Below are 144179 nucleotides of genomic sequence, written 5' to 3' on the forward strand. Positions count from 1 at the left end.
AGATAGCAAGGCAAGGTTGGCCTGCTACCTTGACTTCTTTGCCTGACTCCCCAAAGCCCAGGTGTCTACCTGCTTACAGCAAAGATTAACAAATTATTCATTTTGAGTGAAAGAGCCAAGGAAAAAGGTGGCAGTACACCTGAAACAAGCGAAGGGGGACTTCCTGGGGAACGCCCTGCCTCAGCAGAAGCCAAACCTCTCTGGAGTCCTCCGACAATGATCTTATTGGTGCAAACAAAACAAAATGATCTCTTTAAGAGAAGGGCAAGACAAGGACGGTTACTATATTATTTAGTCATTCTTTTATTTATAGAACGCCTATGTGCTAACGATCTCTTTAACCCAATTAAAGATCTCAATTATTTAGACGGTTCCTACAAAGAGTAGCAGTGGACAACACAGGCAGCTGCTTAGTTAAATGGGCAGCTTAATTCCTTCACATAGACGAGATTTATTTTTGAATGCACATTTTATAAAATTAGCGGGGGGGGGGGGGGGGGAGCTGGATTCTATGCCCAAACCCCAGATACTTGAGGGCAAATTCCTATCTTCAAAGGGAATATCCTCAGGTGCTCATAATGGTTGTGAAGACTGGGTAGCAGCGCAGCACCCAGAGGTATGTTGGCTGAATATTAAGCAAGTCCACACATTGCCTGGAGACTGGTGGCTCCAGCAGTAATTCTGCGGTTTAGGAATGAAGCTACATGGCTGTGCCCCCAGGTCAGACGGTGACTTGAAGATGTCTGATCTAGAGTCTACATGCACCCTTCTTCACTGGGGCTGCAGATCTGTCAGGAGGTCACAGTATCTAACTGGTTGGGGGTAGGGGGGCCTTGCCCTTATACTTCTTTTGCTTCTTTGATTTCTCCTCTAGAAAGTCCCTCCTTCTGACCTCAAATGTTAAACGAAACTGTTCTAGTTAATCTATTCCATTAGCCAGTAGCGTGGCCACTTTGTCAGAAGCCCACAGGACCCTTCTTGGGGAAGAGGGTGGGCAGAAGAATGGGAAGAGATGGTGGAGATTCAGTCCACTATACACATGGTTCACCCCACAGAGAGCTAGCAGCCCTCTTGCAATTCCCCAGAGAAGACTGGTGGGGTGATGGGACCCCCCCTCCTTTGCATAATTATTCCCAATTAATAAGTTGCACAGAGGTTTCAGGAAGCACCTAAATTCTTTCAGGACACCAGAGGATCATCCATGCGTCACTATTACAGTACTGCTCACACTACAGAGCAGTGAAATGCTGGTGGTTTCCATGCTGGTGGAAACAGTCATTCAGGGGTCCTGAGACTCCAGAGATAAGGTCTTGATGATCTTATGGATATGGGCAGTGATCACAGATTTCCCTAATCTGGTCCCACATCCTTGTGGTTTCAGGATGGCACGAAGGTCCAACAGGAATGCTTCACGAAGGGGAACAGATGTTCATTTCATTTACCTGAGAGGAGGAATGCAGCAGCATTCTGTATCTATTGGTGCCTGGTCATCTGAGACCATAGGAATCTACAAAAAAAGAGCAAAATAAATTTATGCATTGGTTCAATAAAAGTTGCGTGCCTGTCTGAACTGGCAATTCAGAAATAATAAGACACAATCAGTGCTCCAAGGAGTACAAAGGCTAGGGGGGAGGAAAATATGTAAGAAAATAAATGCCATCTATCACGGAGGGATGAAAAGGCAGTGTGATATCAAAGGAGATGCAGATTTGAGCAGAGTTGATATTTGAAGACAACGAAACACCCATAGTTATATCTAGCAGTTGGTTCAAGTAAAAGAAAAAAGGATTTTGGATTTCAGACGACGTCTAGATTGTAGAAGATGAAAGCCATTGACTTGGGTGCTGCTTACAAGCACGCAGTTGATGGAGTGCTCTGCTGCCCCAGCACAGACTCAGCTCTGACTCCACGCCGGGCACCCGCCACCCCCTCAGCCACATCCTGGGTCTCACTCTTTCAAGCCCTGCCCTGCTCCGTTATCCTTAATCTCTCTCTCTGCCTCTCAGTGGTGTAAGTCTACCCAGGTGCAGACAGTTGTTTAGGCCTTAGACCAAGACTTTTTCAGAGTAGAGTATTTTATCGAGGTCAGTGTTTAGAATTGCTTGTGCATCATAAAAATAAACACAAAACTGACTTTGGGCTTTATTACTGTTTTTATGTTCACTACAGATAATTCGCCCCTATGGAGTGGATCCTTCCAGCCCACCCTCAGGGGCCTCTGCTGCCCCTCTCTCTCCTTCTCTGGCCTGTGCTTTGCCTTCCCTCTCGCCCCACCACCCTCTGGGACTTCACCCTGCCCTGGCCTCTCCGAAGCCCCCAGCCTCGGTCCCTATCACCAGACCTCCTGCTGCTCTCTGCCCCGGAATGCTGCTGAGGAAAGTCACAGAAGCACAGACCTGGAGTGCTATAAATTCAAGCTGCTTAACTTCAAATTACTTCTCAGAAATACTTTTATCCAATTTCATTAATTCCTGAGAACAAGCAGTCTCAACTCAGGGTCCATAGGCCCTAAGATTATATGTGTAATTTTGAGTGTGTGAACTTATTTTTTTTATAGGAAAAGGGTCCACCATGTTATCTATCATATTGTGAAAGAGATCACAGACCCCAAAAGCCTGGGCATTTATCCTAATCCAAACTCTTTCCTCTTGCCTCAACTTCCCACCCCCTCCTGCACTTTTTCCTGGCCCATGAGTCCTCCACCACCCCTTTATTGATTGCAACGATCCAAGTCATCTGGTGTGAGCTTCCTTCTGTAGCCTCCTCTGCTCTTACAAGATCCATCTTTTCCTGCTCTCTTTCTGTCTTAAAGGAGGTTTTCTTCCTTCTTTCCCAAGGTTAACAGTTACTCAATACGATCTTAATATTACGTCTACACCCTGCAAGTTAATGGCCCTGGCTCCATCAATTATCTCATGTTTTTCTAGCACCTTACTCTCTTATCCTCTCCCCACCTCCTCTTCATGCACTCGCGAGATTTGTACAAAGGAACAAACACCTTTGCTTCAGTCTATGGTCCACCCCCACCCCCAATATATGATGGGCAGGGAATGAGAACCAAGTGACACGGACACTCTCCCTGCCTGTGTAGAACATCCACAATAGTTAGACACAGACAAGTTAAAGGCACACGAAGAGTACACTGCTCAGAACTGCGACCGAGGAAAAGCAGAGTGCCTGTAAGGACACAGCAGCACTAATCCAGGCTTGGGGTCCCGGAGGCCTGACCAGGGAGCACAGAGCAGTTTAGAGTGACGATGCTGGGCCACTGTCCTGGGGTCAAACCCCAGCTCCACTGCTGGACTAGTTGTGTGACATTGGGCAAGTCACTTAATTTCACTGGCCTCAGTTTCCTCATCTAGAAAACAGTGAAATGAATTGTTCTATTTTATACAGTTATTGTGTGGGTTAAGTGAATTGATACATGTAGAGGACTTAGAAGAGTGCCTGGCACATAGTAAATGCTACATAAGTATTAACTAGTCTTTTAATATTTATATGTAATACTAGGCTCTGGACTAGATCCTTAACATGCATTTTCATTTATTCTACAGAACAATGCTATGAATTAGGTATTATTGTCTTTGTTTTTTCTTTAATTTTTAAATTATTATGATTTATATGTCATAAAGTTCACCTTTTAAAAGTGTACAATTCAGTGGTTTTTAGTATATTTTTATTATTTTTTTTTTTTAGAGATGGGGTCTCACTATGTTGCTCAGGCTGGATTTGAACTCCTGGGCACAAGTGATCCTCCTGCCTCAGTCTCCCAAGTAGCTGAGACTACAGTGGTGCAGTAGTGGTTTTTAGTATATTAACAGAGCTGTGCAACCATTGTACTATATAATTCCAGAACATTTTCTTCACCCCAAAATGAAACCCTGTGCTCATTAGCAGTCACTCCCCACTCACCCTCATCTCCAAATTTACGACATAGGCAACCAGTGGTTTATTTTCTTTCTCTATAGATTTGCCTATTCTGGACATGTCCAATAAAGGGAATCGTACAACACACGTGGTCTTTTTTGACTAGCTTCTTTCACTTAGCATGTTTTCAAGGTCCATGTTGTAGCATGTTTCAGCACATCGTTCCTTTTTATAGAAGAATGACATTCCACTACATGGCTAGACCACATTGTATTCAACCATTCATCAGTTGATGGACATTTGGATTGTTTCCACTTTTTGAGATTATAAATAATGCTGCTATGAACATTTGTGTACACGTTTTTGTGTGGACATATGTTTTTTTTTTTTAATTTTTTTAATCAAAGTAATACATGTATATAGTTTTAGGAGTGAAATATTTACCTCAAGGCTTATCATGAAACACTGGTCTCCTGACACATTCCTTCTCTACCTCCGATTCCCTAGAAACAAGTATTTTCAACAGTTTTAGCTATTTCTTCTGCTATTTAGTTCCCTATTTCTAGAAGCCATGCTTATACTATATCTTGATTGTTAGGGTTCAGATATATTTGTTTTACTTCCTACTTGGAAGATAAATATATGACCCTTTCATTCCCCCTCACCAACATGTATACGTTAACCTTCCACCATCCTCTAAAATAGTTTACAACACCTTTTTAGTTAAATCAATGTTAAGTGTTTACAATGACTATTAAAATAGTCATAACAGGTATGTAATGCACTACGTTTTTGTGTATCTTTTCATTTGCTAACTTTCTACATATTTATGACTAATTCTATGCTAAACTCTCCAACAGAGCTAAAATATAATTAAAAACGTCCAAGGAATGAACCCATTCTTCTTTTTCCCCCTCAGGGAGGTCTCTCCTGACATCCTTTGTCTTCCTGTCTGGTCCTGCTGCCCAGCTGCCATCTAGAAGCTTCCGGTTCTCATTGTCCTGGGAAGCCCCTTTGGGGCTGGGTCTTCTGTTTCTGGGCGACATACCTTCCACTTTCTTGGTCTACTTCCTTGTTTTAATAAGCACACCCCCTCCCCCAGCAGATTCTTGAGAAAGAGCGTACGGGCCATAAATTTCTTGAGATGTTTTATAGCTGAAACATATATGGTCTACTTCCATTCTGGTAAGTCCACACTGGAAATCATTTTCTCTCAGAATTTTGAAGGAATTGTTCTAGTGTGTTCTAGGTTCCAGGATTGCTTTTGGGAAGTCTGATACCGTTCCGACTTATGGTTCATTGCATGTCATCTTTGTTTTCTGTCTGGAAATTTTTAGGAACTTTTTTTTTTTTTTTAATGCCGGGTGTTCTGAAACTTTTTGATGATTTGTCATAGTGTGGGGCTGCTGTCATCCACCTTGCTAGGTACTTCATGATCGCTTTTAACCTGGAAATTCAGATTTTTCAGTTCTGGGAAATTCATATTCATTCTCTCCCTCTCTCTCTCTCTCTCCTTTCCTCTGTTTTCTATGCTCTCTTTCCCTGGGGTTACATTTGTTTGCATGTTGTACCTCTTGAGTTGATCTTCTGATTTTCTTTTTTTGTCCTCCTTATTTTCTGCCTCTTTGCCTTCCTGTTCTTGCATTCTGGGTGGTTACCAAACATAATAACAATTATAATACCCTGTGATAAACTGTGGTAGAAAGATGCATAGGGTACCAAAAAGACATGGGGAGGAAGGCATCTTAGAAGTGTAACTGTAACTATAATGAGATATCACCTCACACCTGTTAGGATGACTACTATCAAAAAGACAAAAAAAAAGTGTTGACAAGGATATGGAGAAAAGGGAACCCCCTACACTGTTGGTGGGAACGCAAATTAGTGCAGTCATGAAGAACAGTGTGCAGGTTCCTCAAAAAATTAAAAATGGAACTACCATATGATCCAGCAATCCCACTTCTGGGTATAAACCCAAAGGAAATGAAATCAGAAGAGATATCTGCACTCCCACGTTCACCACAGCATTATTCACGATATGGCATCAACCTTCAGTACCCATCCAAAGACAAATGAAGAAAATGTGGCCTACATACACAATTGAATACTATTCAAGCTTAAAAGAGAAGAAAATTCTGTTATTTGTGACATCATAGATGAGTCTGGAGGACGTTATGTTAAATTCAATAAGCTTGGCACAGAGAGACAAATACTATATGACCTCATTTTTATGTGGAATCTCCAAAAGTCAAATTCATAGAAGCAGAGAGTAGTCAAGGACTGGGAGGGATTTAGGAAAAATGGGAAGATGTTGGTCATAGAATAGAAAATTTCAGTTAGACAAAAGGAATAAATTCTAGAGATCTATTGTACAACATGATGACTATAGCTAATACTAAAGTACTACGTACTTGAAAATTTCTAAGAGAGATTCCAAATGTTCTCACCAGAAACATATAAGTTTATGCAGTGATGGATATGTTAATTAGCTTGGTTTAATCATTTCACAATATATACATATACCAAAACATCACATTATATGCAATAAATATATATAATTTTTATTTATCAATTAAAAAAAAGAAGATTGATATTGAGACCAGCTTGGGCAACATAATGGGATCCCATCTCTAAAAACAAACAATTAGCCAGGTGTGGTGGTACGTGCCTGTAGTCCCAGCTACTCAGGAGGCTGAGGCAGGAGGATCTCTTAAGCCCAGGAGTTCAAGACTGCAGGGAGCTGTGATTGTGCTACTGTACTCTAGCCTGGGTGACAGAGAGAGACCCTATCTCTAAAAAAAAAAAAGAAAGAAAGAAAGAAGGAAAAAAGAAGATGATGATGTGTAGTTGGGCCTGGAGAAATGTACAGAAGCCAGCCAGGCAAAGGAGAGGAAAGAGAGTGAGGAAGGGCATTTCAGACAGAAGGACCAGCATATCTAAACAGTTTGGGGATGTTGTGTGTATCTCCCAACTGAAATGTCAGCTTCTGGAGTACTGGGATTGCACCCTCCTGCAGCACTTAACACGGTGCATTGCGCATAGAACACATTCAATATGCATTTGATTGGTTGAGAAGGCAAATTGATTCCATAAACAATATGGCATTTTAAAGTTAAACCAAAGAGCAAAAGTAATTAAATATGTTAAATATAAATCTAAAATTCACTCTCTGAGCAATTTATACATGTGTCTGCCATATAAAAGTTGACTTTACATCTGTTTCATGCTAATTTTACTCCTTCTTTCTGATAATAGTGCAATGAAAGCTAATTATAGTTATTATTGTCAGGTAGATTATAAAAGAAAGAGGACTGTTCATAGCTGCAAATTTTATTTTCACAAAATGTCAGGCACATAAAAATGTTATCTCTGTAGTATTCCTAAGTATTAAAAAGCAGAAACGATGCAGTCTCCGACCATTTCGAAAGTAGAAAATTCACATACCTGTAGTTTATAACAACTCCCTAGGTATTCACTGGCATTTTACAACCCATTTGCACTAACAGAGTCATTGAAACAGATGTATGCCACTTACCTTCAGCTTCCCACACTGGAAATACAATATTTCCTCAACTTTTGTAAACAGATCTGCTGCTGCTAAGACAATGTTTGAGATTCTCCCAACCACTGAGAATATAAGTAGAGGGACAATGGTTTTAAAATAAGCAAACAGGAAATTAAAGAAAAAGACTCTGAATCAAGCATTTCAATGGAAGAGTAAAATGTAAAGTCATGAGCCTTTGAATAATGCAAACCTGAAAAAATAAATAAGAATGAAAAAACTGATAAAAAATATTTGAGGAGCATGGTACATGGGAAAAGGAAAAGACCTGGAATTAGAAATCTTAGAGACAAATCCTGATTCCAGTGTATATTAATGAACCCAGGGTAAGACATTTATCATTTCTCAGCTAAACTTATTTGTATATTGAAAAAAATACCACCTGTATCACAGGGTGACTTCAAGGAATAGATGAGACATTATGTGTTAACATGTCTAACAGAGAGGCCCTAATTAGTGGCAAATTTTAGTTGAATCTGAATTTCATAAATTGTGATTTAAATAAATAGTATTCATGATGTCATCAAATCCATTCATTCAATCTCTTTGTATTAAGACTCAAGTAAGATTAATCCTGCATTGGTAGGATGCTCTATGTTAAGGCTGGGTGCCTTAACATATCATGTTTAATACTTCTAGCAAATCTAGGATATAGGTGGTATTTTCTCCATTGTACGGTAAGGAAACTGAGGCCCAGATGAAAAGTCTTTGTCTTTCCTGTTTATCTGCAGCTGCAATATGAAAATATCTCTGGTCATGTTCTTCATTCTTTAAATAGAATATGAATCATCTGCTAATTCTTTACATACTAGGCCAAAGGATAGTCAACAGAGCTTCAGTGAATTCATATGACTAGACTTCCTTATTTTGGTCACTCTTAGTACTTATGTACCAAGCAAGTATTTTCTGTGTATAATGAAGTATTGAAGAAGACACAAAACAAACATAGGTAAAAAGAATCACAGGAGATTTGATCAGCAGAGAGTGAAACTATGAAATTGACCATTTTGGAAGATCAGCCTGGAGGCAGGAAAATGGAATGGAGGGGAAGTGGCTGGAAACAGGAAGGCTTAGGAAACTGTGGCTGGGGACAAGGTATGAGGCAACAGCCAGGCCTGGGATGGTGGCGGTGGGCAAAGGGAGCAAGAGGCAAACATCAGAGATACTGCACAGGCTGACTGTCTATGGAGGATAAATGAGAAGGACGGGTCAAGGATGACTTTGAGGTTAATCATCTGCTGTAGTGTGGATGTTTGTCCCCCAAGCTCCATGTTGAAATGTGATCCCTAATGTTGGAGGTGCGGCTTGGTGCGAGGTGTTTGGGTCATTGGGGAAGATTCCTCATGAATGGTTTGGTGCCATTCTCACAGGACTGAGTGAGTTCTCACTCTTAGTTCCTGCAAGAAAAGAGCCTGGCACCTCCACCATCTCTCTTGCTTCTGCTCTCACCACCCAATGTCTGGACATATGGCTCCCCTTTGCCTTCCACCATGAGTGCAAGCAGCCTGAAGCTCTCACCAGAAAGATATGCTGGAGCCCTGCTTCTTGTACAGCCTGTAGAATTGTGAGCCAAATAAACCTCTTTCCTTTATAAATTACCCAGCCTCAGGTATTCCATTATAGCAAGACGAATGGACTAAGACATCATCTAAGGAAATCAGGGAGTGGTGATGCCCTGGACAGAGCTGTGGTATTTAGAGAAGATAAAGGTGAAATTCACTGGATCACCATGAGGTTGAGGCGACACTGAAGGTAGCTCAGGAATGCTGGCCCATGGGAAATAGAAGGTAGGTAATCAGAGATGTAGGCTGAGGTCAGGGCAGAAGATATTTGAGCCTCATCAGCACGGAGTTAAGTAAAACTATGGGATAGAGTTAACACTCTTGGGCTGCAGTCCCCAACCCCCAGGCCATGGCCAGATACTTGTCTGTGGCCTGTTGGGAACCCGGCTGTGCATCACTGCCTGAACTCCCCTGCCACCCACCGTCTGTGGAAAGATTGTCCAGCTGCACAGCCAGAGGGGAATGGTGGGCTAGTGAGTGAAGCTTGACCCATATTTACAGCCTCTCCCCATCACTGCATCACCACCTGAGTTCCATCTCCCCCTCCACCCCCTGCCACAGTCTGTGGAAAAATTGTCTTCCATGAAACTAGTCCCTGGTGCCAAAAAGGTTGGGGACTGTTGCTCTAGGAGGAAGCATCTAGAACCAAATGAGTAGAAGTTTAAGGACTGACATCTAAAATTAACAGCGGGGAAAAGGGCCAATTTAATCAATTTTGGTGTGCACTGAGATGGAATTTCAATAATAAAGGACTATATTTTATTCCTGTATTCAGGGGAAGGAAATCATGGCTAAAAATGAAGTCCCTTGAATGTTAATAACCCATTTCCAATTTACCAATGTGTGAGATCTACCCCCATCAATGAAATCCTGGGTGTGCCCAGCAAACCTGAAAACTTGCTTCTGCCCACAATGACTGCAACATCTAAGTTCACTCCCTCCTTTCCTCATTCATTCTACTTTCTGCAAACTACTCAGCCAGACATTGAGGATACAGTGGTGGGTCAGACAGACATACTCTCTGCTCTTGTGGATTTCATAGTCTAGCGCATGACAATCTGCATCTTACCTCTTTGCTTCCAATCCAAAGTAATCAGGATTGAACCTAAGTGACATTTAATTAGTTCTACTTGTCTTTCCTATTGTTTCATGGCTACATACTTTTACAGATGAAGGTTGGGTGTTTGTTAACTAGCAGAGGGAGGTCTTCTTTTAGATGAATTATGTAGTAGCCATAAAATGTGATAAATATGTGCTGAAGTAGTCACACATTTTAACTGGTTGTGTGATTGGTTGAGTGGTTCCTGTGACCCCTCCAGAGGGCTGTGTCAGTAGTCTACACAGCAGAGGGTTTCAGCCTTACGAACGTCTCCTAGTCCCTTCTAGTCAAAGGCGTGAGATCATGGGAGGGAAGAGGATCCTTTTCACCTCATCTCCCTTTTCATTGCTCTTTCCTGTCGAAACCAAGAAAAATGAAGAATGAAAGAGAAACAAAATATACTTTTTAATTGAAAAACAAACACTGGAATAATGAATGAATCACAGACTCTCCCAAACTTCTTTTGGTAGTAGATTTACTGAACCTATTGAACTTAACAAACTTTCATTTTATAAATGTTCACAGATAGAAAGCAATGCTTCAGAATAAATATAATAACTCTGCCTTCCCCAGTAGGTGCCTAGTGCACACACAGCTTGTTTTAGTCTCTAAGTCATTTCCCTGCCTGTGGTTTGAGTCAATCTCAAACACCTACAGAGCCCAGTGTAAGTGGTACAGACTGCAACATGCTGGAACATGTATGTCTTATCTAAAGGTAGCAGCAGAAAGAATGCAGGCTTGTTCAAGAGAAATCAGGAATCTGAAAGTTAAAAAATTACCTGTTTTTTAAAATATTGCTAAACATTTTTTTAAAACTTAAATGTCATGTTGTCTAATCTGACTCATCCAAAGGTCACTAATTTACAACCTCTGGCCTGTGGCAGGTTTGCTATGTTTGTGCAGAAATGTGGAAGTCATTGCAGGTTTACAAACATTATTAACCTTAGCATATAGGTTAAGGTGTAAAAGTCTTGAGAATGTTGAAGGAACCTAAAAGAAGAAGCATATAGTTGTAATGAAAAAGAAAAGAGAGATAATTTTAAAACCTAAAAATGGTGATAATGAATATTACTGGTGCATTCAAATGAATGGTTGAATAGTAGCAATGATACTGAGAAGCTGACAATAAATCATGTCAAATATTGAAATGGGCTTGACCTACGCAATCACCATCCTCCTCCTCCTCCTCCTCATCATCATCAGCTAGAAACCAGGGTGAAATCTTGGTCTGGTAAATATTAGAGGTCCAACATTAATTTAGAAGAAGGCTAGGAATTTTGAGTGATTAACATATCACAGTATGAATTGCTGCTGAAAGTTGTTGCAAGACATGGATGATTCCATGGGTTCAAAGCCCATTTCACCAAAGTTTTTTTTGAGGTTCCAATCCAGATTCATACATCCATTAATTTATTCTACAAATATTTACTATGTCTCATGTACTATCAGAAGTGTAATAATGCATGAATCAAACAGACAAAAGTTCCTAACCTTATGGAATTTACATTCCAGTTGGGAAAAACAGACAATATATAAGATAACTAAGTAAATAATATATTAGAGATAAGTTTTAGGAAGAAAAAAATTAAAGTAGAGAAGGGAAATAGAAATCTATGTGTATATGTGTATGTTGTGTGTGCTATGTGTATATAGTGTGTGTGCATTTGGGGTGGGAGGGGGAGGGTAATGTGGAATTAAAATCCCAAATTAGGTTACCAGGAAAGGCCTTTCTGAGAAAGCAACATTTGTGTACAAACATGAGGGAAGTGAGGGTTGACAGTGAGGGAGTGAAAGTAGAACAAGCCCTGCAGACATCTGGGGTAGAGAATTCCAGGCAGAAGGAATAAGTACAAAGGCCCTGAGGGAAGAGTGTGCATCTCATTTTCCGATGTGATGGGGCAAAGACAGAGGGGTAGGGTAGTAGCAGATAAGGTCAGAGAGGCCTGACCACACAGGGTGTTGACTTTTGTAACAGGTGATACGGGAATCCATTGCAGAGAGGGCGGTCTAATCAAAGGAGTAACAGGATCTAATATATGTTTTAGAAAAATCCTTCTGACTGCTGCATCATGATTGAACCAAAGGAGAGCAATGTCACATGCAGTGAGACAAACTGGGAGTTTGCTACAATAGTCTAAGTGAGAGATGATGGTCTCTTAGACCAAAGTCTTAGCAAAGGAGATGGCAAGAAGTCATCAGATTCTGTGTTTATTTTGACAATAGAGTTGACAGGATTTGCTGGTAAGGATTCTTTACGGCATATGAGAAAGTAAAGAATCAAGGATGAATCCAAGGCCTTTGGCCTGAATCACTAAAAGGATGGAGTTGCTGTTAACTGATATGGAGAAGACTGGATGAAGGGCAGGCATGGGGGTGGAGAACAGCAGGAACTCAGTTTAAGACCTGTTAAGCACATTAGGGATTCAATCAAATGCTGAGGACACAGTTGGATGTAGGTGTCCAGAGGTCCACACTGTAGGTATAAATTTGAAGTCATCAGCGTAGAAATGGTATTTAAAGCTATGAGATTGGATGGGATCACCTAGGGGGAAAATATAAAGAAGAGAAGAAGTCCAAGCTCTGGGCTCTGCAGCACTCCAACGTAAGAGGTCAGGAGAATGAAGAGGGGCCAGCAAAGGATACTAAGAAGCGGCACCCAGAGAGATGGGAGAAAAATCAGATGACTGTGATGAGTTAGAGGTCTGACACAGACAGATCCCAAGGTGAGGCGAGGAATTGGCCTTTGAAGAGCTGCTGGCAGGTCACATAAGGGAAGGACAGAGAACCAGCTGATCACTGGATGCACAAACAGGGAGGCCACTAGTAATTGTGTAAGGGTAGTTGGATGGAAGAGTGGAGCAAAGTTCCATTAGAATGAGAAGGGAGAAATTGCAGACTGTAATTGTAAACAAATTTCAGAAGATTTATTGTAAGGGGAAGAAGAAAAATGTTGCGGAAACTGGCTGAAGGGGGAAGTGAGCTCAAGAGTTATTGATTTGTTTTTTTCTTTTTCCTTTTTTAAGATGGGAGAAATAACAGCATGTTTCTATGATTCCAGGAATTATCCAGCACAAGGGAGGAAGGGGGAGGGAGAGAGAGGAAGCAGGGAGGGGAGAGAGAAACAGAGAAAGGGAGAGGTATGGAAGATTTGTGGGAGCAATTTTCTTGAATAGGTGTGAGAATAAGATCTACTAAACAAGTGGCCCTGGCTAGGTGCAGGGACAGCTCATCCAAATGGCAGGACAGAAAGCAGAGTGAAGAGTCACAGATGCTGGGGGAGGCACCTGGGGAAATTCTTCTAATTGCCTCCATTTTCACAATGGATGTGGCTGGGGAGGAAGCTATGGAAGGGTTGTAGTGAAAGAAGAGTGTTTGAAATAATTATCTAGGAGTTTGGAAGAATGAATGCTTTAGGGGAAATATAGTATGATGACTGAGCAATATTCAAGGATAGTGATTATCAATTCAAAAATATTTTTCCTTTAATTAACTTTTAATTTTGAAATAATTTCAGAATTACAAAAAAAATGCAAAAATAGTTAAAAGAATCCCCATATACCCTTCACCCAACCACCCCAAATTGTTAAAATCTACCATTTGATCCAGCAATCCTATTACTGAGCATCTGCCCAAAGGAAGAAAAGATATTCTATAACAAAGACATCTGCACTAGAATGTTTATAGCAGCACAATTCACAATTGCAAAGATGTGGAAACAACCCAAGTACCCATCAACACATGAGTGGATTAATAAAATGTGCTATATGTATACCATGGAGTACTACTCAGCCACAAAAAATAATGGTGATCTAGCACCTCTTGTTATCCTGGGTAGAGCTAGAGCCCATTCTACTAAGTGAAGTATCACAAGAATAGAAAAACAAGCACCACAGGTACTCACATCAAATTGGTATTAATTGATCAACACTTACGTGCACATATAGTAGCAACATTCACAGGGTGTTGGGCAGGTGGGTGCGGGGAGGAGGGGATGGGTATATTCACACCTAATGGGTGCAGTGCACACCATCTGGGATATGAACACTCTTGAAGCTCTGACTCAGGCGGGGCAAAGGCAATATATAAACTAAACATTTATACCCCTGTGATATGCTGAAATAAAAAAAATTTAAAGAAATAAATCTATATAAAAACATACTACAATTGTCAATATCAGGAAATTATCAATCTACCATTATTAACTAAACTACAGACCTTTTTCAACTTCAGTAGATTATCCTATTAATGTCCATTTTCTGGACTAGACTCCAATCCAGGGGCCCACATTCCATTTACTTGTGATGTGTTTTTAGTCTCCTTTAATCTGAGACACTTCTTCAATCTGTATTTCTCACCTTGACACTTTTGAGAAGATCAGTCATATAATGTCCCTCAGTTTGGCCTTGTTTCCTCACAATTTAATTGAGGTATGTATTTTTGGCAAGAATACCACATAAGTGATGGTGTATCTCTCTCAGCACATCATATCATGGGGCACATGATATTTGCAGGGGCCCTCCACTACAAAGTTACTATTTTTCCCTTGGTAATTAATAAGCAGGTGATCACGAATTTAAAATAGGAGCATTATATGTGAGTTTTCTCCTGCCCCGTTCAGCTCCACTGGTACAGGTACTAAGTAGATGGAGAGTTGATTTAATATTGTGGTTCATCGAGTGAGTCACGTAGATGAGATGTAACCTAAAACAACTGCAGGTATCATCAAAGAGGAGAGTTAATTGCTTCAATAGATTTTCAATGTAGACCAAAACAATTACAGAAAAGGTATCTGATAGATTGTGTATGATCTCAAAGGAGAAAAATAGACCTGATTTTAAAGTTTCACAGGACTTATGTATACCCATCTTTAGTGGAAATGCTTCTAGGGACTTTGAGAAATACCTCTTAAATCCATTTTAGTTGCTATGGACTTATATGAAAATGTACTTGAAATAGCCTTCTGAAATCTAACCTGTTCATAAGTAGAAAGAAGGTTCTAGATTTTTATTCATCCATCCAACAAATACTTATTGGACCAATATCTGCACCGAAATCTGAACACCTGGTGTGTGCTATACAGGTGATAGAGAAAAAAAATGTGTTAAATATCTAATTAAAACATCCCAGCGGCCGGGCGCGGTGGCTCACGCCTGTAATCCTAGCACTCTGGGAGGCCGAGGCGGGTGGATCACTTGAGCTCAGGAGTTTGAGACCAGCCTGAGCAAGAGCGAGACCCCATCTCTACTAAAAATAGAAAGAAATTATATGGACAACTAAAAATATACACAGAAAAAATTAGTCGGGCATGGTGGTGCATGCCTGTAGTCCCAGCTACTTGGGAGGCTGAGGCAGGAGGTTCGCTTGAACCCTGGAGTTTGAGGTTGCTGTGAGCTAGGCTGACGCCACGGCACTCTAGCCTGAGCAACAGAGTGAGACTCTGTCTAAAAAAAAAAAAAAAATCCCAGGGACTCTGAAAAGTCAGAAAGTTTTCCCAAATGAAAGTGGAAATATGATTAATTATTCTGAACTTCTGATACAGTAGATGTGCCTAATTAAACATTTTTCTTATAATAGGATCTAGAACTACGCTTTAGCTTTAGCTGTACACTTGTAAAGAAACATAGAGAATAGAGGCCTGAGATGAGATGGGAAATACACTAGACCACAAGGCAAGAGATCTTGAATCTAAATTTGGCTGGGTCAAAACCTGGGTGGCCAGGTCAAACAGGAATAGCTAAGTGGTTAAGAGCTCATGCTCTGGGGTTACAAAGCCCTGGGTTCCAAACCTGGTCCCCAGGTTTACGGTCTTTGTGACTTTGGACAAACTTCTTAATCCCTCTAAGCTTCAATTTCCTTATCAGCAAATAGGAAAAGTAAGTAGCACTTACATCATAGCATCGTTGCAAGGCATAAATGAGGAAATGCATGGAGGGTACTTAGTATAATGACTAATGCACAGCATATGTTCCAAAAGTGCTAGTATTAATATTTAATGATTTTTATTACTATAATTATTTGTCACCTTTCTGTGCTTTGTTTTCCATAAGAGTGAGGAGAATCAACTAGACTAGAACTCCTCTAACATGAATAAATATATGGAAAAAAATCATCTCAGACTTCCAGAGTTGTCTTTATCTATTTCTATTATATAAGCAAACAGAAAGCTTGGTATAAACTGCTAGGGCAGTTAGATCATAACTATAAATCCAAAATAAGCTTAAAAACTAAATTCAAAACACACAGAAATAATCAAAGTAAGTATTTGAATGAGGATAGTGGTGACTGTCTAGAATTAAATCACACTTTGCCCTGTGAACACGCATGGCCCAGGGTGTCCTGTGTTCACTGCCTATGCTACATACCATGCATTCTGCAGCAACTCCATCCTGCCTCTTTGCTTTCTTGGAACTACTGCTACCTCCAATTGATGTCATTTGGCTTTCACTTTGCACAAACTCATGATTTAGTAAGAGCTGGTTTTCTCATTAGCTCTTGAAAGTTAAGGGAGTAACCTGGCCTCAATTCCAGATTCATCTTTTAATGCAGATCCTGTAGCTTCCCTGCTCCAAATCTTTCAGTGGGTCTCAATATTCTAACAGTTAAGTTCCTCCCAGACTTACCTGCCCAACTTCTTCTCTAGTCAAACCAGAAAATCTGCTAAGCGTCCCTCTGGGATTTGTTGAGATTTTCTTTATGGCCAAGTACACAACAATCTTGGTAAATATTTCATATGTACTGAACAGAATGTGTGTTCTCTATTTGCTGGACACAGCTTTCTATATATGTCTATCAGATCGAGCTTAGTAATTGAGTTATTCAAATATCCCATATCCTTGTAATCTTTTATTTGTTCAAGCTTTCATTTTCTGAGAGATATGTGTTTTTTTAAAAATCTCCATTTTCAAGGTAGATTTATCAATAGCTCCTTGTAATTTTGTCAGTTTTATTTTGGATATTTAGAAGTTACGCTGTTAGGTACAGTCTCATGTTGGCATATCATCTTAAGGAATCATTTCTTCGTATCTTTAAAAAAGGAGCCCATTAAGTGTCTACTTTGTCCAGTACTAATATATTGTTTGCACAGCCTTAGGGTCAGCTTCCGTAACACTTTGCTGGCCAGGGTTCCTGAAAGGATGGCATTGCTAATAAACTATCTAACAGAAAAGAGGAAAAAAAAAAAAGAGACAAAGGTTACCCACGAAACTGCACCTTTGTTTGATTAACCACCTGTGGCTTAACTTGTTGTCTTTAAGAGTTTGTTTTTACAGCACTTGAAAATTACTGAGATAGAAGAGCATGACCCTCCCCCCACATCTACCAGAACCACATTCCAGAGGTCTGATAAAGCCGCCTAACAGAGACAAAAAACAAACACAGCCACTTCACAGCCACCCCCAATGATCAGATCACAGTAATAACTACATTTTTACCCTTTATCACCCCCAATAAAAAGGCTAAACCCCTCACCCTTGGGGCTGGCACTTCTTTTTTTCTTCCATGCTGTGCTCTTTCCTCTCTTGGAAAGTAAAACAAATTTTTTCTTAAAACCTATCCTGATCTTTGTGTCGAGAATTCTTTTTCATCCCATGCTATGAGTTCCCACCCTAATAGTTCCCTAGTCTCTGTTTTAAAGAAAAGGGTCTGAATTTTGAGGCTCTCAGCTTTTTGCAGGGTGTTTTATTTCAGTTCTCTGCCAGTTGCAGACTACAGTGCTCATCTCCACCTCCCATGTAGGTGGGACAATCCCAGTTCCCATCCCCTAAAAGGCCATGTCCAAATCAGATGCCTCTGTGGACCACCAAAACTGCACCTCCAGCTCACTTCACTGACATTAAGTTCTTTTTGTTTCCAACATCAGAGATTTCCTTTTCTGTTCATCTCAGATATGGTATTTTTTCTGGTATTTCTTCTATGTATTTGGGGTGGACAGGAGACCATCCATATCAATACCAGTGGTCACACAGCATTGATTTCCAACTAAACAAACTATATATGCTCAAATGTAAAATAACTTTGTTTACATGATACATATTTTTAAAAAGCATAATGCTATTTTAGTGTAATTTAGCAACAAAGTCAGTTATATGTAGTAACAATAATAATAGTATGGCACTTCCTTTATACTGTCAGCTTTTGAATTATCATTGAGAAAAAGTAATAGTAGACATTTATTGAGCATTTACAATGCTCCAGGAACTATGTTAAAACACTTTGAGGACATTCTCATTTAATTTTCACAACACAATAAAGGGTAGGTACCATTGTTGTCCCAATCAAGAAATTAAGGCTTAAAGGGTTGAGTAACTTGACCTAAGTCATAGAATTAGTAAACAGTAGTGTCAGTATTTAAATCACATCTGCCTGACTTTAGGGCTCACATATGTAACTACTCATCTTAAATAGCCTAGGTAGGCAAGCTTGGCATATTAGGTATCCATAATATGTTAATACAAAGATCACTTACAAATCACTAGGGGGAATAATAAACACTACAATGTAAAAATGGTCAAGGGTCTAGTCATTTACAACAGAATACATTCAGTAACAAATGGAGGAAAAGATGTTTAAACTTATTAATAATCAAATTCTAATTAAAATAAGGTGCTATTTCCCTTCTGCATGGCAAAGGAAACTATAGAGTGAAGAGACAACTTATGGATTGAGAGAAAAATCTGCAAGTCATACATTGGATAAGGGGCTAATATCCAAAATATACAAAGAACTCAAGCTACTCAACAACAACAACAACAACAACAACAAAAGCTGTTAAAAAATGGGAAAAGGACTTGAATAAACATTTCTCAAAAGAAGACATTCAAATGGCCAACAGACATATTTAAAAAATGCTCAATATTTCTAATCATTAGAGAAATGCAAATTAAAACCACAGTGAGATATCAGTTCATACCTGTTAGATTAGAAATTATCAAAAAGATGAAAGATAAGTGTTCGAGAGGATGTGGAGAAAATGAAGCCCTTAATATGCTACTAGTGATACTGTAAATTAATACAGCCATTTTGGAAAAGAGTTCCTCAAAAAACTAAAAATAGAATTGTCATATTATTCAGCAATCCCATCACTGGTATGTACCCAAAGGAACTGAAATCAGTATGTCATAAAGATGTCTGCATTCCCAGGTTCATTGCAGCATTATTCACAAAAGCCAAAATATAGAGACAACCTTAGTGTCCATTAACAAATGAATCAATTTTTAAAATGTGGTATACAAAGAAATGATAAATGTTTGAGGTGACAGATTTCCTAATCACCCTGATTTAATCATTACACATTGTACACATGTATCAAAACATCATACTGTACCCACAAATATGTATAATCATTATGTGTCAGTTAAATAAAATTGTTTAAAAAGCTCAAAAGACAGAGTCTTCAAGTTATAACATAATGCCACTTGCGTATGTCCTTTTTATTTTCTTTAACAAAATGTTTGCACATAGACTCTAAACAACAAACACAAATCTTTAGGAAGATATGGGTCACATTCTGGTAATTTCAGGTGGCAAATTACAAACAGAAAATAAATTGCCACCAGTGCCTTAATTTATCTTACAGAACTCAAAGCCCTCAAGTTAAAATATTCTTTTCCATAATTTTCTTTCTCTTTCTTTCCGTCTTCCTCCCCCTCTAGGCTAACACAAAACTGAGCCTTAAATATACCTTTTTGTGTACCAGCCCAATTTTTGACTCTCTTTAAGTTCTAAAACACAGGTTTTAAAATTTAAAGATATTATCTTTCAAAAATATTACCAAAATAATAGTTTCACTACCTTGATTCTTAAAAAAAAAAAAAGTGGTAAATATACACCAGAGAATACTATTTAGCCTTAAAAAAAAACAGGAAATCCTATCATTTGCGACAACATGGAGGACATTATGTTAAGTGAAATAAGCCAAACACAGAGAAACAAATACCACATGATCTCACTTATATGTGGAATCTAAAAAAGTTGAACTCAGATGTAGAGAGTAGGATGGTAGTTAGAAGAGGCAGGGGGCTTGGGAGTGAAGGGGTACAAAGTTACAGTTAGGAGGAATAGTACTGGCATTCTATCATAGCAAAGTCACTACAGTTGATAATAATGTGCTGTATGTTTCAAAATAGCTAAAAGAGAGGATTTTAAATGTTCTCACCACAAAGAAATGATAAATATTTAAGATAATGGGTATGTTAAGGAGCCTAATTTGATCATTCCACAATGTGTACACATATCGAAACATCACATTGTACCCCATAATATATACAATTATTATTTTCCAGTTAAAAATAAAACTATAAAAAGATGCTATTTTCTACCTATCAGAGTAAGGAAGATTTAAAAATTTGTTAATTCTCAGTATCAGAGTGAAAAGAAATGAACACTCTTATTAAGCTGGTGGGAGCTTAAATCAGGATTTCTGGAAGACAAATACGGAATATTTTATCAAAAACCTTTAATATATTTATGCCACTTGAAAAGTTCTCATACTTTTGAGAGGAATAATAGGCTATAAAGAAGCAATGTAACATAGAATAGTTTTTAATTGAAAATATATACATTTATGTGCACATGTGTATTTGTATATAAAATGCCTTTAAATACAGACATATCAAAATATTAACAATAGTTATTTGTATATAAAAGGATTACTCTCTTGTTTATCTGTATAATCTGATTTTTCTACAGTAAACATATAAATTTCCCTAGTTCAGTGTTTGACAATACATGTACAGACTGAAAATTAAGGTTTTGAGCCCATAAAATCAAAGGCTGATATTAGAATGAGTAAGGTGGATATATACCTACTGTTCCACAGGATGTCTGAGATAAAATGTCAAGAGACAAAAATTAAGTTGCTAAATAATATCTGATCTCTTTACATAAAAATATATATATATACACACACGTATACACACACATATATAAAAAATATACATTCTGGAATGTTATACAGCAAACATTTGGGATTGGGGAGAAGATGTAGAAAAGTTTTAATTTTTACACTTCTGTATTATGTTTTTCCTCCACCGAGCAGAAATTACTTTGTAATTAAAACACTCTATTAAAAATATAAAGGTTGGAGGAGGAGTTGATCAAAATCCAAAAAGTATACACATAGTTTTGTGCATTAAATCATAGAAATACCAAACTTAAATGCTTCCATCCACTGACTCTTGACAAATATTATTTAATAGCAAATAAATCATCCAGTCTAGTACTTGAAAACTGAATAGATTCATAAATGTTTGTACTCCAAGGTCAGGATTTGTGGACAATATCAACATATTCAATCACTAGTTAGTTACACTCATGGGTAACTGATCAATAGTTTATGAATGGGAAATTAGTAATAGAATCATAGAACATAACTACAGAAAGAGCCTTAAAGGTGAGGAAACTGAGGTTCAGAGTAACCAACTGAAGCTATGCAGTCTCAGAACTAGAGGTCAGGTCCTCTGACTCCCTCCCTCTTCAGTTCCGGGGAGCTTTTTAGAATCATAACACCCTTCCCCTCTGGGGTTCCTTAATCCATTAGCCAGAACATGTCAGCAACTCATTCAGAAAGGTCGGACCTCTTAAAATCCACACTTCCACTACTGTAGGGAGCTCTCAAGGTATTTGATGCTTTAATACTTCTACACCTACAGAAAACACTTCTCTTTGAAAATGACTCTGCCCCATGAAACTAATATAAATAACGGAAATGCATTTATTAAGAAATACACTGGGCCGGGCGCGGTGGCTCACGCCTGTAATCCTAGCACTCTGGGAGGCCGAGGTGGGCGGATCGTTTGAGCTCAGGAGTTCGAGACCAGCCTGAGCAAGAGCGAGACCCCACCTCTACTAAAAATAGAAAGAAATTATATGGACAGCTAAAAATATATATAGAAAAAAATTAGCCGGGCATGGTGGCGCATGCCTGTAGTCCCAGCTACTCGGGAGGCTGAGACAGGAGGATCGCTTGAGCTCAGGAGTTTGAGGTTGCTGTGAGCTAGGCTGACGCCACGGCACTCACTCTAGCCTGGGCAACAGGGTGAGACTCTGTCTCAAAAAAAAAAAAAAAAAAAAAAAAGAAATACACTGGCCCAAATCTAGTCCTTAGGTATGGGTCTAAAAATCACAGCTGTTCCACTTCATCACAGCTTGTCTTACAATGCACAGTACAAGATTAGCAAAACTGGCCCTTCCGGTTCTTAACTAGATGATTTCTACTAAGCAAATGGTGCCAAACCAGATTTGTTATACTCATGGTTCCCCTTTCAAGCACTGCAGCTTATCGCTTTGGCTCCTTTCAGAATGCCAGTATCATCAGTGACCCCGTTAGTGCTGTCTTCCTTTTATCTTCATTGGGGACACCAAGTGTCTCACAACTATGTACTGCCAATATCCATGGTGAGTGTGTAGGATGAGGTGCTTTTACTTCTCCTAAACAGAAACACCTGTGTAAAGTGACGCACCAAGTTACGAACCACTAGAAGCAATTCTTTTTAATGCCATAAGTCTGGGTAGGGAAGGGGTGGGGGAAGAAGGAAACGTTCTGGTTTCCTTTGACCCTGTTGAGAGCAGTGGTGACTTAGAGGTGTCTCCTTAAGGGTCTGATTCTGGGTGGTTTGGGAAGTGATGGTGTGTGCGGAGTTCCTGGGCACAAGGAAGTATCCCATCGCAATGACCATGTGAGGGTTCCACGAGAAACCTTTTCAGGGCAAGGTACCATCCAATGAGACGTAGGAGCACAGAGTAAGTCTCAAGGTTGAAAACACCTTAAAAACATCTAGCTTCGTGGTTTGCATGCAAACCTTTTCTTCAAAGCAAGTCTTAAGCAGAGCCTAATATGTCAAACTTATGATAGCATAGCTGCTCTGCTTGGAATTGCAGTGGAGGGAAGAATAAAGCCCCACAACCTGTCCTCCCCATGGCTCCTGACTAGAGCTGAACACCATACCCTCATCCTTTTTTGGGTATCACATCACCTGGAAAAACCAGCAGAAGAAATGAAGGAACTTTCTCCGTACCACCAAGGCAGGTGACTACTTGGGGCAAGGTGGAGAGAGAAGCAAGATCCTGAAACTTTTATTAAATTCAACCCTGATAAAATTTCTGACAACAAAACATATTGCAATTGTTGGAAATGCAGCAGAATAGTCGAAAGTCTACTAAACTATGTGATACTGAAACAGAAGTTACAGTTCTAGTTGTCCAATTGTGGTGTAAGAAATGCAAGTTCTTCATCAACACAGAGAATATAATGCACCATTACACGTCCAGGCAATCTCTGCTCGCCCCCAACCTAACTTCCCATACACAATTTTTAGCCTCACTACACTTACAAATAAAACATAAACTTAATCAGGACAGTGAGCATAAAGCAAAATGCTAGATTTGGGAACCAAATCATCATATCTACTGTTTAACGTTACAGGTTGCTATTGACATTAGGATGAAGAATAAGTTGTCACTAGCATTTGTGCTCACCTGTGGTTCTAAATGCTACAGGTGTTCTTTGAGCACTGCACAGAGGGCAGGCACCTTAAAGGCACAGCACACGTTCCTCATAAGTTTAGGACTAAATCCCAGCTGATTCCAAGAACTCAGTAGACTTCATTTCCCAAAGTTGGGTGTGCACATTACGAAAAACCTGAGAAAGATTATGACTCTTTGTAACACCTTTCCCTCTAGCTCTTCAAACGAGCTTCACATTGCAGCCGTTTTTTCACCTTTGTTAGGCTCACCAAGTGGCCTGGAGGCTGCTGAGAACAAAGTGCCTTTTATCCTCGATACTGGTTGAAATTCATCACGGACTCAGCCCAGCTCGGTCAATGCAGACAGCAGCTCAAAGACCCAACTCACGTGAGCAAAGAGTCAAAGCCTCCTTAGTTATGTCACCATACTTGGATTCCTTCATGTACAAGCTGTCCCACAGGTGCTCTGTGGCTCAAAGGAATATAAGGATCAGTGACAGAAGGTAGGATGTGCCTACAGCACAGCATTTGTGTCACAATCTGAGAGCTGCAAACTAGATTCTCCAACATTCAGAGACATTAGCAAACTAATCGTGAAATTTTATGGGTAAATGTCCAGCATTTACCCTATAGACCTCCAAATGTATTGGTTAACATCAACTATCATCACGTAAAGCAGGGACCATGGAGATAGCAAACTTGGGCCATTTGTTTTTATCATTTTAGTTTTCTAACAACTAACATCTACTGAGCGCTCGCTCTGTGGCCGGCAGAGGACTAAGCCCTTGACACAGATTATCTCTTTAAATCTTCACAAGACCCTTAGTCAGGTACCATTTTAACCCAATTTTACAGGTGAGGAAAACCCTAGGGCTTAGAGAAGTTAAATAACTGGTCCAAGGGCACAGAGCTACCACATGGCAGCCGGAGGATTTGAACCCAAACGAACAGAGCTATGCTGTGCTGCCTTTGATTGAAATTTGATGCAGATACTACAGTTCTTAATTAATGTGATAATTGTGAAATAAGATAAAACAAAATCAACATTTTGTGCCTTCCATTTAGTAACAAACACTGCTCATGCTTAAATGCTTAGTCAACCTAATGCTAAAGAAACAAATATTACTTAACTTTTTTTGGTGAAGGACACAATCATATAATATACACAAATATGCAATATTAGCTGGTTGCAGACAAACATGTCTAAAATGATCACTGTAGCTAAGAAAACACAAAATTTGTCTGAGTATTTGGGGAAGTGTGAATATATAACACAATTCTTCCCCAACATCATAATAAAAATTTGTTAAAATGATTTTAAAAATATCCTAAAGTAGTTATAATTATATATTAGTGAAGCCTTTGGAAATGATTTAAAATTTCATTTCAGTGTCTAAATTATAAAGCCTCAAATTAATCATTATAAATTGTTTTAATAAGGTTTAATGTTTATAGCACCTAGCAAAGTAACTTATGCATAGTAGGTTTCCAGTAAATCACTCTGGAATGAATGACTGAATTCATAAATACACTTTTAAAAACAGACATTGTCCTTTTGTTATGTTTGGGATTTTTAAAATTCCATAATTCAGGCTGCATGACATTTCTTTATTAGTATTTTTTTTCTTAAAGGAATCTTAGGATCTATAGTTCAAACAAGAGAAAGGAAATAACTATCATCTTAAAAGACAAAAAGTAATAACTGGCCAAAAATAATTAAGATGAACAGAAATGAAGTTTTTGTTTTTATTAACATTTGAGAAAATATAAAACTTTTCTATAGGCGAGAGCATGAAAACATATAAAATAAATGTATACATTTAAGCCATTGTGACTGGTGAAAACTAGACATTTCCCAGTACATATAATTAATGTAAACAGTCAGGTAAATTCAGACCAAGAACACACTTCTTAAAAGCATTTTAGTGCCTAGGATTACCCTGGGAACTCAAGAGTTGAACCAATATGCACTCACAAATCACCATTCATTTTTTAAAAGAATTTTTAAAAATATGAGCATAAAAACACAAATTAGTTATTTCCACAAGGTAAAACGTTAGGTTAAATCTACACTGTTTAGTAAACCTCTGTCCTGTTTAAAAGGAAAATAAATAAATAAGAGAGAGGTCTGTGGAAAATAATGAAGACGTCCAGCAAAACTTTTTACATCATACCAGTAGAACCAACAGCAAATTTGAGTTTCCGCAAGTATCCCCTACTCATTATGGAAATCAATAGCATTACCCAAGGAATGCCCTGGGTTGCCTTTGCATAAGGCTTTTATCTCATTTTAGCAACATAAAAAAAAAAAAAAAAAAAACCCGCAGGGCGTCTACAACCTTGGTGTTCAGCATTACCTTGGCATCCGTAGCACAATTAGCTAATAGAATGAAAGCATTGTGGTTCAGCTTGACAAGCTTCTTCACAAGGTTCTACCAAACTGCAAAGCTGATGGGACAAATAAATAGGTGGGGACTGTCCTGTACAACAGATAAAGTGGACCCTTAAAATCAAAGAGAGAGCTACATTATTTCAAACAAACATGATTATTTTTTTAAAAAAGAAAGAGAATTGAGGTAGTAATATTTTCAAAAATAGTAATAAATAAATCTAAAAAATAGTAAAATAATCCACATCAGATGTGATTTTTGCTTTCTATAATAAATCCATCCTACCTATCTGTATATCATTTTCATAAAGCATGTAAAAAAAGTTAGAATAACTGATATATACCTATAAAACATATCAAGCCATGGATTTAATTTTCATAATAACTATCATTTGCCTGAATGTTTGGTACTAAGTGGTAGAAATAGTAAGTAGCAGAAGACCAAATGTTCACACCTGAGGATGCTACATATTAAACAGCCCTAGGTTTTGGCCTTATACTTGCTAGAAGAATCTTGAAGGAATGAAGCCTAACGCCTGCTGATTCCACATGTGACAAAGCATTTTTTAAAAATTTTGTTATTGAAAAGTGCATTGCCTTGATTTTGATCACACAAAACTAAGAATAAATTTTAAAGGCCAAGAATCAGCCAGCATAACTGAATTCCACTATTTCTTATGGTAACTTTACTTGTTCACATTTACAGAATATGCACAGTATGTATTACTTGCGACTAAACCTAGCCATCGCATCTACTTTTTGTTGTCAGTTTTCTTGTCTTTCTGAGAAGCTAATCAATCTCCGGCACAGACACAGGGGAAAGTGGAATAAATTCATGGTCTGGGACGGCAGTCTAATTGGGACAAAGTAATCTTACAAGGAAAAGAAACCAGATGCTAATACTCTTAAGGAAAACAAGTTGCATAATATTTTCCAGTCTGATGAAATACTTTTTCACTTTTCCACTTTTTTCATTGATTGTTTTAAAATATGTTTGCTACTAAGGAGAAAAAGGTTAGGGTGTGAATCCCGAAAGATCCCTAAAGCTAGAAAAGTATTTATACAGAAGTCTCATTTCCCAACATCTGTTAAAAAGTTCTTGCACCTGTACTTGAAAGGAAAACAAAATACCTGGAAGGAAGCTTCATCTAGTTTACTTTCTGAGTTTCCACATCTACCTGAGTTGTCTAGCTCTTTCTCTTTTAAATCTCCAGAGAAACATGCACATACCTGCAAACACATACGATGTGTCCATCAATGTACATACAGGTTGATCAACATCATGGCAGAGGACACAAGTCACAATACGGTAATCGGAACAAATGACTATGACAATAAGAAATGAGTTTCTTTTACTGCCCGCTCAGATCCCTAACGCCCCTATTTCTACACAATTCCGCTTCAGCCAGGAACTTTAAAGGATCAGAAAGACAAAACAAGTTGCATTAAAAGAGAAAGAGAACAGAATGTTTGCTTTTCCCAGTCACTTCAACATTAGCAAAGGGACCTGGTGCGCAAAAGTGCAGCATTAAAGAATGCCAGCCCACTTTCTAGACAACCGAGTTAAGCACCGTGTAATCAAGAAAAGTAAATAAATCAGAGTGGTCATTGCCATTATCAATAAGAATAGTAATAACAATTGTCACCACGGCGTTCCATACAGCAGCTGCACGTGGAGCCGGCTTCTCCTCCGGCCCCCACCGCCCGCAGCCTCCCCAGCTGCCCGCACCGCGGCGGAGCAGAGCGAACGGGTGCCGCGCGCAGCGCCGTGGGGCGGGGCCGGCTCCGCGGGAGCGCGCAGGGCCCCCTCGCGCCCGCCCCGCCCTCCGGCGCCTGCGCGTCCCGCAGGCTCGGGCTCCGCCCCCCGGTTGCTAGGGTGTGTCTCCTTGGCCTCGGACAGCACCTTGCTGGGCGATGGGAGTATCGTTGGTGCTTCTTTGGGAACAACGTCCTGCGGGAAGACCCGCGACCTCACTGGACCTTTCCTTCTCTGTCTAGATTCCAAGGAAAAGGAGATGGAAGACGAAAAGCTGGTTGGTTTCAGAAGCAGCTGATTGTCCTAAAGGGTAGTGTAGGAGTCCAACGCTTCCAGGCATCTCTTCGGATACTACGGAAGGAAAATGACCAGCATCGAGTGGAACGTGCTACCAGGGAGCAACCCTTGAGTGCTTGTGTGCAAAGTTATCTTTTGGCGGTAAACGGCCCACTTGTGCAAGTGTTCCCTTCTTGGCAATCAACGGCCTAGTGATGTGCTAGGCACTTTTGATGTTGCCCTGCAAACTAAGACCACATTACCTGGGGTGCATTTTCTCGCACCATTTCTAAACAGTACTAGTTGAGATTCCCAGCAGTCCTGGGAAATATTATAGTGAAGCTCATCTTATTTTTGAATTAAATAGTTGTAGCCTAAGTATAGTGGTTTAAATTTAAAACAAGTCATTATTATCGAAAGAAAATTTGCGAATGGTTTGATAGTTGGTCTTACATAATAACATATATTTATATAATATAATATATATTATATAATAATATCTATTTGGGGGCCATTATAATGGAGGGACCCCACACACAATCTTTTTAGCCAAAAACTCTTTCTAAATTTATACTGATAAGATTTTGGAAACAGAAAAAAAAACGTTATTTCTACTATTCTGAAAAATCAATATTTACTGGTTGAAATAGCATTGGCAGACTGAACTTTGTAGTAACATGGGGAATTTTATAATGCTCCTGGCTAGTAATAGTATACATATTTTAAATGTTCTATTAATTAGAGTCCTAAATTTTATCTGGATTATTTCTAGAAGTTTTAAAAAGTTAATTTTTAGCCTCTCTTTTTCATAAACGAATTTTGCTTGGATTCGATATGGTATTAACACAGAATGATTTTCATTAAAATGTAATCTCGATTCTAATACATTATTTTTTCAGCAAAAATTTAAACATTGAATAACTTTTCAATTCTCACTTAAACCAAGAATTATGAAAAACAGCATTTATTCATTAAAATGCAAAAGCACCCGCAACTTCTTCGAAGACCCTTACCTCCAAAATTGCTTAAGCTGTCTTTATGTAAGAAGAAAATCCATACAGGTATGTGTATTTCTTCATAGAAATTACTTGACTTGCACAGCTCAGGATCACAATAGTTGAAGACACTCACTAATACCTTAAATGTTTGTTGTAAGATGAATACATCCAATTCAACTCTACAAGTACAGTGGTTGACCCTCATTTGTAGATTCAGTAGGTTCATATTTACTTCATTGACAAAATTTATTTGTAAAATCAGTACTCCTAGAGCTGACTGATAAGTTAGGTTTGGACATGATGAGTTTTAGGTGCTTAGAGCTTCCAGACTCAAATTTTAGAATTATTATTGTATATGGAAAATGAGTTAGAATGAGGAGAAGGATGAATATAGAACCGTTAGGAACATTAAGTGGTGAGTTGAGAAAGAGAGATTTACCTAGAAAGAAGAGATAAATTTCCAGAGTAGTAGGAATGGAAAAATGATAGAGTGTTATCATGGAAGCCAAGGGGAAAGTTAATTTCATGAAAAAGAGAGTGGATTAAAGTATCAAATGCTAAAAGCAATCAAATAAAGATTAACAATAACGTGTATCCATTGGGTTTAGCAACAAGATATCAATAATAACTCTGTGATAACAGTTTGGTAGCAGAGATGGCAAATTCCAGGTCATAATGGTTTGAAAAATAAATGTGAGGAGACTTCGGTTTCAGCACTAAAGTGTAAAGACATTGGAAGTCATTACTCCCATCCTCACAATAAGAACAAAAAAAACAAACTGATAATCAATGACTTTTCTTAGATTCATCAGAGAATTAAGGTCACAGGAAAAACTACTATCCCAATGTCTGGAGAGACAGGCAAATATAGGGAATCACAGCTGAGATCAGCTTATTGGGAGTAGAAGATTCTTGAGCCAGTAACTGGTAGGAACACTTAGGTGCTAATTTTGGCCAATTTTTGGAGAGTGAATGTGGGCTAGCAAGAGTGTTAAAAATCCCTGGTATCTCAGTGTTAAATTGTCGGGAAGGTCTACAATATTATGGGTTTTATCTTCAGGAGCCCCATCAGTTTCTTCTGGTGAAGATGAGAGAAAAGTTGGCTAGTTTTTTCTTCGGGAGGAGGGGAAAAGTAACCATTTAAAAATACTCCCAGAGTATTTTCCATAACAAATACATACCCTCTAAGAGAAATTATTAACAGATTACCAGAGCTTTGTTTGATCTGGGGGAAGGGAAAATTAGACACCTCGAACTCCCTTTAGCTTTCCAGTTTCATGTAAGGTGGGGAAAAGGCTAAGAAACACTTTTGAAAGCTACAGCGCAGGGATTCAGGCCCACTAAAAAATTGAAATTTAATCATAAAATTGTAGCACGCTACCCCCTACACCTTACAAGTCTCCAGCATAAGAACAGTAGATTACAACTAAGAGAACTCTAAGATTCAGACTGTCTTTAAGGAGTTCATAGAGAAGCTCAAAGACAACAGAGGAAAAACACACAACAACAAAAAAAGAAACTAGAGGAAAGCAAAGTGTCTGGCACCTACAGATACAACTACCTTACTTTCTATTATGTCTGGCTTTCAACAAAAAATTTCAAAGCATGCTTAAAGACTAGAAAAAAACACAGTTGAAGAGATAAAACAAGCATCAGCACTATATTCAGAAAGACGTTGACCTTGGAATTATTAGGCAGGGAATTGAAAATAACTATGATTAATATCTTAGTGGAAAAAGTAGACAACATTGTAAGCAGAGACAAGGAAACTCTAAGGGAAAATTGAAATGAAATGCTAGAAGTCAAAAACAATGTCAAAAAATGAAAAATGTCTTTGATGGGCTCATCAGTAGCTTGGAATGACTGGGAAAAGTATCTATGAGCTTGAAGTATGTCAGTAGAAAATTCTCAAACTGAAATGCAAAGAAATAAAAAGAATTAAACAAAGAAAAAGAACAGAATACCCAAGACCTGTGGGACAATTACGAAAGTTATATGTGTGATGGGAATACCAGAAGGAGATGAAATAATGAAAGGAGCAGCGGAAGTATTTGAAGTAATAATGAGGAGACCAAACCACAGATCCAGGAAGCTCAGGGAGCACTTACCAGGATAAACCAAAAACAAAATAAAACAAAACAGCCTTCGGCATATCATATTCAGACTGAAGAAAACCAAAGACAAAGAGAAAATCTTGAAAGAAGCCAGTGAGATTATCTTTCAAAAATGAAGGATAAATATGGACATGCTCAGACAAATAAAAACTGTGTGAATTTGTTTCCAGTACACCTGCCTTGAAATAAATATTAAAAAGAAGTTTTTCAGAGACAGGGAAAATGATATAGGTCAGAAATTCAGATCTACCTAAAGGAAGGGGAAGTGTAAGAGAAGGAATAAGCAAAGTTAAAATAAAAAGTTTTATTTTTCTTATTCTTACTTGATCTATTAATAATAGATAACTGTTCCAAGCAAAAATAACGACAATATATTGAATGATTGATTATAGCATACGGATGAAGGAAATGAATGATAGCAACATTAAAAGGAATGGGAGGGAGGAAATGAGAACACCCTGTTAAAAGACACCTGCAATACCCATGAAGCAGAAAGGAGACTTACATTAGGTGTAAATGTGTATTGTGAACTCTAGGACAAACACTAATTTTTTTTTTTTTTTTTTTTTTACAAAAAGAAGTATAATTGACATGCTAAGAGAAAAGAAGATGGGATAATAAAGTGCTAAATTAAAGCCAGAAAGGCAGAAAAAGAGAGGAAATTTTTTTATAAAGAAGCAAAACAACAGCAATGAATAGAAAATTTTACAAACATGGCAGACATTAAGCCAACAATGTGAATAATTAACTAGAATGTAAATGGTCTAAGCATACCAGTTCTAAGACAGAAAGTCAGTAAATAAAAAACAAAGTCCAATAATATGTTGGCTGTAAGAAACTCATTTTAAATATAAAAACACAGATAGATTAAAAGTAATTGGAGAAAGAAATATCAAGCTAATGCTAACCAAAAGAAAGCTGTAATAGCTATATTAACTTCTTGAAAGGAATAAAGTACCAAAACTCATAAAAGTAGAATATAGGCCAGGTATAGGCCTATCTTTATAGACCTGTATCTTTTAAAGAAATTGAATCAACTATTAAAATAGCCTTCCAAAACAGAAAGCACCAGGCCCAAATAGGTTCACTGGTGAATTATACCAAACATTTAAGGAAGAAAGTATACCAATTCTCTATAATCTCTTCCAGAAAACAAAGGGAATACTTCCTAAGTCAGTCTATGAGGGCAGCATATTCTAATACTAAAACTAGTTGAAGACATTATAAGAAAACTACAGACCAATATCTCTCATGAATATAAATGCAATAGTCCTCAACAAAATGTTAGCAAATTGAATCCAAAAATGTATAACAATAATTACACAAAATGACCAAATGAGATTTATTCTAGATATTCAAGCTGGTTCAACATTCAAAAATTAAATAATTTCATCCATCTCACTGATAGACTAAAGAAGAAAAATCACATGATCATATTGATAAATGTAGAAAAGCATTTGTCAAAATCCAACACATGATCATGAAGAAACTCAGCAAATTAGGAATAGAAGGAAACTTCCTTAATTTGATAAAGAATATCTGCCAAAAAAAAAAAAAACCCCTAAAAACCAAAAAACTACAGCTCACATCATCCTTAATGATGAGTAACTAAAAGCCTTCCCACTAAGATCAAGAACAAAGGAAGTCCCTTTTCACCACTACTATTGAACATTGCACTGGAAACTTCCAGGTAATGCAATAAGACTATAAAATGATATAAAAGCTATACACATTGAGAAAAAAGAAAGAACGCAGTCTTTGTTCACAGATTGTGTGATTGTATATGTAGAAAATCCCAGGCCGGGTGCAGTGGCTCACTCCTGTAATCCTAGCACTCTGGGAGGCCGAGGCAGGAGGATTGAGCTCAGGTGTTTGAGACCAGCCTGAGCAAAAGTGAGACCTTGTCTCTACTAAAAATAGAAAAATTAGCTGTGTATGGTGATGCATGCCTGTAATCCCATCTACTCAGGAGCCTGAGGCAGGAGGATCACTTGAGCCCAGGAGTTTGAAGTTTCACTGAGCTACAATGATAACACTGCACTCTACTCAGGGTGAGAGAGCAAGACTCTGTCTCAAAAAAAAAAAAAAAAGAAAGAAAGAAAGAAAGAAAAACAAAAAGAAAAGACAAGGAAAAAAGAAAATCCCAAAGAATTAACAAAATAACTCTTGGAAGTAATAAGCAATTATAGCAAGGTTACAGGGCACAAGATTAATATGTAAAAGTCAAACACTTTCCCATATACCAGTAATGAACAATGAGAATTTAAATTAAAACACTAAAATTGATATTAGTACCCCCCAAAAAAGAAACACTTAGGCATAAATCTAACAACATATGTACAGGATCTATTTGAGGAAAACTACAAAATTGTGAAGAAAGACATCAAAGAAGATCTAAGTAAATGGAGAGATATTCCATGTTCATGAATAGCAATATTCAATATTATTAACATTTCAATTTTTCTCTACTTGATCTATAGATTCAATGCAATACCAGTCAAAATCCAAGCAATTTACTGTGTGTATATTTACAAAATGATGCTACAGTTTATGTGGAAAGGCTAAGACCTAGAATAGCCAACATAATACTGAAGAATAAGAAGGAAGGAGGAGTATTACCTAACTTTAAGACATTGTTGTAGTGGCAAAAGAATAGAAAAATAAATTGATGGATGAGAATACAGTGCCCAGAAATAGACCCAAGAAATACAGTCAACTAATCTTTGACAATAAAGCAAAAGCAATTCAGTGAAGAGAGGATCGTCTTTTCAACAAATGCTGGAACAACTGGGCATCCACATGCAAAAAGATGAACCTAGACTAGAACTTTCACAAAATGAACAAAAGACAAATCATAGATCTATGTACAAATGCAAAACTATAAAAGTTCTAGAATATAACTAGGAGAAAATGTAGGTGACCTTGGGTTTGGTGATGACTTTTTAGTTATGACACCAGAAGAACAATCCATGAAAGAAAAAATTGAGAAGTTGGACTTCATTAAAATTAAAAACTTCTGCTATGTGAAAAGATGATTTAAAAAAATGAGAGGACAAGCCACAGACTGGGAGAAAATATTTGCAAAACCCATATCTGATAAAGGACTTGAATTCAAAGTAAAGAACTATTAAACTCAACAATAAGAAAACAACCCAAATAAAAAATGGGCGAAAGATCTGAATAGATACTTCACCAAAGAAGATATCCAGATGGCAAATAAGCATATGAAAAGATGCTCAACTTCATATGACATTAGAGAATTGCAAATTAAAACAGTGAGGCACTACTGCAGACCTATTAGAATTGCTAAAATTCAAAACACTGACAATACCAAGTGCTAGAGAGGAGCATCAGGAACCCTCATTTTTTGTTGGTGGGAATGCAGAACGGTACAAGCTACCTTTGAAGATGGGTTGGCAGTTTTGTAAAAAGCTAAAAACACTCTTACCATGCAATGCAGCAGTGTAGCAATCGTACACCCAGATATTTATCCAGTTGAGATGAAAATTTCTACACAAAATCCTATACATACATGTTTATGCTAGTTTCATTCATAATATCTCCAAACTGGAAACAATTCAGTAGGTGAATGACTAAATTAACCATGGTACATCCAGACAACAGAGTATTATTCAGCATTAAAAAGAAATGAGCTAACAAATCATGTAAAGGCCTGTAGGAACTTTAATTGCATATTGCTAAGTGAAAGAAGCCAGTCTGAAAAGGCTACATATTTTATGATTCACACTAGACAACATACTGGAAAAGGCAAAATTATAGAAGCATTGAGAATATCAGTGGTTGCCAGGATTTCAGGGAGAGGGGAAGGGATGAGTAAGTGAAGCACAGGGGATTTTTAGGGTGGTGAAATTATTTTGTGTGATACTATAATGGTGGATACATGACTTTATGCATTTGTCAAAACCCATAGAACTGAACAACACAGAGTTTACTGTAAAAATTAATAATGTTATCAACATTGGTTCATTAATTGTAAAAAATGTACCACACTAATATAAGATGCTAATAACAGGTGAAACTGGTGCAGGAAAGGGATATAAGATAATATCCTGCTTAATTTTTCTGTATATCTAGAACTATTTTAAAAATAGTCTATTAACTTAATTAAAAAGTTGCAGAATAGATAAAGTAAAACAACAAATAGAACAAAGATGAGAGGAGAGCAAATCAAACTAATGAGTATAAATTACTTCAGTTTGCCATTAAAGGGGAGGATAAATATGGTGAGATGGTGGTAGTTGGAAGGAGTTGTTCTGGAGTCTGTTGAATTGCTTGCTGTGTTAATGTGTTTTATTTTAATAGGAAAGAGTGAGAAAATGAAGATATTGGTGTAACTTTTGTTGAATGAGCTACCTTTGATTGGTTCCATATAAGTGGGGCAGCAAACATTCTTCTCCTACCACTGCCCTTCAAACTCGTGTGTCACCCCTCTCTCTCCCAGGGCTTTTCTAGTCATTTTTGTACATTAGTTCTGTCTCATTTTCAGATATTAAAGAGTTAATTCAATCTAAGTCAATACTTCCATCTAGCATAAAATCAAACCTTGTCCCTTCTCCCAGCTCAGTCTAGGCCTGCTAATTTTTATACAAGCCAAGGGAAAGAGGGGAATGATCAGTTCTTTCACCCTGTTCTTTTACTTTCCTTTTTCAACTTATAGTTTCTGTATCCTCCATAGGTGGGGCTAGGAGTGGGGAATAGTTAAGGTGAGAATCAGCATCAATTTTGTACCCCCTGAAATACCAGGAAATACAAGTCAAATAGTTTCAAGGATTCTCTTATCTTACTCTGGTTTGGAGACAGCACTGGGTAAACCAGTAAGTTTTTGCTGCTTTGCAAGTATCAGTGGGGGAGGTGGATAGGGGAGTAGAGAGATATTATTTTCTCCTTGTGGCATACACTCTTATTCTCTATAAATGGTTCTCTAAGAGTCCCTCTCAATTAGTTTGAGATGGGGGACATCATCCCCCTTCTACACACTATGGGGAGGGGAAAATCAGGAAAATGCATAGTCCTCCAACAGTTCTATTCAGAAGAAATCCTCTCTCTGAACCCAGATCAATCTCTAACCATCTCTTATATATAAACAACAGGTGGGTGAAGGGCGAAGGGTTGAAAGAGTTGTTTTGGCCATCTGCTTGCAAGTTTTGCCTTAATGAATCTATTATATCTACATTAGAATGTAAAAGTCCTTACCATTTATTGCACTCAGCTGAAACAACAGAAAAATGTCATTTAACATTCTGTTGCATAGGAAATAAAGGACATATTTGATGTAGTGAGGTGCCTAAGAATTCAGACTCAGTGCATTTTCTGGACCTAAGAGAGAAAAGAATACTTATTGTTGTAACCTAAATGAACTTATGGAACCTGATAGCACTATCAGAATGTTATGTTCAAAAGACACATTGGTCTGACATCCAGCATTTAAAAGAAATGTAAATCTTTGCTCAAAAAATTTTCAAATAAGAGAGTGCTAATGATGTATGACAAATAGCAAAACTTCATCAAAATAATGTTATCCATCCATATTGCCAGAATTTTAGTGGAAATCACTCAAAAATATTTTCTTATAGCCCACTCTTCTCTCCTACAATTCTGTTCTTCCAAGAGTAGCTCCTTACCCTTTCTAAATCTAATACAATTTAGCCTTTTCACTTCTCCAGTTGTTGACTCAAACTTTATCCCAGGCAGCTCAACAGAAGTGCTGGTAGTTGAGCAAGTACAAATAGAAATAATTTTAGAAGGTGAGAGAGGGGTGAGTGGATTAAGAAAAGTTATGAATGCTAAGACATTAAAAGTTTTGTATCTGACATCTTTGATAAATAAAATCTAATTTTTCTTTTTCTTTTTTTTTCCTTTTTTTGGTGTAGCCAAGACTGGTGAAACTAAGTCTCCACATGTAGTGTTCACTCAAGAAGAAACCATTTCAATTAAAAGAGATAAAACTAGTTTTCCTGATGTTGTTTCAAGAAATAAATCACCAATACCTGTCAAAATCCAAAATTTATATTTTGATTATCATGTACAAGAAAGAGTGACTACAATTTCAACACACCTAAAATCTACTAAAAATGTCCACTGGCACATTCCAGATACTTCTACTGGTTCCATATTTTTGCCAAGTTGTCATTCGACTCCCAGTCGAGTTTTTGGGAAAGAAACATGCCAAATAAAAAGATCAAGGAAGTCAAAAAAGATGGTAAAAGAGGTTTATACTAGCAAAAATCTAGGAGACATTTTAATTCTTTCTTCAGCATTCTCCAAGCCTCTAATTACTCCTAGCAAAATCATCCCTACCGAATACAAGAAAGCATACCCCAAGTATCAACCTTTGCCAAAGACCCCAAGCTATACTTATCAGCACATCTTGCCAGATTTCAGTGAAACAGTGTTAAGCCCTCTACCTAGTACTCCACCTGCTAAACCAGAAGGACGGTGGCTTGACGTTTTAACACAAAGTTCTGTGTGGAAACTAAGCGTTACTCAATTTCCAGATGGCATTTCCCTACCAACACCAGTTTTACCAAGAAAACCTCACAGACAGTCTATAATAGGTAAATACAATCTGAACATGTTATATAATAATGGAGTCAAGTAGAGCAAAGGGGAGAGGAGGCATACAAATAAATGATGCCCCCCAACCCCTACTGGGTTTGCAGGGTAGGAAGATGGAATTATCTTTTGTCTACACATTGAATTCTAGGGCCATGGGGCAATAACAGAAGGCCTGACGTTGCAGATCTGCCAAGTCCAAACTGGATACTCTATTCAGACTGTGGTGATAGGAACCAACAAGGGAACTCAAAGGATCAGAAAAGCTAATATAAAGAAGCAGTGAGAATGAACATTCATTCAGAAAGTGATCCAGATGAACTCCAGAAGTAGAACACCAATGCTGATGGATTTTCATGGATAATCCTAATTAATTAAATAATGAACAATTATACTGAAGTCACAAAACCCTCAAATGAATTTTTACAAGTATCCAAAAGTTGTCTCATTTTTTTTCTTTTTTTCTAGAAACTCTTGTAACAGAAAATGAAAATGTAGAGACTGTCCCAAAGCAAGTCACTCCAAACCCAATTGAAGGTAAATGCTAAATTTATACAATTCTTTTAGAAACTGTATATAAGAGTATCTCTCTATAAAAATATTTTTGATTTTGTGTGTTTATATGTATGTGATTCACACATACATACTATATGTCTCACCTCATTTTCAGTTCCTTTAAGCCATTTACTCAGAAGCTATGTGCACTTAAGTATTGTTCAGTTAATACCAATTTGATGTTTGTGTGTGTATATATATATACACACACACACAGAGACATACCAGGGAATACTACTCAGCCATAAAAAATAATGAAGTAATGTCTTTGGCGCAATTTGGATAGAAATTTATCCCAAGTGAAGTAACCCAAGATCAAAAACCAAACACTGCATGTTTTCACATGTAAGTGGGAACTTAGCAATGGGTATTATACATAGTCATACAGAGTGACAATGGTCATTGGAGTCTCAGAAGGTGTAGGTTGGAAGGGGAATGTGGAATGAAAAATTAACTGTTGGGTACAAGGCATATATACTTCAGGTGATGGGTACACTAAAAGCCTAAACTTCACCACTATACAATTTATTCATGCAACAAAAAATCATTTGTACTCCCTAAATCTATTAAAATTAAATATTAAAAAAATCAAAGAAAAAAATTTTTTTAAATAATTCAATTGCTGTATTTAATAGGAGATTATGTACTGTGGAACACTACAACTACAGGACATTCTGAGGTCACTATGTATTCCTCCAAGTAGTTCTGTATCCCTTTCTGTGGCATAAATTATCTTCTGGGTTTCCTCTATGTCATTCGCCTAAGCAAGTCATGCTGCCATTTATTTTCCATGTTTTGAAAGTCTTTATTTCCTTCAATTTTGTTCTAATTGTGTATTTTTGTAAAATACATTGTAAATATCAATTTATCTTTTATAGTTGTCTTTTTAATAATTTTTATTTCAGCATATTATAGGGGTACAAATGTTTAGGTTATGTATATTGCCTTTGCCACACCCGAGTCAGAGCTTCAAGTGTGCCCATCCCCCATACAGTGTGCACTGCACCCATTAGGTGTGAATATACCTATCCCCTCTCCCCCGCAACCTGATGAATGTTATTACTATATATGCACTTAAGTGTTGTTCAGTTAATACCATTTTGATGGTGAGTACATGTGATGTTTGTTTTCCCATTCTCGTGATACTTCACTTAGTAGAATAGGTTCCAGCTCTATCCAGGATAATCTAAGAGGTGCTATATCACCATTGTTTTTTGTGGCTGAGTAGAACTCCATGGTATACATATACCACATTTTATTAATCCACTCATGTATTGATGGGCAATTGGGTTGTTTCCACATCTTCTTCTGTTTTATTGCATTTCCTCCACTTTGGTGGTTTTTCTCCTTGGAAAGTTTCAGATGAGTTTAAGGGTCTTCAGATTCTTCAGAGATATATCAGGGAATTTCTAATCACCTCCCCACCTCCATATCCCTCTTTTCCACTCAAAAACCAACTACTCAGGCTTAGATCCCAAGGACAGGAGAGCAAGGAGCAGATAGACTTACATCTTAACTCAGTCTCCTTTCCTTCTTGCTTCATTCCCTCTCCCAAGGCAAGGAATCTCTGTATAACATTGTACATCTTTCTTTATTGTATGGCTAACTTTCATATCTGTTGATCTGAAACGGGCACATTTCAGTCTATTTTAGGGTCTATTTTAGAAATTAAAAAGTAAATAATACTTTCTTCTAGGATGCATTATTTTCTCTCATGGAAGCAATGGTATAGGAGTTACTGAGATTGTAAAATATGCAAGTAATGCAGACTGGTTGAGAATGTTAAATGTATAAAATTTCAAAATATTTTTCTGCCACACTTTGGTGTATACTTGCATAGGACATTTTTGATGGAAGGTGAAAATCACAAGGGTCATGAAAAAGTAAATTTAAATTTAGATGGTCTTTGTTTGGCTTATTCCTGAGTTGTTTGTTTTTCCTGTGGAGGATCTACAAACTGAGGTTAAGAGTTAATTACATAGGGCATTTGAATTATGCATCAAGGTGATGTTAGGAAAAAGTGAGGCTGATGTCTAGCTGAGTTATGCTTATCTGATGTCTTTTATTAATTTTGTGTCTCAAGAAGTTTTTTATGTAATTCATAATAATATTCTAAAATGTAGGCTGTGGTGCAATGGCTCATGCCTGTAATCCCAGCACTTTGTGAGGTTGAGGCAGAAGGATCACTAGAGCCCAGGAGTTTGAGACCAGCTTGGGCAACATAGTGATACCCTGTCTCTACAACAAAAAAATTTTAAATTAGCCAGGTGTGGTGGCACATGCCTGTAATCTCAGCTACTTGGGAGCCTGAGGCAGGAGGATTGCTTTATCCCAGGAGTTTGAGGTTGCAGTGAGATACCACTGCACTCTAACCCAGGCAACAGAGTGAGACCAAAAAAATTTTTTAAATTGCATATAGTAGAAAAAGATTGAGATTGGTGATCTAAATTATCCAGATAGAAATCTATGAGCGTATGGTTTTCCTTTTGAAAGACAGTTGTGCCATATAATATTAAATAACAAAACAAAACAACACTCAATTTGTCAAACAGACAGCTGAGATTGGGTAGATGAGGGTTATGGGGGAATCCCTTCCAGAGACTGTATACAGTTAACCCCTTAGGGTAACTCAATGTTAACATAAATACCTTTTAACTTGCACTCTAAGTGATTACACATTTAAGTTTCATGTTTTGTTTATTTAGTTACCACCAAAACTAGAATAATAGAATCAGATAGAAATCTTATACGTGGTGAAGGTTTCAAGACTATTACAGCAACTCGATATGAAACAGTAACAGCCATGACCAAACTGGCTATAGTAAACTGTCAAGTACATGGAAGAAATGCACTTAATCTTAAGGTATGCTAAATCTTTTTATTTACAATGTCCAGTTGTATTATCAATTATTTTTGTTTTAGGTTTCCCAACATAGGTAAATTTCTGTCATTGAAGGGTCTTTCTGGTTGCAATAGAGATTTCCCAGAAATACATTCTAATTGCATCTCTAAACCTATCTGTCCTAGTTTGCCTTCAGTATTAAAAGATGCTCAGATTTCAAATAATTATAGTGCTTTTTTCATTAGTTAGCATGGTAAGAGAAATGGGATTCAGATTTACCATATTTTTAAGTTATCAGCAATCTTTGGTCCTGTAACAAATCTAGTACTATGCTGGCTTTTCACTAAACATAAGCTCTATATAATGGACAGCAATAATACTAGTTTTGATTTATTAAGCTCCGATTATACACCAATTACACATTGCTTCTAAAACTTACAATTCTGCCAAGTAGATATTATAATTTTCATCTTAGAGGTAAAAGCACTGAGGCTCAATGAAAGTAACTTGTACAAGATCACACAATAAGCAAGTCAGAGAGCTTGAGTTTTAACCTAGAATTCTTTGGCCTCAAAATCTATGCTCTTTTATATTAAATTTTATTTTCAAATAGGCTCAAACTACAGAAAATTTCAAAATCAGGAAAAGTTGCAGAGAGAGTTTCTTTGAAAAATTAGGGTATTCAAAAATGTTTACATATACTGGAAAATTTGGAAAGCCACATGCATGCCCAGTGCTAGATGCATTCTAAGAAAAGACCTGAGAAGGCCCAAGCTTTCACATCTGGCCGGCCTCTTGGTGCAGTACAAGCAGGAAGTGAAGGCTAAGGCAGAGTTGTAAGTGGCCTGGCTAAGTGCTGAAGGAGTTCCTTAACACAGAGTCAATTTGAAAAGATAGGGAGAGGTTCTCTCTCTCTTTATCTCCCTATTCCTCTTGTGATGTGCAAGGAAATCTTTGTCAAAACAATAACTGAAAACAAACTAAAGGAGCAGATATTTTAAAGACAATGTGACAAAGAACACAGACTTAACAAAAATAATTTAGAAAAAATATTAATATTAAATAAATCAATAGCTACAGCTCACATCAAGCAGCAAAAACAAATGCCAAAGAGGGGGAAGAATGTAATTTCCAGAGTTACCATATTATAATATTCAAGGTGTCCAGTTTTCAACAAAAATTATGAAACATGCAAAAATATGGCCTATTCACAGAAGAAATTAATAGAAACTATCTCTGAGGAAGCACAGGCTTTGGACTTACTAGAAAAAAAAAATGACTTTTTCTGAGGAAGCACAGGCTTTGGACTTACTAGAAAAAGAAATGACTTTAAGTCAACTGTCATATATGCTCAAACTGCTAAAGAAAACCATGGACAAAGAGCTAAAGAAAGTCAGAATATGTGAGCAGAGATTATCAATAAAAAGATAGAAATGACACCAACGGCACCAAGCCATTCATGAGGGATCTACCCCCCATGACCCAAACACCTCCCACTAGGTCTCACCTTCAACATTGGAGATCAACTTTCACCCTAAGATTTGGAGGATATGAATAACAATTTACACAAAAACAAATGTAGTGATTAGTATACTGCAGACTCAGCACATAAGTGCTTAACAGTTGCTAGTGTACTTCAAGAGATTGAGAAAGCCTCCCCATTCTTTGTGTTATTTATTTCTTCACATTCCTTCCATGATAACCACAGAAAACAGAATTTATTATGGGATGAGAAAAGAGAGATCCAGGGGACCTCTGATTGGCAGGCCTCAGTTTGTATCCACAGTGAAGGTCCCTGGAATCCATGAAGCAACATGAAAATCATGGATATCCACTCATTCAGCCCATTATTTATTAAAAACCTTCTACCAGTGGTGAACTATCTCACTATGTATCAGTGAGAAAAACAGACAAAATGTCTATTTCATGGAGCTTAAACTTTAGTATAGTGAGATCATACATACATACATACATTTATGTGTAGTATGTCATGTGGTGATAAGAGCTATGAAGCAAAATAAAGCAGGTGGAGGGGATAGGGAGTCATAGATCAGGCACTGATTCGAGAGGTGGACATTTATGATAGATTGGTCAGGGAAGGCCTTTCGTTTTGGATAATTTATGGGCAAATGGCTGACAAGAAGCAGGCACTGAGTGAAGGGAGACTCCATTCATAAAATGGAGACAGGAAGAGCTTTCCAGGCAGGAGGAAATGTAAAGCCAGTAGGTTTACATTTACCCGAGGGAGGTCATCTGAGCTCACTAAGTAGGATAATTAGAGCCTGTGACAGACACATTTCTGCTACCTAACTTGGTGTACAACTAGTTCTGCAGAGAAGAGAAAAATGTTTAATGACAGGAACAAAAGGCATTTGCTTTTGTTTACTACCAACATAGAAACAGTGATATATATTAATACTTTTAATAATAAGTTAGTCTTGAACCCAGTGCCGTCAATTCTGAGGTTCTTTAGCCATGAACTTTTGTATTTTTATAGAGTACATGCCATCGGTTAATGCCTGGCAACGATGCCTCCTTTCCCTACAAGCCAAGGTTTTATCCTCCAGCATTAGAGTTCCTTGGTTCATTCAGTTGATCACTACCAATTTTACACCCTCTGAGAAACAAATATTCCAACTTTCCTGGAGCATTAAAGATACTTCTGGTGGGGCGGGGGAGGACACTAGATATGTCATAGTCAGTTGCAATAACAAAATACCATGGATCAGTGGCTTAAACAGCAAAAAGTTATTTATTGCAGTTCTGGAGGCTGAGAAGTCCAAAAATTAAGTTGCTAATAGACTTGGTTCCTGGTGAAGGCTGCCTTACAGATGGCTGCCTTCTTTTTGTATCCGCATGTGGCACACACAGAGAAAGCTCTGGTCCTCTCCTCTTCTTATGAGGGCATAAATCCCATCATGGGGATCCTTAAGACCTCATCTAAACCTCATTACCTCCCAAAGGTCCCACTTTCAAATGCCATAATATTGGGGATCAGAGCTTCAACATGTGAATTTGTGGGTAGGGGACACAAATATTCAGCTCATAGCAAGACATAATATTTCCTCAGTCAGAAATTACCATATTTAACAAGAAGTTTTAGGTGCATGTTAGATTAATAGATAAAAGAGAAATAGAAATAGAGACTAAAAAAGGGAATAAAGGAGTTAATTATAAAATAGACTCCATTACTTATATTTCAGCATGTAGCAGGCAATCCAAAAATGTTTGCTTGTTACTGATTGAAATAATGTTGCCATACATATAGCACTATACTTACCACATACATACATACTTAGTAGTGTTTTTATTTTGTGTTTCTATCTTGTGCATACTTAAGAAATTATTGTTATTATGATGGACTAAAAAATGAATTGAAGCTGAGTATAGGCTTGTTAGTGTATTGTGTCAAACATTGTCACTCAGATTATATGCTCATTTTGTTTTATTCTTGTGTAAAATATTTTGTGCATTGTTAATTAACATTTTATGTCCTGTCACTTTCCTTTAGGGGTTTTTTATCCTGAATTGTCCAGACTTAACGTCTTTGGCTTTCCAGTTGATATATCTTAATTTGTCATTTAATGATCTTAGTTCCTTTCCCACAGAAGTGAGTTCATTTTTATTATTATATATTGATATGATTTATTATTATAAATAGTAATTGTGATAAAAAGTAGACATCTTATGATATCCTGAAGTCACTATAAGTACTATAAATAAATTTGGGGTTGCATCCAAGAAAAAGACTTATTTTCATAAGTACAAAAAATACAGTAGACCTTTCTTAGGAAGGCCCATGATATAATCCTCAAAGCCTATGTTATAGTCAGGCTCTCAATATGTTTTCATAATTATACAATGTATATTAAATAATTTATTTATTCTTCTAACTCTGAATAAAACCTAAAATAAATGTTACCCATGTGCTAATCAGAAGCTTTAAAAACAAAGTTGGTGACCAGGTAATGTTGTAAAAAGTTTTAATTACCATAGGCTAATATATGATAGTCTGTATAATAAAATGTCTATTAAGTTATCAAAGATAATCAGATATGGGATGACCTAATTTAATGTCATGTTTAATGAATGAGTCATTATGAGTAATTAGGGAAAACTGTGTTTTCAATGTCTTTAGTCATTGCTTCATTGGTCACTGAGTGATTGGTTACTTTGTGAATTGATTTCCAGAGTATTGGCTGTTAGCTAACTGATTTTTAGCAAATTTACCTTCTTCCTATTTCAAACATATAGTATTGAAAACATATTTTTCATATTTTTTCTGTAATATTGTGTTTTTATTTTCACTAGGAATAGTCATTTTTTCTTTTCTACTACATAACACCAGTCTTATTACTTTGATGAGGACAAATTGACACAAATTCCCAAGGAATACAGGGATCTTATTTCATCACGCCAATTAAATCTTCTTTTAAGTAGACACACATAAAGCTTGTGTATTTGCTGAAGAAGACTTCACTCACTAAAAAATAATGTATAAATACAAGGGAGCTCTTCAGATGTAAGATATAAAGTACTCATTTTTAAAGTGACAGAAATCAATAAAACTTGTCATTAAAATGCAGATCTGTGTTATATAGCTATAGATAAAATATGTCAATGAAGATGATAATATTGAGACTTAGAAGGGCTACACTGGTGATAGGCTAATGATGCCCGATTATTAGCATTGTATAAAGGCAATGAGTACAAAGCTGGGGGCTGGAGTAAGTTGAGTGGAATTATTACAGGCTTCAGGGAAATTCAAGATGGTGGACTCAGGCAGAATGCAGAGTTCACCAAATAGTTTAAGATAGGTGAAGGTAGAAGCAGAAATGTTAAGTAAGAAGGTTAATATAACAAACTCTATAAACATATACTTGGTCTCCTTTCTTCTTTTAGGTTCTTTAAAAGACATAAAATCATATATAATAAAATTATAGTAATGTATTGTTAGGTCTGTAACATATATGGATGTAATATGTATAAAATTATAGCACAGAAAAGGGAATTGGGAATACAGTATTTAGGAGGAACATTTTCATGTCTCATTGGAATTAAGTTAGTATAAATATGAAGTAGATTATGATAAGTTAAGATATATATCTAACCCCTAAAGCAATCACTAAGAAAATAACTCAAGAGAATATACTGAAAAAATTATTAATGTAATTAAAATGTTATACAAGAAAAATATTCACTTGATACAAAAGAAAGCAGGAAAGGAAGAACATAAGACATATAGAAAACTAAAAGTAAAATGGCAGATGTAAATTCAATCACGCCACTAATAACATTAAATGTGAATACATCAAGCAATCCAATAAAAAAATACAGATTGTCAGACTAGATGAAAAAAAAAAAAACAAGGTTCAATGATATACTGTCTATAGGAAACACACTTAAGATTGAAAGATACAAAATGGTTGAAAGTAAAAGCATGAGAAAATATATATCATGCAAATAGCAACCATAAGAAAGCTGGAGTGATTATACTAATATAAGAAAAAATAGATTTTAAAACAAAAAATGTTACTAGACATCAGGAGGGACATTTTGTCAATCCATCAGGATGAAATAACATTATAAATATATGTGTATTTAACAACAGGGCCCCAAAGTATATGAAGCAAAACCTGAAAGAATTGAAGAAAGAAATAGAAAATTCAACAATAATAGTTGTACACTTTGATATCCCACTTTCAATAATGCATAGAACAAATAGGCAGAAGAACCACAGGGAAATAGAAGACCTGAACAACACTATCAACCAATTAGACCTAATAGACATCTATGAAATATTCAAGCTAATGACAGCAGAATACACAATTCTCAAATTTACATAGTACATTTTCCAAGCTAGATAACATGTTAGGCCACAAAAAAAGTCTCAATAAATTTTAAAGGATTGAAAATCATGGAAGTCTATTTTTGGCTACAATAGAATTAAATTAGAAATAAAAAATGGAAAGAAATTTTGAAATTGACAAATATGTGAAAAGTATACAATTCACTGTAAATAACTGGTGAGTCAAAGAAGAAATCAAAAGGGAAATTAGAAAATTATTTGAGTTGAATGAAAATACAACATACCAAAATTTGTGAGATGCATTTACAGCAGTGCTTGGAGGGAAATTGATAGCTGTAATTGCCTATTTTTAAAAAAAAAAACTCAATTAATAAGCTAATATTCCATCTTAAGCCACTAGAAAATAAAAATGAGCAAACTAAACCTAAAGAAAGAATAAGGATGGAGATAATAAAAATTAGTACAGAAATTAGTGAAATAGGGAATAGAGAAATTCAACAAAACCAAACATTATTACATTAAAAAGATCAACAAAATTGACAAACCCTATATAGACTGACCAAGAAAAAAAAAAGACTCAAGGTACTAAAATCAAAAATGAAAGAGGGAATATCACTACTGACCTTACAGACATAAAAAAGATTTTAAGAGAATACTATAAATAACTCTATACTGTATACCAACCAATTAAATAACTTAAATGAATGAACATATTCCTAGAAAGACACAAAAATGGACTCAAGAAAAAATAGAAAATATATTGTATTTATTATAACAAGTAAAGAGATTCAAACATAATTTAAAAATTTCCCACAAAGAAAAGTTTAGGACAAGATGGCTTCATGGGTAAATTCTATCAAATATCTAAAGAAGAATTAAACCAATCCTTCACAAACTCTTCCAAAAAAAAAAAAAATAGAAGAAGAAGGAACACTTCCCAGTTCAAACCATTAAACCAAGAATATGATAAGAAAAATAACTACAGAACAATCTTTCTTATGAATACAGATTCAAGGATCTTCAACCAAATGCTATTAAACCAAATTCAGCAACATATAAAAAAGATTTTACACCATGACTAAATTATATTTATCCAAGGAATGCAAGGTTGTTTCAACATACAAAAAGCAATCAATGTCATACACCATACTGATATAGTAAAGGGGAAAAAACTACACAATTATCTCCATAGACACAGAAAAACACATTTGGGAAAATCCAACACCCTTTCCTAGACAAAAAAACTCAACATCAACGAACAGAAGGGGACTTCCTCAACCTCATAAAGGGCATCTACAAAAATCCTACAGCTAATATCATAGTTAATGGTGAAAGATTGAAACTTTTCCTCTTAAGATCAGGAGCAAGACAAGGATGTCTACTTTTGCCACTTCTGTTCAGTGTTGCACTGGAATTTCTAACCAAAGCAATTAGTCAAGAAAAAGGCATCCAGGTTAAAAAAGAAGAAGTAAAACTATCTCTAGCTTCAGATGACATGGTCTTGTATATAGAAATATGAGTGAATCCCCTAAAAAACTATTAGAGCTAATGATTGAGTTCTGCAAGGTTGCAGTATACAAGCTCAATATACAAACATCAATTGTATTTCTATATACTAGCAATGAACAATCCTGATAATAAAATTAGGAAAGCAATTTATAATAGCATAAAAAATCAAATATATAGGAGTAATTTTAGCAAAAGTGCAAAAGTTGCACTGTGAAAACTACAGAATATTGTTGAGAGAAATTAAAGGAGACGTACATGGGTGGAAAGACATCCCATGTTCATGGATCTGAATATTTAATATTGTTAAGATGATAATACTCCCAAATTCATCTACAGATTCATTCAATCACTATGAAAATTTTTATACAACTGCCTTTTTTGTGCAAAATTTGACAAGCTGAGCCTAAAATTCACATAGAAACACAAAAGATTCCAAAGAGCCAAAACAATTTTGAAAAGAAAGATAAACTTAGAGGACTCACACTTTCTGCTTATAAGAATGAGCATGCTCTACTCCACCAATTTTGGATCTTTATGATGATAATAAGGTTTAATTTAATGTTAAAGAGAGCTAATATAAGACCTTATAAAGATTTATCAGAGAGCAGGAAATATGTTATTCAAGCAAAGATCATAGATTTATATGGTATATTATATTTTAAAATTTTCATATGTAAAATTAACATACATGAAATTACTATTATATCTGAAATAATTTGGCTATAATATCTGACACTTCACTGATCATTAAGGTTTATTCCACTTATCTCCCTTATCTCCCTGGTTCTGCAGATATCTCCTTACGTCCTCATCTTTCCATGATTGCATCATATGAAACCATGAAAAAGGATGACTTTCCCACTTAGAAAAGGTCCATTATTGAGTTAAGGGTATACGAAAATGTTACCAAAAGCTCAGCCACTTGTCCTCAAGGCTGTATCAGAAGAACGAGAACAAGTGGTTTGAGGGGAAGGAAAGAGAAGTTTTATTACTTTGCCTGCAAAGGAGGAAAAATAATAGACCTCATCTCAAAATCCAAATTTGCTGAACATTGGCAGAAATACAGAGCTCTTTAAGGATGGGTTCTTAGCTTCAGGCAATTACTGTTCAACTACAGTTGATGATTCTGATCATCCCATCTCCACTGAAGACAATCTGGTGACCTCTGCCCAGGACCTCCCTTTACCAGGTCTGGACTGGGCCATCTCCTGCTGCACAAATAACAAAAGATGTACCGTGCCCCTCCCAACCACTGGCCTGAGGCAGAGATGCAGGCTTTAGTTCTCAAAAAGGAGTGGAGGATGTTTTAAAGATACAAAAAATATTTTTGCCATTTTTTCAGGCCATTCCCTCTGTTACATATGCCCCACTCTTAGTACCTTCTTTTCCATATATGTGGGAGAAGGGGTGACTACTCTGTTACAAGTGCAGTAGTTGCACTATTTCACCAAATCATGCATATTAATGCTGGCCACTTACTTTGAAGGTTGACCAAAGGTGTTTATTGAGATATATGGCAGAGTCAATTAACATTGCTATACTGATTCTATCACATTAGTTCAAAGTGTTTAGAAAAGGTAACAAATAGGTATTTGCATACTTTATTATTCCATTCATGTTTGTTGCTCTTTTATGTTCCCCAGGTGTTTTGTCTTAAAAATTTACAAGTACTGAAACTGAGAAATAACCCTATCAAAGAAATTCCTTCTGAAATTCAACAATTGAAGTACCTTAGAGTTTTTGGCATAGCTTTTAATTGGATTACTGTCCTTCCACTTGGGTAAGGTGGATAGTCTGAGTTTATAAACATAGAATATAACGAGTTTACAATTTAGAAAAGGAACAATTTCCCTTTTGAAAGCAGCTAGCAGCTTTTGGGGTATTTAGTAATTCTTATTCTGTTCTAAGTAGCTGATTTGCTTCTTATTATGATGTTAAAAACAATCCTACCAGCTATATAGGTGGCAATTAATATGGGTCTAATGAATATACATCTAGATATCCATTATCTGAGTATGAATTAAATTAACAGAAATCATTTAAAGCAGTTCAGATGAGAATCTTGCCCTATATCTTTATAGCCTTTTTGGATATGGAAAGAGCACTGAACTTGGAACTAGGAAATCTAGACCTTTGACTTTAAAGTTGATGATAATTATCTATTTGATCTGGAGAAAGTAACTTAACTATTCTCAGCCTCAATTTCCTCATCTGTAAACTAAGGAGACTGGTTTATATGATATTTAAGATCCTTTCAATTCAATAGGAATGCTGATATTTGGGCTAAAAGTCCATATATGGACAGGTAATTATTTAGCTCCTAACTTCTAAACCAAAACCTTAACCAAAGTCAAAACAAGATATTTCTTCCAATTAGAGTTTAACAAATTGAATGTAGGTTAAGGACAAAGGGACAGGGACTCATATGTTTAGAGTTTTATAACCATGAAAAACTCTTTGCTTTGTCTTTTAATTCTCTTACAAAATGAAGATAACAAATCATTTCAAAAATCCAAATTTTTTTCCTTTTCTCAGAGCTTTTAGATAGAAAAGATAAAAAAACGAAAAGCAAGGGTTGGGGAGGAAAGAGACATGTTTTGGTGATGTCATTACCCTTTAAGTGAACAAATAAAAGCACATAATTCATAAACAAATACTGTTTGCTACAAAAACAATTTTTAGACTCAAACCGTGAGATTATGTAGAAGTAACTATCACAAAGGCAAAAAAAAGTCCTTAACTTTTTGAGTGGGTAGTGGGGAAAAAATGACATAGAAAATTGCTACTTTTAACTAACAGAATCAAATTTTTGCCTTACTTGCCTGATTCAGTTTGCTTTAATTGGCAGGCAGGTTCTTTTGGAAGGAGAAGCTATTTAGAACAAAGACCCTAACAACCTACTTGAAAGCCTTGTATAAAGAACTGATTCTGAAATTGCACACAGTTATTTTCCCATATTGTTATTGATTAAAGAAAGGAATTAAATTACTTTGTCTCTACACATCTGAAGAAAACAAATAGCTATGTTTAAATTCATACCAACTGGGATGAGTTACTTAGCCTCTTGCAGCATTCACTTTTTTAAATATGTAAAATGTAACAATCTTGCAGTGATATGGTAAAAGATCATTCTAAATTGTCATGGACATACAGTAGGCTATTAATAAATTATATTTATATTGCTGTGGTGGTCATAGTTAACACTTGCAATTATTAATGCTAATCTAATCCTGTGAGCTAATAGCAGGGCTCTAGTTTAAGCAGCTCATTGCCTAATAATGTGTTAATAAACAAAGCGATGAAATAAATGTAAAAACTTCCACACATCCTAAAAAAATACGTGATAGATTTGATGCTGGTGGGAGTATAGAGGATCAGACCAAACTGAGGCTGTCTGAACAGATTTGCTCTCTAACATCATATATAGATGAAGCAAATTTCAACTCTAGAACCTATGCAACTTCTTAATTAGCTTCCTCACTGCTGTCTACTAGCTCTATTAAACCTCACAATCAGCAGGAATATATCATCCAGGGTGAAAGCCTGGAACCAGACTAGGTTGCCAGTACGGAAGTGATAAGGGAAGACAAAATGATTCTAGAAACTGCCTGAGGCAAGACAATAACATGGTTTTGAATTGAAAGATACAGCAAATGGTACTAACATTTTCTTTACAGAGATAAGAAGTCAGAGATGAACACTGCATTGAAAAGGCATTTCTTTTGTTTTCCTATTCAATCTCATTAATTTCTCAGAGCAAATGATTTTAAATTAACTGGGGTCACCATTCCTTTCATTCAATTGTGTTTATGATTCTATATCATACCGACACTATGCAAGGCATTAGGAGGCAGACATTTATTACACAGTGTGATAGGTGCTATGATGGGGTAAGCAGAGTACAGAAGAGGTATCGCACCCAGTCTGATGGATTAGGGAAGAATTCCTTGGAAGAGGTGATAGCTAAGCCAAGACTTATAAAATGAAAAGACAATGCTCAAAGAGTCAAGTTTGGGGGAATTGCATATGGTATTTGGAGATATGTGAGAACTGGCTAATTCAGGGAATTTTAGCAAATAAATACCAGACCACAGGAGAATATGGAAGAGCATGGGAAGTGAGCTGGACAAGTGGTCTGGGGCCAGATCATGAGGACCCTCATGCACCATGCTAAGACGGTAAGAAGTTAGTGAAATACTGTGCTCATGATGCCTTAGCTAATAATCATGCAAATAACTTTTCATCTTTTATTCACATGGAAAACAGGAAGGTATCTGAGAACAGCACACACAGGGAAGGGGATGTTTACTAGGCATTGTGATGACTATCATACTTAGCCCTGCAGCTCCGGTCTTCACAAAGCAATTTCTGCTTCCATTCCCTAGGAGTCAGGGTTTATGGCAGCATAACATCTGTGTTACAGAGTCTTTGTATTCTTTGGTTCTTACTTTTAAGTACGTGCCTTGGTGGAAAGAAAGTTCAAAGGTATTTCACTAGGAAAGTCTTAATGCAACTGTACTGGCTTGAACAGTGCCCCTCAAAAATCCATATCCATACAGAACCTCAGAATGTGACCTTATTTGGAAATAGGGTCTTTGCAGATGTAATTGGTTAATAAAAGGTCGTACTAGATTAGGGTGGGCCCTACATCCAATGACTGGGGTCCTCATAAGAAGGCCATATGAAGACAAAGGCAGAGGTTGGAGTTGTGCTGTGCGGGAGCCAAGGAATGCCAAGGATGGCGGGTACCCACCAGAAGCCAGGAGAGAAGCAAGGGACCATTTCTCCCTCAGAGCCTCCAGAAGGAACCAATCCTGCTGATAGCTTGATTTCAGACTTCTGGCCTCCTGAACTGTGAAAGAATAAATTTCTGTTATTTAAGCCACCCAGATTGGGGTAATATGTCATGTCAGTCCTGGGAAACTAATGCAACCACCACGAAAAAAAATATCTAAATGATGCTAAAAATTTCTCAGGTGCCTTTCCTAAATTGGGCCTTTGTTCATTCTATGCATATGAAACCATCTTAATAGACAGATGAATAATTTTTAGGAACTTTTATGGTAATTACACTATCTATAATGAAAAGTAGTCTACATAAATGTCAAGATCATAGAAAACTATTGTTTTTCTATACTCCTCCAACCTTAATCAAGTATTTAATTATTTATTTATTCCCAGTAATGACAAATACATAATCATTTTTACAATTAATTTTCTCTTTCTATTTAAGGTTATTTCACTTGTTCTATCTTGAGGACCTTGATGTTTCCTACAATGAAATTAGTTTTATTCCAAATGAAATCCAGAAACTCAGGTATTTTGGCAGTAGTGAGTACATAAGAAAGTCATATGCCCCTTAATGATATATTTGATAATGATTGTGATGGGGAAAATTGGTTCCTTTCATTTATTTAATGGCCATAAAATGTAATATGTCAAGCACAAAGTTTACTAAAAATGTGATTTGAATGATTGGTGTGCAGTATTTTTAAGACATAACATTTTCAGTAATTATTTAAAGAACAGTATGAATGACTACATGATAGAATGACAAGCTATTTATGTCCATTTGTCTGTGTGTATACGTGTGGTTCTTCTTTGCTTCATTTATTTTTTTATAAGGAAATACAGGAGTTCAAGACCAGCCTAAGCAAGAGCAAGACCTTGTCTCTACAAAAAAATAGAAAAAAATCAGCCAGGCATGGTGGTGCAAGCCTGTAGTCCCAGCTACTTGGGAGGCTGAGGCAGGAGGATCGCTTGAACCCAGGAGTTTGAGTTTGCAGTGAGCTATGATGATGCCATTGCACTCTAGTGCGGGTGACAGAGCAAGACCTTGTCTCAAAAATAAATAAATAAATAAATAAAATAAACAAATAAATAAATAAAAGAAAGGAGATAAGTGACCATACAAAACACCATTGAGACAAGTGAAAACGAGAAAATCAGTAATACTGGCTCTCTTTGAATAAAGGAAAAACAGTTATTAGAGGCAATGGACACAGGAAAAACCAAAGAGATTTAGGTGATCAAAAGTCAAAGCACAACTTAAGCACATACACAGTTTGATAGCATAAATTCCACTGTTTTCTTTGGACCTGAATGAAAACATATATGTGATGTTCAATCTGTCTATGCAAACATTCTTTCTGTGTATCATTATACTATACTATATTTTATGCATTATAACATTCATTAGTCTTGCTGTGTTTGTGGATATTGTTTCTTTTTCCATAGAGGTAAGATGTTGCAAAAAGTTAAAATATATACTCTAGCTGTGCTATTCACAGAAATATACTTATTTGCCTAATAATATTGGTTCAATTGCTTTATAAATAAATTCTCTTGATTCCAAGGAAATACTTAAATACACACTTGTGTTTTATTGCTACTAAGTTTGATACCAATTTTCAAGAACATTGAGGCAGAATTTTACTTCAATATTATGAATTGTATTAATATTTTTAAAAATTTTATTTACAGGTCACTGGAAAAACTCAATGTCGATGGGAATGCACTGCCTTTTCTCCCATGTGGAATTCTGAGGCTTAACCTGATAAAAATTCACCTTGCGAATAATTTCACTCATCCTTGCTTTTGGAAAGATTATTCTTGGAATAATCCACAACGACTTACTCAAATTGTTTCTTTGTTCATTGTCAGAAATAACCTACAGAAATTTTATGATGACATTCCAGTAGAAATTCAAAAGTTACTAAAATGGTGAGCAGATGTTGAAGCCGTTTTAACCAAAACACACTTTTAAGCATTTAAAATGTCCTTCATTACAGGCCCAGATGACCGTTTTAGTAACACACACCCCCCACACACACACATAAGACCATACACACAGTCCTTCAAAATTGCTGCTTCCAGCTCTTCAGGTGTAATAATTCGATCCCATTTTTTAAATATTCTCAAGTTATTACTTAAATTCAATGCGAAATGTGAATTGCTAAGGTGTTTTTGGCAATATCTATATATGGCTGTCACATAAATATTTTCTATGAATTTCTAAGTACGTAGAAATGAGTTCTTCCAAAACAATTGTTTAGTTCCAGGCACAGAATCTAGGGAAATGTTTTACTCCACTCTAATGTCACAGAGACCAGGAATGGAGCAGACGTACACGGAGCAACTTCTTTCCCTCAGGTGTCAATGACCAGTGTTGGAATCATTGCCTCCTCTCAGGACTAGGGTTCTTAAACTCCACATACTCACAGTTCACGTAGGTTTGTCTCTTATTTCCTTCAGATGGTATAAGACCATTTTTACTGACGTGTTGACCATTAGTACTTAGGTTATTAATTTAATAAATATTTGCTATATGCCTAAGATGGTTTCCCAGGAATATATGTTTACCAATATTGACTCAATAAAAGGTGGAAAACCTGAACAAACTAGTATCTATTAGATAAACTGGAAAGAGTGGTTAAAAATCTGCCAGTAAAGAAGGAACCAGGCTCAGAAGTTTTTGATTTTAACGCACTGAGATGTCAACGCCCATGAAACTTGATTGCAAGTGAGAAAGTAATAAAAATTTTCAAGGGCAAAAAAACCCTTTTTTTTTAAAGAATTAAAACCTAAGTAGTCAGTGGTAAACAGATACGGGACCGTGAGATTTGGATTCAGCATAAGCTCAACCTGAGATTCATGAATTAAATGTGGACCCAAGAAGAGGCTAAGCGGCCCCAGAGCAGTGAACTCCCTCTCTCCCAGCAGAACAAATGTTTGTGAGAGACTTTTTTTTTTTTACAGTCAACTTAGACTGTAAAGATTCCAGAAAATTAAGTTCAAATAAATATTATCTGACAAATTTAAAGAAATTTCCAAATACATGAGAAAACAAGCCACCAAGAATAAAAGTCAGCAAAAACAATCAACAAATACTAATCTCCAAGGACCTAAGATATTAGTATTGTTTACAGAATATGAAATACCTTCTTTCAGTGTTTAAAGAAAAAAATATAATTTTAAAAATAGTTAACAGAGTAAGAGAATATCAAATAAGACCAGGAAAATATGAAAAAGAAATTTTAAACGAAATTAAATTCTAGAAACTAAAAATGTAATAGTTGAAGTTAACTTGGTACATGAGTTAAAAAGCAGATTATCCACACATGAAGAGAGAGCTGAAGAGATTATGGTGAATATGCAGACAGGAGCTAATGAGATGGAGAAAAAAGAAGACTCAGAGATCCAGAAAGTGAGAACAGGCCAGGCACGGTGGCACACACCTATAATCTTAGCACTTTGGGGGGCTGAGGCAGGAGGATCACTTGAGGCCAGGAGTTTGAGGACAGCCTGGGCAACATAGCAAGATCCTGTCTCTACAAAAAAATAAACAAATTAGCTGGATGTGGTGGTGCATGCCTGCATTTCTAGCTACTCCAGAGGCTGAGCCAGGAGAATCGCTTGAGCCCATGAGTTTGAATTTGCTGTGAGCTGTGATTGGGCCACTGCACTCCAGCCAAGGTGACAGAGCGAGATCCTGACTCAAAAAACAAAAATACAAGTGACAACAGAGAGAGAACGATAATTGTCATTGTTCAATGGGCTAATGGCTACAAATTCTCAGAAGTAATGAAAGATGTGAGAACACCACAAAAGCTAAGTAAAACAACTTGTGGTGAAACTGAAGAATACCAAAGACAAAGATAAGGACTTAAAATAATCCAGGAAAAGTCATCACTTACAGAAAACAACAAATCAATTGCCAGCAATAGTGGAATGATGACAGAAAAAATATTTTTCCCAGCAAAAGTAACTTTCAAGAACAAGAGAAAGAATGATATTTTCAGAGAAACCCAAACAAAGAATTGACTCTCAACAGATTTTCAGGGCTCCAAAGGATGTGCATCAGAAAGAAGGAAAATGGCTCCACAAGCAAGTTCTGAGATGGAAGAAAGAATAGTGAGAAAATAAATTGGAAAATATGTAGGTAAACAGACATCATCCCTATGAAGCTATAATAATAGCAATGTCTATGATATGGAGTTAAAAAGAAGACATAACTAAAACCAAACATCAAACAATTGCAAATGTAATTTTTAAAAGATATTTTTATGATAGGGAGAAAAAACATTATATACCTAGGAATATATCAAGTAAAATATGTGCAAAATTTTTAATTTAAAAAATTAAAGCTTTATAAAAATGTAAAGAAGGCTGAATTAACTGGAAGAGATATAAACATTCAGAGGTAATAAGGTTTAATATTAAATATATATTGGTTCACCCTAAATAGAGCTAAATTCAATGCAATTATGGTAAAAATCCCAATAGAATTTTTTGAGAAACTTAATAAGCTGATTCTAAATGTAGATGGAAAAGCAGAGGCTCCAAAATAGCCAAGGCAAGCCTGAAAAGCCTAACATAAGCAACTTGCCTACCAGACACCAAGACTTATTATAATAAATAATTAAATAAAAATTTAAAAAAATAAATAAATAATTTAAAGACACTTATAAAGTTAGAGAAAGTAATACAGGTTGGTATTAGGTGCAAAGAAAGGCAAATCAACCGATGGAACTGAAAACATAGCCCACTTATTATGTTCTCGTGCATATGGGAAAACTTGATATTTGAAAAAAATAGCACTGGGGCTCAGTAGGAAAAGGATAGACTTTTCCACAAATGATGCTGAGACATTTGGTCATCCACCAGGAAAAAATGTAAAATTAGTTTCCTGCTATGTGTTTGGCACCATCGTATACAAAAATCATTTCCATTTGGATTAAAGATTTAAAAATCAAAAGCAAAACTTTCAAGCTTGCACAAGCAAGTGTAGAAGACTATCTGTGTGACTTCATTCATGGTAGAGAAAGATATCTTAAACAAAACGCAAAAAATATAAACAGTAAACTAAGTGTCATAAATTTGACAAGAGTAATATTTCCATAAATATAAGATACCATCAATGAAATTAAAAGATAAGCCATTAACTGGAAGAAGATATTACAAAGCTTATAATAGTTAAAAAAATATATAAACAGTTGTCATGTATCCCTCAGATAAGGGGAATATGTGCCAAGACCCCTGATGGATGCCTGAAACCTCAAATAGTACTGAACCTATATATACTATGTTTTTTTCTATACATACATACCTATCATAAAGTTTAATTTATGAAGTAAGCACAGTAAGAGATTAACAAAAATGACTAATGATAAAATAGAACAATTATAACAATTTGCCAGCATCCCTACCCTTGCACTTTGGGGCCATTATTATGTAAAATGAGGGTTCCTTGAACCCAAGCACTGCAACAGCACAACAGTTGATCTTACAACTGAGAATGCTACTCAGTGACTGACAGGCAGACAGAGTCTACAGCACGGAGACACGGAACAAAGAGATGATTCATGTCCTAGGTGGGCAATTTAAAACTTGTGAATTGTTTGTTCCTGGGATTTTCCATTTAATAGTTTTGGACCCAGGTTGACCGTGGATAACTGAAACTGTGGAAAATGAAACCCTTGGATAAGGGAGGACTACTGTATCTCTTCCACAAATCAGTAAGAAAAGATACAACCCATAGACAAGTGGATAAGTGATAGAAATATACAGTTTATGGATGACATGGTGGTAAACATGAAGAATTTTAAATCTCACGTTGTTATTAGAGAAAATTTGGAAATTAAAAAAAATTGTAAAGAAATTTAAAATTCCCTATGATCACATTTTCCAAGGTTAATAACTGTTTTCAATTTTGGATCTATCCTTAGAGTCTTTTCATATCATGCATATATACTTGTTGTTTTAAAAGGCTAGGATTGTATTATACACATATCTACTTTATTTTTTAGCTCTTTTAGCATTTAATTTTTCATTTAATGGTAAGTACCCCATCTAGATGGTAAGCTCAGTAAAGATAAATGCCATATTTTACATCACTTTGAGTCTTGCATGGCATAAAGCACAGTATCTTTATTTTAGTAGAAGTTTATTAAATATTGACTTGCTGTTTCCTCCATTTTAGCACATCCAAGTGTGAATGGTGCCATGGTCCCAAGTTTGGCGAAGGTTTTCGTATCATCCGACCCTATTGTATTTTTGGAGCATTACAGATTCCTGTTATGTTTCATGTCTGTTCTTCTCATTGCTATAGAAAAATAAAAGAAAGCAGTTTTATTTCAAGTAGCATTCCTGATAAAAGAATAGGTCTAAATTTGGAATTGACAAAAGAATGATAGTACAATGATTTACCGTCCCCACTGTAAAAGCCAATAAAATTTATATATATAGTAATTCGTCTCTTTGCAAGTACAGGTTCTGTATGGAAGACATAAGTGTCTTCTCCTATGAATTATCTTTATAATCCTAGCTCCTTATGAAAATTTGTGATTGTTAAGAAACTTACAGAATAATTACTCAAGAACGATTAGTAAAGGCCTTTTAATTTAAATAAAGATCAAGAAAATTTCTTTCAGAGTCTATTTATTATAAAAAGAAAAATGTTACAAGCCTTTGCAGAAAAGATTGTGTCTTACAACTGGTCTTCTCATGCATCCATACTAAGTAGCATTTCAAGGTCATCAGGGGGATTTGTGCTGCATGTGGCTTCAAAGGCATGCATCCAAGTATTCCATGTTTGTGCATTTTTGTGGAAATCTGTCTAGTGCCTATTGTCTCAATTGTGGATTATTTGGCGGAATAAAACATTAATTCCAGTTCCAGTTTTAGTTGTTTGAATTCATTTCCCAGGTTCTTAGAGAACTGGGACAATCTCTACAGTAACCTTGACCATGACCTGCATCTCATAAAGCTGAAATACTGGGCATTAGCCTGATTCCATAGGCCAGCACCAGTAATTATCAAAGTCTTCAGTGATAGCCCAAAAAGAAAATAGAGTAGAACCTACAAAGCAGTATATGCATAGAGTAGTACTTAAGATTTAAGAATTAACATCTGGGAAGAGGAAGGCAAAAGAGCATTTTAATATAACAATTTTAGAATGGCGTAGACTTTTTTCACATATGGCCTTTTATGTGCAGTTAACTTAAATCTAAAATATCATTGCCAATTAAACTTAATGAATAAAATGATTTAAGTTTATACAGCTATCTTATCATGAGAGAATGTCAGAAAATATACATTGTATCAGGTTTGTGTGTACCGTTTAGTGATATCATTTAAATTAAAGATAAATCAGGCAAAATAATTTTTTCGACTATTGATTTCAATAAACTGGGATGCTTACATGCTTTTCCTTGAGACTCAGTTTCATTTTAAGCAGAAATGGGCAAACTTTGCTTGAGAAGTATACACTGTATTCTCCAGCACAAGAATAAAATTATTTATAATAGAAGTAGCTACCATATCACACATGTAATCTAGAAGGGGATATTTATAACATGATAACAAATTAGTTCATTAAAAATATAATATACTCACAATTATAAAACAAGATAAAATAAAAGGTAACATTAACTCCTGGTGACATATAGCCTATTAATACTCATCTTTGTTCTTGAAATATTTCTTGGTGGAAGAAATATGTTTTATTCATTCAAAACACATTGGGTTTTGGTTTGAGCAACTAGGTGGTATCACATCGAAATAGGAAAAAAACAAGAAAGAATAGGTTTTAAGGGAAATGACAAGTTAAAGACATTTCAAAAACAAGTATGCCTAGACATTTGAACAAATATGAAACATACTTAGAGCCCAGTCTCACCACAGTTAGTATAAACCTTAAATATCAGTGATATCTTACAAATTTTTTAAAAAGTAACTTATAGTGTATTTTTAATATGAAAGTCAGATTTATTTATTATAGAAATATTACTTTAGAAAAAGAGTGTTGAGGTAGTCAAAATGAGTTGGCACTCCTGATTTGTGGATGTATGGATTTCTGAGATTAATTACATTTGGGACATTTGCATTGCTCTCTAGCCAAAAGAATCCTATTTGAAGATTAGAAGTGCTTAACTAAGCACAACTTGGAGAAAATGGAAAGAAGAATCAATTTTTGTCATTAGTCTCTATCTCCTCCCCCTCCCCTAAATGTAATGAAAACAACAAATGAAAAAAATCAAAGATCCTCAATTGACATTCAGTCATTTGGAAAGGTCATTGTGTTTATAATTTAAAAATAGAAGAAATTGGAGAAATACATATTTAAAATCTATTTTAAAAAAAAAAACAACATAATGCTTTTGTGGTACTACCTGTGTGGTGCAGAAAACTGTCAGTTCTGACTCCAGGAAGGTTATTAAAAGGGAGGGGATTGATTTGAAAGAGGATCTTTCCTCCAGCCTAGAATGCAGACAGGATGACTGGGGTTCCAGCAGCCATTTTGGGCCATGAGGTGACCTTGAGAATAGAGAGTAGAAGCCTAGGTGCCGATGACACCATAGAGCCACAGTATCAGACCTGCTATTGCCTACCTTGTACGTAAGAGAGAAATTGATTTTTATCTTGTTTTAGCCACTGATATTTTGGTTTTTTCTGTTATATCCAGCCAAATCTAATCCTAACAGTTACAGCTTGCTGTAGACGTTAATCACCAGCAAAGAGTCAGACTCCCTCTACTGGAGAAATCTGTTATTAGCTCACTTACTTTTCCCTTCAAGCTGCTCTTAGCTACGTTGTAAACCTGATTTTGGTCAGGTGTATATGTAAGGCTAGGACAAAGTTAAGCAAACTGATTTGCTTATGGTCCCACTGTTAGAGTGAGGCAGGGAGCTGACACTGCCACCTCACCCGACACTAGTCTGTCTGACCTACTGGCAAGGAAGAAATCAACCACTTCTGGTCAAATTATTTTCCTTTTTGTATGCCTCCTAAAAGACAAAAAAATAAGTCTTACAGATTAGCAAACCAGGAAAGCCCAAGAACAGCATGCAAAATCTAAACTGATATGGAGGCTTTCAACATCTACTGGGATGGCAGACTTCTTACCTTCGCCAGCTCACTGCAGACATTACTAATCAACCCTACACTCTTGCCTGCTGGGCTCTGATCTGCCTCTGAAGCTCTGTCAATATAACCTGTCAGAATAATCTTCTCTTTGTGCACATGATAGCGCCTTACAAATGCATTTGATATCACCTCTTTTCAGGTTAGCAAGCTCTTGTTTGGTAATGGCTAGTAAATGTAAAAGGATACTAAAATAGGATGCTCACCGTCTCCATTTAAGGTGGGGTCCAAATGCTTAAACTAAAATAATACATTTCCAGAAGGAAATGTTATATGGAACTTGGAAAGGAGATGGCCAAAACTAGTTTTGTGACAGATAGTCATATATATCTGGCATATATTTAATAGGTATGTGGAAGGTTGATCAAGAGTTGAGGAAGCATACAAAAGAATTCCCTTAGAGAGGACTATCGCAGAAATAAAGCTCCAGAAATCATGGTGGGTGCTTCCCATTGCCGTAAGCCAAGTGGCAGAGGTATCAAGGCCCTACTTGATAAGTTTAAGTGTTCCCTGCAGCTCAGGGACACAGGGCACTGGTGTAGGACACACATAGTGAAATTGAGAGCTAAGAGATCATGGCTATTGGCCTAAAGTGGCCAAGCAAAGGGAGCCAGAGTAGCTTGTGCCCCAGACAGGGGGAAGGATGTGTGAGTTTTCCTTGCAGTCAGGTGGACCAGGGGGAGGATCAAGCCTGGGGTCATGTCAAAAGGCTTCTCTTTGGGAGCCTTCCCTTGGGGTGGGGCCGAATGACTGCAGAGGGATCTACTGATGGAGCTTCAGGTCTTAAGGAAGGGGACGGAAAGTGGCAGTTGAAGAAAGCACCTCCAGGATGCTGAAAGCTACAGTGGGTGGGGGACTCTCATTCCTGATGGGTGGGGGACTCCCCAGGAAACCCACAAAATTGCCCAGAGATTTAACCTGAGCATCCACCAAGCCCAAATAGCACAATGCTAGATCATGAAACATGACTGTGCCAGTTCACCCTACCCTCCTTGGCCCTGGGGCACCACTCTGAAAGGGTCAGAAACTGCAGCCAGTCAAGGGGAGAGAGCAAGGTGGGACTGAGGGTTGAGGGATGACACATGCAGCCAGTTGTGACCCCTGCCCCATTGTAGATTTCACACCTGACCCAATACCGTTCTCACTTGGTTAAGAGCTTAGAGTGTGAATACTTGGATTGGACACCTGGTTGCTGCAATGATACTGTTCTTGTGGCACAAAGGGCAGGCACGGCTTTGGGGTCTACCAGAAATTTCATGCAGAGGCAGGGAAAGAACCAGTCCTTGGAAGAGCTATAAAAGGCCACAAGAGAAAGACCAAGTTATTCCATGCTGTCCCCCAACCTCCTTTGGGTCCTACTTGCTCAGAAGAAAACAGCCACACCATATTCACCCTCAGGTCCCTGTGGCCCATAGACAAATTGTGAGCCCAGGCAGTGGAACCACCTGTTCCTTTTGAGAGAATTCCGCCCCTGCTGCACCTGAAAATTGGAAAGGCTATTTCCTGACACCTGGAGCACGAGAAGAATAAGAATTGGTCTACTCAAAATGTCACCTCAATTTTGGAATATCTGACCCTCCTTCATGACATTTTAACAGCAACGCACTGAATTTGTCTGACCCCTGGAAAAATATAAACAAGTTAAATTTTTGCTACGTTTCAAATAAAGCAAGCTGATGCCAGGAAATTCTGCAGTAGCCGGAGGTGTCTCCAGAATATGAATATGACTAGATCTCCCTTAAGCTGAAACTTTAGGGGACCCATTGGCATGTTCATCAGGAACTCATACAAGCCTCTTGCCATAATCATAAAAAGTTTGGTGAGAACAATAGGCTTACCTGAAAGCGTACAAATAATAGTTCGATTTTCTTCCTGTGCTTTTTTCTAGTTCAATTGTATATGGCTTATGGGTTGTTTTCATTTTCTGCCAAAAAGAGACGCACGCTAATTGTCCTTTTTGATCCCTGGGCCACTCTTGCTTCTGTCATACACTTTTAATTTAAGGAGTGAGGTACTAAGCCGTAAGCATTGCCCAAGTAATTTATAGTAATGCAAAATTTGGCTCAATAAGCTGATCAATAGTCTCCATAAGGCCCAGGCCAGCTACAGAGACAGTTACAGAAAGTCATTATCTAATTGGAAATATCTGCTGGGACACCAGTTTTCCAACTGACCTTAACTGAACATTCTCTTAGCCCAGAAAGCATAATAGATTGTCCTTGAAACAGCATTCAGACAAGGGCATTTCTCTGTAACATCATGCATCACAGAACAAATTGCCTAACTGGAACTTTCCAATTTCATTTTCCCTTTCTGTTTGGCAATGCACCAAGAAGGAGACTAAAAATGATCTACAGTATTCCTTTTGGCAAAGCTCAAAGAACCTGAAATGTCCCTGTATGTAAATTCCACCTGAATTCATCCCATTATGATGCTAGAGATGTCTGTCATCATAACCATTAAGTCTATCTCCTCATCCCCTGCTTTAGACAGAGCAAATGGAATTCGCTATTTGTAGTCCTCAGTGGACACAAGTGGATAGGATGTCCTGGTAAAAGACCAGTAAGTCTAAAAGAAGTAGGAAAATAATACATTATAAAGATAACGAGATGCCGTTAAGCACAGTCCAGCTTGAGGGTCTAGATATTGCTCAGTTTAACAGGACCCGGCCACAAGCACAGGACAGGAAGTTCCTCTGAGAACACTAAGCCCCCAGGGTCCCTTTGAGTTTAGAGGTATCCTGAGGAGTTTTCTGCATGGGGTAGCTGGACAGAAGTAAGCTTTGTGGCACTGCTTGGAGTCACTCCTGATAGTCAGCTGGTGAGAACAGGGATGGGTGGAGTCCAGGTTCATCCTGTATATAGCATGGAGGAGGAAGGGGGGAGGTTTCCACATGCATGAGGCTGGGCGGTTAGCAAGGAAGGTTAGCTGCCATTCAAGGCAGCTCCCAGGCACATGAGAGGAGCCCTGCACTAGGCCACCTATGAGTCTAACCCCTACCAACCACCCTTCTCCTGACTCCTGCGCTGCACTGACGGCCTCTCTCTGCATTCCGGTAATTCCCTCTTGCTCAGGTCCCATGTAACTGGGTCTCCATCCCATAACCACCACTGCATCTCCCTCCCCTCTGTGCTCTGTGGGTACCCGCTGCACACTCACTTCACAGCCTTCCCAGATAGCTGGATTCTCTCCTCATTATCAACAGACCTTGAGTCGAGCATCTAAACCACAGCCCGAAAGTGACCAGCCCCAAACAATCTGGATGCCCCTTCCTCAAGCACCGAGAAGTACTCGTCTTCAAAGCCCTTTGAAAGCCTTCAGACAGACCCAGATGCTAGTCCTACAATGCAGCCCACTGGAGGAGATGGATAAGCCCACACTAAACACACAACGCCAGGTAGCAGAGTGTTCCCGGAATGTTCCCTCAAGAGAACATTAAGTTTGCCCCAAAAGCAATCCATAAAAATAACACGTGTAGTTTTCTTATGTCGAAGATGTCCTTAACTTTTTTTATGACAATGTCTCTGAATTAAATTGTGACCTCCAATTTACATAACTTTCAGACATCATAAGAGACCTATTCAAGAACTGATTGGGAAGTGAGTGGGTGGAAGGCTCCCAAGCCAGCCAAACTCCCTTCCTAAAATGGTTTTGAGGTTCAGTCCAGCACATGGAGCTATCAATGCTCTAAATTTCTATGTCACAACATTTTAATAATTTTTGCCTGAAAAGGTCCTTATTTTTTCATTAATAATGATGTCTAGCAACTGTAGAGCACACACTGTGTGCCAGTTATCCATGATCTAATTCTCGCGCCACTCTAGGAAAGGGTTCCTATCAACATCTCTATTTTACAAGTAAAGAAATTGAAGCAAACGGAGTTAATAAAGGGTGGATTCTGAACCATATAATTTCAGGATTACCAATATAAACAGGATTAAGGCTTTCAATACAAAAAGCCAATTTGCTTTCTGAAAACATTGTGTTCCCACTAGTGTACATACCCAGCAGGCTTTCCACCACACACTCACCAAAACATGGAAGGTTGTCTTTTAAAATATCTAATAATTCAATATGGGAAAATGGCATGTTATTGCAGTTATTTTAATTATCTTTATTTTAAATTCCCTGTTTTCTAATGCTTTAATTTTGCAGTTCTTCTGAATTTTGTGGGGAGTAAGCATGGCATAAATCCTAAATTAATAGACTGAATGTTTCACTGTTTTACCTAGCACTGGCCTTAGCCGTTTTATTTTTAGAAGGAAAGAAAAATCTACAAAAGGGAAAAACTAAAAGTATCAGCTCTCCCACACTTCTGTGGCTTGTTACAGACAAAGAAACAACTTCTTTACTCTGTGGAACCAGGAAGAATTTTGCTGTTCCTCTTCTGTGCAGCCAGAGCCACAGTACCCACATTGGCACCACCAAGAGACCCATGTGATGGGAAGCATGTGGGTATGTATGTGTCAAAACTACACTTTGAGCCTCACTCTGTGCTTTTTCTCCTCCTCTAACAAACTCATCACTGGTGATAGTCATGTTACTGTGTTCGTGCATGCTGAGAATCTTATGCAACTTAGTGAATATGTGGCTATCAAACATTCAAATCCCAATACCTGTGCTCAGATATAAGGAAGCCGATCAAACAGAGGAGCCCATTCCTGCTGCAATGCATCAGAGAGTTGCGACAAACAGGATGATGAGTGTTGCAAAGTACGGAGACCACAAACCATCTGCCACCACTTCCGGGCACCAAAGAACCTCATTGTTGCCTCTTTCTTAATGCTTTCCTGGCAAATGGTGTCTGACACAGTGCAAGAGGGCAGTGCTCTTTGGAAAGACTGTAGCTCTTAGTATAGTCTAATCAAAGGTCAGGCAAGGGGGGAAAAATCAGATTACCAGCTTATTTTGGAATCCATTTAAATTCCCAAGTGCAATGACCCCCAAATGGAAACCATTGTTTTTGACCAGCTATGACCAAAAGAGCTAAAAAGAACTGAGAAGCAGCTTTCCTGTTTTGGCTAGCTTGTGTTAGAGCAGATTCTGCCAAAGATACCACTAGAAAATGTGTCCTCCAAAAGATGTATCTTCCAAAAGATGATGTAACTACTGCTCTAGGGAAGCTGTAACAATGTAACAAAGATATTTGTTTTGTATTGTTGCTGTAAGACACCATAAATCAGTGCCTTAAAACTGTGGTCCCCAACACCCAACTGATAGCAGTCTGTGGCCTGTCAAGAACCCGGCTGCACAGCAGGAGGTGAGCGGCAGGTGGGCCAGCACAGCTTCATCTGTATTTACAGCTGCTCTCCATCGCTGGCATCACCACATAAACTCCGCCTCCTGTCAGATCAGCAGCCGCATTAGATTCTCACAGGAGCCTGAACCCTACTGTCAACTGCGCATGTGAGGGATCTAGGTTGCATGCTCCTTATGAGAATCTAATGCCTGATGATCTGAGGTGGAGCTGAGACGGTGATGCTAGCACTAGGGAGCAGCTGCAAATACAGATTGTCATTAACAGATATCATTAGCATCATATAACAATAAATGTAATGTGCTTGAATCATACCGAAACCATCCCCCCACCCTGGTCCATGGAAAAATTGTCTTCCATGAAACCAGTCCATGGTGCCAAAAAGGTTGGGGACTGCTGCCTTAAAACACATTATCACACAATTCTGGAGGTCTGAAGTCTGAAATGGGTCTCACCGGCTTATAGCTAACATGTCAGCAGAGATGTGTTCCAGTTTGCAGAGACTCTAGAGGAGACTCTGTTTTCTTGTCTTTTCCAGGTTCTAGTGGCTTCCTGCATTCCGTGGGTCATGGCATCATTCCTCCATCTTCAGAGCCAGCAATGTCAGGCTGAGTCTTTTTCCCACTGCCACCTCTCTGATTATTTCTCTCCCACCTCCTTGTGATTACACTAGACCCACCCAGATAATCCCAGACAATCTTCCCATCTCAAGGTCAACTTCAATTCAGTCTGGAACCTCAGTTCCCCCATTGCCATGTAACATAACACATTCCCAGGTTCCAGAGATTAGGATTTAGACATCTTTGGGGGGCTGTTTTTCTGCCTACTGCAAGAAGGGACACTAATGTTTTCAGTTTAGAATCTCTCATCCCACAGCAACCTTCAAAGTAGGATGTTTACCAAGTAAGAAACTGAGGCTTTGAGATTTTAAGTAATTTTCCCAAAGACAGTCTTCAAGTAAGACATAGAGCTGGAATATGACCCAGATCTGTCTGTTAAGAAAGCCCATGTGCACCCTCCACACCTACTCCCATTCAGGAGACAACCTGGCTCCTTCTACTGAATCTCTACACCTGATACAGCCTCAATACTGCTCAGTGAGAACCTCAGAGGAAGTTCATCTTCCCTTAGGAATCTCAGGGCATGCTGGTGATGAGAAAGAGTCAGGACAATTGGCCTCTACTTCATATTGTATCTCAACCACTACCTGACTCTGGGAAATTTTCTAAAACTTTCAGCTTCTCAGGATCCTCAGCTGTGAAATCAAGGATTTGGACCAGATGGTGTTTAAGATTCTTTTCGGCTGTAAATATCTATAATTGAACGATCTTACAGGTGAAACCACAATGCTTCAGAACAGTCCCACTCAAAGCATGGTTTGTCGACCACCGTCAGTCCACAAACTATTTAGTACCTGTTCATGACAAGATAAGGAGCTTAAGCCAAAATGTTAACCAGTTACAGCAGTAAATGCACTGCTCAATTCTGCTGTCATTTTGTTTTTTTTGCGGTAAGATTTTCACAGTGAAGGAAGCAGTGTGTTGATTTACTTTCTGGCACAATCTTCTTATCTCATTGCACATTGTTAACAGGTAGTTCCTGGATTAGATTCTGAGTAGTGCTGATATAGAAAAACTCCAAGGTTCAGAGGGTTAATATCAGAAAAATTTTAGAGCATGACAGCTGGGGTTTTTTGCACGATAGGAAAGAAATTATATCCAACAAGTATTTGTAAAAACATAAATGAGAAAAATATCTTTTGGATATGTGTTAGATTATAGTATTTTTCCAAATTATTTACTTTCTTCTAATAAAAAAATACATACGGGCCATGTGACTTCCTGTACCTTTCTGTGGAATATATTTCTTCTCACTGTTGACATCAGGCTTGACCAAGGACTTGCCTTGGTTAATAGAATGTGAGCAGATGACTTACAGTATATCTCAAAGAAGTTTTAAAAGCTGTTGCATGATTCAGCCATAGCTTTTCCCCTTCTCTTAAAAAAAAAAAAAGGCATGTCCTAGGTAAGGATGAATCTTTCAGACTGCAAACCAGAATGAAGAAGATATGTAGAAGAGAGCTACAGCCAACTCTAGCTGACATGTATCATGAGCAAGAAATAATCCTTTGCTATTTTAAGCCCCTGAGATTTTGTATTCATTTGTTACTGCAACCTAACCTAACAAAAGCTGACTAATACAAGTTGTGTATCTTTGATAAGAGAGAAGAGACATTTCCAATCTTTTTACATCTGTGGTTCAGAAAGTAACAATCCAAAGCTTTTTACCCTCAGCTTGTTTGGTTAACTTGGGAAAGTTGGAGTTTTTTATTTCAGCTTTTATTTTTTCAAATAATTGAATCAATAGTAAACATTTATAAAGCATATTATGAGAAAGTGCTAATTTTTAGAAAGAAATATATTTTTAAATACAAGAGAAAATTCTGTTATGTGATAGGTATTTATGTACAAAATGACTTTATTTCACTTCTAAATGAAAATTTAAAATAAAATAAAAATTTAGCTGAGAGTAGAATTTTAGGCTGATAGCTATTTCATTTCAGCACATTTATCTCCTGGATCTATTGTTGTTAATAACAAGTCTGTTCTCTGTATGATTAATATTCCTTTGTTGGTAACCTGTGTATCTTCTTGTTGCATTTAATATTTCCTCTTTGTCTTTAATGTTCTGACATTTCACAATGATATGTTTAGTGTAGATTTGGCTTTATTTATTATGCTTGGGAAAATAGTATGCTTCTTCAAATTGAGGCTGCATACTGTTTCTTTTAGAAAGTTCTTAGCAATTGGCTTTTCGTTAGTGTTCCCCCCATTCCCTCTATGCTCTCCTTCTAGATTTTTTTGCTCTATATAATTGTTACCTCTTCTTTTGTCTTCAATGTCTTTTACCTGCTCATTTATATTTCTACTTCTTTTGATATATTGCATTCAAGATTATTTCCTCACATGCTGTTTAATTCATACACTAAGTTTTTGTTTCCAATGACGTTTTATTTCTAGAAATTCTATTTGATTTGTTCTCAACTGTGTCTTTTTCATAGTACCTATTCTTTTATTATAATTTCTAATCTTATTAAAATTAAATTATTATAAATATGCTTGTCTTGTAGTTTCTTTTAGGTTATCCTGTTATCTCAAATTCTTAATGTGCTAATCTCCTGTTTGCTACGCACAGCGGTTTGCCTTTATGGTGGATTATTTCCTCTTCTGGCTTGCAATTTCTTTTTTACTGTACTCATCTTTGGTAGGGATTATTTTTTCCATGGGAGTACTATGAGTCCCGAGTTATGAAAATCTTTCATTTGTTTTGTTCAGAACTCTAGGGGTTTCAGTGGCCCTGGCTTAGTGTGCATATTCATTTCTTGGCTTGAGTTTCCCAATCCATGCAAATAGGATATATTTACACATTCTGTGCACTGATTTCATTTTTCATGGATGACTTTTTTCTGATTTCTGATTGTTGAGAACATTCCCCCTGCCCCCCAGCACACACACTCATACACACACACACACACACACACACAGTGTAAGCATTAAGTTGAATGGTTCAAGTGTTTTATGTTTTCATAGCCACATTCCACTTCTCCACTTCCCATGGTAGCCATAGATGTGGTAAATTTTACCACCACTTCCTCAAGCAAGTAAACAAAAATTTTCAAATAAGTAATGAATTTTTCCCCTACTTATGTTCTCATAACAAAATCCAGCTTCACCTCTGATTGGGACTTGAAAAACTGTTATCCCATGAGCTTTCTCACCAGGGTTGGCATCCTCCAGTCACTCCCTTCACAGATCTAAGATTTTATTAAAACCAAACATTTTCCAAACCATAATTCACCATCTCAGTTTGGTGCTCTATAAATATTATGAAAAAAACTTAGAAAAAAACACAGTGATAGCATTCCTCTGGTGGTTTTATATGTCAACTTGGCTAAGTTGAATTACATTTTTCAAAATTCCCTTCCCAGGATTTCTATTTACAGTTGGCCACAAGATATTGTATACTGGCATGAGGAATTAGCCATGTTTCCTCCCTCAAGATGGATGTAGGTCAGACCCTGTTGCAGCACATGCATATTTTCATGAATCTGCTGACTCATCTTATTAGTATGGAGCAGCAGCTGGGCCCACATATCCTCCAGCTCCCATGGGATCTATTCCTTCAGCTTCTCCACATCCTGAACCAGGCATGAGTACAACTCCACAGCAGCAGTACCCACTTCCCTGCAAGCTATCCATAGCATCAAGGATGTATACTTGAGGTAGGGGGGCAAACAAAAATATCGTATGCTCACAAAGGTATGGACAGGGAGTAGTTGAACATGAAGTGGTGGTGGAACCTGGGCTACCAGCAGCAGAGCTCTTACCACTCCTTAGCCTGAAGGGAGAGGGGTAAGGGTTTCCAGAACCCAAAAGTAGAGAGAGCGATGTAGAATAGCTATCTTGACAGGCACTGAGACCTTTGGTCAAGGGGAACGGCCAACCCAAGGCAGCCTCTCAGGTAGAAACCAGGGTGAACAGATGCCCTGACCTTGCTCTCTTTCTTCTCTCAGGTCTCCTTTCAGGGTTTCTAATTGTCAAACTCACCTGGAAGCCATAAGGCTGGGAGCCATTGACACAGAGCTTGCAGGTTGGCCTCCTGGGGAAGACAGCAGGGTGGAGAGGGGCAGTGAGTGAATCTGGAGGAGCAAACAGAGAATATCAGGCATAGGCTCTAACTTCTACTAACACTCTTCATTGTATTAGTAAGTACGACAAAGTTATTAGCTCAATAACCTCATACTCCATTCAGGACAGCTACAACTCAGCAGAGCAAAGACTATACTATTATGAACTCAATAAAAGTAGCATTGTTTACTACTGAGCACAGAGATTTCTGATGGTTAAGGACATCCCTCCACCCCCGACTACACACACACACACACATACACACACACACACACAAACAAACATACAGTATAGGGATTCAGTTGAATGGTTCAAGTGTTTTATGTTTTCATGGCCACATTCCACTCCACCACTTCCCAAAACTTAATAAGTCCTGTCAGTTCTACCTCCACCTTCTACTTGTCTCTCTAATACCTCCACATATCTCTGGCTCCACTGCCACTATCCCACTTTAGCTCACCATTACCTCTCAACTGGACCATTGTGATAGCTTACTAAATGGTATGGCCACACACATCAACTCTTCTCCAACTCCAGCCAGTTTTCCATACAATTCTTCAAAAGTGAACTTTCTAAAATGTAAGGTTGATTACATCATTGCCCTGCTCAAAAATCATTCAGTGCTCACAAAGAAGAAAGATAAAGGAATTATACCTTACCACTGCTGAAAACCACCAAACTACAAAGGTAAACAATGAGAGGAAGTAAGGAACAAGGGATAAAGAAAACCACCAGAAAACAATCAGTAAAATGACAGGTGTAAGCCTTCACCTATCAATATTAACTTTGAACGTAAACGAATTCAAATCCCCCAATTGAAAGAGATAGACTGGCTGAATGGATGAAAACAAGACCCAACTATATGCTGCCTATAAGAAACTAACCTCACCTGTAAAGATAAACCTAGGCTGAAAGTGAAGGAATAGAAAAAGATATTACACGAAAATGGAAACCAAAAGGAAGCAGGACTAGCCATGCTTGTATCAGATAAAAGAGACTTTAAGTCAAAAGCTATAGAGACAAAGAAGGAGATTATATAACAGTAAAGGGATCAATTCAGCAAGAAGACATAACAACTGTAAATACATATGTACCCAACACTGGAGTATCTAAATACATAAAGCAAATATTATTAGATCTACAGGGAAAGATAGATCCTAATATAATAATAGTTGGGAACTTCAACACACCACTCTCACCATTGGATAGATGATATAGAAAATTAACAAAGAAAAATTGGATTTAGACTGCACCATAGACCAAATACATCTAACAGACATTTACATGAAATTTCACTCAATAGCTTTAGAATGAACATTCTTTTCAGCAGCATATGGAACATTCTCCAGGATTGACCATATGTTAGGACACAAAATAAATCTCAAAAAAATTTAAAAATCAAAATCATATCAAGTATTTTTCTGACTGCAAGGGAATAGAACTAGAAATCAACAAGAGGAACATTTGAAGCTACACAAATACATGAGAATTAAACAATTTAAGAAATTAAGAAGGAAATGTAAAAAATTCTTGAAATAAATGAAAATAGGAACATAACCTACCAAAACCTGTGAGATATCACAAAAGCAGTATTAAAAAGCAAGTGTATAGCAATAAATGTCTACATCAAAAAACAGAGATTTCAAATAAACAACCTAATGATATATCTCAAGGAAAAACAAGAAAAAAACCAAACCCAAAATTAGTAGAAGGAAAGAAATAATAAAGATCAGAGCAGAAATAAGTGAAATTGAGACCAAAAAAAAACACAAAAGAGTAATGAATCAAAAAGATGGGTTTTTTGAAAAGATAAACAAAATTGGCAGGCCATTAGCTAGACTAAGAAAAAAAGAGAAAAGACTCAAATAAATAAAATCAGAAATGAAAACGTTGACATCACAACTGTTACCACAAAAATATAAAGGATCATTAAAGGCTACTATTAACAACTACACTCCAATAAATTAAGAAACTTTCTGTAATGTTGAAATGATTTTAAAATAAAAAAGGATGTTTAAAATTACTGTTAGAGCTAAGGAGGAAGAGGAGAAGGAAGAGGAAGAGGAGAATGAGTGGGAGGAAGAAGAGGAAGGAGACAAGGGGGGAGGGGAAGGAAGAAGAGGAAGAGGAGGAGGAACATCTCTGGCTCTATTCCCTCTGAACACACACACACACACACACACACACACACGCACACACACATACACCCCTGCAGACTCTTACGATGAGATACCACTTCATAAACAATGTTGCCTTTGTTATGAGGTTTCCTGTCTGTTAATGCCTTCAAAACTTTCTCTTTAAGCACTTTAGGTGTAGGAAACTAGAGACCTAAACAAGTTGTTTCAAAAATGCAGGATGAGGGATGCACTAGCCCCCTGCTGCCTCCTCTAGCTCCTGGGCGGGGCCCTTCTCTCCTTGCAGGGAGCTCATTCCTCTACGGACTCCTACGTCCTGCTCCTCCCACTCTGGCCCGTCCTGTGTGCAGCCACCAGGTCCCCCAGCCCTTTCTGCTCGTGATATTTCAGTCTGAACTGCCACTGCTCACCATCCGGATCACTTAGACCTCAGAGAATAGGAAGCTGATTGGTCCAGCGCATCTCTCCTTGTTTTTTGTGTTTTGTTTTATTTTATTTTATTTTATTTTTTTATTTTTGTTTACCAGGCTAGCAAACAGCATAGCGCATCTCTCCCCACAGGGCATGAGCCCCTTTTCCAGGCCAGGTTGAGGACTGGACAGCCTGGGGTCAGGTGTGGTTGGGGCTGAGGAAGGAGGACCAGACAGGCCGGCTGAGCGGCAGTTTCCCTTACAAGGGAGCAGGTGTGCAAGGCATTCTCAGGCTCAGCCTGCCGAAGAGAATCAATACTTTCATCTCCTGATCTGGTTTAGAGGAAAGAACCACTATCTAGTATTTTCATAACAACAACAAGAAAAAAATCTACATGACCTCTATCTCTGTCTGTCTCTGTCTCTCTGTCTCTTTCTGTCTCTCTCTTTCTCACATACACACACCAGTGCCTTCCTTTCATTTCAGCCTCGCACTTCTGCTAACGCTTTTGATGTCTTCCCCCCCCCCCCCCCCCAGAAAGATGGTGTTTCTGTCTTACCTTCCAACTCCACATACTTGGAGTTGCTTTTTCTGCCACAGTGTTGGTTTTGTAAATCGTACTCACCTAGCCCACATTTGCCCTCCTGTGGCTTATAATTGCAACCTCTGATGGTGGATTAGATCATTTGTAGGATGCCTTCCGGCTCTAAAATCTGCGGTTCAACCGTTCCTAAGAAATCCGACTGACACAGGCAAAGCTGCAAGGCTGTGTCGCCAGTGCCCTCTTGTGGCCAGATCTGAAACCTAACGCAGCCGCAGCACCTGGAGGAAATAAACTCAAACACAGATGATAATGATTAACATCGAATTGAAGGCTTACTAAGTGGCAGGTGCTGAGCTACACACTTTCACTCCCATTAGCTCATTTAACCCTCACTACATCCCCACGTGATAGTCTGGGCCTCTTCTACCACTTTAGAGCTGAGGAAACCGAGGGACCTGAGACTGAAGTGACATTCCTGCCGTCATACATACATCTGACAGGTCATAGAGTGGGGCTGAACTCGAGCAGGGTGATTTTGAGGTATATTCAAACCCAGAACCCAACATTACACTGCCTCATCAGAGGAAAATACCTTTAAAATATTTTTTAAATGGAAAACGACTTTAGATATCATCCGGCCAGCATTTCCCCAAATGGGTCACTATCAGGAGCCATTGTGCATGATGGTGACAAGGTTGTGGGTATGTGTTGGCAGGGGCGAGGTGCATGATCAAAGAAGTCTGAGTAACACTGAGTCAAAGAAAATTTACTGTGATACTTTTCCACGTCTTCGTTATTCTTTTCTAAAATATTTAATGGATAAAGATCATATACGTTCACGATGTACATGATGATTAGATATACATTGTGTAGCAGTCACCACAATCAAATTAATTAACACAACCATCACTGCCCATGATGTTCATTAGATCCCTAGAACTTGTTCATCTTATAACTGAAAGTTTGTTCCTTTTGATCAACATCTGTCGTTTTCCCTACCCCTCAGCCCCTGGCAACCTCTGTTCTACTCTTTTTCTACGAGTTCAACTATTTTAGAGTCCACATGTGAGTGAGATCATACAGTATTTGCATTTCTGTGTCTGACTTATTTCACTTGGCATCACGTCCTCCTGGTCTACCTATGTTGTCACAAATGGCAGGATTTCCTTCTTTTTTATCGCTGAATAGTATTTGTGTGTGTGTGTGTGTGTGTGTGTGTGTGATCCTCTATCCAGTAGGTGCTAATAGCAGCCTCCCCGCTGCAAGTTGTGACAATAAGAATTGTCTCCAGACATCGCCATGTCGTGAGAGCCACCTGTCTTGGTTAGATGGCCCTGGATTAGGATGCTTATTGGAATATCCTGCCATTAGTTTACATGTGGTGCCCAAGCTGGAGTGCAGCAGCCCCATCATAGCTCACTGCAGCCTCGAACTCCTAGGCTCAAGTGATCCTCCTGCCTCAGCCTCCCGAGTAGCTGGGACTACATGTGTGTGCCACCACACATGACTAATTTTTCTTATTTTTGTAGAGACAGGGGTCTCACTATGTTGCCCAGACTGGTCTTGAACTCCCAGCCTCAAGTGATCCTCCTGCCTCAACCTCCCAGAGTGCTGGGATTGCAGGAATGGGCCACCATGCCCAGACTCACTTGGCATATTTGTTATCTTGGTGGCTGTGAACTAGGACCAGCCTCCTGAACAATTCTTTTCATCTGTCAGAGTTCACAGTTAAAAGAAATAGTAACCTGCTCCAGCTGCTTTAAGCAGAACAGAGAAAGGGTGTCAGGAACTTCCCAAATAGCAAGGAGGGACAAAGAACCAGGCTTGGAAAAAACCAGAAATGAGGAGCCCATAGTAGCCAGGACCCCAGGCACAGTAACAGAAAGGCCATCACCACTGGAACAGATGTTCCACAGCCCCGTCCTCCCCCTGTCACAAGTTCCTAATCTCGAATGGTGGGCTGTATCCAGTCCATGGTGCCTGGGTCGTATGCCAGATCCTGGCTGCAAAGGAGGCTGGGAAAGGAAGACTCTGGCAATTTTAGCATTTACGACAGGAAGTGGCCTTGGAGCCCACCAAGAATCACCAGATTGAAGTTTCCCAAAATTAGGAGGGGAACGTAGATGCTTGGCAGGAAAAAATATATATATATATATATCGTTCATTTCATCCCCCACCGATATTGTAAAGTAAAAATCTGCAGGTAAGTTTGGAATAGAGGTGGAGGGGAAACAACAACTGGGGAATATTTTTTAAATAGCCACAGTTTACGTAGGTACAAAACCATGTATCGTCACCGTGGCAGTCTTGCTTCCTTTCTTGTTATTACACTACAGTCCCGTCATGTGCACATTGGACTTACTACAGTTTAACCCAAAGCTTGCAGAAAGAAAGAGAAGGGAACACAAAGAAGGAAAGAAAGGAGGCTGTGCTGTGGGGAAAGGCAGATAAGAGCTTTTATTTAGAGATGGCTGGAGAAGGAAAAGGAGAACCAGAAAGGAGACCAAGGAGAGGCCTGCAGAGGGAGGAGAGAAATCACAAAAGTCAAGATATTTCAAGGGTTCCAAAAGCTTCAGGGAGGAAAAGTGGGGAGATATGTCCAGTCCATCTGGTGCATCTGACAGCTAGTCCTGGTCACTTTTGTTCACATGGTCTTTAGTAAAATAACCAAGAGAACCAGGAGCTTTGGGCACTAGGCAGCACCTCCATCACCAGACCCTGTGAAGATGGGATTGAAGGTGCTCCCCAAGAGCTGACCTGATTTCTCCACTGTGGGCATGGACAGGAGAAATGGAAGCACCCGCTCCTTTTTCTACAGTTGCAGTCCTGCTCTGAGTTTTAAAATGATGTCTATTTTATATAGTAAAACTTACAAAAGAAATTTTTCAAAATTATTCTAATCCCACTATACAGAAATATTCACCCTTAAAGCATGGTAAATTTAATTTTAGTCTAGCTATTTATAGCTCTATTTTTATTACAAAATTTGATCCTAGCATTTTTCCTTAAGAAGAATGCGGGCAAGTGTGGTAGATGAAGACAATGAAATGATTACTGAATTTGGATATTATTAGTGAGCTTGACAGTTTTGGTAGAATGTTTGGGATAGAAACTCTGTTGGAGTAGGCAAAGGGAAAAAATACGGAAATGAAGACAAAAATTAAAGACTGTTCTTTCAAAAATGTTGCTGTGAAAAAGGCCATAGAGGTGGAACTGAAGATGAATATGAGGTCAAAGAATCCTTTTCCGTCTACTTATTCATTTATTTTTTAATATAAGGAATACTAGACAAGAGGAGATAACTTAGAGGTAGTAGAATAGCTTTTGCTGCCTGCATAACTACAATGGACTGAATGTTTGTGTCTCCTCAAAATTCACGTGTTGAAATCCTAACCCCCAATATGATGGTATTAGGAGGTGGGGCTTTTAGGGGGTGATTAGGTCATAAGGGTGGAACCCTCATGAATGGGATTAGTGCCCTTATACAAGGGGCCCTAGCGAGACACCCCTGTCCACTCCACCACAAGAGGTTACAGTGAGAAGACACCATCTGTGAACTAGCAAGTGGGCTCTCACCAGACATGGCATCTGCCAGCACCTTGACATTGGACTTCCCAGCCTCCAGAACTGGGAGCAATAAATTTCACTTGTTTATAAGCCACCTGGCGTAAGATATTCAATTGCAGCAGCTCAACCTAAGACAGTGACAAACCTGTCCCCCACCTACTCATCCACTGGCATCAGAACCTCTTGTCTCACACCCTGGAATCCATAATGAGCAGAGTACAGGGGAAAGAGTTCAGATATGGGTAACTAGAGTCTACAGTCAAGCCTTTCCACAAAGGTATGGGGGGTGTGTGTGTGTGTGTGTGTGTGTGTGTGTTCCAATAAACTTTACCCACAGAGGCATCGTTATGTGTCTGGCAACAGTACTTGCTCCATAAATGGCCTATATGGCTTGATTAATTTCTGTTTAATGATGAAATTTGGTGAAGTGAACGGGACTGAGGATCAGAACAATGTAATAGGGGTAGAGGGTGGCAGAAAGGGACACTTCTCCAGTGAGCCATTAGAAGCTTCTCTGCCTCTGCCTGGGATAGAGGCAAGAAAGTTCTGTGGGTAGCAGATTGGTGTGCTGGCTCAGGACTCTGGAGCCAGGATTGGTGCTCTGATGCAACCCTGCAGTCTCCCCGCACCCCAGCTTCCTCTTCTTGCTCCAAGGAACATGGTAGACATGTCAGGGAGGGGCTTGGGGCTCCAGACCTGTCCCTCACCTCTGAGCCTGTCTGTAGGCTTAACATCAGCCAGACATCACATGCAGGAAGCCTCATCGCCAGCCTTCTCGGGGTCACCACTAGAGGGGGCTGACGTAGAGAAGAGCACTGGCTCATCTGTCAACATCCTTCATAAGCCGCTTCCTTAAAAGAAACATTTAGGGACCTCTGCCTTTAAATAAACAATTCCGCAACTGGTTTCAAAAGGGAAATCATAGTTCCCTTTTCTCACTTCATTAGAAACTAAAATAGTACTTTTATGGTGGTACCGCTGAGGTGAACCAGGCAGGTTGGGCCAGTGCCGGGTAGGATCCTGTCTTTATTTGAAATTTTGATATTTTGGTCTTCACGGATTTGGGGGGCATTGATTTTCTTTAAATACCGTATTAAAACATGTTGATCTTGATAACTGAGTTTTGGGGATCCCATCAATTTCAGGTCAGAGACTAGTGCCTCATTAGCCTCCCTCCCATCCATCTCTCCTGCAGCAAGCAGCCCTTCTCGCCCTCAGAACCCTCCAAAGCATCCCTGCTGCCTGCAGAGTCCACACCCCGGCCTCTTGCTCACTGTGCTTCGTGTTGTAGGCTCTGCTTTTCTTTCCAGCCCAAGTCCCAACCAAACCTTCAGCTGGTCTACTCGCCCTTCCCAGAGCAGCAATGGGGTTCCGCCACACGGCCCCTGGGCTGCTCCTCCTCGAGTGGAGCCTCCTCCCGCCCCACCTGTTCCATATGGAGTCTGCCTTAGCCCCCAAGAGTCAGCGTCCATGGTGCCTTCTTGGAGCACCCCAAGCAGAACCCATCACTCCTCCGGTGTTTTGCCCGGACCTCAGCTTTAGGATGTATGTTGCCCTCTGACTTCTCTTTCCTGACCTGCTGTCCTGCGCCTGCCCTGGGAGAGACCACATGTGCCTTGACTGCAGAGTCCACACCTGATCCTCCACCCAGGGCTGACAGCAGCACTGCCAGGTGCCTCCCCAGCCTGCAGCTCAAGTCTGTGCCTTGACAGGCATTCTGGTTTTCTCTGTCCTGGCCCCGATCTCCCTCCACAGCCTATCTGCCCTCTCTCCTTCTGTGGGATGTCCCAGTGATGCCTCAGAATTGGCTTGGAAATGGAGCCCTGCTCTGTACTGGCTCCCTGTTTCTTGGTACCATACACTCAAAACGCCTACAGCAAAGGCCTACAAAGTGCCCTGCTCACAGCATCGTTCACAGGCTGTTATCCCACGTGGCATCCCGACACTGCTGTGTAACAGCCTCTCCTGCTGTGAGGTCCTCCACGAGGCTAGGATTCAGAGGGGCCACTAGGACCTCTCCCCAGCTACACACAGAATGCCCCGAGTGAGTCCAGCAGTGAGGACAGCCTGGGGTAGAACAGGTGGCCTCCCTGCCCCAAGCCGATCAGTCCCCAGCCCCGTGTGCGCTATGAGGGAACGGACGGGTCTTCTTAACATCACCAATCAAGACCTCACTGGAGATTTATTTGAAGATTAGTTTCAGTTTCTATTACACCTGAGGATCAAGATGGACCCACCGGCTTTTTCATGAGAGGTAACCCCACCCTCTCTACCATGACCCAAACCACCACCTTTCAAGTTCATGGGTAGCCCAACACCTGGAAGGTAGGCAGCTTTCTCCAATGCTTAAGAGCTGAGAGAGTAAAAAGGGATAGTATCCAGCTATCCAGCTGCTGCTGCTGTTTTGGATCTCTCTCTGTATACAGCCACAAATCTATAGATGGGACAGGTTTTTATGTCATCGTCATCTTTTAGAGTCCATTTTCTATGTCTTGACACTTGAAGGTTAAAGGTCCAATACTTGATATGGCCTCTGTGTGCCAAGAACTGTGATGGTTTGTTCATATGTGCTACATAATCTTCATTTAACCCTCATAATCACCCCAAAGGGTAGATGTATCAGGTTCCCAGGGCTGTCATAAGAAATTACAACAAACAAGGTGGTTTAAAACAATAGGAATTTATTCCCTCATAATTCTGGATACCAGAAGTCTGAAATCAGGGCGTCAGCAGGATTGGTTCCTTCTGAAGTCTCTGAGGGAGAATCTGTTCCATGCCTCCCTCAGCTTCTGGTGGCAGCAGCAATTCTTATCATGCCTTGGCTTGTAGATGCATTGCCTCAATCTCTGCTCCCATTCTTCCCTGTGTCTTTTGTGTATGTATTTCTGTCTAAATTTCCCCCTTATACAGACACCAGTCATTGGATCAAAGTTTATCTTGATCAAGTATGTCCTCATCCTAACTTTACATCTGCAAAGACCCTAGTTCCAGATAGGTCACAGTCACAGATACATGGAGTTAGAATGTCAGTGTATCTTTTTGGGGGCCACAGTTCAACCCACAATAGGAAGTACTGTTCTCATCTTTGTATTACAAATTACAAACTGAGACTGAGTCACTTACCTAGAGATAGAGAAAAGAGGTGGTGTGACTCAGTTTTTAATCTGTCTAGACCTCATAATTACCACTTATTGGGCCCTTTCTTGTACCAGACACTCTGTTGGGTGCTTCATTTCCATTTTTAATCTTCATATCAATTGCATATGGTTATTATCCTTCACTTAAAAAGAGGCTCAGATAATTTAAATGGCTTGCCCAGACAGGCAGGAAGTGGCAGATCCAGGATTCAATCTGAAGTCCTGGCCAATATTCACCTAGGTCAACACACCAGAACATTTTTGGGATGGCTCATCCCTCCTTACTCCATGTCACCTGCCTCGGGATGGCATAACTTCCTACCTGCAGTTGATAATCAAGACTGTAAATGACATGTTACTGGAATTGTCTATATGAAGAGTGTAGAGGCAGAAAATGAATCATTGAGGATCACAACACTGCAATTCACAGCGGGTGATGGGTTGACCAACTATTATTCATCTTCCTTCCAGCAGCCAAGCAAGAGTTGAATGGAAAAACCATGTCATCAGTAAATCCCATTAAAGAGCAATGAATGCCACAACTAATTACTTCCCCATAGGGTGCTATACATGGGCTGACACACTGTTCTAACAGTATGGGAAGGAGCCTCTACTACCACAGTGGGGAGGAACCAAGTCTCAGACAAATCCCATAGAGCCGTTATTTAAATTATCTCATTGTTTCTCAGAATAAATATCAAGAGCCCTCACTTCTTAGCAACTGCTGTGCACTCTTCCTTAATATTAAAGATATGTAACACACATACACACACACACACACACACACACTCACCAGTGCCTTACAAACACAGCAACTCTGAGTACAGACCCTTGAAGCAATGCTTAAAATGTATAAGACCGACACAACTACAAAATGACATTTAAGTGGAAGTCTGTTCCTCGAAGGAATAACAGCCTGAGCAAACAGATTTTGGGTTGCATTTTTGTTCATTGACTCTACCATTCAGTTTTATCAAACAAGCTTCAGAAGAACAGAAATTGAGTAATTCATCTTGTCAGTTACAAGTCACAAAAAAAAAAAAAAAAAAACCTGGCTCTGGTATTAGCTAAATATAACTATTCAAATACAGCTTAAGTATCAAAAAAACTCTTAAAAAAAAAAACCCAGTAGCAGCAAAAGTATCAAACGTTTGTAAACAAAACCACTAGTAACAACCCTATGCTTAATAACAAAGAATCTGCATTCTTTTAAAACATTAAGTATATACAATAAAGAGAATATTGTCCATCTTTTTTCTTAATATGCAATACCTGATACCTAAAACAAGGTTACCAATAGTAGACACAAACTGTGTTATCACAAGGCATGTTGAACAGTCTTTTTCCCACTGCTCAGGGGCATCAAGTCGCTGCAGAGGGCAAACTTTCCAAAAGGCTTCTTCTAGCTGAGATCCTCATGCATCGGGGGCACTGGGAGGACTGGAAGCACCACTTGTGAAAGCAAGCCCTACACGCTGCAAGCAAAGAGGGTGGCCGTTAGCAAATGGGCTGTCTTGTTTTCTCACATACATGCAGACACTCATCCCATCCTAGGGAGGGAGGGGTCTGAATCCAGAACATAGAGTCTTCTAGAAAGAAATCAGCAAGATTGAAACTCCCAGGGATTATAGCTCTCCCAACAGGTCATGAACATGAGGCTCAGACTGCCTGATGTAGTGGACCCTGCAGTGCCCTCCAGATCTGCCCAAGCACTGAGGCACGAACTCCCCCAGCCCGAGAGAGGTGGTGCCTGATGGCTCTTGGGAAGCAGCATTGCTGCTCCAGAAATAGCCCTAAATGGAGAGAGCTGCCTCATCCAAGGTCATGCCCCTTTCCTGGCACCAGACTGTACCCAGTGACTGGTCACTGTGGACTTTAAAGGCCTGGCCGGCCCTCTATCCCCAATTTGGAACAAGGCTCCCCACTGCAGAGCTCCCCATGAAATGGGCTGAGGGCTCCACTGCAACCGCATCACAGTTCCACTCCTCCCTCTGCCCAGCACTGCTGCCTTCACACCCCCACAGGTATTGGGCCAGAGAACATGCAACTTTCTGCATACAAATCCCTGCCTCAGATCGCTTTGCTGGGGAACCCATCCTGAAACACTGCCTGAAGGGCCAGGGGGAGACAGCACTAGAGTGGCCTAAGAGTTGGACCTGCCCATATCAAGGGGAAGGCAGAGTTCATTACCAAGATCTCTCCCATGAAACAGGGTTTAGAAAGCACGGGATTCCCTTGGGCACTAATACTGTAGAACAACAGTCAGCAACCTTTTCTGTAAAAAGCCAGATAGTACATGTTTTAGACCTTGTGGGCCATATGGTCTCTATGACAACTACTCAACTCTGCCGCTCCAGTGCAAGAGCAGCCAGAGACAACACTTCAACACTGGACATGAATGTGCTCCGATTACAAAACAGGGGCAGGCATAGGCAGCAAAGGCACTGTCTGCTCTATCCAAACCCTGAAGGAGACATAATCCTTCATCCCTGCCCCACCCAAATACTCCTCCCTCTGTGCCCAAAACCTTTTTATCTCCAATCCAACATACAAGCACCCGCCAGCATGTGTTTACTTTAAATAAACAACTGAACTTAAGTTATTAAGCTATTATTCAGCTTAAGTTAATTTTTTGCCTAAGTTATTAAACTTAAATTAACTTTGGATTTAAGTTGTTAAGCTATTATATTAAGTTTATGTTATTAAGCTACCTGAACATCTTCTACATGTTGTCGTCTGAAATGGGAAGATGACAGTCGTATTCCGGCAAAATTCACAAATAAAGCCCTTTCCTTGACACAGCTGTAAAAGAAGGTATCAAAACGTGACAATCGGCCGGGCGCGGTGGCTCACGCCTATAATCCTAGCACTCTGGGAGGCCGAGGCGGGTGGATCGTTTGAGCTCAGGAGTTCAAGACCAGCCTGAGCAAGAGCAAGACCCTGTCTCTACTAAGAAAATAGAAAGAAATTAGCCAGACAACTAAAAAATATATAGAAAAAGTTAGCCGGGCATGGTGGCACATGCCTGTAGTCCCAGCTACTCGGGAGGCTGAGGCAGAAGGATCGCTTGAGCCCAGGACTTTGAGGTTGCTGTGAGCTAGGCTGACACTATGGCACTCTAGCCCAGGCAACAGACAGAGACTCTGTCTCAAAAAAAAAAGTGACAATCCTTATTGGTAATTCTCTTGATGGAGAAGCTGTTATCACTCTTACAGAACTTTATAAGCATCAATTTTTGAATGTCTATCATTCTAGCCTCTAGCAGGAAAAAGATATTGTGTTTTATAGCAATGAATGGATCAGAAGAAAAATAATGCACATTCATCCATTTCATATTAAGGCAGTTTTAAATTGCCAGAGAAAGATCATAATTTTAAACGGGTGTTCTTAAATGATCTCATTTCATTTCTGTTTGCTGCACTAGAATTCTTCAGTCCATGTAGACACAGAGCTTCCTGTTCTCTCAGCTCCTGAGCCCACATGGTTATATTTGGCACATCGGGGCAGAGTGGGCCCCAAGCAAGGCTGGGCATCCCAACTTAGAACTCACTTGGCCCAGACTCACATTTCAGCTAGGCTCTGCCCCATACTTCACAGTTCCCAACCTCAGTTTTCTCATCTGCAAACAGTGTCACCAGCACTTCCTTCTCTCAGGGTTTGAGAGAGTTAAATAAGGTCGAGTGCAGATCGGCTCAGAATAGGCCCTGGTGAATAAAGGACAGCTCAGGGATTGCTGCAGGCAAACCCTCACCTCACAGCCGGCCACATGCTCGAGGGAAGCTTTCAGAATGTTCTTGAGGGTGGGTGCCAGCAGCCCCTTCTTGATCCTGACCAGGTCCTCCAGGGAGAACAGGTGGAGCTCGTCAGTCAAGTGTCTCGGCACCTGCTCAAACTCCTTTAATGCACTGCCAGAGAGGGAAAAAGGAGGAATTCAGAAACCCACACACACACAGGCTGGGAAGAACGGAGCCAGTTGTTTCTGCTCAGCACTCACACTTAATTTTTTAAACCCAATTTTTAAAAACTATCCCCAAAAACAACAGTGAACCTCGTTCACCACCACTCTACATTTTGCAAGTTTGCTTGGAAGCTGGAAAGTTAAAATTCCATAAAAGCTGATGTCAAACAGCTGATGAGGAGAGAAATGTCTCTCTTGCAGCCTGCCCCATGCACACATTGAGCAAATGAAAACTGAATATTTGTTTTCCAAGTCTTAAAAATGTGCACCGAGTACTGTCTGATTCCCGAGTAATCAAAATTACTACAAAATTACTCATTCCAGCTAAATTTCAAGTCTGTCAGCATCACTGACTGCTGCCTCAGCTGGTAGGAGAATGACTGCTCACAGCTAGGCATGTGACTCCCAAATCCATGAGTCCAACACTGAGTTTAAGACTCAGGCATCCAATTACAGGTGCTCACGGTCACTTAGATGTCCTGAGGGCATTCAAAATGGAACTTAATCTTCTCCAAACCCACTTGGTCTCCTCTTGAAGTACCTAACTTGGCCAGTGGCAGCACCATTCACTGCATTCCCAAGCCAGCCATGCCCTACCCTGGACGTGGCATGCTACTAACACCAAACTGGATTTAAGTCTCCACCCACCCTGAGATGCTCGCCCATGCTGCATCCTCTTCCTGGAGGGTCCCCAATCCTCAAGCTCAGCTTTATCTCTGAGCCTTGGCTGCTCTCTACCACACCTCACCCCTAACTGAGCTAAATGCCACCTCCTCTCTAGCCTCATGGCACCCTTGCACAGGTGTCTAACACACACAGTCTGGCAATGATCTGTTTGTGTTGACTTTCCCCCTGGATTTAACACAGATATACTAATTTCTTATCTGAAGCACAGAACAGATATTCCAGAACTTTTTTCGTAGAAGGGAGGAAATGTAAGTATTGTTACATGTCACAGACAAAGAGAACTGAAGCCCTGAGACCAATGCCACTCCAATGTCATGAGGTGGAGGCTCAAGGCCAAATGACTAGAGAATGCATGTTCCTTCCTGAGAAATTTAATTAAAGAGCAATAAATATATCATCATTAAAGATCAGAAATGGAAAAATACTTTAAAATAAAATTTTTAAGAAAATTCCTATGATCTCATCTCTTATAACAAATAGCCTTGAGTAACCTACTTTTTTTTCCCCACTTAAAAATCTCTCTCAATGAATTCATGTCTAAACCTTTATTGGCTGTATGGTATTCTACATTATGGATATGGTAATAAGTATTGTCTATTACTGAACACCTAGTAGATTTGTAATATCTTTTCTTATTAAAAAAAAAACTATAGTTTAACTAAATTTCTGCCCCAATCCATAGGTACGTCCTTAGGATAAACCTCTAAAAGTAGAATTTCTAGAGATTACGGTCTCACTAGTTTAACATGCCTCTCTATAAGGGGTTTTAAAAGGCCACTGGTCCACCCATGTTCATAGCAGCATTATTTACAATACTTAAGGAGTGGAAGCAACCCAAGCATCCACTAATGAATGGATGGATACACAAAATGTGGTATATACATACAATGGTGTATTATTCAGCCTTAAAAAAGGAAATTCTAACATATGCGACGACATGGGTGAACCTTGAAGACGTTATGCTAAGTGAAATAAGCCAGTCACAAAGAGACAAATGCTATAAGATTCCACTTATGTGAGGTATGTGAGTAATCCAAATCATAGAGACAGAAAGTAGAATGGTGGCTGCCAGGAGCGGGGAGAGGGGGACATGGACAACTGCTTAATGGTACGGAGTCTCAGTTTTGCAAGTTTAAAAGAGCTTAGGAGCTGGATGGTGGTGATAGTAGAACAAAAATGTGAATGTACTTAATGCCACCAAACTGTACACTTAAAATGGTTAATTTTATGTTTTGTGTATTTATAATTTAGTAATAATAATTATAATAATAAAAAGGCCACTGGCTAGAGCTGTTTCCTCTGTACTGGCCCATTCTTCTAAATGAGTTAAATGCTTCACCAGTGATTTAAAGGGTTTCGTGATTTTAAAGAAATGGTCTGCCTTCCCGAGGACAGCGAAGAAGCCCTGCGCAACGGCAGGGCTGGGAGCAGGGGGCTCAGAGGATCAGCAGAGGTGTGGAGGGATGGCAGACTGTCCCAGCCAAGGACAGTACCTGTCAGCAAACCTGCAGGTCTTCAACAGCTTCTTGACATGGAAAAGCTGCTCCTGGATTTCCTAATAGGAGAAACCAAACAGGGGTAAGAGTTACATGTGATCAGTGAAACCGTCAATGCGCACATCAAATACGAGTGTTATTTCTAACCTTGAAATGCTACACCTGTATGAAACAGACCTTTTCTAGCAAACAGCCTCTACAGCAGGGGTTCATAACCAAGTCCACTGATCCACAGCGGGTCCCGGATGGACCCAGGTTTTGTGGGGTCTGAAGCTTATACAACTTTGGGGGCCTTCTTCAAGAAAAACACAAAGCTAAGTATGAATGTAAAATTCAGTATGGAGGCTTGGAAAGAGCCTGTGCAGGTGAGGGGCCCCAAAGCTTAAGCTCCCTTGGCTCATGATGCACCTGCCTCCTGGAGGGTCTACCTGTGGAAGCCCTGACACTAGAGTGACGTGCATTTCCTGCCACAGGACGCTTCCAGCCAGGGCACTCCCGGCCTGCGGAGACGCCGCTCACCTTCACTCTGTCCAGCTCCTTGGCTTTCCCGTAGAGGCTTTGGCTGACGCTCGGCAAATGGAAAATGGGCTGGTGCCATATGCTGTCGAGCAGCCGTTTGGAGAAATTGCTCACGTGGTACTTCCTGAAGTCCCACATCATCAGGATCCGGGCAGGGATGCAGGACTCCGCGTACGAGTGGCAGCAGTGGCAGAAATACTTCCCCAGGTATTCGCAGTACCGCAGCCTCTTCACAAACTCTGCCGAGCACACAGGAGCGTGAGGCCGGCGCTGGACACCCACCCTGGTCCGCCCCCCACGTCCGATTCCCACGCAAGATTCAAAGACTCAGATGACTTTCTTTTCATGATTAAAACCATACTCGACCTCATGGCAGCTGGGAAAACTGTGGCAGGGACTTGGGGACTTAGATCATGCCCATTCATGAGCTTTGCCTTCATGGAACAGATGTCTACAAAATAGAACTCTCCCAAAATACTCCTAGACTTTACAGATGGGCATCACAAGCTGCAATGCCGCTAAAAGAACATTTATTTAGGACTGGAGCTCAGACGCTGCTTCTCACTAGCAAGAAGGCTGAGGGCAGGTCAGAATCTTTTCAGGCGGACTCTCCTGAGACCACAAGACGCAGCTCAGAGCTGGACGAAGTGACATCACGCGTATGAAAAGTAAAATGTAAAGCAGTGTGCACACAATGTTAGGAAGTGGCATCCAGAAGAGCTTCTTGATAAAGCATAGAGAGGAAAAAAAAATACAAAAATGCACAAAGGATGGGAATAGGTCATACTCGGAAAGAAGAAATTCAGATAATCAATAGGGCTGTGAAGAACAATCTCAGGAACAGCATATTTTAAAAGTGAGATACTCTATTTGCCTCGGGCTGTCAGAAATTTAGAAGATTCAGAGCTGGTGAAGTATACAGAGGTGGTTTTCTAGTAATAACATTTTCATCAACTGATCGATACATAACCTTGTTTTAGATGTCTTTCTATTTAAGGACACCTTAATTAATATATTTTGTCGACTCATAATATTGAATTCAGGGCCAATAGCACTATAACTCACACCTGAATGGAGCTTATCAACACACACATTTTCTCCACAAGGCAGACTTTCCTGCTCTTAGAAATGATACATAGCACTTCAGCACCATGCGTGGGGGTGATTTTAAACAGTGAAATCACCAACAGAAAGCACAAAAATGCAAAGAACATGGCACTGAATAAACCATGCAAAAGTATACCCTGGCCCCTGCACTCCACGTGCCTGATCAAACTTCGCAAGATGGGAAGAGAAAGGAGGACAAAAGGGGCCAACAAATTTTCCTCACAAAATTCATCTTTCCCCAACAGCTAAAATCCTAACATCTCAATATCCATCCACTCATTTCTCAGACTTAAATGAATACATACTAAGCATTATACTCTCAATACGGAAATGGCTACGTCCATCTCTTTCAGTTTCCTAACCCGTTAATTAAAATAGAACAAAACAAAGCATTCTAAACCAGTGGTTCTCACCCAGGGGTTATTTTGTCCCCCGAGGTACATTTGGAAATGTCTGGAGACATTTTCAGTTGTCACCATTGCAGGGCTGCTACTGGCAGCTAGTGACGCTGCTGAACACCCTGCAAAGTGTGGGACACCCCTCCCAACAAAGTCAATGGCACTGAAGCTAAGAAATCCTGCTCTACAACACCACTGTTCTCATTTTATGAAAAGCCAAAGTCATGAGGAAAAAAAGGAGGGAAATGTTCTAGACCAGGGATGTCCAATATAACTTCCTGTGAGGATGATGAGAATGTTCTCTATCTGTGCTGTCTAACACAGTAGACACCAGTTACATGTGGCTATCGAGTACTTGAAATGCAGCTGGTATGACGGGGGAATTGAATTTTTAATTAATTTAAATTTAATTTTAAATAGCCACATGGGCTAGTGGCTACCATATTGAGTAGCACAGTTCTAGAATAAAGCTAACTAAAGAGAAACAATAACTAAATGCAATGTATGAAACTTGATTGGAAGTTGCATGGAAAAATTAGCCATAAATGGTGCCTTGAGGACAATAAATGAAAATGAGCTAGTAAACAATATTAGGGAATTGTTCTTTTTTTTTTTTTTTTTTTTTTGGTGTGATAACTTATCCTTATTTGGGGGACATGCTGAAGTTGTAAAGGGTAAAATGTCATGTTCAATGTGTGCAAGATTGAAGGAAACATGACCACTAAATTCAATGTGGAATTCTGGATTGGATTCTGGAACAGATAAAGGATATTAGTGGAAAAAAAAAAACTGGTGAAATATGAATAAAGCTTGCGGTTTAGTGAACAGGACTGTACCAGTGCTAATTTCTCAGATTTAATGATGACACTATTGGTGATGTAGGATGTTATCATTAGGGGAAGCTGAGTGAAGGATATACAGGAACTCTCTGTCCTATTTTTGCAATTCTTCTGTAAGTCTAAAATTATCTCAAAATAAGAAGTTAAAAAAAAAAATCTCATCCTAAGAGCTAGAGGAAGTGCATAGGAAAAGCCCAAAATTATTTATATGCTGTTTCCAATCTGTGTTCCATCTACCTCTGTTGTACATTTTTTCCTCTCATTCTTACTCCCTAGTCACATAAGGCTTCTTTTCAATTGCCACAGACCCTTTGCATATGATGAACACCCCTCTCTTTCTGGAGACAATCACATCCTTATGAAACTTCTTACTCCCAGCCCCTCATGCCCACGTTAAGTTTCCTTGCTATAAATCCCATAGCTCTCTTGACTTTCTCTTTTGTTAAATACGTCACCCTTGGTATTTACTTACTTGGCTGATAACTGTGTCTTCCCTACAAGACAATCAGCAAGATCCTTGAAGGCAGGACCACGTTTGCCAGATTCATGACTATATCAACAGTGCAGACACACGGCTCCATATTTGTTGGTTGGTTGGTTTGTTTTCAGAGATAGGGTCTTGCTCTGTTGCCCAGGCTAGATCACAGCTTACTGCAACCTCAAACTCCTGGGCTCAAGCGATCCTCCTGCCTCAGTCTCCCGAGTAGCTGGGACTACACTCACTATACTTAACTGATTTTTTTATTTTTCATAGAGACGGGGTCTTGCTATATTACCCAGGCTGGTCTCAAACTCCTGGCCTCAAGTGATCCTCCTGCCTTGGCCTCCCAAAGCACTGGGATTACAGTCATGAGCCACTGTGCCCAGCCACATCTCCATATGTGAATAAAATTAGAGAAGTACTTAAAAAGTTGGAATCTTAGTCACGTTTCTCACTCATGTGTTCAATATTTACCGAGGTACCAGGAAACAGTGGTTAACCAAACAGACATGGTCCCTGCTAGAATAGCTGGGAAAATGAGTCATTTAAAGAAAATTAGTTATAACTGTAATGCCTGTCAGCATTTTCATCCAATGTGTTGTAGAGGAAGCCCAGACACATTTCTGCTTTTTATTTTCATTTCTTGAAGTAGACAGAGCTCCTCAAAGTCTTTTTCCTTCAAAGACAATCAAAGGCCAAGGGATCTCTTTCCATCCAAGCTCATCTTCCCAGCCTTCTGCAGGTCAGACCCAGGGACACCCCCATAGCAGAATAAGTGACTTCCAGTCTCAAGTGGGGAAACTTGCATTTCTGACTTGGGGAAGCCTGATTTTCTGGGCCTCAGTTGGCCCAAGAATGATCCTCTCAGGCCACCTCCTCAAACTCTCTCAGAAAAGTCTGGCTAGCTCCTTGGTAAGCCACCATCCACTCAACAAGTATCTTTCAAGGACTCACTCTGTGTCAGGCACTCTTCTAGAAGCTGGGAATAAAATAATGAATAAAACACACAACATCATCCCTGACAGAACTTATAATCTAGTGATGAAGACAGACAATAATAAGATGAATCAGTAAAACATAAGAGAGTATTTTAGGAAGAATATGCTAAGAATAAAAAACAAGAAGGTGAGGCAACATAAAGCGTGCATGTGAGTGTCGCCAGGAGTGTGGTGAGGTGGGCATTTTCGATAGGGCAGCCAGGGAAGACCTCACGACTTCTGAGTGAGGATATGAAGGAAACAAAGGAGTCAGCCCTGGGGGCGTCTGCAGGGAGAGCATTCCAGGAAGAGAAAACCACAAATGCAAATTCCTGAGTCAGGAGGGACCTGGCACCTTCAAGGGCCAGCAGGGAGGCCACGTGGCTGGAGCTGAGTGTCCGGTGGGGAGAGAACTGGAAGGCTGGTTCTCCTCATTCCTGGCTGCTCACACAGCCTTGTAAGTCACCATGGCCTCACCACAAAAGAGACAGCAATTTCCATGAGGTTCTTATAACCGTCTCTCCTCAAAAGCGTCTCTCACAAAACAGCGCGCTGCCCAACTTTGTCATTCTTGACTCTGTCATCGCATAACAAGCAGCAACCCATTGCCCATACTTACTAGGCTCTATTGGAGTTCCACAGCCCGCGCAGAAAAAATTCTGGGCCACCACCACGAGGTCCCTCCTGAGACAGAAAATGGTAATAGTTACATTTCAGGGAAGGCCGAGGAAATGTTTTTCACTAATTGGGAAAAAATTGACATCGTGATACTTCTCTTGGCTTGAGGTTTCATTTTGTCACTTTTCATTTGGGAAAGAAATATTTCATTCAACACAGTTTTCTAGTTGAAATCTCTGGGTCTTTTAAAGCTAGACCTTTTAAAAGCTCCTGCAAGAACCAAAGCAGAAATCAGTATCACAAATAACTACTCCACCAAGGGGGTTTTAGGGACTTCTCATTGCCCGCCCAGAGCCCTGTCTCCAGAGAGAACTGCAGGCACATTTTGCAAAGACAATTCAGGGAGATCAGACACCAAAGGATAATGCACTTGGGAAGTTCACAAACAGATCCAGAGAAATTTAGACAAACAAGAGGCAATGTAAGACGAATCATCAAACGTGTCTGGTGAGATACTCCGCTGGAGCATTTTCTATTGAATTGTGCTGACACTGTTTTACATGTGACTTGGAATTATGGAGAAAGTTGTAAAATTTTATTACAGTTCAGGGTCAGCAAGAATGGCCAAGGTAAAAATATGCTAAATTTCTACCCATGTGCCTTACAGAAAATTGAGGGAAACCCTAGAGAAGAGATACCCCACACTAAGGACAGTGACCCTACACAACACCTAGAGAGGGAGCTCTTCTGCCCAAGCAGCCCCAGAGAACTTCTTGGCATTCTCTTGTAAAGGAAAATAAAAGTCTCAGGATCACTGACCCAAACCACCCCCCAACTCCTTATGCAAAAGGGAAGGTCAAGCCTGGAGACTGAGTCATGCTCACTGGCTTCCAAATGAATAGCTGTTACTAATGTTATTCATCAGCCAGATCCCCAAGAAAAGGTAAAAGGCCTCAGGCATCTACAAGGTCTGCTCCCAAGTGTATCTTCTCAGGTGCAGAACAGAGACAAGCTCAAACATTCTTCTGTCTACCTAGGAACATCTACATAATTGATTCTTTCTTTGTTGCCTTTTCTTCTTTAAACATTCACCTTATCTTAAGTAAAATATAGATTTCTTGGGCATCACAAGAATGTAACCATTTTCCCCACTATTCACCTCCCTCTTCCTTTTTCTTTCTGTATGCACTCTGCCCCGAAATACCAAAGATCCCAAATCTCCCTCCAGAAAAAACAGTCACAGATGCATCTGTGGCTTGTGTTTTTCCCGAGCACATCCTCAAACTTTGGCTTAATAAACGTCCATTGATTGAGATCTTTGGCTCAGTCATTTATTTTAGGTTGTCATTCTCAAAAGAAAGATATAGTCTGTAACTGTGGTCCCCAAAACGTGGGCCATGGACTGGTATCAGTCTGTGGCCTGTTAGGAACTGGTCTGCACAGCAGGAGGTGAGTGGCGGGTGAGTGAGCAAAGTTTCACCTGTATTTACAGCCACTCCCCATCACTCACATCACCGCCTGAGCTCAACCTCCTGTCAGATCGGCAGCAGCATTAGATTCTCACAGGAGCTATTATAACTGCACATGGGAGGGATCTAGGTTGTGCCCTCCTTATGAGAATCTAATGCCTGATGAGCTGAGGTGGAGCTGAGGCGGTGATGCTAGCACTGGGGAGCAGCTACAAATACAGATTATCATTAGCAGAGAGGTTTGACTGCATAATAAATGTAATGTGCTTGAATCATCCCCAAACCATCCCACCCCCATCCCCAGTCCCTGGAAAAATTGTCTTCCCATAAAACTGGTCCCTGGTGCCAAAAATGTTGAGGAACACTGGTCTATGAGGCATGTCTATGGGGCATATTCAACAACCCTCACCAGTCCCTTTATAACTGGAGTTTGCATACCAAATTTAATACAAACCAAGAGGAATAAAAAAATTGTAGGCCGGGCGCGGTGGCTCACGCCTGTAATCCTAGCACTCTGGGAGGCCGAGGTGGGCGGATCGTTTGAGCTCAGGAGTTCGAGACCAGTCTGAGCAAGAGCGAGACCCCATCTCTACTAAAAATAGAAAGAAATTATATGGACAGCTAAAAATATATATAGAAAAAATTAGCCGGGCATGGTGGTGCATGCCTGTAGTCCCAGCTACTCGGGAGGCTGAGACAGGAGGATCGCTTGAGCTCAGGAGTTTGAGGTTGCTGTGAGCTAGGCTGACACCATGGCACTCATTCTAGCCTGGGCAACAGAGTGAGACTCTGTCTCAAAAAAAAAAAAAATTGTATACTATTAAATTTTTTTTATCTATAATCTTTGTCTATAATCTATCATATACTCCCAGAATAAATTATAATTAAATTATTACTTAAAATGTACATGTAGGTTTATTTCCTTTTTGCATTATCTTAGTTGTTTTGTCTTTTAGGACTTTTGTTACTTCTTAGAGAACAAACATTTTTATTTACATTCTGTTACATTTTTTAACTATTGACGCTCTCTTCAAGATTAAACTTTTTCAAAATCTATTCATTAATTTTTAGTTCACTCTGACTGTCAACTGGAAAATAGAATGGTTCCGTGTTTTAAAATGACTGTATATGATGTTTAAGTCTCAAAATTAGCCACTTTATTTTTTTTTTTTTTTTTGAGACAGAGTCTCACTTTGTTGCCCAGGCTAGAGTGAGTGCCGTGGCGTCAGCTTAGCTCACAGCAACCTCAGACTCCTCGGCTTAAGCGATCCTACTGCCTCAGCCTCCCGAGTAGCTGGGACTACAGGCATGCGCCACCATGCCCGGCTAATTTTTTCTATATAGATTTTTAGTTGTCCATATAATGTCTTTCTATTTTTAGTAGAGACGGGGTCTCGCTCAGGCTGGTCTCGAACTCCTGACCTTGAGCGATCCACCCGCCTCGGCCTCCCAGAGTGCTAGGATTACAGGCGTGAGCCACCGCGCCCGGCCCAAAATTAGCCACTTTAAAAATCCCCTTTAAGCTTTTTGAATTTTCAGTTGCTATGTAATATTTATAATTCATTTGTATAGTTAAATTCTCAACTTGTCAAAACTTACAGAGTCCTCAAAAGCTAAGCCAGAAAATATGCCCAACTTTCCTTTTCCTAAAACAAACTTTCCTGTGTCCCTTAGCATACTATTTTTTTCATTCCCCTACTTCCATAAAAAATAAAATGGGGTCTGTCACAACTTGTTTTAGATGGAGGCCCCAGCAGCAGCCCATACTTACTTAAGTGGTGGATGAATATTAAATATGATTTGAAACCTTGGGGGGGCCCAGTCTTCAGTCCCTCTGATCCTGGACTTAAACTTAATCTCCTGTACTACGCTCATACTGGATTCAAAGTCTTCTCGGACACGCTCTTCGTTGACAACCTGCGTAATACATAAGAAGATTTAGGAACAATTGAAACAAGCCTATTTTTTCAAGAATTTCAATAAAAGAACATTCAAATGTGTTTCCAATATTAAAAATTTACTGTGAAAAATTAAAACTGCGTTCAATTGAACTAAAGGATGTGGCAAGAGCTCACCATGTCCCTAAAGCCACGTGCAGAAGAACTGCTTCTACCCCCACCCAGCTGAGATCGCTTTTCTTAGTCGTTTCAGTTCGTCTGTTTCTGGACTTTGAATTTACTGTAAGTAGGTCATTTTGACCTGGAATACATTTATAAATAGCAGAAGCCCATAGATGCTGCCAATAAGAAGCTCTGCTGTTGTTAATCGTCTCCAGAAAGAGCTCTAGTAAGACCATTCCCTTGCTTTTAACTATTCTGCGGCTGCCCTCTGCACCACTGCACTTTCCTACTGTCATTTAAAGTCCAAACTTCTCAAATCAGCATTCTATGCCCCCATAATTCAGCCACTGTCATTCAAGTCTCATTTCCATGAGGATCAACCTTCCACACACAGAGACACACAGAGGGTGTTATTTAACCACACCAAGCCCCTCTGCTCAACAGCACACACCGTGCGCCTCCACTTTTGCTGCAGCCTCCCTCTGCCAAGAACACTCTCCCCCACATTTCTACCTGCCGCAGTCCTGGCCAGAGTGAGTAATATTTGGCTCAGGTTCTGACATCTCCATTCAGCCTTCCCAACGAGAAAAGAACTTTTATCTGAGGCATGTGAGTCCTTCTAAATGATCAGATCCGGAGAGGCATTAAAATGAGACAGCAGGCACGTCCCATTTCCTCCCTTTGAACTATGTATTCATCTCTTGAAACTGCTTGCTATTGCCACAGGTAGCTATAAATTAACCTACTAATGCCACACTGCACTGGACACTGTAACCCACCCCTTATAGCTTAACAATGTACAGCCAATCATTAATCAATATTAATTCTATAAAGCAATGAGAATCCTTGACAAACAACTTTGTATCAGCCCACTCCCTGTTTCCCTTTTATGTCTTTAAAAACCTGCTTTGTGGCCAAGCACGGGGAGAGCATGGTGGCTCACCCCTGTAATCCTAGCACTTTGGGAGGCTGAGGCGGGAGGACTGCTTGAGGCCAGGAGTTCAAGACTAGCCTGAGCAAGAGCAAGACGTTTGTCTCCAGAAAAAAGAGAAAAAATTAGCCAGGTGTGGTGATCCCAGCTACTAGGGAGGCTGAGGCAGGAGGATCAACTGAGCCCAGAAGTTTGAGGTTGCAGTGAGCTATGATGATGCCACTGCGCTCTAGCCTGGGTGACAGTGAGACCATTTCAAAAAAAAAAAAGAAAAGAAAAGAAAAGAAAAAAACAAAAAAAACCTGCTTGCAACAAAGGCTAAATGGAGCTCATATCCTAGGCTACTTGGGTCTGAGTCTTGCGGGCAGCTGTCTTCACTTTGGTAAATTCCTTAAATTATCTTTTGTGCCTCAGGCTCTTTTTTTTTTTTAGGTCACCATTAAGTTCTACTGAAAAAAATTAAACACTCCCTGCCCTGCACTTTGAGTGCTTTTTTCCAATTCTTATTTTAGCCTTTGTCACAAAGTTCTCTACCCCCAGTGGGCTGCATGCTGTCAGAGGAAGTGTGTCCTACAAGGGAACCAGCATGCACTTTCCAATCAGGCAGCCTGGGCAGGGCTCCTGCGCTACCACTGACAGCCCTGCCAGGGGCTGCCCATCACATCACAAACAGCATCTACCTAACAGGGTGCTTATGAGGATTAAATTATGAATTGCTGAGCACAGTCCCTGGTACGTAATAAGCCCTCAACACAAGCCAGTTTCAGCATTCATTTTGAGTCTCTCCCAACACCCAGGAACCATATAAGGAAACAAATATTTAAGCGAACAGGGCAGGCAAACTGAGAATTTAGGAAGTTTTGATTCAAGTTCAATTTCTTTTGATACTTACTATTGAGCTGGCTGCATTCAGGGACCCCGCCAGCTGGTAATTAACTCCTGACAGCATCCAGCACTTGCGGAATACTCGGTACAACTCTCTGGCTAACAGCTCAGCAGAATTGAAGTCTGGCTCATAAGCGACACTGAAATGTAAGATGCAAAAACCGAAAAACTATATTCATAAAGAGCATGTTCAGAGTCTTCCTCTGGTTTTTAACTGTCCTTCCCACCCTCAAAACTCAGAGGAGGCTGTCGTATAAGACCATGCATCGATCACTACCAGGTATCTTATGCAACACAATTCCTCCATGCTCAATAAATCTTTTATTGATTGCGGGTACTAAGACTTGGAGGTGTGGTGAAAAGAGCATTGCGTTTAGAGCCAGAAGACTTTCATTCAAGCCCTACTTCTGCTATTTAACAGCACTGCGTCCCAAGGTACATGCTGTATGAGTCTCCTTTTCTGTATCTATAAAATGGAGTTTAAAAATACATGCATAAAACTTGCCCCATCTGTCCCTGAGGATTAAATGAGAATGTATACAAAAGTCTTTTATACACTACAAAATACTGTAGAAACTTTGGGGGTAATTGTTTCATTTCTCGGTGGTAATCCCCTAGATTCACTGGAACAAATCATTGGGACTGGATGAATTTGGCTCAAAATGTCAAGGCCTAGCGTTCACAGTGCTTCGGAGGTGACAGCCCAGCACACAGAAGACAGGTACCTCTTAGAGGAGCTGCAGGAACACCTACAGGTTTCCGTGATATCGTTAAACTCTCCAAGTTCTGTGGGAAAATAAAAGAGTAATGAGACCTTTCAGTCTGATTCACTTCACCAGAGCCAGTTTTATAAGAACATTTCAGAAATAGCCAATTATTCAGTATCTCCATGCTTTAGGTTCTTTTGAGTTTCTATTATAAACTACAGATAATCACCAAAGATAGAATTTCATCTGAAATTTGACCAAGTACAATTGAGAAAGCAAACAGATATTAGACCATAATGAATATCTGCTTCTTCATTAAGTTCTACAAGTGATATGAGAGATTAACTATCAAGACATTTGAAACAAGAACATCTTTTTTTTTTTTTTTTTTTATGTCAGGGATATAATCTGACCTTGGGAGAAGTTTCTTTGCATGCCACTATGGCGTGGTGTTGCATGCGATGCATGTTAGTATGTACGTGCAGAGGGGAGTGGGGAGGCAGCCAGTCGTATCCAACAAGCTTCCAAATCTTACCTAAAATAACAAATTCATCAAAGTCACATTTGCAGGTCTCTTTCACAGCATCATCGCAAGTAGGTGTTTCGGCCACTGGGCTGACCTGTAACACAGCACAACCTACAAAAAGGGAAGGAGGTTTTCACCAACAAGAAGAAAAAGAAAAACTGCACAACAACCTGCAACATTCAACTAAATAGAAATTGGGAAATGAAAAGGGCTAAAAGTTTACTTTCAAAGAGTTAAAAATTTCAGCTTCAAAATTAAAAAATACAGGGGACTATTTTTGTGTTCTTCTTACATTCACTATGATGAATAAAAGGACTGATTGGTATTTGGGAGTTTATAATAGTAATCTACCTACTTTTAAATATGTTTGAAAATTTCTATAATACAAACCTTAAGGAAATTAAAAGGGAGAAAATGATCTTAGCTTCATAGTGAGGCAAAGAGTATAAGAGACATAAATATGATACTGGGTTGAATAGTTCTCCCCCAAAATTCATGTCCACCCAGAACCTGTGAACATGACCTTCTTTGGAAATATGGTCTTTGCAGATGTATCAAGTTAAAGATGAGTTCATACTGGATTTGGGTGGGCCCTAAATCCAATACAACTGGGGTCATAACAAGGGGGAAATCTGGATACAAAGATAGAGACACACAAAAACAATGCCATGTGAAGACAGAGATCCGAGTGATGTGTCTACAAGCCAAGCGATGCTAGTGATTGCTTGAAACTACCAGAAGCTAGGAAAGAGGCATGAAACACATCCTCCCCCAGAGCTTCCAGAAGGAACCAAACCTTCCAACAACTTAATTTCTATCTTCTGCCAAGAGGTTAAGTGCAGCCTGGACAACATAGTGAGATCCTGTCTCTAACTAAAAAAAAAAAAAATTGTAATAAATGAATAATTTGAAAATGGTGGCAACATGAAAAAATTGATATGAAATACCATTAATATAATCATACAAATCTAATCATACTATTAATATAATTATATAAATATAATTATATAATTAGTATGAATGTAATTTCATACAACTATCATTTGAATAAACATAGGAAAGAGACATGAATACAGTTGTTCAGGGACATCGTCTAACCCATAGGTCACACAGAAGTTACGAATCAGCCTGACTTTAAAACAACACTGCTCCATTCTAGCTGGGCGACTACACCACTGATTACAAGCTCCAGCTTCAGTATGTTCCTGGGTGAGATGTGATGTCACCCATTTCTGTTTCTTCCTCTCTTTTGGCCATGATCCACAGTAACAGACATGTGACTTAGTACAAACACAATAATATATTTAACTGATAAAAAAACTTTCAGGAAACATTGCTCACCCTAAGTAAGATGCACTCTAATGCTTTCTCTCCTATTTCTGGTTTTGTTTGTTTGTTTGTTTTTTGTTTTAATGCTCTCAGGACCAACCTGTAGTTTAAAGAACACCAACCTACCTCATGGAGGAACATTAATCACCACAAATGTCACAAGAGAGATACTTAATAAAAGATAAATATTTTTATTTGGCAGGTAGAAATATTCTTAAATTTCATTGCACATATTCATGCTCTTTAAAGCTTTAGCTAAACATCAGTTTCTACCCAACCCCTTAACAAATATTTATAAAATACCTATTTCAGACAAGGCACTATGCTAAACACAAATACAAACAATTTCTCATGCATCCGAGAGTTTAAAACTTCACATGGGAGTTGAGATACTGACACACTTAACCGCAAAAAAGCACAGTTGCACGCCATGGGCTCTGCACGGCACGACCCCAGGAAGAGCCGCACATGTAGACAACAGTGGAGCATCTGGGGCACGACTTGTGTCTCATTCCACACGCACGGTGACCCTGCCCTGTGAAGTTTCCAGATTTGCCTCAGGAAGCCATGTCACGGTGCCAGTGGCAGGAGGCTGCTTTTAAAGGACGGGAAGGGTGAAGGACCTGCTGTTCAGTTCCCGGGGAAACACACATTCCAGGGGAGCCTCCCCAAAGCAAGGGGAAGGAGGCAGGTGATGCACACCTACCTGGTGACGCACCGCATGGGTGCTTGCCTCTGCCTACAAGTTACCCCGCAAGGCTTCCCTGGCCTCAGCTGCAGCACGTGTGCTCCTTGAGGGACGGGGCATATCCCATGCACTGGCAGCTCCCGGCACCTAGCACACCACAGGCTCATTGTTTGTTGAATGAATTAGAGAGGACCTACTTGGAAAAGGACAGAATCTAAGAGGACCTAGGAGAATGCTGTGTCATCAGAAAACAAAAAAAGAGGAAGACATTAGCCACCTTTTTTTTCTTTTCATCGAAAAAGAAAAACAGGATAAAGTCCAAGAAAATAACAAAACAGGATCTGACAACTAGATAGAGCAGAATAACCAGCCCCAAGGCAAGATGGCAGAAATGCTGAGGATCATGTAGGTTACGCAAGAAGTTTTAGATAAAGGATTGAAAGACATACAGTAGTCCCTCCTTATCTGAGGTTTCATTTTCCACAGTTTCAGTTACCTACAGTCAATGGTGATCCAAAACTATTATATGGAAAATTTCAGAAACAATTCATAAGTTTTGAATTGCACACTATCCAAGTAACGTGATGAAATCTCACGCTGTCCTGCCCTGAACTGCCCAGGACATAAATCATCCCTTTGTCCAGCATATCCATGCTGCAAACGCTGCCCACTCGTGAGTCACTCAGTAGCCATGTTCGTTATCAGACTGAAAAAACATAGTGTATACAGAGTTCAGTATTACCTGACATCTCAGGCATCCACTGGGGGTCTTGGAACATATCTCCCCTTAGATAAGGGGGCACTACTGTACTTCAGTATTTGACAGAAGAGAGGAGGTGTGTGGGGAACATGCAACACAAAGTGTCCTCATTTTTGCCCAACTTACCTTCGTAGCCACTGTCCGAAGAAGTGGCAGACCCAGATTCTTGCTTTATGTTGGTACCAAAGGTCACTTCGGAGTCAGCTTGATCAAGTCCAGGTGACCCACTGGCTTCTTCTTTACTCCAGTTCTCTGTCTGCTGTTCGCTCAGGATGTTACACTTTATTTTCTCCATTGTTGATATAATCATATCAGCAACATAAAAGTGGGCATTTTCCTGCAGGAAAAAAAAATCAATAAAAATACAAGCATAAGCAACTTTTTTCATGGAAAGTGTATCAGATTTGAAAAATCAAGAAGCTCTATTTAAGTGAAGTTAATGTATATACATATAAATGTTCATTTAACTGAGTGATCATAGGTCACCATATGACTTATAAGCCACAGAGACAGATTTAGCTTACTATGAAACCAACAGACAACTCAAGCTGAATTTCTTGTGATACAAAACCCTAGGCTGGTGGTAGCCCAATGGCAGACATCACTCATCAATCGTGGAAAGCATTCCACCTGAGTATAGATACTGCCTCGAACCCTTCTCAGCTTAGTGCTCCTGGCACTACCAGTTAAATGCTGAAATGAAACCTATTTGCTATGCCTCATTAAGGTGAAGTTTCCAGGTTAAAATCAGAACAGCACTATCTAAAGGATTAAGAATCTCTGCAGTTAAATAAAAAGGAAGAAGAAGATAGCATTCACCTTTTCTACATCGACAGGCAGCTCTAATGCCTCTGGTGAGAAGCAATTCAAAGAAATGGTTTTTCCACTGACTTGAACAGCACCTGCCAAAATAGCAAGTTATTAAAAATGGAGAAAAGCTTAAAGATTATCTAAGAAAACACAACAGTTCGAGGGAGGACTTTTAAATACTGTTTAAAAAAACTAGCACAATCGTAGAATAAATTAAGATGAGAGAAGAAGAAAGATCTGTCTGATGTTAAGTCTTGCAGAGACTGTCTTAATGACAACCATTTCTAGGAGAGGCTGCAGCAGTAACTTAGCAGTATTCTGCGAGGTGGGGGCAGGGGACACCACAGAGGCCAAGAGGGTAGAAAGAGAGGTGAGTTCATGGGAAATACCTTCAGGAGATGGGGAAGGGTGACAAGGAACAGTCTAGAAGCAGGGCCACAGAATTATGAGAACACTTCTCCAACTCATTGCTCCAAGTCATTGCAACTGACCCCATTGCAATTGACTTCCTGCCTACAGAAACAAAATCCAGCTGACACGGGTCAGCATGGCTTCTCTAAAACAGTCTTCCTCCAGTCAAAGCCAAGAAGAAACTGCAGAAGGGACATGCCGCAGACTGATCCATTCCTGCACCCTTAGCCACTCCATTACTGGCAATGACCACCATCAAAACAAACATCATCTCTATCATGTGATTTCTTATTGCAGCATTTAAAGGGAAACAAAAAGTCCATGAATGCCATAAGGGCTGAGTTGTCCAAACCTGCTAAATTCGAACAAAATGTTGCAAATATCCTGCTGGTTACACATCTCTCAGGGTGACACAGTTGCAAGCAGTGTCACTCAAATCCCTTGCTTCATGTTCAAGAGAGTGGTGGTTACATGGAAAACTTCAAACTTCTTAGCTTCAGATGCCATTTGGGTTGGCAAATTTTTTTCTGTAAAGGACTAGGTAGTAAATATTGGAGAATTTGAGGACCGTACAGTTATCTGTTGCAACTACCCTATTCTGCCACTGTTGTGACCTATAGACAAAATAGAATTTTATTTATAAAAACAGGAAGCTGGCAGGAGCTGGCCTCCAGATCATAGTTTGCAGACCCTGAGCACAGAGGAAAAAGCACAGAGAAGAATCCAACAGAGTGGATTCCAGGTCTAGCTCTCCATCCACCAGCTGGGCCCTTGTCAAAATTTTCTCAGCCTTTAAATTGGGATAATTACCTCTTAGGACTTTAAGGAGATAAGGAACCTGAAAGTGCTTTGTAAATGTGTAGATACTGCAGAAAACAAAAGGAACTGTGGAATTTTTTCCTATAGCCTCAGGAAATGCTTATAGACTCAAGTGGTCTTTCCCTTGCCCTATTTTCTAGAAAAGGAAAATTCTACTGCCATTTGAGATGCAGCAGTCATAGGAAAATCCATGTCTTAGTGGCCAGTGCCTATTTGCCCCATCGCTGCCCCCACAGCACAGAACGAACAAACCAGATCTCTCGGGACTTTCCTTCTTAATCCTATGGAATGAATCCCCCTACCAAGTTTAAGAGATATTCTCAAAACACTGAGTGGGTTTTAAAGGTGCTGAGAAGAACTGCTGGGAGTCCTTGTTGTTGGACAAAAGGGGCTGGGGTGCCTGTTTTCTTTCTGGGGAAAAAGACAAAGCTATGGGATAATATCACTGTACTTGATACAAAAACAGATTTCAGGCAGGTAAACTAGGCCCCAAAGATCATCTTCAGTTATAACTTGTCACGGTGGTGGTCTGCCACGGAAACAGCTTTCCTCTAGGAAAGGATCTAGTAGGAGACTAATCTCTTCCTTAGCCACCACTAAATTTGCAAGTCACTCTCCATCATGAAAGCTAAAACGTAGGAAAAAATGCCTGCGATCAGTCCCGTCAGTTTGGTCAAATTTGGTTCTTATTTCGAAATTAGCCATTAAAAGATTGTCCAAAATCTGCTATTCTTTAGCTATGAATAATGTATAAAAGGTTGTCATCATCTTTGATTTCTCAAACATTTCCAATAGAAATGGAAGGTAGAAATTTCCAATAGAAATTTCAGGTAACTGGGAAGATGAGTTCCTGGTAGACATACAGACAAACAGGTAGGCAGCTTTTTAAATCGTTTTGAAAAAAACTCCATTGATTATTTGGACCAGGGTTCTAACAGAAATATAAATCAAAAATGACAAGTATTAATATAACATGATGAATATTTTAAAATAAACATGCCACAAATTATAACATCAACAATGGCAGTATATTGACCCTTGAGTGGCAGTCTTGCATGGGTTATCTCATTTTAGGAACTTTAGTATTTTAGGAGTATGTACATTACCTCATACCAATGAGAGCCCTTGTTTTAATAAAAAGAGGTTTTTTATAGTCTCTGAGGGGAACTGTAGTTATTATTTTTAAATCTTACTATTTTCCCATCACACTCTGTACAGGTAAATATAGCAGGTGAAGCAAGTTCATGGCCTACGTAAGCACAGGCATGAAACGGAGCCCTGTCTGACTGTCTGGAAACACTTTCCACCACCCACACTGAGTTGAGAATGCTTGTGATGCTCTCCCTTGCAGACAGGTTAATGAGCTGTAATTTCCTGAAGGCAGACACCAACTCAAAGATGGCACATGGCATTGATTATTAACTATGCTGAGTTAAAAAAAAAAAAAAATGACATTTCCCTCCAGTCTAAGGAGAAAGCAAATACTTGATTTGACCTGTTGTGACCACCCAGGTGACTAGGCTGATGACGGTATTAAATGAGCTAATGCACTGGCTTCTGGTTAAGGTGGAAACCCATGAACTTTCCTGTCATGGGGCAGTCAATGAGGCAGGCTTTAGGTCAAGGCAAAGCAAGCTCATGAACAGACAGGAACAAGGGAAGTCACTGGCTAAAGTTACCTTCATCAGCAGAAGCTGTCGGGTGGGAAGGGTTAAAAAAAGCACCGTCATCCTCAGGATATGGGGACGTGGCCAACATCTTGGAGCTTTTGAGCAGAGATGCCAGATGAGAGAGCCCTGGGAGCACTACCCATTCTTCACTTGAGGTCAAAGACAAGTCACCACTCTTTTCACTTAAGCCCTGGGCAGAGGCACTGCCAACGGAGTCTGCAGTATCCTCAGACAGTGATGTCTCTGCCAGGGAGTCCCCAAGGGATGGGGGTGAAGGGCTCAAGGGAGAGGCGGTATCTGCCACAAAGTGCTTCCTGATGTTCCCCACGGCTGGCACCTGGGGGGCCAAATCCCGCAGTTCTTGCTGCACACACTGAGGGTTAATCCAGGCAGCTTTGTGCCTTGTGCGCCTGACGTCCAGTTGGCAAGGGGGCTGGTCAGGCCCCAGCAGGCTGGGCGAACTGTGAATGTTGCTAGAGTCATCGCTGATCCCTTCCCAGGGGTCCACAGGAGAATCCTGCCGGCTGGTAGATTGTGACACCATCTCTCCAGGCTTGGGGCTGCTTCAAATTTGTTCAAAACAGATAGAAGGAGCTCTCCAATGGCTGCTGTACTACCTGATTGGAGCCTTGGCCTCACCACATGGCCAGCTGGGGGTGTGGAGAGCTTCTCTGCAATGAATGAGCAAGAATCATTCAAAATAAATAAGCGTTCAATCAGAGTTTGATTCCAAATTATCTAACAGAGGCAAAAAACAAAAAAATTAAAAAGTTTGTACTTAGCTCTATCCAACACAGTAAACTACACTTGGATTTATAAGTTAAAAAAAAAAAAAATCAGCCATAAAACTAGCAGCTTGACATTGAGATAGGAAACATTTTCCAAACATTACAAAAATAATTGAAGAAGCCACAAAAGATCAACTCATAAATCACATAAAAATGTAAAACATACATGCATTGAAATTATTCCAGTAAAATTAAATGTCAAATCCAAAATGAGAATACTATCTGGAAGACACATTTTCAAATTTTCTTATCTTTATTTAGTTTGTTCTTGTATTTCAACAAAGTAGGCAAAATGGTATATATTATAAAACAGGGTGAAGATCCATAGCACTACAAACTTCGCTTCATGTAACTTATATTAGGTTAATACTAATTTATATTATAATAGCAATATAAATTTATTAGCTTATAATATTAATATTTAAGGAACACACTGTGAATCTAGAATCCATCTTTAAAATGGTCCGCTCACTTTAAGCTCAGAATTTAGCTTAGTAAATAATGATTCAAATGTTGAGAGCTACCCAATGACAAGCACTCTTGTCACTATAATTACAGGCCCAGGAAATGTTTCTCTTTACTGTTCTCCCATTGCCCTTTGCGTGGTGAAGCTAAAAGCAAATTCAACAGCAAAAGCAAGTCCAGCCAGGGGAAAGCCTAGAGACAGAATCAGCATGTCTAGGCAAGTTTTGCCGAAATGAAAGGTGGCGTAGCACATGCATAATGGTGAACATGACACATTGGGACCAATTCCAGGGCTGTAAATACCATCCCTATGTACGCAGGTGACACCCACACATATATCTCTATTCCTGACGTCCCCCTGAACTCCAGGCTCACACAGTTTACTGCCTATTTGACATTTGCCCAGTGGGCATTGCAACCTGATATGCCAAAAACAGACACTGATTTGCCCCCAAACCTGCTCCTCCCCTGCTTGTCCCCATTTCAGGAAACACATCTCCCAGTTAGTTGCTTAACCCTAAAACGTAGGAGTCACTTCTGATCCTTGCTTTCCCCAGCTCTCCACCTTCAATCCATCAGCAAGTCTACAGCTATGGCTGCCACCCTGGTCCAGTCACCATCTTCTCCCACCTGGATGTCCAGCCATAGCTTCCCAATGGGTTTCCCTGCTTTACTCTCACCTGCTTTTAATCAACAGGTATTCAGGGAGACTTCTTATAAACCTAAGTCAGACCATGTCATTCCCCCAATCAAAATTCCCTGAAGGCTTCCCATCACATCTGGATTAAAATCCAAACTCCTTACCTTGTCCTTAAGGTCTGACAAGATCTTGTCCCTATAGACCTCTCTCACTTGTCTTCACCCAGCCACACAGCAAGCGTTTGAACCCTGCAAGCTCTGTCCCACCTTAGGGCTACTATTCTGGGTTTCCTCTTCCTGAGATGATCTTCCCCCAAATGCTCACACATGCATGCCTTGATCCGCAAGTTACTTCCCCAAAGAAGTCTTTCCTAACGACCTTTCTTAAGGTAGTTCCCCGTCACTCCGCAGCACGTCACTCTGGTTAGTTTTCATCACCGTAGTGCTCACTTCCGGATATTTTTTTTAGCTCCTTACTATCTTTCTTCCCTACACCCACCCCCACCTCCACCTGACTGTAAGCTCCATGAGAGCAGGGCTTGTCTGTTCACTGCCAGGTCACAGCCCCCAAACCTAAAGTCACATATGGGGCTCAGTAGATGTCTATGGACTAAATGAATGAATTCAACAAAGTGGAATAAAGTCAAGAGCTAGCGAAAAACCTTCTGTTCTATTACTGGGGTAGAATTATAATATTCATACAGGGATAGAAGTGAATCCATGTTTCCTGAGAATATGGAATTTTTCTCACCCAGTCCTTACAGTGACAAGATATAAGTTTAAAGAGACCAAAAGAAGAAACGCGCGAAAATTGTTCTTAAAAGTCCTTGAGTTTTTTTGATTTGGGGGGCCCTATATTCCAGGTCATATCTTTTGGAGTAATAAACATTATATATAATCAATACACACACAGAGTTTACCGTTGCACAACATGGGTTTGAATTGCCCAGATCGACTTATACGCAGGTTTTCTCCCACCCCAGAGACAGCAAGACCAACCCCTCCTCCCCCTCCTCCTCCTCCTCCTCCTCCTCCTCCGCCTACTCAATGTGAAGAGGACAAGGATTAAGACCTTTATTGTGATATACTTCCACTTAATGAATATGTTAAATATACAATATACATTAAATATATTTTCTCTTATGATCTTCTTAATGTTTTCTTTTCTCTAGCTTACTTTAATGTAAGAATACATTACATAAGTAGCCCACAAAATATGAGTTAATTGACTGTGTGTGTTATCAGTAAGGCTTGCAGGTAACAGTAGACTATTAGTAGTGTTAAGTTTTGCAGAAGTCAAAAGTTATATGCAGATTTTTTGCTGCACAGGGGGCCAGCACCCCAGCCCCCACATTGTTCAAGGGTCAACTATGTTTGTGTATGTCTTTGTATATAATATATATTGTTTTCAGGATGTATTTACATATATATATCTTTTGTATACAACATATGTAAAAATGCATATATAAATGTATATAATATATAAATGCAGCCTGAAAACATCACAAAAAGCCCCAAATCACCATTCAAAAATATCATAAGATATAGCTTGCTATGTTAGCTGCCACTCACTACCCCAAAGTGTTTCATCTTCCTTCTTCTGACCTCAAATCCCACCTGTGCACCAATTTCTCTTTGTCACACGTCTTTTCCCCTCCAATAATTTTGGATTTCATAGGTACAAAAGGAAACCATGACTGTTCTTATAAAATGCCAAAAACACAGAAGCCTAGAGTAAAAAGTGAGGAGCTCTCATGGCCCTAAGCCCCACCAATCCTACTTCATTCTCAGAAATAACACTGTTAACCATTTTCCTCCTTCCAGACCTTCATCTATGGATTAACATATGTCAGATCAGAAGATATGTGTTGTTTTATTTTTTATATACATACAGAATCATATTGGCCATATTCCATAACTTACATTTTTCTCTCCACAGTGTATGTATTAAGGGTGTATCTCAGTCTTCTAAATTGTCTTATCACTTTCTATAAATGTATCATACTTCACTTAGACACACTGATAGAAATTTTTAGTTTTTTGTTATAAAGTATACATAAATGAACCTCTTTGCTCAAGTAAGTTTTTATTGACTTTCTTTTACTAGTCCCTTTCTCTTACTAGTTCCAATCTTCGTGTGAGTCCACAGTTCATGATAACCTCAATATTTCCAAGACAATAAAGCTATAGAAGTATGTCATGGTTTACTCTCAATTTTCTATAAATCGTATATCTCTTATGTGGGAGGAAGATGATTATAGATGTGACACCACATTAAAAATATACAATCTCAAATGGTAAGCAATAGTGATCCCAGTGTTCTTTATAAACAGATTAAAGTCAACGGTTCAAAGAGAATGATGTTATCCGTGAGACTCCCATATAGAGAAGTGACCTCAATGCATTGAGCAAAAACAAACTTCCTTATAAAAGTTTGTTTATAAAAATTCCTTATAAAAAGCAATTTTCAGAGGCAGGTGCTTGCTCCACTTCCTTCCAGAAAGGTGTTGTTGCTTCATGCGAATCACGAGCAGGTGCTGGCTTTGCCAGATTGTAAAATCAACACATTTAGAGCTGGAATAGGCCCATATAGATTCAAAACCACATCTAAGGTCACAGCTGGGCAGTGTCAGAGAGAGGACAAAAAGCCAGGCTGGACACTCACCGAGGATCATGAATTTCTCTGAGAGGGAGACTGACACAGAGGAAAGGGCAATGTTGGACACCATCAAAGTCCAGGTCAACATCTCCATTTTTTTTATCTTTAAGGCGGCAGGTGATTCATGAGGTACCATCATACAATTGCTGGATGTGTTGCTTGTTGCCATATTACTAGTAGTCTGTTAGCTACTCAATTAAGAAATATATATTGAGCATCTACCTCACATCTGGCATTGTTTTTGTTTTGGTGGCACTGGGTAACATAAAATTGGTGACTAAAATAAGCTTCTTGTGCTCTGGTGGAAGGAAGATTAGTAAATAGATGCACATTTAATACAGGGGCTGATAGGTAGAAGGAAATATGGGTCTAAGCAATGCTTAGCATCTTCTCAACACACTTCCCTCTGTCATAAAGGAGGTCCTTTGAATCAGAGCTGCTTGGGTACACAAGATAAAATCAATTTCCCAAAGCATTTTCAAGAAAGAGATACCGAGTCTCAAAGCTTACCATCATGCCTACTGAGATTTGCCAACTGGGATCAAAGGGTGAGCACAAGCACAAGCGTATATATTTTACTAGTTAACATATATGCAGCAGCAAAGGCCCTGGACAAAGGAGAGACTCCAGGGCTCCCCCAGCCAAGTCATTCTGCATCAGAGTCAGTGGCCCCATCAAGAATGACTGCAACACTAAGGCCACCACAGGGACACAGCATTGACTGCAAAGATGCAACTTTTGCAAGAGGGACAGATGCCTCAGTTGTGCATGAGTCACCACGACCTCTACAATCACCTCACAGAAGTCTTTCAGACCATAAGCAGCCAGCACTTTGAGGGCAGAGGAGCTTTAGCTCTTAATACCCACAAGAGTCTTAAAGTTACTCCATGAATAGGTACAAGGACATCAGATTTAGGATTTAGATTTTCTCTGCCCCAACACTAACTACTCATAAAATACATAACTGAGGGCATCAGAGCAAGGATCCATCTTAAATGTTACCTTCTGAGGCCTTCCTGGTAACTCTATGAAAGACAGCAACTGCCTCTCCCCAACAGTTTCTGTCCCCCTTCCCAGCAATATTCCTCTCCTTAGCACAAAGCTCCATTTTATTTAATCTCTATGACTAGCACCTACTAAAATGTAAAATTTTTAAAGAATTTATTTTGGATATTGCTTTGTCCCCAGAACTCAGAACAGGAGCAATAATAGATGCTCACTAAATATATTCTTTGAGCCTATGAATATAAGAATGAATGAACTCACAAATAATACCAAGTATGACTATGTTGGTTATTTCTTTTGCCCAAGAAAGGAAGTCAAGAAACGATGTCACCCTTTAGAAGAAATTAGAGATCACAACCTAAGATGTCCACCAACCATTTTCTTAGAATAAAGGATATTAGAGATTAGAAATCACAGACAGAGTCTAGGATGAAAGGTAAAGTTCATTTTTGTCAATTTTATGGTATCTCACTAAGTAATAAAGTGAGTAGAGAACAAATAAACCTTTAACCACACCATGTGCGCTGTTGGGTTAACATGGTTTCCCAGAATCTCTTCCCTTCTCAGGATCTACCTCCTTTCATGCTTCGACGTGAAGCAAAGATTCACATCCCCAAGGAGGCTGGCAGACTCTAACACTATCACATATCAAACAGAAACCATTAAGATGCCCAATAATTTCACTCCATAGCTTCTACAACAGTGTCCAGGAATTTCTATGAACAGCAATTTTCCCAAGGTCGCACCTTCATGGAAACATGTGCTAAACACTGTGTCACAACAAAAGCAGCAGGAAGGAAACAGCACCCTACTGCACTGTTGGCCTCACACAGACTCCACTCTGACTGATTTGGCCTTCAGCAACGACCATTAATTTCCAAGATTGCTGTCAGAAGAACATGGAGGAAGGACAGAAAACAACCAAGAGAAATAAGTGGGATAAGATCAGGGAAAACCAGATACTTCGCCTAAGAGAACTGCAGGGTTGCCCAGAACACCCAAATGACTAACTCCCTATGACTACTGAATATGTCACACTTCCCACTCTCATTCTGTACAGTGATAACGTGCAACACTGCAGATGTTATGCCAATTTGAGAACTGAAATGGAGACCGTTAGGGGCTTGCCCAAAGTCTCACCATTAGTAATTAGCAGAAGTCAGACAAAAACAAAAGTGTGACACCTGATCCAAAGTTTTTTCCACTGGTATTCACATGTTCCACGTGGGCTGAAGTTGGTAGGATATTTTCAATATCATTAGCAAAGTAATTTTAAGAATTTTCCCATCAGACCTTGCATCAAATGTAGGATTAAGAACCACACCACTATATTTGATTTCATGTCTCTGGAATTATTCTCAAAATTTTATGATTATTCTTTCCCATTAGTGTAAAAAAAGTCTTTGTAACGTACAACTCCAGTATAAGAATATTTATCTATATTCTTTACATATGGACAGCTATCCTAATACATTATGTAACTATAAAGCATACATTAAAATAGCATTTTGTTCTTGCTTTCTAATGAATCATCTTGTTCCCTAACGGTACGTACCCTCCACTTTGGAGACCACTGCTCAATTGATGTTTTACTTAAAAACCTTACAGATAAAAAACAATAACAAAAACAGAATTATACTGAACATGATTAGATAACTAAGCAAGAGTTTGAAAAAATCTTAATACAGAAATTTACCCAAAATAAGGGTAGGTATCTGCACATGAAAGATGGCTAGACTTCCAAGTCTGGGCAAAATGAAATGGGGAGCCAGGTTGGAAAATGGTCTGGCAGTTCCTTAAATGGTTAAACATTCAATTACCATTTGGCCTAATAATTCTACTTTTGGATATATACCCAAGAGAAATGAGAACATATGTTCACACAAAAACTTGCACACAAATGTCTATGGCATTATTCATAATGGCCAAAAAGTGGAAACAACCCAAATGTCTATCAACCGATGAATAAACTAAATGTGCTGTATCCATACAGTGGAGTGTGACTCACCATAATTGGAAATGAAGTTCTGATTCACACTGCAACGTGGATGAGCACTGAACACATTACGCTCAGTGAAAGAAGCCAGACACAAAGGCATTTCACATATACGTTCATATGAATGTCCAGAATAGGCAAATTCACAGAGACAAAAAGTAAATTAGCCGTTGCTCAGGGTAGAGGATGGGAATAACTAACGGGTACCACGTTGCTTTTTGAGGTGATGAAAATGTCCTAACAACAACCGTGGTCATGGTGGCACCTCTCTATGAATACACTAAAAATCATTGACTTGTATGCTTTAAATGGTTGAAGTGTTTGGCATGTAAATTCTATCTTGATCTCAATAACACTGTTTTTAAAAAATGAAATGGGGAGAAGGGTCTGTCTCCTTCAAAAGATCTAAGGAGACTAGAGGAAGCTGGCATTTCCCTGGCTAGGAAATGAAAGGAACACGAGCCACGGGTCAGGCTGTGAGCAAAGATACTGAAAGGATAGGAGAAAGCTAAAAGGAGAAATAGAGAGTAGATAAAGGAAATACTGAATAAGTGGGTCTAAAATAGGTATGAAAAAGAGAGAGGAAGTAAAAGTGAATTTGTCACAATAGAACTATCCAGAAAAAGAAAATCAAGAGCTGGTAAAAACAACATTAGCACTATGACCATCAGCAATTGGGCGCCTACTGTCAGATTTTACACTGAGGACGACCTGGACTTACAGACAGAAAACAAGGTCAGAAAGGTTAAATATCGTGGTTATATTTTAAGTGCCTATTTTTTAGAAATATATACAGAAGTACTTAGAAACAATTGATAGAATTTCTTGAATTTGCCTTAAAATAATGCCAGGGCAGGATATGGATGAAACACAGTTGGCCATGGTGATAATTGCTGAAGCTGGGAGAAGGGAGAAGGTTGTTCATTTTACCATTCTTTCTTTTAAGTTTGAAATTTTCCATTAAAAAATCCCCCCAAAAAGTAAAAGTTTTCTTTAAAAACCTTCAACATTTGCTACGTCTGTCCCATGTGTCCCTAAGTTACCTCTCTGATCTCCTTCTCTACTTCCTGGACACCTATATACCCCTCTACAGGTCTTTATTCAAATATTACCTTTGGACTGAGCCTTTTTCCATCATCTTTTCAAAAACCACATCCCTACGGGTAAATGCTATCTCCCCATGTACTATTACCCTAGTTTTTTTCTGTAGCATTCATCTTCTGACATCTTCCTCCTCATCAGTTCATAACTAACACTCACATAGCATTTACCTCGTGCCTGGCACTGTTCTCAATTTTCTACACGTGCACACACACTCATTTCCTTACCCCTTGATAAGGTTAAAATCCCTCAAGGTGTTTCAGATTAATTATTACCACCCTAGCCCAACCTCCAACAAAAATGAACTCTTTCAGTTTCTAAAGAACAACATCCAAAGGACAGTTAGAGGAAAAGAGGCAGGGTGAAAATTGTTAAGGGTATCTTGATTAAGAAACAGTAGAGGCTGGGCATGGTGGCTCATGCCTGTAATCCTAGCACTCTGGGAGGCCGAGGTGGGTGGATCCTTTGAGCTCAGGAGTTCAAGACCAGCCTGAGCAAGAGTGAGACCCCCGTCTCTACTAAAAATAGAAAGAAATTATATGGACAACTAAAAATATATATAGAAAAAATTAGCCGGGCATGGTGGCGCATGCCTGTAGTCCCAGCTAGTCGGGAGGCTGAGGCAGTAGGATCGCTTGAGCCCAGGAGTTTGAGGTTGCTGTGAGCTAGGCTGACGCCACAGCACTCTAGCCTGGGCAACAGAGCGAGACTCTGTCTCAAAAAAAAAAAAAAAGAAAAGAAAAGAAAAGAAACAGTTGATACGTGAACAAAACCCACAAGTCCCCGTGGTATTGTTTGGACAAACAGAAAGCAAGAAAACTACCATCTTTATTTCACAGTATAACAGAAGATACTTGAAGTTAATAACAAATTATTTCTCCTGTACTAAGGCAAACGCCAGCCTTCTTGAAGCACTGTTTTCAAATGATCAAAACCCAGGAAGCCCAGGCTAAACTAATCTAGCCCTAATTCTGCAAGCACAGGGAAGATCCAAACATCTCTCCAGGATATTAATGTTCACCAAGCATAGAGCAGATGGCCATGAACTTGGCAATGCCAACAACATGGACATGTTTACCTTTCAGAGCCCAAATGTGCCTAAAACCAAGAGCCTAAACAAAGAGTGAACAACCAAAAATAAAAAGTAAAACCAAAAAATCCCCCAAAACCAGATTTTTATATAGGTCACAGAACAAATCAAATGATTTGGCAATTGAGCTGTATATTTTAAAAAACACCCTTAAAATATGCACATATGGAAGTGCAAGTCTCCTCACTTACCAGATTTAAGGAGACCATCCCAAAAAGTGTATTCTAAGAACAATGTGCAAATAAACAGAGAGAAAATGAGGAAGTACCCTTCATATACTCTGGGGACTCAGCTGTTTTCTAATCCGCTACAGCTTGTTGGAATAAAACAATGTAGAAGAGGGTAAGGAGAAAAAATATCTCCACCTCCAATTTTCATCACTTAAAATCAACTAGCCAAAAGCACATGTTGACTATGGGTACTTTTCAAGGTTACCTGCCAAAGAAAACTTTGAGGTCTAATTTACATTAATTTCTCTTGATAAATAAAAAGCTAAGGATCATTGGAACTAAAGCACTTATTTATAAAAACGATTTTTAAACATGATTGTTGAGCAAAGCACATTAAGTGTATAGTTTATTTCACCTTCTATTCATTTGCCATTTTCCAGCCTACTGATGATGAAAACACTTGAATCTGAAACATTTTTTACTCCCTGAGAAGGATTTTACTTTCACTGTTCATATGTTCCAGTAGAAACAAAGCATTCATTGCATATGGAATTATTATCACTATTTCACGAATCAGAAAACTGAGATCCAGAAAAAGGAAGTAAAGGTGATGACCGCAAAGTCACTCAGAGTTCAAACCTTGGAACCTTGCTCCAGAGCCTCCAATCTCACTGTCCATGTGGCCTCAATGCGTGGGATAAAACACCGTGCCAGAGTTAAAATACATACATGCATGCAAACACACACACAAGATCCAGTCAAATATAATTTGTATGCCAATCTGAGAAAAATTATTTCTTAGCTGCGTGACCTTGGGCAAGTCACTTAAGCTCTCCATGCTTCAGTATCTTTACAGGATTGCTGTGAGAACAAAAAGAATTGTAGCATGTGTATCTCAGTCTGGCACACAACGTTCTATGAAAGTTAGCTTTCTTAGCTCCACCATCATTATTGCATAAAAACTTACAGTTCAGTATAAGAGCACAATTAAAGAGACCTAGTTTAATTTCCCAACCCCTTAACTGAGTCATCCTTCAACTTCTTTTCATTAAAATGGAAAAACCAACCAGAGATCTTACTGGATAACACGAAAAGATGCAATAGGACTAACAGGCACTAGGTATTACTAAAGTTGTAATTTCTGGAAGGCTGGACACGCTTATCCAAGAAGAACTGCTTGAATTTTTACAGCAACACAATCAACCATGCTAATCTCTCCTTTCTGTACTGAAAATACGAATCTACATTTAGCAACAAGGGAAACTATTCAAATTTGTCAGTGCTATTATTTGTGTGCCTTCAGATGGGTGGGGAAACTGTAGCAGCAAGCAATGCATTTTCTTTAGCTCTTCACTTATCTTCCTCTAAAGACCATTCAAATGATAACGCTCACTCTTGGATGTTTGTTTATCCTTGGCTCTGACAGCATTCTCCCTGTGTCAGAAAACAAGAACTCAGAATGACAACAATGTTTTTGGACTTAAATGGTTGCATAAAGACTATGTCTAATCAAATCTAACCCCCCAGAGAGAGTATGGCCCTCAATTTTCATCAATGTTCCTAGCCACTCCCCTATTTGGTACAGGCCCTAAAGTAGTTGACGAAAAAGGCACAGTTCCTGTCCTCTGCTGTCACACTGTGATCAGCAGTTTCACCAGGCAGTGCAATGAAGAGGAACCGCAACAAGAATTTGTGAAACAGACGCATCCTAACCCTTTGGACAGGTGATTATGAAAACCCCAGCACTACCATAAAGCAGCTGCCTTAAGTCTGCTCCAAACTAGGTTTTCCTGGCGGCCAGGAGGGTGTGTTGGCAGCACTGCAACGTCACCTTCATTTGGGAAGATCATACTTTATACAATGTCCAAAAGCACCTCCCTCCGGACTCCAGTTCACGTATCTTCCAAACCACCAGTGAGGTAGGGCAGGAGTATCCTCCCCGTTCTCGAGCAAGTGAACTTCATTCAATGAGGTTTTTTGACTTGCCAAGATCTCACCCCTTATTTGGCTTTAGGACCGGGTCTAAGAAACCCGAGTTTACCAACTGTCAGTCCTTTGCACTCCCCCACCACATCTTCAATTCAAAGATCCTTCCAAAATCCATTGTAGTAACATACGAGCAGCCCTTTCCTTTGAGTCTTAGTTCTCATTTACGGTGAAATAACTCTTCCTCTGAAGGTTCTCCACATTTTCCAAGCTGACCGGGCAAATGACTTTCGCAGGGGATCGTAGCAAACCCTCACGGCGTGGTGTGGCCACGCTCAGGTGGGCGGGGGGGAGGGGAGTGCAGCAATTCCCGGCTCCCCGCTGCAATCTCAGCAGGTGGGCTCCAGCTGGGGCGCTCCGACCACTGCACGCCGCTTTCACACTCTAACCTAGCTCAGTGACGTGGCAGAATGTTTGTCTTTCTGCCACCAGATATCCGTGGGTTTGCGCGTGCTGGGGAGGCGGTCAACCGCGGCCCTTCGCAGTCGGTTTGCGCGCATTTGGGGAACCGAGAAAAGCCACCGAGCTCCGAACACAGCGCCTGGGGCCACGCAGGGCACAGGCTTTGTACTCACTGAGAATCGCCCCGCGTAAAAAGTGCCCTGAGTTCCCGCCCCTGCGCCCTTCCCGGCCCAAGCCGAGCACAAGGTCGCTCTCACTTTGCAAAGTCAACGCCATAAACATCCGCCACCCTGCCGAGGAGCCCCTTTCTATGGTCTCCAAGGGGCTCCCGACACTGCCCTGACCTACCCCGAGATCCCCGGGTCTCTGCTCGGCACAAGCCTCTCTGGGGCCCCTTCCACCATCCCGCCTCTCCCGCCACGCTCCCTTCCCCTTCTCCCAACACGCTCCCGGCCCCGCCCCGCCTCACCCCCGCAATGGAAATCGCCGCGGGTGGACGCAGCGCGTCCGGTCTCCGTTCGCGCGGCTCTGGGCAGCTTTCAGTGGTCACTGCGCTCCCCAGGCAGCCGCTAGACGGAGGGGGAAGCGACGCCTGGACGCCGCCACGCCCCCTGCCATCCCCACCTCCCACACCCGCCGCCGATGCACTGTGAAGAAGCTCCCGGGTCGGCCGCTCGCACCGAGATGGAAGGAACTTGGGCTCCCCGGGCTCCCGCTCCCCTGCAGCCGTGCCTCTTGCTCCGGGCGACCTGAGCCGGGACCCCCCGTGCGCCCCTCTTAGCGACCTCTTGGAAATCACACCCTGCCCTCCCCGTGGGCCCAGACAGAGCAGCGCTTTCAGGGGTCGAAAGGGGATAAACGCAGACTTGGCAGAAATCAGAAATGAGTTCCCAACCCCAAACCCCAAGCAGCAGTATTTAGCATTGAGTACAATTGCCTGAAATGAAGAGTGAGTAATCCGGGTGAATCTGCCCCGAAATCGACCTGCAATTTACCCGCAGCGTGAACTGCCTCCTTCAGACCTGGCGCCCCAGCTGGCTGCTCTACGCGGAGTCCGACTCATTCAGCCGACTTCACTGTCAGCATTTCTTCAACCTACTCGTCACCTTGTCCTCTGGCAGCAGGGTTTGAAATCCCATCACAGGTGTGCCGCAGATAGTCCTGAGATCTGAGGTCGGGTGGTGCTGGGAGAACCTGCTAACCAATACAGAAAGTTTTCACAATGGAAACCTACGCCCTGTTAGCAGGGCTGAGCGCACGACGCCCCTCCGCCCCTAGGGGGCTGCAGCTCCCTAATTGCTCTGGGGAAAGTGTCTCCAAGCTATCCGCACCTAACCACATTCAGCTGAGCCGGCCCTAGTTTTCTTAGAAAAGTCCCTTCTCGGAAAAACCAAGTCCCATCGCACTCTCCTTGGTTCCCTGACTTTGTCCTTTGTCATTTCCAGGTTGTGGAACAAAGGCACTGGTAATTTGGGCTTTATTTGCCCGGTATCTGTGGAACATTCTGGTCCCTGGCACATCCTGGCATGGAGTGGTTAAGGGCTAACTCCCCATTCTAATCGCTGCCATCTTCAGATGAAATTATGAATCCGTGTGACAAAGTCCGGTGAATACTTGCTGCCAATCTCCTCGCTTCCCTTGGGGGCAACCTGTTGGAACCTACACAGCTTGGACCTGAAGGAACTCTGGATATTTGGAATTCCAAATACAATATCCCAGGAATTCAGATCAGCTGAAGGCCCACTGGGAAAGGCTTACCTTTAAGCAGTTAGAAAGAAAAGGGTGCTGCAATGTGCCAGGTACATTTCGTAATTATTTTGAGCAATCCTGTTGACATCCCTGAGAATAACAAATCACTGTTCCCATTTCACAGAGGAAAAATCTGTGTCTTAGAGAGGTTAAATAACTTGTCCAATTTCACACCGTCAGGCTTTGAAGGCGAGTGTGTCTAACACCAGACTCAATGTCAAATTTCCACCACGCCAGCAGCAGAACAGAAGAAGAATAAAGGGACCAAGCAAGGGCCCGTTTCAGGAATATTTAAAGGGAAAGAAGAGTCCAGAGGGAGCTGAAAGAATCTTAAAACAAGAGCAAATGTCATGCAAGTAAATCAGTGAGTCAAAAAAGAAAATTTAAAAAAACTGTGCTAGATGGCAGACTGGACATACTCCAAGGCAAGAAAATAATTCTTTAGGGAGACTAGGAAATTTTGGACCAAGATGATGTGATTTGGTCAGTTTCCTCCAAAGGCACTTTGAAATCATTTTTATCCAAACTGTCATAAAGCTGGCCTGTGCACTGTCGCATGGGCATCCTGCTAAATCTGAATATACACATTCAACATCTAGTCACAAAAAAGTTCCACATTCTGAAAGATTATCTCTAGGACTAAGAAGGAAAGTTGAAGGACAGATTTTCCAAGTTAGAAATACTCACTGGAATTCTGCTCTGTCCCCTCTGGGATCTGGAAGGAGAATTTCCCAAGTACTAGATGCTGAGGGGTAGGCTTTCCAAGACTGCACAAGTGATTGGTTAGTTCTGACAAAGTCACTGATAATTACAAACTGAGCACCATGCAGGAAAAGCAGAGGCTGGTTTTGTTTGTTTTTTTTTCCATGGGAAGGTAAACGTCCCTTCCACAGTACCCTCCAAGACCTGGGGCTTTAAGACCATGAGAGTGTCAGGAACAGCTCAACATGTTAGCTAGCCTAGCCGGGCTCACCCCAGCACCGGTTGGTCACACACAAAGCTCTATTGTGGCCAGGACAGCCTCTAGAAGACTAAAAGCCTGGCAGCTGCCGGCCAAAACGCAGCCAGACTTCACAAGGAGTGATTTGTGCTGTGAGCAGAGCTTTGACCCTGGTTTTGAACTGAGCTGGCAGAGTCAGCAAAGGGGAAATCAGTCTCTGTACAAAACAGGAAGGAAATGAGATGAAATGAACTGTATAATGAGCTACCAAAAGGAGCCTGATGGCATCGTCACAACACAGAAGTTCAGGGAAGAGGGACTGCTGATCCTGCACGGGAGGGAAGCCAAGACACGCACCAGGGAGGGGGACAGCCAAGGGAAGCTGCGTTTGGCTTGGCTGTTTCTTCTCCTCCTGCCTGTCTGTCTTAAACACCCATTATCCACAAAAGGACAAATCTGTATGGTCCCACTTACAAGAGGAACCTAGAGAAGGCAAATTCAGAGAGACAGAAAGTAGAAGAGAGGTTACCAGGGGGTTGGGGAATGGGGAGTTTACTCCTTGATGAGTGCAGAGTTTCTGTTTGGATGATGAAAAAGTTCTGGAGATGGATGGTAATGATGGTGGCACGATATTGTAGGTGTACTTAGCACCACCGAATCATAAGCTGGAAAACAGTTAAAATAGTAAATTTTATGCTATGTATATTTTACCACAATAAAAATATTTTTAAAGATACTTGGAGCTTGTCAAGAGCCCAGGTGCTTATGCAACATCCAGGGAAAGATTTCTGGTCCTTGTTCCATCATGGGCACTGCAGAAATTCCCATTTTTAAAGTCTGTGTTAACTTGGGTATAGGGATCCTTCACCAGCCCTTAGGGGTTCAGTGGCTCACACAGCATCCAAATGCTACCCAGCCCGTCCCTCACTCACAGGCCATCTTCACCTTCCCACCAAAACAAACAAACAAAATCCCTTTCTCTTAGCTCCTACTTGAAGAAGCTACCTCCCACTTAGGCAATTCCTGCCGCTCTGCTTACCATACACTACAGCCACAATTAAATTAAAGACAAAAATCTAACTTCTCCAGGGGACTCACAGCTCTATTGGCCCTTTTTAGGGAGGTGAGAGAAAAGTGGTCTCATTGATTCAGATTTTTCTACAAAGCAATAAGAACAAAACAAATGAATTTCTCAATAAATTATTGGCCACAACAAAATAAAAATGGACCCCTCAATATATTATCCTACCAAAGTGTAAACTAAAATAAAATCTTGAACCCCCCAGCTGACTAAATGGACCCCCTCTTGGCCAAGGGGACCCCCCAAAAAACCCTTAAAGTTGAGTTGCTGGTCATGAAGAAAAGAGACGTCACACATACCTAGTTATGCCCCATCACTTCTGGAGTTATACTTTGTAACAATAAGATATAATACAAAATCATTAACAAGCCTAAGGCCATGTAGACTAAGGTTAAACTACACCTGTAGACCATCAATTTACTCAACAGATCTCTTGAGTGTTAGCATATGTCGGGTGGCTCGTCTCTAGTTAACAGACTTCCTTATCTTAAAACATTCCAAACCTTTAGACAAAGCTTCATTTCTTTAACTAATTACAAATCAAAGAATCTTTAAACCCACCTATAACCTGTAAGCCTCCACTTCAAGATGTCCTGCCTTTTCAGGCCAAACCAATGTACACCTTCCATGTAATGATTTATGATTTTATGTGTAATTTGATCTCCCTAAAATGTATAAAACCAAACTGTAACCCAGCAACAGCGAGACCACTTGCTCAAGGCTTCCTGGGTGTGGCTCTCCAGACCATGGTCACGCATACTCAGCTCAGAATAAACCCCTTTAAGTTACTTTACAGATTTGGGTTCTTTCCATTGACAAGAGTATAATATAAATGAGATGGTAAATGTAAAATACTTAGCCCAGTGTCTAGCACACAGGAAACATCTGAAGGAAATCAAAATATTTTACCCCAAAATATATTTTTGACATATTTTGAGATGGCTGCTCAGGGAGCCAGCAAACCGAGTGGCCCTGCAAGACTGTGATTTGTGGGGGAAATTTGCATCTGTAGAGAATCTGCATCGATGCAGCCAGATTCTAGGAAATTTCCGTTGTCCAGATCTAGGAAAGATTCACTGAGAGTCCAACACCTTGAAAGCTCTGAAAGAAACATTTGCCATCTCTCTGAGGGCAGCTATCTATAAGGTTTCACCTATAAACCAGACACTTTTGCTATCCGGGCCCCTTCTTCTCTCCCTCTCTTCCCCACATAACCTGTCTTGCTACCATAACCTGATTGACCACCATAACTAGTTTGGGGCCATGCCCTCAGCCCCCGTTCTGTCTGTAACCTCATGATGGTATATAAGCTTCTGCACCCCATTGGGGGGTTAAGTAATCACTCTGTGATTCTCCCCATGTGTGTACACATTAATGAATCTGTCTGCCTTTTCTCCAATTTATCTGCCTTTTGTGAGTTGATTTTTCAGTGAACTTTCAGAAGGCAAAGGGGACATTTTCCCTTTGCCCTTGCACATCTAATATATGGTAGCTATTATTATAAAAACACATGCTTTATAGAGATGTGAGAGTTAAGTCAAATAACACATGTAAAATACTTGAGATAGTGGCTGGCACCTGAACACACCGTAGCGTTCATGATGATAATGGTGGTGGTGATGATGACAATGATGAGAAGCAGAGGATGACAGGAGGAGAAGCAAGAGAAGGAGAAGAAGGAGGGAGAAAGGAGGAGAAGGAGAAAAAATAGGAGGTAGGGGAAGAAGTGGTGGTTGGTGGAGAGTTGGGGGAAGAGGGATGTAGACCTCGACTTAAACAAGGATAACAATACTGGTGTGTTGACAAAGTTTAATAACTGGCATTCAGCACACTGCTGGATAAAGAGCAGGATATGATTAGTTCTGAGAGTCTCCAAGGCTGATTTTGGTGGTGAGAGCATGAATGTGACGTGTGAGGAGGTACGGCAGGAGCACACAAAGCTTTGGGATCCTTCCTTCACTCTTACCATCGCGATGGCAGTTATTCTACCATGAATACCGAGTATCCTCAGCGGGGCGTGGTGGTGTGCAACTGTAGTCCCAGCTGCTGGGGAGGCTGAGGCAGGAGGATTGCTTGAGCCCAGGAGTTCAAGATCTCAACTCTTTAAAAAAAAAACAAAAACAAAACAAAAACTGAGTATCGTGAGCATCCTTATGATTAAAATAAGTTTCATGTTCTATATATTTTACCATAATAAAATATTTTCAGTTACAAAAATAATATTAATAAGAAAACTGGTGAGATCAAAATTAATTCTGTGGTTTAACAGTTAAACAAACAAAAAGGACTGAGCACATCTTATTATAACCTTGCTTAAGACAGAAACAAGAAGTCGAACCTCCGTAACTGGAAGTGTTCCTCTTCAAGATCCTCTTCTCCTTCAGTTTCTAACTGGTTTCCTCTTCTTTCCCTGTCCATCATCTGGACAGCCGCCTTAAGTGTGCAGGTCCTGAGAGTGGTGCCTCACCAAGGCTCTCTGGGGACCCCACTTACTGGAAATATCTCTCTTCCTGTGCCCGTTACGAGCTTGCTCAGCAGTCGGACTTCTTTGCTTTATGTTACAGTTACTCATGTGAAGGTGCTTTTCTCATTTCTAGTGACTGGGGCAGAAGCATGAGATTTGAATTGTGAAAATCTTAGATCAAATCTTGGCTCCATTTTGGACAATGTATTAAATTCAGATGAGCTTCAGGCCGGGTGCGGTGGCTCACGCCTTTAATCCTAGCACTCTGGGAGGCTGAGGCAGGAGAATCGCTCAAGGTCAGGAGTTCGAGACCAGCCTGAGCAAGAATGAGACCCCATCTCTACTGAAAATAGAAAGAAGTGAGCTGGACAACTAAAAATATATATAGAAAAAATTAGCTGGACGTGGTGGCACATGCCTGTAGTCCCAGCTACTCGGGAGGGTGAGGCAGGAGGATTGCTTGAGCCCAGGAGTTTGAGGTTGCTGTGAGCTGGGCTGACGCCACGGCACTCTAGCCCAGGCAACAAAGTAAGTATCTCTCTCAAAAAAAAAAAAGTTAAATGAGCTTCTATCCCCTCTTCTGTCAATAGAATTACCTTTCTGTAATAAGACTTTGGGGGGATTAAGGAGGTAATTTACTTAAACATATTTCACCAACCAACAATAATTTCTTTGCATTTCTTAAGGGTCATTAAAGGTGATTGCACTCATAACTTTCCACCCACTTCATTGCATTTCTTTTCCTCCCCTTGGATTCATTTACACCCAGAATCTACTCGCAAGCATCTCTCACTCTCCAAATGTCACTTCTTACAGCGACTTACTCAACTCACGTAGCTTGTGTTGTGTGTGTATATTCCATAGCTCCCAACATAAGCCTACCACATAGTGAGCGCTCAGCAAACATTTGTGAAATTGTCAGGTTGTAGTCTGAAATGTCTGTTCTTAGGGCACTCATGCCCAAAGAATGACCAGACACACCAAAGTAAGGCAAGCACGAAAATGAGGTTTATTGAAGAGAGAAAGACAGGATTACAGGGAGAGAGCAACGTATGGGTTTATAGAGTGTGATACATACGTCACAGATGATGACTGGACCCATTGTAGCAGCAAAGGGAGAGAAAAAGGAAGGGCCAAAAAAAGGGCCTGGTTATGGCCTGCGTCTTGTTTTATAATGCCCAGATTGGGACCTCCTTCGTGGTTCAGAGGTCACCATCGAACCACTTTGGACAATTGGGAGTTGCATGATCTGAATCTTACTACACTTGCAGGGTGTTCTAGGTCACTTCTGGGCTCTGTGGTACCTATGCTGCTTGGCCCGTGGGCTAGAGAGTCCTCTGCATTCTTTTGCAGTGCGGATTCCTAGGGTATTCCCTCCTCCCCCAGGCATGGCAATTGCTCAGGAGAGGACTGGGGTGGAGCACAACCAAGATGGGGGTCTGGGGCCCACCTTTGTCCTTCTTCCCAGGTGCAGAAATTGCGCCAAGGCAACAGCACCCACTTTCATCCCTAGGAGACCTGGAATCCCTCGCTATCTACCTAACAAAATTAAATGGAGTTTTATCAGAATACAGGGTTCTTACTGTGAAAGTACTGGAGTAAATGACTTTTTCTTCTAAAAGAAGTTCAACCCCAGTCACCTCTCTCATTGCAAACCTCATCCTCCCCACAAACACACATCAAGGCAGAAAGAGCACCTGGAACAGAATGTGATGTACCCTTGATAAAAGGACAAGGCATAATACTCTCTTCTCTTCAGCATCCCTCCCCTCCCCTATTAGCTTAATTCAGTAGGACAGTTACCAGCGAGGGACCACAGTCAAAGTGAGGTGATGTGTGTTTCTCGCCAGCTCTGGCGTGCCTCTAACTCTCCTTAGGATGTCATGAGATGTTCTTCCCCAAAAGTCCATGGCCTGATTCTTCAGGGATATTCAGTTCACTACCAAGAGGAGTTGCATCACATTGTACAAATTAAACTCTTTTCTTCACCGCTATCAATGCAGACACATATTTACATCCACTATTGCTATTCTGATGAGAGAAGGCTCCTGTCAATTCTCCTTTGGTTCAAATTACAACAGCAGAGTCCTCGCAGGCATGTCCTGAATCTGCAGTCTCCAAGGCAGCTATAGTAGGTCACTGGATAACTCTTTTTTTTTTTTTTTTTTTTGAGACAGAGTCTCACTTTGTTGCCCAGGCTAGAGTGAGTGCCGTGGCGTCAGCCTAGCTCACAGCAACCTCAAACTCCTGAGCTCAAGGGATCCTCCTGTCTCAGCCTCCCGAATAGTTGGGACTACAGGCATGCACCATCATGCCCAGCTAATTTTTTCTATATATATTTTTAGCTGTCCATATAATTTCTTTCTATTTTTTTTAGTAGAGATGGGGTCTCGCTCTTGCTCAGGCTGGTCTCAAACTCCTGAGCTCGAACGATCCGCCCACCTCGTCCTCCCAGCGTGCTAGGATTACAGGCGTGAGCCACTGCGCCCGGCCCACTGGATAACTCTTTGATTAAAAGAAAGAAAGAAAGGAAGGAAACATAAGAAGAAGAAAAAAGCTTATTCTAGAATCCAAGAGAGGCTCACATTCCCTTTATATTAATATATAGTGGTAATGTTTTCAGAATGAAAAATCGGGATGTAGTATGATAAATGACATTTCTGATTTTTAATACAATTGGTAAGATATAAAATTGTGCTAAATTTACTTTAAAACATTTATTAATTAACCTTTATTGGAAAGAAAACAATTTAATGAAATCACATTTACCTGGAAAATCCAAGATTACCTTCCCTATGTGGATTGGTTGTAGTGCCAATCGGCATGACTCTAAAAGCAGCACAGGCCGGGCGCGGTGGCTCACGCCTGTAATCCTAGCACTCTGGGAGGCCGAGGTGGGCGGATCGTTTGAGCTCAGGAGTTCGAGACCAGCCTGAGCAAGAGTGAGACCCCATCTCTACTAAAAATAGAAAGAAATTATATGGACAGCTAAAAAATATATAGAGAAAAAAATTAGCCGGGCATGGTGGTGCATGCCTGTAGTCCCAGCCACTCGGGAGGCTGAGACAGGAGGATCGCTTGAGCTCAGGAGTTTGAGGTTGCTGTGAGCTAGGCTGACGCCACGGCACTCACTCTAGCCTGGGCAACAGAGTGAGACTCTGTCTCAAAAAAAAAAAATAAATAAAAAAAAAAAATAAAAGCAGCACAATTTCCCCTAATCAGTTTACATTTCTGTGACTCTATTTTATGTTTTCTTATAAAATCAAAATGCCTTCAAATTTACTTAAACACATTTCAAGAACTAACAATAGTTATAATGCAACCAAAACTCTTACTTTGCATTTCTCAAGGATTATTAAAGATTATCAAATCTTTCATAACTCTCCACCCAACTTCATGGCATTTCTTTGCCTCTCCCTTCAATTTCTTTACACCCAGAATCTACTTCCAAGCATTGTCCCATCTCAAATTCCGCCTAAACTCTTTCTCAAACATAGCCCAAACAACTTTGGTTTCTCTCTTTTAATTATGTAGATTGACTTTTCAGATCCTCTTCCAACAAGCAAGACCCCTTATATTTTAGGAGTGACGAAGCCAGAGAAACTAAACAGCCAACTACAAGATTTACTTCACTGAGTGAACATAGTGGGAAAGGCTGGAATCCTTACATACTGATAATTTTTTTGTACATCATTCTTTTATGCAATACAGCTTTTCACCTGCCTGTAACCTTTCTTAAAATGTTATGCACGGTTTTGTAATTTAGTTACCACTGTATCCAACTTAGGTCATCTCTTCCATCTGTTAACTTAAAAATCACACAATTTATAAATGTGGAAAGGAGAGCTTTATTTCTTATAAAGGGTTACAGGCTGCAAAGTGGCCATTCTGACAGGCTGGGAAGCAAAGCCTCTAGCAGAGCCCAGAAACAGGCACTTCAAGGTGGGGAGGGGTAAGACAGGAATTTATGCTGAATGGGTTAGCCAAGTTTACATATTCAACAGGTTACTAGAGGAGCTATGAACATTCATGAAGGTGGTCCTAACATATGCACAAATGAATGTACATATTTTATATGCCCGTGTTTACTTAGGGATGGAAACTTAACGTTTAAATGTATTACAATTAGGCCCTATATGTCAAAGGTGAAGTAGAGACATGAAGGCACTCAAGTGCACAGCCCCTGTAAACTACCTAGAAACAGTCCGAGGTTGGTGGTCTTCTTATCGGGAGAAAGTTACTGAAATCAGTCTCCTGCCGAATCACAGCTGTACTTAAGGCTTGTGGAACAGAGGAGTTAGTCAGTGTCTGGTGGTGGATGAGCTATAATTGTTTCAATATTTCTTGTCTTGAGGCCAGTGCTTGTTCAGCTGCTAGAGAAAAAGAAAAACCTCGTGGCAGTCAGAACATAGTTTATTGTGTAAGTGTAGGGTGTGTGACTTAACCCTGGCATGGCCTTAGGTTTTGTTTATAGTTTGGTATCCTAGTGCCATAAAGGTCCATTCTGTCTGTCTTACCATCTCTAGTTTAACATTAATGCTGTGAGTCGTTGTGTATAAACACAAAAGGGAGGGGGTATAATGAGGCATGTCCAACCTCTCAACTCATTGGGGGCAGTAACTCAGTTTTTAAGGTCTCTCTGGGGTCCCCATGGCCAAGAGGGGATTCTTTCAGTTGGTTGAGGGGGCTTAGAGTTTTATTTTTAGTTAGTTTATGCTTCCAACCTCAAAAAGGCAGCATAACTCACTAATTAATGTTAAAAGTTTTCACAGACAAATAGTCCAATGGAGCAAAAGAGAAAATCCAAAAACAAGACGCACAGATATGTGGCCATTGATTTGCAACAAAGGTGCCACAGCAATTCAGTGGGAGAAAGTATGGCTTTTCAAACAAATGGTACCTGAGCATCTTAATATCCATGTGGAAAAAACCTAAACATTGACCTTTACCTCACACCATACACACAAATTAATTTGAGGTAGATCACAGACCTAAATGCGAAAGGTAAAACAATAAAACTTTCTAAAAGAGTACAGAGGAGAATAACTTCATGATTTGGAGATGAACAAAGGTAACTTAAACAGGACACAAGAAGCACTAGCCATAAAAGAAAAGCTTGGTATTTGAAATAGGTATATTCAACAATACCTACCATTTAGCTGAATTTTGTATATTAGCTATGGCTTATAATTATTGGAGATTCACAATGTATCATGATTGACTACACAGATGTATCCTAATTTCCCCTGTATACCCATACATATGAACAAAACTCTTAATTTCACATTGATTTTGTGGATCGTTTTGGTTGCAAAACTTCAGATCCTTTCTGAACTAAAGATTTATGAGAAAGAACAAAATAGAGAAGTCAGCTGTGCTTTTAGAATTCCCCTAAAAAGACAAGAAAATATAAATAAAGCTGATCTTTAATGCACAGAACTCCTAAGTTGTCAGCATTATTTTGGGTCATGTGGCCCCCCCCAAGCTACAGGAGAGATGATCTTGTCTTTCTCAAACCATTTTCAGCAGGCAATTCGCCATTAGTCTTAGGGATGAACTTAATGACATCAAAGGTTTGTGGTTCCAGGATTGTCTTTAAATAAGATGCAACACCATCTTTTGTGCAATTATACATTGGATTATTCTATCAGAAAAGAGGATAGTAAGGTAGCTAATTTATGGAAGCCCTGTGACACCATGATTCTTATTTGATTTATTTCATGCTATTAATTGCTGTTTTCTAGCTAAAGTTCATGTAACACATTTGATTCATTTCGTCGACTTCTCTTCTTCATACTTCCTTATCCATTTTTATTTCTTCTGTAAATCCTTATCATCCTCTTATTGTTGTTGGTTTCCTCTTTAAATCTTTTAGAAGTTAACAATGAGGACAAACTGAAACAGGATTGGGTCTCTTCCCCAGCCAGCAGCCTTCCCTTGGTTAGTTTTCCAAGATGCTAATTGGTTAGTGCAGTAGAGCTAAGCGATTAGTTCCACCAGTGATTAGAAATTCTCTCTTAGCCACTTACTTACCAGCTACATGCCTTGGGCAAGATACTTCTCTCTGAGCCTTGGTTCTCTTCTTAATAAAGTGGACATAATGCTGATAACATCTAGCACATAGGATGGTCGTGAGGATTAAATGAAATACTAGATGTCTAGATCTTAGTACAGGGCTGGTGTGGAGAGTAGGCTGACTGTGGGTGTGATGAGCGTAGCTCCCTGTGCAGCAGAGCCATAGCCTACCATTGGCCTGTGCTCACATGGCTTAAGGATCAACCCTCAAGGGCTTCACGTTCAATCACACTCTTGTTCACTTCCAGCATCTAAGCTCCCAGCACTCCAAACACTGGTGTACATCATCACATCATTATGAAAACTAAGGAAAAATAGTTTGAACCTAAGGAGGTGCACATTTGAAGATATAAGATCATCTTTATTTCAGTCTCTCGCTGATTATCATAAATGAAAAAGTAACTTATCAAAAGTTCTCTGATATTGGCATGTATCTCTCAGAGATATGCTAAGCACTAATGGGGACTAATTTTTGCACTGTGTTGAGGACACAAAGCAATAGATAGTATAAAGCATGTATGTTTATTTGACGTTGGGCAAGATATTTAAGGTCTCTAAGCTTCAGTTTGCATATTTGTAAACTGCATGGTAAGAATATCTACTTTAATAGGGTGATTATGAAGATTAAAATAGATAATATGGATATGTAGTAGAGCCAATTATACATAAACATTCAAGATATACTATCCATTAATAATGCTGATAATTTCACTATAGCTTAATTTCTCTGATTTTAAGAGAATAATACCTACTGTATGGGTTTTTATGAGGATTAAGTTAGATAATATTTAAACTATATGTGGTACAGTTTCAGATATATTGTAAAAGCTTAATAAATTAGATTTTTAAAAAAAGATTTCTGGTACTTGTTTGCTTCACTAGCCACACACACACACACACACACACACACACGTGCACCTGTGCAATTCCCCCGTCAGCATTGATACCAGTGAATAAGGAAGAAAATCTATACATTGTTGCATGAACCTTTGTAGTGTTTGAGGTTTTATAAAAGATGAAGGTCCATTTATATAGACTAGCACCATCAAACTTGTGCAGATTAAAATGAGTATTCTCTTTAATGTATCCTTTCTTCAAATGAAAATTCTGCTTGGGGGGGAAAAAGAGGCAGTTGCTATTTATGCTGTGTCCATTGATTACTTTTGCTACTCCCAATGGAAATTATAAACTACATATCTGTTTGAATCACAAAAATTCTTACTTACAGTGTTAGAGTTGTTCTCTTCTCCCCCAGTGATTGCCATGAAAAGCCTGTTGCTTGCCATCTGAATTCTCATAAAGCCCAGCTGGTCTGTTCTAACCCATCAGGTCTTAGCTCATTTCCCTTCAAGTGAATCAGATAACATCATCCTATTTCACTTTCATTCTTAAATTTATGAGTAGTTTGGCACTGTGGTAATTTCTCCCAATAAATGTCTTTTCTTTTTCTTTCTTTCTTTTTTTTTTTTTTTTTAGACAAAGAGGCATTTGTAAAAGCAGCTAAATATAGTAATTGCTCAATACTTTTTTCCCACTTCCACATACTTAGCCGAGGAATTATACACTGTCAAGGACATGACGCAATAGAAAGTATAATGATGTGTTTATTTGACCTTGGGCAAGATGTTTAATGTCTCTAAATCTCAGTTTTCTCATCTGTAAAATGCACATAAGAGTATCTACTTCGATAGGATGATTATGAAAATTAAAATAGATAATATGAATATTTAGTATAGTGCTATTTTTGCTTTAAACAACTAATTACCTTTTAAAGATATCTAAATATTAATAATAAGAAAGTCTTCCTTGGCTGGGCATGGTGGCTCACACCTGTAATCCTGGCACTCTGGGAGGCCGAGGTGGGAGGATCACTTGAGGCCAGGAGTTTGAGACCAGCCTGAGCAAGAGCCAGACCCTGTCTTTACAAAAAAAAAATTGAAATATTAGCCAGGCATCATGGCACACTCCTGTAGTCCCAGCTACTAGGGAGGCTGAGGCAGGAAGATAGCCTGAGCCCAGGAGTTTGAGGTTGCTGTGAGCTATGATGATGCAATTGCACTATAGCTGGGGTGACAGAGCGAGACTGTTTCCAAAAAAAAGAAAAAAGAAACAGAGTCTTCTTATTCGCCCATATAGTACCATGTATTTACCCACAGAATCACCATTTCCAGGACTGATTTTGTAGGGGAGGCCAATGTGATTGACCCACCAAAGGAAAGGGGCTTGGAGCTGCTTCTCCAGCACTTGTCAGTGGCTTTTATTTTAGAGACAGCTCTGCAGATTTGGAGTACCATGTAGCCAAAGAACCAAAGTAAATAGTTTGCAAAGTGATTGAATTTATCTTCCTGACCTTATCAACATCTACTTTAGTCACTTTTGCTAATGTTTCAGAAAATAGATTATAAATTTTGGGAGTGATAACAATTCCTAAAAATGCTCAAGATGTTCTTTTTTCTAATTTTAAATAAAATATATTCATTGAAGGATAGTTGGAATGGAAAAATATTCTAAGTTTCTAAATCATACATAATCCTAAAGCTTACAATCACTATTAATATTTTGATATATTTTCTTTCCACTTTTTTGCATATATGTATGCATACTGTTTATGTTACATACATACACATTTTAGAAAACAGGAAGTCCTCTTATATATCCAATATCCAGCTTTTACTTTATTTATTGATTTATTTTTAGAGGACACTGGGGGGTTGGAGGATCCTGGGCTCACATGATCCTCCCACCTCAGCCTCCTGAGTAGCTGGGATTACAGGCGTGATCCACTGCGCCTGGCTCCAATATCCAGCTTTTAAAAATAACATTATAGCATCAGCATTTTTATAATCATTAAATATTTTTCACAAAACCTGATTTTTAATGACTGTGTGATAGTCCATCATGTGACCCATCCACAACTTATTTAACCAACACTCACTGCTTTAGATGATAACATTTTCATTCCACCACATGTATTATTTTTCAAGGGTACAATTCACTCTTTTTCTACAAAAGGTTGGGTCAAGCTCTATTCATATAGTTAGAAACCAAGGAATACCTTAATGGTTTAGATACCAGAATTGGCAGATATATGAGAAATAACAGTAAATAACTTTTGAGTCTCCATTTCTATCACAACCTCCAACCTTTGGCTTGAAGGGCATGACATGCTGTCTGATGTGCTTGCCTGTGGTGATAAACACTTTCTAAGTTTTTACCTTGATTCCTACATTTAGTTTTCCACTCACATGTTCCCAGACCACCCCACAGAGACAACAGAGTTACTTGTTCATTGAGTAAACGAAGCTCCATGTATTGCTATTCCCCTTGGTCACTCTGAGTTATAGACAAATGAATTCTAATTTGAGATGAGATCTGTAGTTAACAGTTTAATAAAAGGGATATTGAAATCAATTTCAATGTAAACTCTTCATATAAATTCAAACATACCTAGCTCTTTCTTTTATCTTCAAAAGTGAGGTAATAATTGATTTTCCTCCATCAAAGATGTCTTTCTGGCATTGCGTACATTTTCCTGAGCCATCCACACTCACCAGCCTATCCTGTCCCTCACCCATCCCCAGCCTTGAGCTCTGCCTTGCTCTCTGGGGATGGGTTTACGAAGGACCTTCAATTCACTGCTAGTCTCAGGATCCATGCTATTAATGGAGCAGTTGTGCTATGGTTTGAATGTGTGTATCCCTCCAAAATTCATGTTGAAACTTAATACCTGATGCAATAGTATTAACAGGTGGGGCCTTTAGGAGATGATTAGGTCATGAGGGCTCTGTCCTCATGAATGGGATTAGCGCTCTTACAAAAGGGCTCAAGGGAACCTGTGTGGCCCTTCCACTCCTCCCTCTATGTGTGGACAGAGCAGCAAGGCACCATCTTTGAAGGAGAGAGTGAGCCCTCCCCAGATACTAAATCTGCTGGCACCTTGATCTTGGACTTCCCAGCCCCCACAACTGTGAGCCACAACTTTTTATTGTTTATGAATTACTAAGTCTAAGGTATTTTTGTTATAGCAGCAGGAACAGATTAAGACAGGTTAAGAATGAAAATAATTAACTGTGAGGCACTAGTAACTGCAAACATCTCAGCATCCTTATGCAAAGCACCTAGCCCCACTACATTCTAGTGGGGTAGGGAAGTAGATGGACTAGATTTCAATAAGAGCTAATGGAAATGGAGTGGGACTATTTGAGAAGGTTGAGGAGGGGGCAGGAGGGGACAAGGAAGGACATCTAATCACATAACTTCATGCTAGGATTTTCTTTTTTTAACAAGATGACAGTGAAGCGGAGGACAGAAAAGAACACACTTCACAGCCTCACTCAGGGTGTATTCCTGAGTTCTACAGATAAAATTAGCTCCAAAATGGAACTCTTCTGCACTCATTCTTTGAAGGGTATTTTTACACTGGATTCTGTTGTGTGTGGCTTTCCAAAAGCCATGGGACCCTGCCTCTAGGTGGCTTCCCCAGACAACCTCCAGCTGCTTTTTGTAGCCGCCCAACTCCCTAAGCATGGAGCCTCTCCAAGGACTCTCTCTCCAGGAAGGAGAGGTCCTGACACAGAGTTGGCCTTATCCATCAGTTGCAAAAGAAGATGTAACTCCATTGTACTTGTTTTATATAACTTATTACAACATTGTAAATAGTATTAACAAGTTGCTTGTCTGTTTGTTTTATCCTCCTTTCTAGGTTAAACCCACTTTCTGGTAGAGTTAACTTGAGAAACATCTACCAGTGTGTTTGTGCAGCCCCATGCACCAGCAGCGTATTGGCAATGGAGTTACCAAGATCAATAAGGCTAGATTCCTTCTCCCAAGGAGTTATGATCTAGTAGAGTGGCTCTCGAACCTGGCTGCAAATTAGAATCACCTGGAGAGATTCTGATTTGATTGGCCTGGGATTGGTCAGGGATAGAAGGGATTTTAATTCCCTGGATCGTATGATTGTACAGTCAACGTTGGCAAAGGTTGTTCTGGTAAGAAGAAAAAACCATATTGTTTCATTACAATACAATGGCTTGTAAGTAAGTAGCCAGATGGTGCTATGAAGACCCAAATGAGAAGCACACTCCCAGGGAATCTCAAACCTGCACATTGGAATCACTTGTGGAACTTTTCAAAATAACTGACGCAGACTCTCAGCTCTGTAGGGCATTAGGCATTTTTGAAAAACTACCCAGGTGCTCAGAGATGGTGGAAAACCTTGAGACCCACCTAAGGAGTTAAAATGAGGGAAAGCTTTCTAAAAGGGGTAACTAAGAACTAAGTAGAGGCCTGGGCAGTACACATGAGTAATCCAGGCAAAGAAGGAGGCCAGACCTTGTCATTCTATTTTGCTTCTCTCCTAAGCCCACACAGATCCTGGAACGTCATAGTCACACATTGAACTTTTGTTAAATAAATATTTAGGACGTAAATAATCTGTGAGGTTGCATATGTGGAAGTATCTGTATTATTAATAGTTTCCTAGGGCTGCCATAACAAAGTATCACAATCTGGGTGGCTTAAAACAACAGAAATTTATTCTTTCACAGTTCTGGAGACTAGAAGTCTGAAATCCAGGTTTTGAGCAGGGTTGGTTTCTTGTTGGAGGCTCTGAGGGAGAATCTGCTTCATGCTTCTCTCATAGCTTCTAGTGGCTGCCCCGATCCTTGGAGTTCCTCGGCGTTAGACACATCACTCCAGTTTCTGCCTTCGTCATCACAATCATCACGTGACTTTCCTTTTTTCTGTTTCTGTTCAAAGTTCCCTTTTTGTATAAGGACACCAATCATTGGATTGGGATCCACCCTAATCCAGCATGACCCCATCATCACTTGATTACACCAGTAAAGATCCTATTTCCAAATAAGGTCATGATCACACATAGCTGGGATTAGGACAACATCCAAAAGGGGTAGGAGAAGCCAGTGGCCACTGGATGGAGAGAGGTGGGTAGAGGAGGGGTCCAGAGCTCATCCTGCTGTCACTGAATCTATTCAGTTGAGTGAGCGGCTCTGAAACATTTCTGTCTTATGAATGCCTAGATTTTTGTAACTCCTCCATATATACCACACTGTTGATTTGTGAAGTTACACTTCTCATTTCTAAGGAGAAATAAGAAATATTTTATAAACCAATTACAGATTGTGTGACATCTTTTTTCCTCCATCCAAGTCCTCAGGCTTTATTGATTTAATTCTTGCTTCAACTTTGACAAAAATAGAGCTCATGCTCCCTCATACTCACAGACACGAGACTTTCAGTGCTAAAAACTGGGGCAGTCCCATGCAAACTGGGACAAGTGGTCACCCCGCCCCCTGCTTCTCATTCTGTCTGTCCTTTCCAGCCTCCTTGTTTGCCTTCTGTCTGGGTGTGCCCTGTTGGAAGAGGATAGACACATGTGTCCTATTTCAAGTTTTGTTAAAGGACTGTGAGAAGTTCCAGCTGATTTTTATCCAACCTTAACACTTAGATAATACTCAGAAAGCAACGTGGGCTTGTGATTTGGTAAAATTCAAAATAAGTTTTTGTTTTGTCAAGCCCCACCTAACTGCCCACACTGAGAACTGGGAAAATAATAAACTTCAGAATAATCTAATTCTGATATAGAGTGGCCCTGTTTTGAACATATGTCCTTGACCTTTACATGAATTTGGAGCATTCTCTTATAGCCCAAGGTCTCTGAGAACAGACATTGTCTCCACTGCTTAACTCCTGCCCCTCTGCCCACTGCAGTCTGGCTTCTGTCTCCACTCCTGCAAAGGAGATATTTTCTGAAGATTATCAAGACATTCTGATTGTCCAAATGCATGGAGAACACCTCATAGAATGGCTAAAATTAGAAAGACTGACCAAACACCAAGTGCTGATGAAGATGTGGAAGAACCGGAACTCTCCAACAGCTGGTGGGAATGTCAAATGACACAACCACTTTGAAAAACATCTGATGATTTCTTTAAAAGTTGAACATACACGTAACCTATGATCCAGCCATTTTGCTTTTAGGTATTTACCCAAGAGAAAAGATAACGTATTGCCTCAGTTAGTTTGGGCTGCCATAACCAAGCAGCATAGACTGGATGGCTTAAACAACAAACATTTATTTCTCACAGTTCTGGAGGCTTGGAAGTCTAAGATCAAGGCTCCAGAAAATCCATTGCCTGGTGAGAGCCTGCTTTCTGGTTCATAGACGGCTGCCTTTTTACTGTGTCTTCACATAGTGGAAAGAGAGCAAGAAACTCTCTGGGGTCCCTTTTATAAGGGCACTAATTCCATTCATGAGGGCTCCACCCTCTTGATCTAATTACCTCCTGAATACCGTTACCTTGGAGGTTAGGATTTTGATGCATGAATTTGGTGTGGGGGACACAAATATTCAGTCCGTTGCACAAATATTCACATGAAGACATAAACACAAATGTTCAAAACAACTTTATTTGTAAGAGCCAAAAACTGGAAACAACCCAAATGTCCATCAACAGGTGAATGGGTAAACAAACTGTGTTATATCCATTCCATGGAATACTGTTTACAAAACACAAGACAAAACAAAAAACAATGAGTGAGTTATTGATAAGTTCTCCAGCACAGATGAGTCTCAATCTCAAAATAATTAGGCTAAGTGAAAGTGAAAGAAGCCAAACAAAAAGAGTCTATACTGTATTATTCCACTTACATAAAAATCTAGAAAATGCAAACTAACCTATAGTGACAGAAAGCAGACTAGTTATTGTCTAGGAAGGAAGGTTAGGCAGAGGTGGGAAGAAGGAGTTACAAAGGAGCAGGAAATTTTGGGGTGATGGAGGTCATTATTATCTTGATATGGTGATGGTTTTATGGTGTGTAGATATGCAAAAAACTCATCAGACTGTACACTTTAAACATAGCTATTTAAATATTATATGTCAACTATACTGCAATAAAACTGTTTGTAAAAAAATCCCATACACATGTTTAAGTCCTACATTAACTTGATTTAACTACAGTGTTTTGGAAAACCAGCAATTTCCTCCTCTTAGAAATGTTTCTCTTTCCTGGCTTCCAAGACCCAACTCTCCTGAGTCTCTCCCTGCCGTAACCCACAAGCAGTAAGGGGTTACTGCATTAGCTATAGAAACGAGATTGGAATTCCATCTGTGGATTTTAAGCAGATAGACTTGTCTATTATCATCATGAACAGTCACAAAAATTACAAAAAAGAAGAGAAACTTCTAATCAATCTGTAAATCCAAATGTCTCGAAAAACACTTTTGCAATTTCCTGGCTCCTTTGACACCAGAAAGAGGATGTCAGCATGTTCGGGGATATTTGGTATTTTTCACATGTGTAAATGACGCCCCCAATAGAATAACATTAAGGAAAATCAGAAGATTCTAAGAACTAGCTGCCAATTTACACAACAGCCTTCCAGTGTGCCCCCCTCAAAGCTGTGGAGAGGTAATGAGTTGACGCCCAGGGTCCCATGTGAGCAGTTTGGCTTTTCAGCCATAGTTGGAACAAGTCCGGTACAGAGGGTGGTGTGGCTGGGCTCTAGCCTCCTTAGATGCAGTGTAGACAGACGTCCCTGGCTGGACACCAGACCTCCATCTTCACCCTCCTCAGGAAAGAAGAGCAACTTGTTGACAGTCCTCCTCAGTCCCACAGCCGCTCACGCCAAGAGCGTGAAGAAATGGCAGTTGCTGTGCTTTCAAAAAGCCGCCTTGCCTTACTAGACAACGACTGAGTCACTTTTATGAGATTTGTTGCCAAGTTATTTTTAGTTTGCCTAATAGTTACCCAAATATGTTATGACACATGTTTATTTAATGTCACTACATGTGGTTTAAATTTCTTAAAGAGAGGAAAAGAAATCGCCCAGATTGTGAATCTGTAGTCTTACCATGGCTCTGAAGTGCAAAGCCAGGAAACACCAGGGTGTTTCTATCCAAACTGAGTCACGATCGTTAATACTTGTAGGAGTCACACACTTTGGTATTGACAAGCACCTGATCTGAGATTCCTCGGTTTTACTAAATTCAAGGTTGTCATCAGTAATCATCAAATTTGGTTATTGCCGAGCTTAATATCTAATTAGTCTTTTTCCAGGAAGTTTTTAGCTGAGTTTCTCCTTGAAATGGCATCAAAGGTTTAGTGCTCCTAAGAACCATAGTTCAAAAATCTCACTACAAATTTGTCTGTTGCCTGCCTCTAGATAAGGATTTAATCCCCTGCTGTAGAAGCATTCCTTTGTTTCTGGGAAGAAAACAAACACTGTCTGTTGAGACTGTTGCCTAAGAGCCAGGCAAATCCCACCTGATTAGGAGTTGAATGTGGGCGTTAAGATAAAAGAGAAATACATTGCATGCAACAGTGAAAAGGATTTAGGTTATTAAGTATGAAATGTCCGATTTCCTAAAGTACTTAATTACTTTGACAGTTGATAGCTCTGACTTTTCAGTTTGACACTTCTTGTTTTATTTTTATTGTGAAGGTACATCCTCAGTCTTTCAAACACACAGTTTGGCTTGTGATCATGTTTCATGTTTTTTAGAGAAATTTTTGTAAAACCATGGAAAAGTGAAAAATTCATGTTATTTTTGAATATGAGTTCTGTCGTGGAACCAATGCAGCACAAAAGGCTTGAAATATCAACAAAGTGTTTGGGAAGGGTGTGGCTAATGAATGCACAGTTTAAGAAGTTCCATTCAGGTGATTTTAATCTTAAAAATGAGCCATGTGGGCAACCTGAGACCAAGGTGGATAATGATGAGCTGAAAGTTGTAGTGGAAGCAAATCCATCTCCACCTGCACATGAGTTAGCAGCAAGGTTTGACGTTACTATTCCAACAATATTGGACTATTTGAAATAAATAGGCAAGGTAAAGAAGCTGGAAAGATGGGTTCCACATGAATTAAATGAACATCAGAAGAGAAATCATCTCAATACTTATTTTTCTTTGTTGTCATGACATAAAGGCGAACTATTTCCATATCATATTGTTACATGTGATGAAAAATAGATTCTTTTTGACAATCGCAAGCATTCAGCACAATGGTTGGATAAAGATGAAGTGCCAAAACCGAATATTCATCAGAAAAATCTAATGATGTCTGTTTGGTGGTCCAGCACTGATATTATCCACTATACCTTCATGAAACCTGGTCCACTGATTACAGCGGATGTCTACTGCGACCAATTGGACGAAATGATGAGGATGCTTGCGATTAAGCAGCCGAGATTGTTCAACAGAGACAAACCAATCCTCTTGCAAGATAACACTCAACCACAAGTCGCACAAACAACGCTCCTCAAACTACAGAGGCTGGACTTGGAAACTCTCTGTCATCCATTGTATTCACCAGAACTTGTGCCAACTGACTACCACTTCTTCCAGGCTTTGGACCACTTCTTGCAAGGAAAAATACTCAATTCACAGCAAGCTGTGGAAAACGTATTTCTCGATTTCATCAACACCTGCTCTCCAGGCTGCTTCACTGCTGGCATAGACAAGCTACTGTTAAGATGGCAGAACTGTGTAGATAGTTTAGGCACATACTTTGATTAATTGTACTGCTTCTTGTTTGAGATATAATAAACTAAACTTTTTTTCTTTTTTTTTTGAGATAAAGTCTCGCTCTGTTGCCCGGGCTAGAGTGAGTGCCGTGGTGTCAGCCTAGCTCACAGCAACCTCAAACTCCTGGGCTCAAGCGATCCTACTGCCTCAGCCTCCCGAGTAGCTGGGACTACAGGCATGCGCCACCATGCCCGGCTAATTTTTTCTATATATATTTTTAGTTGGCCAGATAATTTCTTTCTATTTTTAGTAGAGACGGGGTCTGGCTCTTGCTCAGGCTGGTCTCGAACTCCTGAGCTCCAGCGATCCGCCCGCCTCGGCCTCCCAGAGTGCTAGGATTACAGGCGTGAGCCACCGAGCCCGGCCCAATAAACTAAACTTTTGATTCGAAATCTGACATTTCATATTTAATGACCTGAGCTCAGGAAACTGTGATTCCTGTTGGCTCTTTTTGGATACAGAAGCCAGTTGGCCAGAGGACACTATTAGCTCCCTAATCCTCCGAGGGCTATTTGTATTATGAACTGGTACTGAGGGAGATGAGAGGTCAGAGAGATAAAGCTATTTACAGGGAGATACAAGTAATCAAAAGCAATCAATGCCCCTTAGACCCGCTTCCCTTTGGGGTGGGTTTGTTCAAAGAACAGCTGCCTCTGAGAAGCAAATAGGCAAGGTTTCCTTTTTCCGTACTGACAAAAGTCTTAGCCAGTTACTTAAAAGTTGCTTGCCTTGAGCCCCAGAAATGGGACATATGGAACAGTACAGAAGGGCTTACCTGGAGTGATGGAAGTGAAGTTTGAATCAGAGAGAGAGAGAGAAGGACGAAGGTCCTGCTGATACGTATATCAGTACATGAGATAAACTTTATTTCAAAGTAATCACCCATCAAAGACTGTAGCTAATATAAAGAAAAATAACATACTGTGCAATGAATTTTACCAACGTAGACAGTTCAATCTGGATAACTGAAACCATTCTTCAAATAATAATAGCCAAACTGAACTGACCATATGGTAGGCTCTTTGTGCACATGAGCTCACTGAATTCTGTCCACACACACAATTTTTTATCTATTTTATATATGATGAAATTAAAGCAGAGAGGAGTCAATTGCCTGGGACCATATAACTGGTAAATGGCGGAGCATGGATTCAAATGCCGCCCCGGTAACTCCAGATTCCTCCATAATACTCCCAATACTCTGCCGGGCCCATGAGAGGTGGTTAGTGGTTTTTGTTCATTTGTTTTCATAGGATTTTGGGGTGTTTTTGTTTAAATTAATCTTAACTGGGCACTAGAGGTGGAGGTGCATGGTTAGTGAGGGTTGCCTGTAGTAATCTAAATAACTTTAAAACATTTGCTGATATATTTTGTGTATGTGTGTACCTGGAGTTCCCAAATGTCCGGTTCAGGAGTAGAGCTCCCTGACCAGACAAACCACTGTGCCACGTCATGAACAGAGCATGGAATTGGAGTCAGGGCCCACGTTCCAGTCCTGGCTCCATCTTTTTCGAGTTGCGTGATTTAGGGCAAGCATCACCTCTCTGAGCTCATCTTCTTTATCAGTATATTGAGTCCTGTAGTCCTCACATTTTTATAGTAGAGGACTAAAGCACTGCTTGTAGCTCTCTTTAACTTTCAATTACGTTAAGGGCTAAGTTTGACTTTAAGCTTCCCAAAGTACATAGAGGGGCCATGGAAAATGAACTTTTTCATCTCCTAGGGGTTGAGGGGATCTGCAGGCTTCTTGGAAGTGATGATGCCTTAATAGTCTCTGCACCAAATAGCAGATCACTGAGGGAAAAGGGAGGAGAATCTTGGGGTTCTTGGAGACAACTACTAGTTTTTGACTGTTCTTTGTTTCCATCGTGATTTTCTGCCTTGCTCTTCAATTTACAGTAATCCAATCAAACTTACTGCACCTCTGGGCTAAGCACAGGATGAGTGGGAATGCATCGTTACTTCCTCAAGACAGAAACTCTGTGCTCAAGGAGCACAACCATTAATGAAGGATTCAGATAAATACATAGCTAAGTGCAATAAGAGTCATCAGACATCATAGAAGACCGGGAGGAGGCAGAGGCAACCAAGGAAGAAATAGACATTTTTTTTTAAACCCAGAAAATGTTTTATCGAGGAAATTATGCTTAAATAGTCTTGAAAGATGAACAATTGGTCTTTGGGAGTCAAGAGGATGTAAGGATGAGGAGGGTGTGAGAGAGGAGGAACCGGAGGGAAACACGTGGGCTGGATCATGAAGGTCCTTATATGACACATGTTCTGGACCTGCCATCGTTGTGGGATTATAAAAGGATTTTAATTTCCGATCTCATTTATGTTAATTCTCTTTCTTTAGAGCAACTTCACAGGACGACCAAGTGCATTCCTCAGCAACTGACAGAGACATTACAACCAGCCTGACTGCATCTTTGGCAGGTAGAAAATTCTGATTTGAAATTGTTAAGAAACATGGCTAGCATTAGATGCAATGAGTCTCAAGGAAGCAATATTCCTCCAGAAAGAGGCAAGATGCTGTTTACTGAACATGATTTTTCTCAAGACAAAAAAACTTATTGCATTTTTCTTTTAAAAATAGAAAGCCACGAGAGGGCGCCAGACTTCACCTTTCTGGCTTGCCAAAACAGGGCACCTGGCGTTGCAAAGTACAAAATGAAGAGGTCCTAGATGAAGGGAACAAGCTCTTATTGTTTAATGTTTGTCTTTGTTCTCCAATAAAATTACAAGTATATCTTCATATTATTTTGCATGAATGTGAGTATTAACTTATTTTCCGAACTCCAAATCTGGATTTTAAAAAAACAAAACAAAATAATACACTAA

The 144179-nt window shown here is 39.6% G+C and overlaps 2 protein-coding genes across 2 annotated transcripts; one reads left to right on the top strand and one right to left on the bottom strand.

Annotated features, from left to right (window-relative positions):
* The first annotated feature begins 28947 nt into the window (after positions 1-28947).
* Positions 28948-59563, top strand: LRRC63 (leucine rich repeat containing 63). Its single transcript, XM_069467239.1, has 9 exons — positions 28948-29032; positions 36975-37658; positions 38125-38193; positions 40917-41074; positions 44565-44663; positions 50015-50151; positions 53605-53688; positions 54855-55094; positions 59353-59563. The coding sequence occupies exons 1-9, from the start codon at positions 28948-28950 to the stop codon at positions 59561-59563; spliced, it is 1767 nt and encodes a 588-aa protein (XP_069323340.1).
* A 23297-nt stretch (positions 59564-82860) lies between these two features.
* RUBCNL (rubicon like autophagy enhancer) lies at positions 82861-106725 on the bottom strand. Its single transcript, XM_069467240.1, has 13 exons — positions 106191-106725; positions 103291-103373; positions 102598-102808; positions 99704-99805; positions 99187-99247; positions 98469-98601; positions 96357-96502; positions 93118-93182; positions 88697-88935; positions 88175-88236; positions 85788-85941; positions 84748-84838; positions 82861-83511 (listed from the first exon to the last, which is right to left on the bottom strand). The coding sequence occupies exons 1-13, from the start codon at positions 106723-106725 to the stop codon at positions 83399-83401; spliced, it is 1995 nt and encodes a 664-aa protein (XP_069323341.1). The 3' UTR covers positions 82861-83398.
* Positions 106726-144179: the final 37454 nt, after the last annotated feature.

This window comes from Eulemur rufifrons, chromosome 4 (genome assembly GCF_041146395.1).
Source record: "Eulemur rufifrons isolate Redbay chromosome 4, OSU_ERuf_1, whole genome shotgun sequence".
Classification (NCBI taxonomy): domain Eukaryota; kingdom Metazoa; phylum Chordata; class Mammalia; order Primates; family Lemuridae; genus Eulemur; species Eulemur rufifrons.

Coding starts and splice junctions, on each gene's coding strand:
- RUBCNL (XM_069467240.1), bottom strand. CDS start 106,725: ATGGTGTCACAATCTACCAGCCGGCAGGATTCTCCTGTGGACCCCTGG. Junction 103,374..106,190: donor GACAGCTTCTGCTGATGAAG/GTAACTTTAGCC, acceptor CTATTTTGGCAG/GTGCTGTTCAAGTCAGTGGA. Junction 85,942..88,174: donor ACCTGCAGGTTTGCTGACAG/GTACTGTCCTTG, acceptor CCTCTCTGGCAG/TGCATTAAAGGAGTTTGAGC.
- LRRC63 (XM_069467239.1), top strand. CDS start 28,948: ATGCAAAAGCACCCGCAACTTCTTCGAAGACCCTTACCTCCAAAATTG. Junction 37,659..38,124: donor TCACAGACAGTCTATAATAG/GTAAATACAATC, acceptor CTTTTTTTCTAG/AAACTCTTGTAACAGAAAAT. Junction 44,664..50,014: donor TTAGTTCCTTTCCCACAGAA/GTGAGTTCATTT, acceptor TATGTTCCCCAG/GTGTTTTGTCTTAAAAATTT.